Source organism: Labrus bergylta, chromosome 7 (genome assembly GCF_963930695.1).
Source record: "Labrus bergylta chromosome 7, fLabBer1.1, whole genome shotgun sequence".
Classification (NCBI taxonomy): domain Eukaryota; kingdom Metazoa; phylum Chordata; class Actinopteri; order Labriformes; family Labridae; genus Labrus; species Labrus bergylta.
The window spans coordinates 2,538,904-2,683,082 of NC_089201.1; the positions used below are offsets into that span (position 1 = coordinate 2,538,904).

A 144,179-nucleotide genomic window follows, 5' to 3' on the forward strand; every position below is an offset into this window, starting at 1 on the left:
ATTAAATTTAACTTCTAACCACAGTGGCATTAAGAACTCACAAGACACTACAGCTGAGTGCCTAAATAAACATGTTATAGCTGGAAACAGAGTCATGTTTGCTATAAAGTAGGAAGAATGGACAGCTATGCATACAAAACTGAGTATTACCAAAGCACTCACATAAACATCATTAATAGATATTTAGTGCAGGCGTTCAGTTAGAGCATGTTGAAATGTGTGTATGTGTGTGTATTCTGCCTCTGGGCTCCAACTCTAAGCCCTGTAAGCCTCTGGTTCCTGTTCATGCAGCCCAGTGGACCAGGCCCCACTGGGTGTGCACGGCTGGTTGTGACTCAGCGCTTGGCATGGTTGCTGGGCCACAGTTGCCATGCAGCTGTTACCAGGTGTTGTATTGAGTAGCATGAAATACTGAGGGCTCCACTGATGACCCACATACTGAATGAAAACATGAAGAAAGGCAAGCTGTCAACAGATCATCAAGTCAGTGGTCACTGTCTTTTGTCTTGTTATGTTTCTGTCTGAAGCTACACAGGAGGAACGATCAAACAAACTCTGATCCCAAATCAGACATGAAGTCAGATCAGTGTAAGAGTATTTGTGTCTGGCTTCACTCATGAGCATCCGGGGAATTATGAGGGCGTTTAATGTCCATGAAATCTTACTGTAAAGCCAGAAGCAACAAGGGAACTGTATCAGTTAAACACTGTTTAAGTCCATTTTCATGAGAGCTGGGCAGAAGCTGAACAGAAGCTCGACACCAACGAGAGTGTGTGTGCCAATATATATGAATTATATATCAAGTAAGTTACTTTCCCAGCAGTAGATCCAAAACATTAAGCCTGTCCCACCCATAAAAGTTAACCCATTAGTTTCCTTTCATCAGTATGAATCACCCCTGCTGTGTTTCTTCCACCTTTGTACATACGTAACATCACGTCTACATTTACTTATGACATAATAAAATGACTAATATTACAATATTCTTTTTTGAGACTTAAGCATAGTCATGCAATGTCCTACACGAGTGTTTCAATACTGCATTTTTTCTAGATAACAAGAAAGAAAGTAGCTATACAAGTAAAACATTTAAATAATATTGAAAATAATCTTCATTACCATTTGTGGTGTTTAATTGAAAGACTTTCAGTGAGCTATTTCATACATGTTAAAAGTTAAATTGGAATCACTAATTGGACAGGCCTTTAGATAGATGTTTAAATTCTCTGTCTTATATGCTTTCACATATACTCTGTAGGTCCTGTTCTAGGAGGACGTTGCTGCTGTTAAATGCTCGATTTTGATTGGCCACTTACACATTGCAATGGCTTGCTACCCCTTGATAGCAGACTATTGTTAAGAAGAACAAACTGTTACTATGCAGAGCAGACTGTTGCTAAGGACGCAGCTCTCACCTTCTGTCTGGGTTGTATTCAGTTATTACAGCACGCTCACTATACTCTATCCATTCACTTTCCAGTTCATATGTTTGAAGATGTTAACTGTAAGAAATCCACCCCTTAATTAATGATTAAATGACTGCTAAAAATGTAGAAGCATATGGACAATATGAGGATTAAAGATTTAAAAAAAAGAAATCAGCATCAATTTGTAAAGGCAAAGGTCTCTAAATCAATTGATCTCAACATGGAGAAATCATGGCAACTTAAAGATGTGCTTGAAATCATTACACGGCTGATATAGTCTTTGACCAGGAGATGTCCCCCTGATTTAATCCTTCAAATTAGATTGATAATCACTGTTGCTTGTTTCCATGCTGGACTTTATATCCTTGAATAATCAGACAACAAACCATACAATCCTCTTTTGTAATTGAGCCGTGTAAAGTTGCAGATTACGTAGGCCTAGTCCTCCTTTGGTTTTATACATTCTATCTGTCTGTGCATCTCTAACCCTGCCATTCATTTTTATCCACCTTTTCTAAAAATGCAATACTGTAATAAAGCTAAGATGTTATTTGCTGTCATCTAATGATGGATGATGACAAAGTAAGACATTCATTTGATCTCAAAGAGGTTTGATGGTTTAACCTCCTCTCATTGAGAAACAAAACCTCCTGTTTGAAACGATATCCAGACGCAATCTCCAGGGGCCAGGTTGCTTAGCAACCAGAATAATGTCAGGGCAACAGCGGAAACAACATTCACGTGCACCAGTGATCATGTTACTGGATTTGCATAGTCTCATGGAATAAAGTTGTCATAGCTAATACAGCTTATCATTGTTGAACTATGTGCTGGGCCTGGCACAGATGTATTGCGGACCCCGGGTTGCTCCTTTTACACCTAATCATGTTACTAACCTGTTCATTAATTAATTGTTTAGCACCAATACACCAAGTCAAATTCCTTGTACGTGTAAACGTACTTGCCAATAAACCCCGATTCTAATTCTGCTGAAGAACGGTGAGATTGTCCATCTCGAAGACTGAAAATATTCCTCTGGACATTAGCTGTCACACCACCACACTAGTTGTTCCTTTAAAATGAAGCTCGAGCCCTCCAGATCAAGTACGGGTCAATCCTTTCACTCATGGAGTCGAGTGTAATCCTGAATGACAGCATTAAATCTTAATGGAGCTGTTCAATAGCTTTCACTTTAGTGGACTTCCAGATAACTGTGTGTTCAGCGGAGGACTGATCTGTTATGCACCACAGGAAACAGGTCAGCTGAACAGATTGAGACTAATGGTTCGTTCGTTCCCTGACAATCATTCTGTCACCCTCTGGTTCAGTCCAACAGATGGACGATTCTTCTTCTCTTATGGACGTATGAGACATGAAACATCTAAATCAGGAAGAGGATTAAACAGTTTATTCACACTTTTTGGTGTACAAACTCAAGGCACTCTTTGAATTATTGTTTTTCTGTTACAACTCCTTTCTTCCTTCTGACAGTGAACACAGTGACCTGTGCTTATCCCCCCCCCCCCGCTCAAAGTATTAGTGATGTAAAAAAAAAAAAAAATACAAACAAAAAAATAAGTCAGCTCAAAAAACACAAACATAAAAAAAACACAGTATATGAACATCACAAAAAACAACATGGACACTGTAACAAGTCTGAAAGCCATCAGAAGCTCAGAGGAAACCTTGGACCAGCTTAAGCATAGGAAGCCATGTTGTTTTAACAATGTCAAAAGAAGCATAACTGTTGAGCCATTAAAAACCACAAAAGTCGATACAGCAAGAGTTAAAACCACCACTTCCCCTTTGGTGTAAGTGATCGATACACAGGCCATTTAATCTGAAACAAACAGACAGGTTTGTTTCTTAATGATAACAACAGGGCATCAATCTAGTTAATTTAAAAAAAATCTATTAACAGAAAGCATTTAGTTCATCAGCTTCAATTCATATATCAATCCCCTCACATTCTCCCAGTATCTATGATCACATCCTGCATCCTCTATGATTGCTGCCTGTTGTTCTCCTGTATTTGCTCGTCATGGTTTCATTTTACCGTCAGTTGAAACGTTTTGGTATGCTCAGAGGAATTTATGCATTTGGATGCAATTTGTTGATGCTGGTTTGCACCAATCTGGATTTAACCTGATAACCTCAAAACCTGATCACAGGTCAGGCCAGTGTCGATCAAATAGGATCTAAACATACTCTCAGTCCAGATATGCAGAATAGCAGAGTTTTGGTATGCATGTTTGAGAGATCTGTTTCCTTATTGATACGGATATAATTGGACTACATTTAACATCTGCATAATTTTTTTTGTTGTTGCAAAAGTTAGATACGAGTTTTGTCATAAACATCTGCACAAAAAAAATGCAGGGCTGGAGTGTACCACCAAAAAACGATAATCTATTCTTTTCCCATCACAAACAGACTTACATCCTCATCCTGCAGAGTTACAACTGTAAACAGCATTCCAATGTATATTAAAATTACAGGCAATTATAGTAATGTTAAATTCTTATTCAAGAAGTCAGAGGAGAGTCAGGCTGTTTTCTTTTTACATTCAGAGAAAGTAAGTACATGTACATACACTGTAAAAGTCAAACAACTTGTAAGAGTTATATTTAGCGCTCAAGATGCTGCAAGATGCTTATTTTTTTTTTTTACACATTTACTTTTTTAAGTATTATTTACAGCAGCTGAAGTTGGTTCAAAGAGCATGTCAATAAAAAAGCAACACAATGTTATTAGCATAAAAATAAACCTGTTTCTGTATATTATGAAGTCTACCTAAATAGAGCTGTACACAAATGATTAGAAAACATAGATCTGATTGCTCTCTTTTTTCAATGTTTTGAATATTGAAAAAAGTTCAGGCACGATTTACACTTGCACACGTCTCTCCAAAACGTTCTTATTCAACCATCTCACATGATCCTTTGGAAAATGGCTCATGCTGTGAGAGTCAAAGAAGACACAAAATCACATTCCTAAGACACTCTCGAAAGTTACATGCAAACAGAACTAAGTATCGGCACACTGTACAGTAACACCCTGCTTTTTTAAAAACATTGTAGTGTGCTCCGTAAACAGGTAACAGACATGACAATGATTACAAAGTGCACAGGAAAACCCCAGGTATGATAAGCAACGACTTAACATGGTAACAAAGATACATGAAAAAAAGACATTTAATGTGAAATTCATAATTTCATGTAACAGACAAAACGTACACTGCTGACAAGGTGGCAGGAAGCTTAAATGCTGCCCAGCGTTGAAGGCATGGTTCCAAGTTTGTCAACTGAATAGATGCAGAGAATCAAACCACTTGTTGAACTTTAACCATTTCCTATATCATCAGCTACTAAATGTACAATGTACGTGTGTTAGTGAAAATCAGGAGGGACTTTGAGGCCACATTTTATCATAAATATTTACTTGTCTAAACCATTGGGAACAGACAGCTGAGCCAATGTAAGCAATACGCCAAACATTAGCAAACATTAGCAAGCAAGCTAACATAACAGAATGGCAGGAAGTGAAGTCCTATCATGTTGTGTAACAGACTCAACAGTGTTATATGTTAAATGTTATAAACTTAGCCAATGAGATATCAAATGTTTACCTTTAAATGTGAACTGAAGCTCATATGGATTTTTCTACATTTTCTTCTCAGTCTTGACTTTATGATAAGTCGCCTGATTCCCGAGGTTTATATTATTTGCAAAAACAGATTACAGCAGTGCAACATTGAAAGAACATTTAGGCTTCTCAACCCGAGTTACATATGAGGGAGAAAAAAAAAAAGTGAAAACAATGGATGATGAAGGCAACAGTACTGAGTTTTACAGTACGAACAACATGGGATCGTCAAAAAAAACCTGCATTCTGTATTGCAATAAACAATTTAGAAAAAAAAGACAGAGTGTTTTCATGTCCTAATACATCTTCCAGTACTAAGAGCATTTCAATTCTCAACCATAAACAGTTAATCCAAATCAGAAATATTGTACCTCTCAACTCCACCTGTCTCATCCTCTTTTTTTGAAACAAAGAGGTATTTCTTTTGGCAAAAACAAGTTAAAGACTGTAACAGGTGAATTTTAAACATAAAAAAGGAAACTGTAGAAGAAGAAGCAGCTTAATTTTTAAAAATCTGCGGAGAATGATTCGTTTGCAGGCACTGGATAAAGCCATTTTATTACAATAAACATTGTGCTTGGTTGCAAAAAAAGATAAGCACTCACTGCAGTTCACGGGGGACATACGAGAGTACACTGTTGATGAGGGTCTAGCAGGTAGAATCAACGACAAATCAAAATGGGCTTTAGCCGAGTATAAGCCAACCCCCAAACCCTGCATTGATATCTTTCTCCTTACAAACGGGCATCTGTGTGTACACTGTTATAAACATCGTTTGAAATGGCTTTGGTCTTGGGAAAGAGATGGGGGGGGGGAGCAAAACAGAGTTAAAAAAAAAAAAAAAATCTACAGCCAGGTTGTCCCTGAACACGTCATCACTCATCTGCCACCAACAACCTATACAAAACCAGCTCCAATGCCAAACTGAGAGTAGTCTATGCTTTGCCTAGCAAAAGCTACTATCAGATGAAAAACCAAGAGAGGTGTGCTTATCATACATTCTTGTTAAGGCGAGAACACACAAACTTCAAGGGATGAAAAAAAAACAAGAAAGAAAAATGGCCTTATGTTTTCGGGTAGAAAAATGACTTCATCAGCAGTTGAAGTTAACTGCTGAATGAAAGACAACAAAGGGAAGCTGGGATTGACTCAAAACCAACTGAGGGTTTTTAAAACGATCCAATGCATAGTTTTGTATTGCAGGCGGCCAGATGAGCGGACAGATCAGACTGAGCAGGTTTGGATGCCATGGAGCTTAAAGACTGCAAGAGTGAAGCTGGTTCCAGAGGGGGACTGGTTTGACTGGAAATGAACAGACTGAGGGCATTTGGTCCACTGTCTGTAAACAGTCCAAGTGTGTTTGGTATGAACGTTATACACTGAGAGATAGATCCATGCATCTTATGGTCAGGAGAAATAGATCTGAGAAATGAGACACTTAGTCCAGTGTGGACCCCAGGCTGATCCAGTAGTCTGTCTTCATGAGATTAATGGTTCAGTGTCAGGGGAAACATGGGGCAAGACAGCCGGGTATCATTTTATGGGCTTTAACTCAGGAAGCTATCATCCACAGGCCCGAGTCCTAGTCTCATTATCTCATGGTGGAGGAAGCTCGGAAGTAGGAGAGGAATTTGAAGCAGAGGCTCACCACAAAGTACCAGATGTTTCTGGCCATCTGTGATCGGGCGATGAAGACACGCCAGATGAGCACCACCAGGACGGTGTTGAAGGTGTAGCGGATGTTCCTCAGCCTAGGAATCAGACCAAAGTAAGATATATCACATACTTCAAAAGGGAGACTCCATTTTTAGGTTCTCTCTCTCTATATATATATATATATATATATATATATATATATATATAAATCAGATCCCAAATCAAACACTTAAGAACTACTTTGGATTTCAATAGTGTATGGTGATTAATCAACATCAATTTTGCATTCCAGTGATTTCACAACTAAAACATCCCTAGTTGGTTTGTAAATTCTTGTAATGTGACAATCCTACACAGATGTTAAATGTGCACCATCTCTTGTCTGCTTTACAGTTGAGTTGTTGAAGCTGAAAGGATTATGTGCCACTGTGACGGTAATATCCAACAGAAAGAATAAGCTGAAACACTATCAGACTGGAAAACGAAGTAACTCCTGGCTAAATGTAGGAAAGATATTCATGTTAATGGATGGATGAATTAAAGTACTTGAGAATCATGATGAAGTGCTAAAATGGGACTGTATGTCTGCAGTCTCCTGGTGACCTAGATGTGTCATCCCTCCTTAGAGAATCACATGAAGCGTTTCAGGTCGGCAGAGCTGCAGTTTTATTCCATAGACTCTTACTTGTTGAGGTGTTTGCGTGCAGCAGGCAGGCCGGAAAGCTCTTCGTTGAGGACGTATTTCTTAGTGCCCATACAGTAATTTTCCATGTACTCTGCCCAATGCAGCTGGCGGACATCAAAATTAAACACCTACAGAAATGAAAACAGAGAGACTGTTAACATTAAAGAGCTTTTAGATGTCAAATCTTCAGTGATTGACAGGTTCCACCTCGAACAAGGACATCTGGGATGCCAAGTGTCAGAAGAAATTAGAACACCATTTGGTTATTTAGATATGTTGGCAGAGAGATTTTATTTATTTTTTTTCACACTGAAAATACAGGTCAGTTGGCATTAACAAAACAAATGAGTTTTATAAATTAATCCAAGATTGAGGACGACAAAGAAATGCATTTTGAAAAAATATTTAAACGTTGATTTTACTTTTTTTTTTATTGAAGTGCTATCAAAATTAAAATAAACTTGATTTAAAATGCTGATCAACAAGTCTACAGCCACTATGGACACTTTGTGAGTCTGTATTGAGGAGAAGCAGCACTGCTTGAGCTAGTTAGTGTTAGCATGCTAATATACACACATTGCCAACTTTAAATGCTAAAAGTTCAGAGAAACATTTAGCAGGTTTAATATCACTTTGAAATGTCATGCTAACAATTATAATCTAAAACAATATCAAAACAGTCGAGCTGAGGCTGATAGAGATGTCATCAGTCTCCCTAAGTGCCAAATAATTGTTGTCCATTAAAGAAGTTATAAATAAAAAAGTTAAAAGCAGATTTGTTAAATACGATGACGACAGAAACTCTTTAAATACACATTCATCAGAGTGAGACTGTGAAGGATGCAAGGTTAATTCTAGTGATACATGGTAAATGGACTTGAGCTTGTATAGCACTTTTACACCACAGGTCACACCTACACATTCACTGATGAGGTTTCTATGTAAAGTGACAGCTGTGTCTCAGAGTCTCTTATTGGCTTTTTGACATTAACACCACTGACCGGCTTTTACTAAAAAGGCAGATAATAACCCCAAAACTATAACAAGAGTGAGTACCTGTAAATGGATTAGTCATGGGACAACCCCTCAGGTTGTGAAAAACGTTAACATTCTATGTCCCAGTTTAAGTCCAGCACGTTCTTTATCAATGCAGATTCCTCCTAAACAAACGCCTCTTTTCACTACAAACTGACGTCAGCAGTGAATGAATGACTCACTCTTTTGTATCCGGCCTACATTAACACACTGTAGTAAATCGGCCTGCTGTCTCCATAGTGTGTTAAGGTCTGTGTTGCATGGTGAGGGGTCAAGAGGGACAGACTGAACAATGTGGAGGAAGATAACTTATTCCCCCTCCCCATTTTACAAGATCACCATGGTCTGTATCCTCCATACCTTCTTATCCTCGAGGCTCAGCTGGGCCATCAGCATGGAAAGGTTGTCATTGTTCCACACCCAGGAGTGACTGGTGAAATACTCCAGGACCATCATGGCTTTGTGGAGGCGGGTGATGGTCTTCATCATCCTATGATGAATGAGCAGTGAAGGTAACACGGGAGAGGAGGGGAAGGAGCAATGGACCAATAAGAAAAGAGCATTGAGATGAATACAGTTGATGGTAGTGATAAGGTCACAGATGATTATTGATAAAAAACATAGAAGAGGGGTGATGCAGGAGGAGCAGCAGATAGCAGTTCAGGCAATGTGTCGTGGATAGGGAGAGAGTAACACATGAGAATGAAGAAGGTGAGAGAAAGACCAGAGTTCATGAACACCACAGTTAGAGTAACATGAAGTCACAGGTTTTATAAACAGTCCCCTAAACTTCACATTATATGCCCATCATTGATTTAAATAGTAATGCAACTATGGGATGATTTGGGTTTACAGTGCTATGAGTTTTTATTTAGTTCTTACATCTCCTAATCTTAAATGATATTTGAATAAGTCAGGGCAGAGTGCCAAACTAATCAACAGTCCAGATCAACATAATGACAAAAAGTCATTCATAGAAATACATTTTGAGAGGTTGTTTTATTCCTCACTTTGGTTAAAGGGGAAGAAGCACTCCTACCTAATGATCTCAAAACAACTCAATGCATGAATTACATTATCATTTATTTTTACATTCAGGAGAGATTTTCAAACTGTCTCATAGCACTGCATCACATCTGGGACTCATTTATCAGTTTTTACCAATAAATGATACAAATCAGCCGAGGGCTTACTGGATTTAGTCTGTGTGAAGGACTGACAACATACTATCAAATGAGCTCATCAACCAAATTAAGGTTAGATGGTTTCAACATTTTGCAATTTGTACATAACATATCTACTCATGCCTCAGCAGTCAGAGGGATATGATACTGTCCTCCTGTTAACACAGGTCAATCCAGCTAATATAGTTATTTTCTTTGTTTGTTGAGATTTAGGGGCTCATCATTACATGGATTACCATCCATGTTGTGGTAGTCAAGATGACTGGTGGAAATGAAAGCAGAGGAAAGGTGAGGATCTGAGTCTTCGAACTGCATTTGTTTGCGTTATTCATTTTAGTTTTTAAACATTAAACAAGTTAAAATGTTTTAGCAAATGCTTCAATTCACAATAAACGATAAGCCACACGCATTTTGGAACAATTGCATTGGTTAACACTTTCACTAATCACAGCAGATTGAGATGACTCAGAATCCTTCAGTGAGTGAATGATTCAGAGGGACAAACATGCACATTTCATCAGTGAATAGAGGGAGAGATAGTTACTACTTACACCACAGCTGGTGACAGACCCAATCAGACCAAATTACACCCCTAGAGTTTGAATAAGCTACAATGCCAAATTCATTTCAGAGAGGATAACATGGCAAAGTCAGCCCAACTGTAATGTCTGAAATCCCTTTGATTGGCAGTAAAGAGGGAGCACATCAACATGGAGAATCATCTCACATGCATAGAGGTTATATTCAGTGGGACCTAACCGTCTCCAACTACACACAACTTTTATAAATGACCAAGTAGTCCCATGGTGCCTCAGGGTTTTCCATGACTGGGTGAGACTTCATGGGGGGGCGGGGAAGGAGATGATGAACGGCATGTTCAAATATCAAAAACGGTGTTAAAAAAATAAATAAACGTAAAACAGAATGGAGCTCAAACATGCTCCAGTGGAAGCCAGCAGTCATGACACTCTGTCTTTCTAAACAAAGTCCAGTTGGTGCCATGAGGCTAAGCACAAACACAGCAAACAAGTTTTGTTTCTTCAGCCTGGGGCCCTTCTGCATTCCCACTACTCCAAATAGCCAGTCAGTAAAATTAAAACAAACAAATAAAACAAACACACAGAGGGGGGTGGGATTGTGGAAAAGGTTGGAACTGACTGGCACAGGGGAAGGTGCAGGAGAGGGGGGGGGGGGGGGGGGTAGTTGCAACCTTACCAGGGCTTGTGGCCTGACAGCCTGAGATAGGCATCATAGAGCAGTGCGGGGAGTGTGTGGCTCACAGTCGTCCAGTACTGATTAGTAAAGGGGTTGGAGCGCAGATTGACATTAGGCCTTCTGAAGGCCTGCTCTAAGGGATTGGTCTTGAAGGTCATGTTTATACAGTTCTCTGTAGGAGACAAATACACGTAACACAGGACACAGAGGACGAGATGAAGAAGAATCTGCGTTTTCTCCTTCAACTGATGGAGGCCCCATGTAGCTTCATGCTAGCCTGTCATTAGCTCCTATGACATCTAAAGGGCTGCAGATCTTAAGTATCTGGATGTTTAGGGGAAAAAAATAAGTTAACTTAAATCACTTTTGCGACAGTGGAGCACATAGCGGAGGTTTTTCACAGGGCCAACACCATGACTGGATTCCAAACAGCATCTTCAGACTGAAGCCCACCTTAGTCCGTTCATCAGCTGGACTGAGATGACTTTAGTGCTGAGACTTTGGAACCCAACTGAGTATACCATCATTGCCAGCAGCAAGATGTAAAGAGTGCAGAACCCACCGGTGACCTCCTGTATGAGCAGGAGAGCCGGGGGTTATACATTCTTCAACTCCCACCAAAAAACTGCACACAAGCATCATGTGACACATTGACGCCACGACGTTAGGCAGCTACACTAAAAAGAAAGAAGTTACAGGACTAAAGCAGCAGGCGTGTGTAAGAGGGGGATTTTGACGTTAGAACAGCAGAGGTGCGGCACGTCTGAATCGGCGATGATGAAGTTACCTGGGCTCTCGTCCAATCAGCCTGAGGTACAGATCATAGAGGAAGGCCGGAGCCTTGTGGCTCACGGCGATCCAGTACTGATTGATAAGGTGATTGGAGGTAAGATTTACATTGGGCCGACGGAAGGCCTGCTCAAGGGGGTTCCTCTTGAATGTGGATATTACATGGTGCTCTAAGAAAGAGAAGGTTGTTCAAAACATCAATCAGCAGATAAAGACATTTCTCTTATGCCTGACTGAAATCTTTCATCCTCATGTAAAATGGGAAACAAATTAATATCAGTAAATGTATTTTACCCTGTTTATTTTTTTTTAAAGACAATGCCATCAATTAGTATTTTCTGTAATATAAACCAAAAAAAAACAAAAAAAAAAAACTATAACAACAACACATCACCGTACAATTTATGTGAAGTTAATTATAACTCTGGACAAACGATTGACCAGTATAGTTTCACATTAGCTGTTGTGGCTGTTTTGATCATATCACACAATCTTCCTCAGTAGATGGAGTGTCAGAAAAATGAAAACTTTTTAAACAACTGCTGTTAAATATTGTTACCATTTCAAGGAGAGCGGAGCCTCTGCTTTTTAGTCAACATACTTGCATCCCCAAAAGATGCTGACTCAAGTGATGCAACTTAAAATTTTAAGGTTGTACAAACTCCATCGGCTGAACAAAATTAGATGTAGGATATCAAAACCTGAAGTTGTGTTGTCAAAATTCATTGCAACTACAATGAGATCCATGATTTACTTTTACCCCCCCCCCCCCCATCATGAGTGAATGTTAATCTTCTATGTGAAGTATAACATAAAGTCATGAAATGTAATTAGTGATCTTTCTGTGTGACATGTCCATAAATGAGCTCTGAACAATGGTTGTTGCTGGGGGGGATTCCCTCCAGCTATAAACCAGGGACCATACTTAACAGGTGAACAAAAGCTTTACGTTGAGGTGTGGCAGGCAGTGGATCAGGTTACAATCAGGATCTGTCATTAGAGACAGAGTCTAAACATGTAAGCGTCTCTTTCCTTGAGGCTGTGTTTAGGTAAGACAAAGAGACTTCTTACCAACTTCCCCCCAGTGAAACGGGTTGATCCCACCAGTGGTGCAGTTGTAAACCAGAAGGTTTCTGGGTCTGTAATAATAGGTTAGAGGTCAGAGAAAATATGTTGATTTTCATTTTATTTAAAGGCGATAAAAAAAGTTATACTAGTTAATCAATCAATCAATTTTTATTTGTATAGCGTCAACTCATAAGTGTTATCTTGAAACACTGGAACAGCAGGTAAAAGACCTTACTCATTGTTATGTTACAAAGATCCGGCCTATCCATCATGAGCACTTTAGCAAAGCAGCAAAAGTTACAGTGGTAAGAAAAAGAAAAAAAAGTGTCTATTTGTGTGTGTGTGTGTGTGTGTGTGTGTGTGTGTGTGTGTGTGTGTGTGTGTGTGTGTGTGTGTGTGTGTGTGTGTGTGTGTGTGTGTGCATGCATTTATCCAACCTGCTGTGTGTCTGTGATCCAGAGTACCACGCTGCTGCCACTGTAGCATTGATGACCACGTCCACAGGAACCAGGTCAGCAACAGCATCATTAGAAGCCCTCATTGTTCGAAGGATCCCCTTTCCAGCCTGTGGGAGGAGGAGGAGGAGGAGGGGGAGGGGGGGGGGGTGTAAAAAGGCAGCTGTTAAAAGTTTCTGAGACAGGCTCAAGAAAATGACAACTTGATAACTAATATGAATACATTGTGACTCATCATACACAGATCATAATTTCAAATGACTGAACAAATGAAACTGACTGGATTTAGCTTTTAAAAACTTATTTGTAGATGGGGGGAAAAGGAAAACTTGTAACTATTGTTTCATTATATTCTTTGATTCGAACTGAACAGCCACATAAGAGCTGCAGATTATGGGGGATGTCGTAGGCTGTAGGAAAGTGTAAGGACCGTGTCTGAGGTCAACGACAGTGAAATACTTGGTGAAAACTTGTGGACTGCTCAGCTTAGCCTGCTGGCTGTTCTGACTCCACAGTTTATGCTGACAACAATGCAACGTCATTTTCTCATCTCATCTCATGCTTATTGCAAAAACATGAGATTACATTTTGTCGGGCAGACCGCAGCCTGAGGCCCGGAGTGAAGGTATTTTATGTAAACAAGCACACTAGGGCAGTGGTTCTCAACTGGTCAAACCTCAGGACCCACCACCAACTCCTTCATGCACATTTCTGATATTATTTTAAAATATGAAAGACTTATTGAAACTATTCATCACCATGCACACATTCACGACCAACTGATAATGGGTCTGCGACCTGTAACTTTTTGTGTCCCTTCCTGCCAATTGAGAGCCACTGCATTTGAGGAATGTTACTCAAACAGAAAACAGGTTTGTTTGGGCTGTCAAAAGATCCCTTGTTTTACTTGTGTAGTAATGAGTCAAAGGAGCATGTTTTACATGTGTAGTAATGAGTCAAAGGAGCATGTTTTACTTGTGTAGTAATGAGTCAAAGGAGCATGTTTTACTTGTGTAGTAATGAGTCAAAGGAGCTTGTTTTACATGTGTAGTAATGAGTCAAAGGAGCATGTTTTACTTGTGTAGTAATGAGTCAAAGGAGCTTGTTTTACATGTGTAGTAATGAGTCAAAGGAGCATGTTTTACTTGTGTAGTAATGAGTCAAAGGAGCATGTTTTACTTGTGTAGTAATGAGTCAAAGGAGCATGTTTTACTTGTGTAGTAATGAGTCAAAGGAGCATGTTTTACTTGTGTAGTAATGAGTCAAAGGAGCTTGTTTTACATGTGTAGTAATGAGTCAAAGGAGCATATTTTTAATCTATCATTTAAGGAATCTCGAGCTGCTGTCACAGCAGCGTCACAGCTATTGAAGAACTTCAGTGGTGCAGAAACCTTTTCTTCTGCAGCTTTATGTAATACATGAATGACAAGAAGAAAGGTACTACTAAAAGCTAAAGCCAAAGACGTCATTACTGTCTATAAACCATTTGAAAAGATTCTCTCTCACTTACTGCAATAAATATTCCACTCGGTCCATTGAAGTTATCAATCCAACCCTGGAAGAAAGAACAGAAGAAAATGGAATAAAGCAGTGCTGAAATTAAAAGATAAATACAGAAATATGTCCCCTTTCTTTTACACTAAAGCAGCAAAGATCTTTCTTCTTCTTTTAGATGTTTCAAGTGAAAGGACTTTTTTTCTCTTTGAATCCTATGATAGATTGAAATTTGTATTATTTCATGGGGAAATGGGATATTTTTAATTTGACTTGGAATATTTCAGTGTAAATTACTTTTTCAGAACAATGGGACCTTTTGTCTGCTCTGATACAAGAAAAGAAAAATGTATTGTCTCAGATTTCTGAAACCAGTAAGCAACACTCCTGCTCTCCCATTGACAGGCCCAGGAGAAAAGGTGTGCAGAGCGTCGTCACTCCACATTGCTCACATTCCTACTCCCACCACGTTCACTGCACAACTGATCCCAACGCCTCTGTGCTGGCAGCAGCAACAGCAACACTAACAGCCTGAATCACTCACTGGGAAGGGCTCCTTCCAGCTGGCTCCCACTATGGAAGGTCTGATGATGGCGACATTTAGGTCTCCCGCCTCCTGCTGCACCATGTACTCAGCCAAGGCTTTGGTGTAGGTGTAGGTGTTGGGACGCTCCCCGAGCAGCTTTGGGGTCAGTGCAGACACCAGCTCGTCATCCATCCAGCTGGAAAAAAATAAAATAATAATAATTTAATTTGCCAATAAGCATGACTGGTAATTTATTTTGCCAGTGTTTAGCTTAAACAAAGTTTGTCAACATTTAGTTTTAAATAGTGCCCTGATAAGATAAAGGCAAAACAACAGTCAGATAGCCTCCATGGGGATTACAATTCATCCTCAGCCAGACACAATGTCCGAATCCAAATGTCTACACGATACATCCAAAAGTTGTTGAAATATTTAACCATCAGTAAAACAAAAACAGGAGGAGATTTCAGTCCATTTAGGGTTCCCACTGACCACGATGCCTCTCGGATGCCAGGCCACTTGCATGACTAGAATTGAGTGTGTTTTGTAATTTGAAGGTCTGGACTACATGTCTCGACAGTGATTCATTGCACCACTAATTAAAACTGTTGTCAAAACAGGTCTGAAGTAAATATGTGCATCCACACATCTTTTGGAGTATGTTTTTGACAAGAATCATCTCAGCTTGCAGAACAGTTAGGCTCGAGTCCTCTTCTCTTCATTTCCAGTGATTCAGCAGCACGTGACCCATTCTGCTGCTCCTTCTTGTAAACATCAATGTGAAACTGAAAGAAACAGGTTCACTGACACACATGCTGCTTATGCAGGTAGTGTGGGCAAGATGTAAGCAAGGAAATTTGTAAAATAAAACAAAAAAAAACAAGTTGACCAAACAACAGTGGCTTTATGTCGATTGTTACCTTCTTACTAAAGGTACATTTTGTCTGAGATCCACAGCATGTTGCCTCTCTGCACACATCCATGCAACATCTCTCTAAAGCTCAATACATACTTCAGAATCATCCCACTAATCTCCACTTACTCTGGAGGCTTCTAATGCTTCACTAATCTCTCCCTGAGCAGCTGAGACTGGCAGCCTCTACAACATTAGTGTTACTAAGAAGCAGTAGACTCTTCAGCCATGGCTAAGCTGACATGTGTTATTGACATTAATCGTGATAATACCTTCCTACTCCATTTTTAATGCATCTAGTAATCTGAAGAAAAAACATCAACCATAACCCCATGCTACAGTTTACAAATGACCAAACAAAAAACACCCATCACCCATCGTAATAATCAATCGTTGCCACAACAGTTTGTTTCCTGTACACAAGCTGTAAATGAGTCCAGACCAACTTACTCCAGAGAATCAATGAGCTTGCGGTAGTCTACCGCGGGAGGGTAGACGACTTCCTCAATGAGCTCTCTGTTACAGTTGGCGTAGGCTGTGGAGACATGAAGGAACACCTCCAGATGTTTCATCCTGTGGGCCAGTGCCAGCATCTTTTGGGTGGCCAGGACATTCAGCTGCATTGCATCTCTGAGGGGAGAAGTTTTCAGAATGTATTCAGTCGACCAATTTAACTGAACAGATACAGTAGAAGTGTGCAGGATTCTTTGATCCTATCAATTCATTTTTCATCAGCGTTGCTGGAATAAAGACAAATCTATTGACACTGCTTTGGCATCTGTATAGGGTCAAATGCAATTAGAGACGATTCATACCACTGTCATGTCAAGCTGGGATGTGAGGAACCCTTTTTGTGATTAAAAAGCAGAAACTAGAAGAGAAGCATGTTCCTCCACTTTTGAGTAAGGGTATTAAACTCCTCATTTCTCTTTTGAGCACATATACAACATGTTGTTGTCTTCAGGGTGTTATAAGGCATATGTTCCTCTTTGGACTACAGCCTGCTCTTAGTCTTAATAACAATAGTGATATGTACAGAAATATACAGCTCATCAGGACTATTCCTCTGGTTCATTAAGAGCCTATCATATCCCTTGATAATGGGTGTGACACAAAGAGCGCCCATCACTTGTTGTTGTTTAGTTGCTCCATCAAACTTTATCTGACACAACAACAGCAACATGAACTAAGAGGATAAGTTAAGCAGGTAACAAAATTACTCATCAAGGTGTGTTTTATTTTTTATCAAGGTTACTTTGACAAAATAAAAATGTATTAAATATAACTTTTTTTGTATCATCTGTGTCCATAATCATTCATTGAACTATTCCCCACTACAGTAAGAGAACTACGTAGAATTAGAAAAGTGTAAAAATACTTTCAGACACTATTTGGGTCATTTCCTCTGTGCTGTTAATTACTCAAGTACTGCGCATGAAACAACACAATCAGCAATGATAGTTAAGTGGTTGGTAAGTGAAAAGCTAACATATCTGAACATGTTGAAGAGTTATTACAAATGTATTCTAGCAGTTCTTTGACTGAACAGTGCATTTTAAAATCAGTAAAATAATGTGAGGATTAAACTAAATGAATGGTTACCTGTTGAAGCACAAGGTGTTAGTCTGTTTACTGCAAACACCTGTGGGAACACTCTGTCACCACTTCCCTGCTGTGACCGCTGCTTAATGCAAGTGAACATTCTAGAGTTCATTCTCCTGCTAGATATCATTCATCTGACAGAGTGAAGACAACAGACTTACCAATCAAACTCAGAAAAACACTGACAGGCATGGTAACCTCACAGTGCATTTAGGGAGAAAAAACAGTCCAAGAATATGCTGCCTCTATTCCTAAGAAATACATCAATAAAACCTAGAAACAGAGCTGAATAAACAGAACACTTACTTGAGGGCCTCGTTAAAGCGGATGGTGGCAGCACAATGGAAAACAACATGAATCTTTTCAGCCAAGATGCTCTGATCATCTTTACTGAGATCCAGCTCCGGCAGTACCAAGTCGCTGCTCACTGCAATGATCTTCTCTGCAAAGTCTGGCTGCTCCTCTTGCACCTTCTCAAACAACTGGATGAGAAAAATGACAGAAAGTCCAAATGTTACAGTACAGATGTGATGTACAAATCATTACACTGTCATTTGTTTATCTCTCTTTTCTTAAAATAACAACTTTTAGTTCCTTTCTTTGAGGCGTTAGTGGTGCCTGTTGCCAGAATGCCCCAATTTAGAAGTTCCTGCACTCATTCTGCAACCCACTCTCTTAATTCCTCCCTCCTGATAACTCCTCTCATTTAAACTAAAGATCTATGTATCCCCACAGCCTGCACCTTCTTTTTATTCAGTATGCTGCTGTAATATCTATAAAAACATATTCATCAAAGTTTAACAACAAGCCTAACATATTTTATTAAAGTTATAGCATAACTATGACAGTGCTCAAACCATGCTACGTTTGAACTTGCACCCCCTCATTTACTCACTTTAACACCCACTACATTGTGCAGTCCTAACATTTAGCCGGTTAGAGTTTTGCCTTCACTCCAGCTCATCATTAACTCCCTATATTGGATTTTAAATAGTGACCTGAGAAGATATGTGTGGGTGAATCCACAGGACGCAAACTGCACTGATGGGCATTACAGTCTCAGGGAAGCAGATCAGGATGAAGAAAAAAATATTTTGCATGATCTAATTTGGTATTCAGGAAAACATTCCCACATTTAAAATCAACACATTTCCCTCCATTTTGTTCATTAAAAATGTAAAGTCTAGACACCTGTCCAAAATAAAGGCATGAGGATTTCAGAGATTGAATCAGTCTTTTAATTGAAGTGTTACAGTATTTTGTCCCTGGTTCAGCATGTAACTTTGTCTTAAAAGGTAGACTCAAATACATTTGATGATCACATCCAAACATTTTGCTCACCTTGCAGTTGATCATTTCAGTAATGCGGGTCTGAGGGCTCTGACCAGCTTTTGACCTGACCATTACATAGACAGATTTGACTCCAGGGCAAGACCTCAGCAGCTTCTCCAGAAGCACCTTTAATAAAGAGCAAGTTACAGAGAGGTACAGAATTAGCATTTCCTCTTGGCACCGTTTAACATATCATTGGCCAACTTCCTCCTTTTGTCAATTGCAGAAGTTGAGGACTAAATATTGAAACAGCTACTCATTCTGCAGCATCCTGGCAAACTCAAACACATGAACGTTGAAAAAATGGTTCTTGTGTTTAGCAGAATATGATAAAATGTGTGACACAATGATAATGATGGTAGAATAAAAATTATAATGGGGGGGGGGATTCCAGGGCCTCGTGGAGACGGGTGGAGCCTGGAGGGAGGAAGTCATCTATTTTTTTTTTCCATTTTGTATCCATCAAGCTCAGTCTCCTGCTGAATTGCACTTCTTCCACTTTCTCCTCCTAGCTGTCTTCAAAGCTTTCCTCTTTTTGCTGCCCCCAAAAATTAAAGATACAAGCAGACACTGCAATTATACACACACACAGACACACACACACACACACAAACAGGTCCCTCGAACACCATCAACATACTAAGTTGCAAAATGTTAATTTCCTGCTTGTCTTTGTTTTGTCATTGTTTACCCCCTGCATCGTCATGTCTCACCCCCGTCTTGTATTGTTCTGCATCATTTAATAATTAAAAAAGAAGATAACATATTTATGTCGATGTTTCTCAGATGTGCATCTCAGTGGGAGACTACACCCTGTCTGATCCAAGGCGCACACAGTGGGGGGAGGGGGGGGTCTCCTGAGGCAAGGCATGACGTAAAAGGAATGATGAGGAAGTGGCGGAGGAAGCAACAGAGTGCTATACGCCGCTATAATGAGAATGTTTGCCTTCATATTATTTCTGTGTATTTGGACACAGCATAGACAAGAGAGTGGTGAAGAACATCCTGACAAACAGAAAGCATAATACAGAAGTTAAAGTATGAGCATGGAGAGTTGCAGAATTGAACAAAGTGTGACTGGTCGCGTTCACACATAAAGCCCCTGCTGAAAATATCAGGAGTTTAGAGCAAGTGTGAAAGTGTGTCAAACTATTGTGACTGGTGGATAATCTTATATTCTTCCTGCTTCAATTTACATTTTACATGTTTGAAATCTTCTGTATGATTATTCAACTACAACTGTACCTTGCCCATGAAGCCTGTTGCCCCGGTGATCAGGACATTTTTCCCTGCATAGTATTCTGGGATGGTCACCATGATGCCTGCAGTCTCACTGAGTTCCTCAACACCACTCCACCTGCTAGGACAGAGAGAAGAAAAAACAAACAGGACATTAGTGAGGATAAGAACTGTGAGAGTAACACCATGTCTGGTTCCATGAGGTGTTTCTGCAAAGTGGAGAATGAAGATGTAAAGTTCAAAGGAATTGAAAAAAGGTTAAGGAAGAGAAAGACAAATAGAGCATGTTAGGAAGTCGAGTATGTTTCATTATTCAGTGTGTTGTCAAACCTGCTATCAGCATCACTCGGCCTGTTCTGTGTGTTTCTGACCATCGGTCTGTTCTTTCAAGTTAAACAGCAAGAAAAACAATGAAGCTTCTACAAGTTTAGCAGAAACTTCAGATTAACCTTACTGAATTGAACTAGTCTTAACATTTAAAATGCAAGGTTAACTTTAAGCACAAATCAAACACACTGGAAATAATCGCAGCTGCCGCCCCTCTGCGAAAATCAATAATTATTTATTTCATTGGTCTATTTGCCTAAGTATGGGACAGATTTTGAGAATTGTTTCGTATTTCATTACTTTTGATCCAATAAATAAATGTGCTCATCTTACAAGTCTAAAATCTGTGGCTCACTTCACAGCAGACAGAACAAAAGTATATCAGTGCTGTGTTGACTCTGCTGTCTGTGGCCTTATCACTCAGAGTATGTTAGCTTTAAAGCAGAATGACAGTAAAGAGCTGATAACAGGTCATTCAGGAGATAACTCACCGAATAATTAACTCAGGACATTTATCTTTTCACAGTCTGTCAACACTTAAGCATGTCATTATATTTGTCAACCCAAACCTGTAGTAATCTGACATGTGATAAGTGAAAACACATCTATGATGTTTTAAGTAACTTTGAACAGAACAGGAATATTTCACCTCCCTTTTCCTATGATTATACAAAAAACCACTCAGATATCAAAAATGTTGGTTCTTTGTTGATAATATAACAAAGAGTAAGGTCTTTTACCTGCTCTTTTGTAAAGTGTCTTAAGATATGATAAGATATGGTTAAGAAGTGAGAACTGAAATCATTCCTCAGGGATCGTAAATCTCTAAGTTCTGAACAGGAAACTCTCGACTCGATTCTCTGCATGACAGAAAGAGTGATAGTTTGTGTCAACACTTGACAGGATTTCAACAGACATCGGTGCACTCCAAAAACTTGCTGAGTCAATCTCAGCTACAATCACATTCATGTGTGGGATCATGTAGATAACACTGTAAAAAATGATTTAAAAAAAGGGTACTTAAGGCTAGAACTATAAAAAACAATACAAACTACCTGCACACTAAGAAGGCTAACTGTTGAGAAATACTTTTTCTATTGTTTTACTTGCTTTATCCAAATCAATGCTCAAGTAGTATTCAGCTTGACACACAGTGAACTCTCAGTCAGTGCAGTCTGAACTGGGACTTTATTACAGAATTCAGGGGACATGTTTGCATCTCAGGCTTTCTTTTGATTTTGATGATAAATAGCTTCAAACAAAGGCAAGACAGACGTGTTAGTTTGAAGAGCTTAACAAACTATGTTGAAAGCCAGCCAGGGCTCATCACCCTAAATAAAATCAAGACTATTCCAAAAACGATAACTAACTCAAACTATATTTTGTGTTTACAAAACTAACTAAAATAAAATAATAGCCAAAATGCCCTTAGTTTTCGTCTTCTGAATTTGTTAAATCAGTATGCCAGTATATAGTATTTTCTTTTCCAGAGACATTTCATTAAATCATCGTGTAACACTCAGCCTACCACTGTTTTTCCATGTTAATGCTATTGTTCTTTTAGCATGCAATATGCAGAGGTCTACAAAGATCTGTTCTCTGCGGGTCATTTTACGTTCTTTTGGGTAGATACCAAGAAGAAGAAAAAAAAAAAAAAAAAAAAAAAACGTAGGTTCTACAACTAATTGAAATGATAAAAACTCCTGCATTACACGTCCGACTTCATCCCAAAATTCTTAAATTTTTGGACATTTCCATACGCAATGATAAAATGTACCTTTGTCCTCCCCACACCTGTTACATAGGTCTGGGATGTTGGGGTTAAATTTGTTATATAGACTCTCATTAACCATTTGTATTGAAGCAGTTTTAAACATGTTAGCTGTTTGAGTCTTTGCTTTATTGCATGCCCTATCCCATTCTTCAGTTGAGATTTCCTCTTGTAGATCGTCTTTCCATGCTTTCAGTTTATTTTCAGAGGATTCTACTGACTCAGATATCAGCACGTCACTTCTGAGATTATACCTTTTTGAAAAGGGTTTTTAAGTAAAACTTTTTCCAGAAGAGATACTGCAGGGGTGACCAGGGACTGACTCTGGTTAGCTCTGATAAAGTTCTTGAGCTGCAAATATTTAAAGAAGTGTTTACATGGGATATTATTTTCACTACCAGTTCCTCAAATGTCTTAATGCTCTTATTACCTGGATTAAAAATGTCTTTCATTTGACTCACGCCCCTATCAGCCCACAGTTTGAAACCACCATCAGCCCTGCCTGGCACAAAATAATTATTACCCCAAATTGGGCTATACCGAGAGAAGGTAGGCCCACCCTTCAAATATTTTTGTACCTCATACCACACAGAGATCATGTTTTTTACTGTAGGGTTTGATGTTCCCTTTTTAAGGTTTTTAGGATTATCAGAGTATATGTATGATGGCAGCTGGAGCTCGACAGAGTGGGACTTTTCTGTATTTTGTGTTGAGTAGTAAAACCTCATAGTTCTTATTTGGGTTGCCCAGTAATACCACAACAGGTTTGAGCATGCCTAGTATTTTCAGTTGAGGATCTAGTCAATCATGCTTTTTTTTTCTTCTTTACGGCAGCACGTGACACAAAAACGTGTCTCTGTTTACAATCTAACTATTTGGCATCATGGCGGCAACTTATTTCCACTGTCCACATGGTTGTTTCAAAATCTACAGCTAATGTTCTGTTCATGTGCCCACTGCCCAGATGTTCTCTGGTTAATGAGACAAGCACAGTGAGTGACACATAGCCATTATTGTTTGTCTTTTGTAGATTGTTGTGATTGTTTGTATTTTGAATTTCAATTTAATACATTTTTAAAATTATGTAATGTTTGGAGTTGTTTATTACACAATACTCTGTCTAACACTTTTGGGTTCAAACCTTACAAGTCCCATATCACGTAAAAACTAAAACTAACACTAAAACTAATCTAATCATTTTCACAAAATAAAAACTAAACTAAAATTAAAAAAACAGCATTAGAAACTAACCAAAACTAAACTGAAAACAAAAAGTCAAAACTAAATAAAAATAAAAACTAAAGAAAAATCCAAAACTATTATAACCCTGCTAAGGTGTCTGATACCAAATGAGGCACATTACCAATCAATAACAGCTTTTGTAGAGTATTTTCTTGCTATGTTCTTTGATATGTTGTTGAAGTACAAAAAAGAATAAACCAGATATTACATAAAACTAAATTAGTTCACACTGGCCCCTTGTGTTGTTCCCCACTAAAAGTGGACAAAATATCAATACAGCAATATATAGTCGTCCTGACTCGTCTGATTGTCAAATATTGATATTCAACTGGTGACAAATATCAATATTTTAATTTTAAAAAATAAAGTGCTCAAAGTAACTCTCCACTGCATATCTTCTTTCAGTAGGCCAGTTAAACCAGGGTGTCTCATCATGGGGGATGACAGAGTTTTAGTTTTCTTAATAAACTGACAGTGTTATAAAAGAGTCTGACAGCAGGAGAAAAGAAGATGATCGCTGGATAATGTCAGAGAGTGGGGAAAAGAAGTCAAAAGATGAAGCATGATAAGAGGTGAAACTGAATCCAATCTGCAGTTAATACATCAATCCTGCACTTTAACTTGTATTGGATCATTCTATGATCTTCGGATAAAAAGAGATTGTGGTGTATCTATATCAGTGATTACAGAATCACTGTATCTTGATTATCGTCATCGGGGCCAACCTATTGAGCCGAATTGTATCATATCAGGAATTACCATGCCATGTCTATTCCTCCCAATGAAAAAGGCTGAGGCAGACCAGCATATCTCCCAAGTTATGCTATTTTTTTGGCACCTTGGGATGTGTGTGTGTGAGCCTCAAGTGTCCCATCTACTGGTACTTGAAAATGCATTTATTTGTAAAAAGAAACAGGCTAGACTAAAAATATATATACAAGCTAAAAAGTTAAATTCATGCTAATAGCTCACCGTTACAGAGCTAAAAAAGTTTAACATACAAATATTACAACGTTGAAGAGATTCAAAATATTTTTTATGAGCCAAGTATAAAACCTGGCAAGAAATGATCCTGATACATCACACTAATGCATGCAAAGGCGACAATGAACTCAATGGTGAGGGATACAGGACAATAAAGACTGTCAGGTAATATTTTGGTTTTGGATAATATTAATCTTTTATGCATTCATCTTGTATGAGTTTAAAAATATGTTCAAAAGAAAAGCCCCATCTGTGACGTCTGCAGTCATACAAAGCCAGTAGCATATCAAACATATCAAACATCATTTCTTAATGAAAGAGGACATTTTAGAGAAGATTTTGTGCTATCATGCACTACGCTCTGTGTACCCCTGCTGTTGCTCTGGCCAATGCTGCAGATGAACATTTTGCTGCATCACATCCTGTGCCAAATGACCTGTTCCAGCTGCACGCCTGTCAGACCCCCAGCACTGTGCCTGCAGCCAAGCTGCACTCTGTGGCTGTAATGTGTAGAGGACTCACACAGCAGAAGAGAAAAAAGAAACTCTACAAACCTAACCCCAATCTCACAATGTCGTCAGACTTGCATTACTTAAAGTGTGCAGTAACAGTATACATCTAAGAACTACTACAGCAGCCTGAACTGGAAGGTGACAGCTCAGTCAATGTGTTTTAAAAAAAAATGTAAATATACATTTGGAAAAAGTGTGAGTGCCTTCAGACAAAAATATTTCTAGCTTAAGTGCATCACACACTGTTGGGAAGTCACCTGTACCATTAAAGCAACTTCCATATTGGTTATAAGGCTAACACTAACCCTAACACTAGCAATTAGTTAGCGTTATTAACTCAAAATTCGACCCAGGGTCTCCGAGGGTCCAGTTACAAAAAAAGAAAAAAAAAAAGGTGGAGTTTGCAGCCTATTCCAAATCATAAACAGAGAATTTACCTGGCAGCACAGCAGCATATTTTACCAACTCAAAGCAAACTATAAAACAGTTAAGCATCACAGCATCAGCTGCTGAATGTAGGGAGGACAGGTGGCAAAAGAACTGCTGGCTGTGTCAATGTGAAAAATGAAGGCTTTCACTAACACTTCATTTGTGCACTATAATAACATCTGTAGTATATTCTATTACATTATTCACTGCTCATAAGTATTTGAAGCGCATCGGGAATGGCCTTACATTTTTGTCTTAAAAGTACAAGGAAACAGTGTCAGTGTTTTCTCTCTGTTGTATGATGAAATCAGTAAGATATCATAATTATTTATTATAATTATTATTTCATTTGACAAATCAAGTCATTCAGTAAGATCGATGTTTTGCCAAGCTCTGCACAATCTCGCCCTCCCTTCTCTTTATCAGCACACAAAGCTCTGCGGTCAAGATAATTGATACAATAGTAGACAGTTGCTTTTTATAGGTGATTCTCTTATTTGAACAATAACCTGATATGAGGCAGTTTAGGTGTAAAGTAGGTGTGCGAACCACACCTTTCCATATGCAATACATGTCCCACTAGAATATCAGGATAGAGTGATTCTCTGACAACAGAACAGGTAATCAATCATAAAATGATACATCAATGTACAATATCTGATAAACTGAAGAAAATAAAACACCACTCAAAAGCTAAATTTTATATATTGTTACAATTTGGTTTGAGTTTAACCTCACATCATGCTACTGTAACCACTTTACACTGCTGTACGACATCAACGGACTTCTCCTTCTGTTTATAATACTCTCATTCATGTCATATGTGAGGCAAATTGTCAGGGAAATGCATTAAGAATGCCACATTTTAAGTGTTACATTTAATCATCAATATAGGCAGCAACAAATTGATGACACACGAGTCAGCGTGAAGATAAATGCTGTATCGATGAGTCAGATTAAGCCTTCTGTTGTGAGTCTAATGGAAGAACTCAAATATGGAAATTCCCAGGAATGATCCCTTGTAAAAAGGTCAACATAATATGACCACTTCACATTGACCAGCGCTCTCAGCCATCGACAATGAGGTTCTGCCGATTCCCAGTGCCGAGCTCACACTAATGCAGCATGACAATCTAAAAGATCACTTTGGTTTCGTCAGATCACTCAACGTTCTTTAGTTCCTTTCATCAGCTCTCACATGCTTTAGGCACGACAGCCATGCACACACAGTCTTGTGTTGGATGTTTCTCTTTGACAGAGGGTAAAAAAACACTGCATCTATTTCATCAACAGGCATCACACAACCTCCACTTCTCCTTCTGATATTTATAAGGCCATGATGATAGTAAACATTTACTATTCTAAAAAAACTCAGACGTTGCACTCATTGTGTCCTGTGCATGAAAGATTTACGGGTAAAAACTTCTATGGCATCATGCTCATTTAAGAACGAGTTAAATATGCCTTAATCACTAAGAAGCATATACTGTAGTACAAAAACACACAAAGCAGTCATAGTGTGTATATAGTCAGTGTGTCAAATTTATGTCAATGTCAAAGAGTAAGAATATTTAGAGTTCTGTGGTCATCCCAACACCAGAATTTTAAACTTTCAATGCAATAGAGCACCACAGGAATGAGTCTTAAAACCCGGAAGTAAGTTAGCATGTTAGCTTCATGGGGTCTAACGTCTAAAAGTCAATTTGGATTTTGAATGTGTTTGTGGTTAGACGCCTGAAATAAGGTCTGTGGTTAACACAAGCTGAAGAGATGTTGGTGTTTTGTTAGATCACATAAACTACGTTACGTAATACCTAACTGTGAAGTTTTTACGCGTTTTTAAAAAGGCAGTTGCTAACAAGTGGCTAAATGTGACTACAGTGGTTGTCGGGGACATTAAACGTCATCACGCCGAACACAGAGGGCGGGAACTCTCTCACTAGTCCACCTTACAGCCTCTAGTCGTGTTTTTCAGTGCTCTTGAAAACTCTTGTAGATTTATCAATATATAGTATTCAGTGTTCATCTTTGAAGATTATCCTGATGAACAAAACGCCTACGCTTCAGAAACGTGTGTTAGCCACAGAGATTATTTTCTGCAATGATCCAAAATCCAGTGCTAAAATCCCATAGAAGAAGTTTGGTTAGACCCCATGGTGAAAAGTCAGAACTGTAGGCCAAACTTTAGAACCTCTTGTCAAACTTCACAAGTTAAAGTCTTGACCCAAATGGTTCCTTTCTTTTCTTCTAGTTTTATTTTCTTTTTAAAAGACATTTGTTTGTGTGAATCTTTTGAGGCCACAACTTGTGCAAGCATTCAATCATGCAAGTATAACACCTGCCAACTCCAGTTTGTAAAGTCAGGGTGTGTTCTGACCTGCACAACCTGGAAATGTACACACATCTGTGCAAACATGTGACAGCACACACCTTTACTGTGCAGCTTAACTATGGTTCATGAAACAATAATTATACCAAAATTATCTTAGAACACTTAAAAAAAACCCAATGTGTTTCAACATGCATTTGTTAAGTTTGGAGAACAAGCATTGGTTTCATTAGGAAATGCTTTGTTTTGTAATGATAGCACCCTAAGTTCCCACCCAGAGAAGATATTTGTCTGATGTGAAAGAAAGTATGCAGCAGTTAAATCTTTTGAGATTAAACTGCTAGAGGTTCCTTACATATTGTATCTCTATGTGTGAGGGGTTCTCTTAACCAAATGTATAGAATTCTTGAAGCAATGCCAAGATGACGAGGCTGCAGATGCAAAACATGTTAAAGCTGCTCTCCCTCTGCAGAACTTCCTGATCAGAAAAAGTGGTGGTGAGGAAAACTTCACCTAGATAAAATGACTTACATGTCCTCTGTATGTTATGGAGCCCCTCTGGTAACATTGGTGAAAATTTTAGAATTTGCACCCACAAAATAATAATACAGTCGGCATTAAGGGGAACGCCCACAAAAGGTCACATCCGGTTAGCGCTGAGGGGGGAAAGGATTATTTTCCCCCAGGGGAGGCCCCACCTCCAGCTATGATGCAACGCTATCTATTTGAGGCTAGAAATAATAATTCACGGCCACAAATTAATATTTTGCATGTATGAAAAGTTATTTTGAACCCACAAATTATTGTTCTGAGGCCTCAAATTAAGAATTGGAGGTCACCAGTTCTAAAGTGTTCATCAATGTCACCAGAGGGGCTCCACAGTTAACAACAAGGAGCTTTGTAATGGTAGGCCTGGGCTCATCCAGGGCCTGCTGCAGCCTTTGATTAAGTGTCTGTGAAAGATTTATTGTACCATACAGTCAGACAGAAAGATGATCCCTGATGCCACATCTTCACTCTGAATAATTGAGCAGGTATATTAGACTGCTCTGATGTGACACCTGTGGCTGAGGTTGGACTACAGTGGGGACTGACTCTGCACTACGGAGAAGGATTCTCTGTTAGCAGGGTAACTTCAGATAGGTTTGTGAAAAGAAGCGCCCACTGACCAATTACATGTCCCGATTGAAGAGCTCAGTGAGCAGATAGTGAGACGGGAAGAGGGAGAGAGACCGACAGACACTTTGACTTTCCTGTATGACATAAACATATTTTCTATTGCTTCATCATCCCACAGCAGAGGCTGAAAAAACACAGGAGGATTGTAGTCATGTACCTATGAGTCACAAGACAATCCTTAAGTGTTCTTTTGCTTTTTATTAGTCTATACTTTAATATTGATTCAATTAGTTCCATACCACTCCTTTGTTAACGTCAGGTCTGAAGCTAAAATATTATGCCTTTAATTGTCAGACATGCTGCAATAATATATCTGCAACAAATTAATTTTATATATATATAAAAAGGGAGATATTATAATCAGATCTATCATTGACTTACGATGGACGTTGATATTATAGCCCTGTCCTTATTTTAAAGGAAGACTCTACAATGTTTTACACATAAATATAGCAGAAATCAAATGTTTCCCTTGTAAATAGCTCTGAGTCATGACTGTAAACAATGGGTTAGATGGTGTGAGTGACCTGTGTTGTTGTCAGAGCTGTGTTTACATGGAGGGTAAGGCAGACTGAAGAGAAAAAAGGAATAACATAGCCTATTATGGAATTGAACTTGTATAGCGCTTATCTAGTCTTTTGACTACTCAAAGCGCTTTTACAACGCAGGTCACACCTACACATTCACACACTGATGGTAGAGACTGCTGTGTAAAGTGACCATCAGAAGTAACTAATCCCATTCATACAGATGCATACGCCGCTGACGAGGCAGCAGGAGCAGTTTGGGGTTAAGTGTCTTGTCACATCGGACATGTCGCTGCAGGAGCTGGGGATCGAATCCTCAACCTTCCAGTTGAGAGACGACAGCCGCCCCTATGGCTAACAATATTACTGCTCATTTGAAGCGTTTTAAGATCTGGTCATGCTGTGTCACTTTATATGTAATGTGAAGCTTCAAGCTAAGTGTGCTAACATTAGCCTGTTAACACAACAATGCAGGCCACAGGTCAGCTCAGTTCAAGGACAAGTCTGTCTGCAGCTCACACTAAACTCCTTCCTGCTTCAGTATGGCAGAGGTGACCCCAAACAGCACTTTGTTTTGGTTTCATGCTGGTGCTCAAGGGCACCATCTACTGGATCAAAAAGTCAAACATTCTTCCTTTAAGCATTCACAGTCTATTTCTTTATGACGGGTCTTTTTGCATTTTCCAATGAAGTTTTGTTGATTGTAGTCTGTTAACTAATTCATAATTTTCTAATGTGGTATAGACGTGGAATATGATGATCTGCTGACAGTAGACTTCAACATGTCTGTGATTGCTCATATGCTGCCAACACTGCCCCATCAATGTGAACACGCTAAACTATGGGTTGATTCATCAAGTGATGAATGCTGTGATCGCTTGGCAAGATCTTATTTGTCAGGGCTAGTGTAGCCAGATAACCGGAAAATACCCTCGGTAAGTTGAACTCACTTCATAGACCTCCAAATGTGCTACAATAGCTCAAAACTAGTCCTTCAGGAGAAATGTGTTGCAGCTTCCTAAAGGTTGACAGTTATACAATTCATAGGCAAATCCAAAAGAATCATATCAGAAAAACTGTGTGATTTTTTGATCCAGCAGATGTCACCCCTGAGCACCAGCATGAAACTAAAACAACTCACGCTGCATTGTTGTGTTAGCATGCTAATGCTAGCGATCATTATTATGCTTGTATCTTCACACTGCATGTAAATTTACCTGAAATGAGCGTGATCTAGAAACACAGTTAAGCAGTGAGTACAGTATGTTATTCTTCTTTTCTCTAGTCCCTCAATTAAACAACTTTTATACACGAGGGGAGGAGTCAGCCGGCTGTCCTGCCGATGTAAACAAAGTAAAGATAGGACTCAGAAAACTCTGAAAACATCACAGACAGTGGGACTCGGGTGTTACACCCATTGTAGACTGTCATGACTCACAGAGTTATTTTCAGAGGATATACTTGATTTATATTATATTTAAGTGTGAAAAATCACATATTAAGCCTTTAACGAGCAGGACTTGCAAACAACTTTATACACTGATCTTGGGGTAGACATTCTTTGAGAGACTCGTCTTAATTTTTACAGCCAGACACTGACTGAAACCTCCAGACTAAACGAATACAAAAACTTGTTATCACCCCTTTTACTAATCTTATCCTTTGTCAACAGTCATCCAACAGCTGTATGAAAGAGGTTTACCCAGCAGATGAAATGTGTCCACTCAAAGGCCATGGTGATGGAAGAACACTCCAGCAACATTAAGATCAGGGCACATCTTTCTGCAACAATAGGTGAACTCATCCCAGGAAGAGATGCCAACTTCCTGCCCATGGTGATGTCAGGACACAGCCCACTTTGCACGTGGCTTGTATGGGCTTGTATTACAGGTCAAATAACCCACGAGTTTTGCAAGACACGAGGAATGTCATGAGACCACAGTACTGTAGAAGGAGCCGGTCACTTTAGGAGTGTGCCGGTCTGACTGTAGATTAACCAGACCTACTGTCAGGGCCCACAACTAAAGTCCAATATTTGCATTTACAAAGTAAAACAACCACAAACACAATCCAGTTGGACTGTAAAATGTGTTACCTGATGAGGGCACCATTTCCCCTAACACCCCCAAAAAAACTGCCATTACATTAGACAAAAATAAGACACTGCAGTGACTATGTGGTATTTTTAGGGAAGCTAAATGTGTTCTCACAATGGGAAACACACCGCTGCCTCTCATCATTACCAGTCACACCACTCACCGTCCATTTGCACAGAGGGCGACGCTTCTAACCATTCCGACTGGTTGGGTGGCTTTGACACTCTTTAATGTGATTACTGCAAAGCCTGGGTGTAAATTAACAGAGATGTTATACAGCTAACACTCGTCTTAAATGTAAATGGCTGCTTATGCCACTCGAGCAGCCATGGTTCTCTAAGTTACTTGTTTTAAAACCCTAATACGAGGATGGGGATTTAGGTTAAACACAGTTAAACTGGTGGTTGCAGTGGTGGTGACTGGCTGATGTTAGCGTAACTGTGGCAGTGGGGGGAGAAGGTGATTAAACGAGAAGTGCCCACGCAGTCTAACTTGGTCCGGATATCTGCATTTATCTTCGACTGTAACACAGTTGTGCTAAGCTTCCCCTCCCTCTCCTCTTGGCACATCTCTTCCTACACGATGTCACACGTTGAGCAGCCTGTTACACCACTTTCAAACCCGCTAGTTTCTGCTCCACTAAGGAAAACCCAACGAGGCACATAAGGTGCGTGGACGTAATTTGAAGGCTTGAACGTACCCGAAATGTCGAGGTTTCCCCGGCTCTGGAACTTGTGGAATCTGTTGAGTGTCGGAGAGAGACAGAGTGAAGCGACAGAGTGGAGACTCAGCAGGAAACCAGCAGCAGCTCTGGGCGGATAAATGAGCCACTGTGACGTCAGCGGGCCAGCGCTCTCCGGCACAGATAGGCTGAAACGAGATGTATCACTCCTATGCGTTTTAATTTTTTCATAGATAGATAGATAGATACTTTATTGATCCTGAGGGAAATTCAAAGCATCCAGTAGCAGGTTACAAAGACGTACATGACATGAAACATTTGTTACAAATTAACCACAAAACCAACGCCCCCCTCCCATACATATATATTAACCTGCAAAAATGATTTAAAGAATACCTCTAGATGAATCAAACTTAAACTGTGCAATTAAAAATAGACTTGTAGAAGAAATGTACATAACCAGTGCAGGGATAGAAATACATGTGCAATTTGAAGAAGAACCTATAAACAGTTGAGGGAAAAAAAAATCTGCAATTAGACCTGAATAAAAAAAATAAAAAAAAGTGTTGACCTTCTGAAGTTGTGTTGTTTGGGGCTCCGTAGTAATGTTTAAAAAGCAGATAGTGAAAAGTTATCAAAAAACATTAAATAACAGGCAGATTCATAGATTACTTCTTGATTTATGAAGATGATACACTCATTCCTTTATGGTCCAAATGTTATTCCCCATAATTACTTTGTAGGCCTACCCTAACAATCAGAGTAAAAGTCGATTATGCACACATAACACATTCACCTAAGTTTAAAGAAAGAAGATTTTAAGGCTACGTCATAAATCATGAAAAAAGCACAACACGTTTCTGGCCTATCAGCCAAAGGTGGGGTTTATGGCTCATGCATGTAACAGGGACCAAAGAGAAGAAGATCACATGAGCAAATACTGAAAATATTGCACAGCTGTCCCAAGAGTCAGCCTCTGGTTGGACACTTTAATGCTAACGTCACTCTTGACGAACATCAAGATGACGAACATTTGATAATTAATAATCCCAATAATCTTCTTTTTAAACATTGCTGTATATATATAAACAACACAACTTCAGAAGGTTTTTAAGTTTGATTCATCTAGAGGTATTCTTTAAATCTTTTTTCAGGTTAATATATATGTATGGGCGGGGGGGGCGTCGGTTTTGTGGTTAATTTGTAACAAATGTTTTAAGTCATGTATGTCTTTGTAACCTGCTACTGGATGCTTTGAATTTCCCTCAGGATCAATAAAGTATCTATCTATCCATCAAATATAAGGTTATGATTGGGCAAGAAGTCAAACTCTGCCTAAAACGTTTGAGGCACTCCATTAGAGAATAAACAATCTAAAATGTAAAGGCCTGAAGACTGAGGATTGCTTTGTCTACTTGACACTTTGGTAACATTTGGTAATGTTTATTTTGCCCTGTGGCTTCCTCTTGCTACGCTGTTGTTTGTTATGTATGCCTCCACTGATTTAAACTAACTTTCCCTCTGGCAGCAGACACTCAATCATCCATCATATTGTTGTCTTGTTTGATTGAGGGGTGTTTGTTTGGCTGTTGAGTTTGAATACCATCAATCTTTCTGAAGTATCACAGACATACCCCACCTTTAATGTCAGCAATCTATTGCCAATGCATTGCTCATAAACTGTAGTCAGCATGAGTATATGACTCTTCAATCCATGTGTGATAGAGTTACATGCAGCATTAACATTCCTGCAATTATCACTTTTGGCAACGACTTTCAGCAAACTATAGTGTAGAGAAATACTTCCACATTTTATCCAACAGGCCTACGAAACAACACATGTTTTTTTCTCCTTGTGAAATCAGTGCATTGGTCGAAAACTGGATGACCCTTATTAGTCTCATCGATCCTTTCAGAAATGTGACACCCAGGAACAAACCCCAACTCCTTCAGTGAAATAAAAGAAACTAGAATGACTGGTGTCTTCATAATAAAACACATGGATGAGAATGATCTAGACTGCAGTACCTCTTTTAGCGACAGAAAGATGATTTGTCAGGAACTATGTGTTAACATGTTTCAAATTAATTATCTATTACTTGAATTGACATCATCGAGAAATAATACAAGAGACAGCAGGAAACATATGCCTCCTGTAGCATATGCTACAGGATGGTAAGAGTTTGGGTTCCCAAAAATATCAAATCGATTAAAAGAAAAATACATATCATGACAAACATGAAAGCAGACTTCATATACTTGTGCAATCTAAAAATAATCCAAGTTGTAACATTTTAAATCTTAAATTGAAGTGCACAGACTTTTTGTTTCAGTTGTAGTATTTGTGTATTTGTGTGTGTGTGTGTGTGTGTGTGTGTGTGTGTGTGTGTGTGTGTGTGTGTGTGTGTGTGTGTGTGTGTGTGTGAGAAAGAGAAAGAGAGAGACAGAGCCTCACTTCCTCCTACAATGTAACATAATATAAAGATTTAAGAGAGGCTTTCTTTGATCAGATTAATAATGCTTTATATCTTGACTTTATCCGTCTCCCCGATCATCAGAAGCTGCGGGGAGAAAAGTCTGTGTGCAGTACAAACTGCAAAATATGTTTGTGGTTGTAACAAACTAAGACAAACTACCCTTAATGTTTCTCAGTAATAGCTAATGTTAATGTATATATAGTGTCATATTCATTATATTGTATACATTTGAATAATCATTTGTAAATCTTTTCTGTACAGATTGGGAACATGGATTGCTAATCTGTCATGCCAATAAAGCTAATTTGAATTGAATTAAGAGCGAGAGAGAGAGAGAGAGAGAGAGAAACAGAGAGGGAGAGAGAGGGAGGGAGGGAGAGAGAGAGCGAGAAACAGAGAGGGAGAGAGAGGGAGGGAGGGGGAGAGAGAGAGAGAGAGAGGGAGAGAGAGGGAGGGAGGGGGAGAGAGAGAGAGAGAGAGAGAAACAGAGACAGAGGGAGAGAGAGAGAGAGAGAGACAGAGAGAGAGAGAGAGAGAAACAGAGACAGAGGGAGAGAGAGAGAGAGAGACAGAGAGAGAGAGAGAGAGAGAGAGAGAGAGAGAAACAGAGACAGAGGGAGAGAGAGAGAGAGAGAGAGAGAGAGAGAGAGAGAGAGGAAAGACAGAGAGACAGAGAGAGAGAGAGAGAGAGAGGAAAGACAGCGAGACAGAGAGAGAGAGAGAGAGAGAGAGAAACAGAGACAGAGGGAGAGAGAGAGAGAGAGAGAGAAACAGAGACAGAGGGAGAGAGAGAGAGAGAGAGAGAGAGAGGAAAGACAGAGAGAGAGGAAAGACAGAGAGAGGGAGAGACAGAGAGAGAGAGCTCTCTTTTCACTGATACTGTCTTTCAGCTTCATCCATACATTTATGTGTTAGTATGGGTGTAATGGCAATTTTCCAATTTTTTCCTTTGCTCCAATCATTGCCATTAATACACAGGTAGGGGTGAAGTCTTACGCTGATGCAAACAATGATTTTCCAGCCGTTATTAAAGTTGAGTTGAAGGTTTATTGAAGTGACTTGATTGAGATATGAGAACAAAAAACATACCATTTCCAGTGAAGCGTAGCCAGTAGAATGAATGAATTGTAGTTTGTCTGAGTGCTGGTCTGAAACATGCCTGCCGGTCTGCTGAGAACTGTCTGTGCTCCCCGTACCTGTGCCCTCCCATTCCTGTCACCTGTGCTACTATATATACACGCCCCTGTGCATTCAGTGTCCCTATTGGAAAATAATATATTCCGATAAATCTAATCATAAAACATGCCAACGATAAACACAAAATGGCTCCTACAATGTGTATTATTTCTCAGTTTACTCTTCGTGAGACACAGAAAAAAAGACAAAGTGTGCCCTCTTGTGGCCAGCTGTATTTTGGATTTTTAATTTACTCAGAAAATAAAAAATAGAATCCATCCATGTCCAGTAAATATTTCCATCCAGCTGTCATGGGTTGAGAGGCAGAGATATACCCTCTTATTACATATTTGTATTACAGAATATAGATTTTCACTCTACACTAAAACAAGTCTTTTATTGGCTTAAAGATATAAAGTAAACATATTGTAAGGCATAAATAGTACAGTGCAAGTCCAGACCTGAAACAACATTTCGTTCTTTAATAAACTGATGCTCAGCAGGAGGGCTGCTCTTTGGTTAATGCACAGTAAGGATGTTAGTGCAGTTCATGATCAGGGTTATGTATAACTTCCTCATGCGCCTCTCCATCTCCAGTACTACTCTCCACAGACAGATCCACGTCTGCAGGAGGAAAACAAGAGGTTTTAGATGTACAGCATCTTTATAACTTACTGCAATAAGAATGAACATTACTCATAATGACTTAAACAATCATTGATTTTATCGTCAGTATTTTCATTATTTGAATGTTCACACTATGTTTGCTCTTACCTGTGAGGTTGGCACTGGAGATTGTCGGCACAGGGGCAGTGGTCACTCGGACCTTCCTGGTCCCAGGCCAGCATGTCCATCAGCAGGTTGGGGTTGCTCAGACAGGGTTCCCCTTTCTGTGGTTTGGGATTACACACTGGAAACAAAAGCTCTGAAGGAGCAAGAGAGAGAGAAAAGTCATGGAGGTAAACATTTTCCCTTAATTTGCTTTTTAAATTCAACCTCTGCCGATATTTACTCTTTGTTTCTTGTTCCACACAAACCCAAACTAAGGTGCAGGTATGACACTCGGGTTTGTCAGACATTAAGACTAGTCTCAGAAAAAGAAGATATTCTCAAAGCTGTCTCCATTCAGTTTTCTTTGTAGACTTTTATAGCCTGTCATACATTATTTTTGACCATGTGCTATTAATGGAGTAAGACTAAACAGATTGGTCTTCATTCAGTGACACTGCAGCAGGGGCCAATGAGAAAGTATAAAACCTAAAAGCTCTTTTAAGGAACTTTCGAGTTTTTGTTGATTTTGGCAAACCCTGTGGACAAAACTGGATGATGTATCTAATATTGCCGAGCTTTTCTGTGTGATGTTTCTTTACAAAAAAATGTTGTCCTTTATTTTAAAATGACTAATATGCATCCTAAATCTTTGGCATAGATATTCTTTTCAAGTCTGTGTCTGTAGCATACCAGTTATCCGCTTGTCTGACACCAGTGGTTTCAAATGATAAAAAATGACAATAGGAATAGTCGATGTTGTTGCCAATGAGCCCTTTGGATTTTGTAGATTACATAAAGGCATCAGTAGACCTACAGCTTCAGTCTGTTTCGCTACCAGCTAAGAACTCCTCACACAAGGTTTAGTTTCTTGCTACCACTGAGTGACAGCCGCCATGTGGTCAGTAAAAACATCCTTCACAGCGTGTCAAAGTATGTCTATCTTACTATGTGTTATATTCAGATGAGTGTTGGTGTTACTTTTTAAGCTCACCTCTTTGAAAGGCACAGCAGAGGTCTGGCCTGCAGTCACTCTGACCCTGACAGATAGTTCCCTCTGTTCCTTGGGTGGCATTGACCGTACACTGACCCCACACACACATCTGCTCCGAGCAACACTCCTCATCTTTAGTGCAGGGCTGAAGGGGGGAGGAGGGGGGATACATTCAGATATGCAAACAAATATGTAAAACATACATGGTCTGTTGCTGCATTCATGTGAGCTTTCTATTATCGTCCATTCTTTTATGGATCTTTCTGAGTAGTTCCAGTCAAACACTGAGATAGTTCTCACAGTTGTAAATTAATCCGTTTAGATGTTAAGGGTCTAACACTTCAGCTGATTCTTAGTATTTCTTGCATTTTGTTGAGACCCTTATTCATCACTCAGCACAGCATTGTGTCTGTTCATGCAGACTCTAACACTGCTGTGCTTTACAAAACCACAGTGATTGCATTACGGCTAACAGATGGATATCTTGCTTTTTATCATTTTCTTTATGCATTAACCAAAAAATAAGGTACCATATTTGACAAGACGCTGATGATTTATGTGGATAACAATACAAATATATAATCCATGAAAGAACACTGTAGAACACTGAAACCTGAGACAAACATTTTATCTCCCCCTTTTTTAAATCTCTGGCTATAACATGAAGTCAGAAAGGGAACCATTATATTGTTACACTTTACAAAGTGCACATAAACGCTGCAATAATGAATTTTGACCACTTGGATAGAGTGGAAAATACATTATAAATAATAGATAAATAAGTTGAACTCTTAATAGTTGCATATATAAACAGATCAAACTATATCTATTCATTTGATGTACATTTCTGGTCACCTAATGAATACATTATCAATACAGTTCAAACTTATATACTGTTGAAATGAATTCTACTGTACATCATCTGCTGCGTTCACACACCAGCTCAACGTTCACACTGAAAGTTTACCAGGGGGCTGGTAGTAAACATTGCAGGTGTTTGTGTTCACAAGTGCCGCTCATACTGAATATTTGTGTGTCTGAGTGAAAACACCTACTATATACAGTCAGTTTATTGTCTGCATCCTCTTACTAAAAATAAGGTTACTGAGAACCAAACAACATAACTTAGAGAGAAAACCAAAACAATGAGCCAAAACATGTTAAAAAAAGATCCTCAGGCTTAAAGGTGCACACAAATGTGAAAGTTGGAGAAATTTACAGATTCTGTGGTATATGTTCATAACTCTATACACAAACTGTCCTCTGAGGAACATGTGGTCTCTGTAACACTGTTTGAAGATAAATGCTACGTGCAAAGTTATGGTGGGGGGCCCACATCAGTAAAACCATAGCTCTCCTGGTAGCTTTTTATCTCCAAACAGTGTTCCAGGGAACCATTTTTTCCTTTGAATACAGCTTGTGTATTTAGTTCAGAAAATATAGCATATAATTGTTTAACGTCTCCAAATTTCACTACATAATCTACATAGTGCACCTTTAAGGGAAACTGCAGAATCGGATGATAAGTCAATATGGGTTCGTCATTGCCACATTTCTAATACACAAATGTTTTCTGAAAACTATGAATCAGTGCAGGTTTAAAGAAACAAATACTGAACCCACAAAGGACAACACTGACTCAATCCTCACCATATCTGTTGGTATGCAGGGGAGGCACTTGGAGTCCTTTATCTCATACAGGCAGTATTTCAGATCACCACAGTCCTCGTCCACCATGCATTCCTGGGTTGAGAGATAACACCGGTTACACAATGTATCTTCAAGGAAAGAGACAGCCAAAAATACATTAAAATGCACATTGAAAAATTGTGTTGAGCTAGACTGTAGATCAGGTTTACTGTTTACATAATGTGGATACAAACCATCGGCGTGTTGTACAGAGCCATAACCTTATATAACACATAAGATCACCCTACCAAGAAGCACACAACCACATACTGTGGTGTACATATTGAATGTGACCCTCCGTTATAGTTTCATGTGATTCAGGGTTTCAAAAGATGTTTCTTTCAGCCACAATCTATCTCCATGGCAACCATCTAATGGACGTTTGCGACATCTCAGTTGTACAGAAGTAACATGTAACATCAAAATAACTGCATGCAACAAATGGCTGAGTGCATGCTGGGAGCACTTTTGAAAGAATCTGTGCATTTCGTGTTTTTTTTCTCTTAGATCATAAATCTAACTTTTTCTGGGCTTTGCTTTGATTGCTATTTAGATATTTGAGATTTACTTTGACTGGTTCTCAGTGGTCAGAGGAAACACTGTCTGCCAAAAGCAACACAAGCCTGCTGTGAATTCTCCATTTTCATTTTTTCATTTTTTAAAGTCTCTATCTTTGTGTGTTTCCTTTGGATAATCAGCGCCGAAGCAGAGTCAAGTGCCTGACACAGCCTCCATAATGTAGGATGACCAGACAGAGACAGGATCCACATAGTGTGCATTAATACTTCTTTTGTGAATCTTTTAAAAACAATGCATGCTCACTGTGCAAGTCTCATATATGGAAACTTTCCTTTCCACTGTAAACAGTTTGTCCCCTTCACCGGTCAAGTTCAAATTCAAGATGCTTTATTTGCATGAATGGTAACAACCATTGTATAAAGCTTTTGTGTGTAAGGAGCCCTTGTAATCAGGACTGGTTGAGTCCAAATTGGGGTCCGGAGAGGTGCCAGTTTACTGGGGGGGGGGGCAGCTGTAGCTCAGTGCTAATTTCGGTCGTCTCTCAACCAGAAGGTCAGGGGTTCAATGCTTGGTCAAGACACTTAACCCCAAATTGATCTTGGTGCTTCATCATCGTGTGAATGGGATTAGTTAATACTGATGGACACTTTACTCAGCAGCCTCTACCATCAGGGTGTGAATGGATGTGAATGTGTTAAAGCGCTTTGAGTTGTCAGAAGATTCAAAAATGCTATACAAGCTCAAGTCCATTTACCATTTACTTCCAGAGTACTCCGGTCGTGCACTTGAGCAAGGCACCAGGCTAATGTGGCTCATCCTCTGTTTCACATATGCATAACTCATTATTAGTATTTGCTCATAATTATTCATCAATACACTCTGGATTCACATTGTTTTTCATAAGTAATGACAAAATGTGTTAAAAAAAGATGAATGTTGAAGGCTGATATTCAGTGTGAGATACATTTCTCTTTAAACATCAGTACCTGATAAGGTACTGTTTAAAAGATGCAGGTTCCATGGTTCATGTTAAGACACCTGAGGATGCCTTCTGTTTTTACACTAGGTGTAGTTGATATTGCTTGTGTTAATTTTATTATTTGATGACTTTTATTAATGATATTTGTCTCTTTTTTTTGCTTGAAATGCATGCATTTTTATTGTGTTGATTGTTGACATTTATTGAACTTGTTTTTTGACTTTGTTTTAATTTCCAGTTGGAATCCGTTTGCATTGCATGTTTGTTTGAAAGGTTTGGTAATCAATAAAAGTTGAGTGAGTTTAGAAATCTGTATTAATCTTAAGCAGCTCTATTTGAGGTATCAACAGTTTATCTCATTGGGACAACACTCCTTACTGGTTACAGACATTCAAAAACCCTTCACATTTCAACCAAACATATCTCATTTTAATACTTTAAGGCTTTGACGTTTAACTAAAAGGATACCATTTTGTCTGGATGTTCTTTATAAAGAGCTATATCAATCAAATGAAGTGCATGTTCTATCATCCTTGCTTCAAATCAAGTTTAAACTGTAGAAAGGGAAACTTCTTCACAGTTAGTCTTTTTGGAAGAGCACAGGGACCGGACTGGCTTGCGGGCTTTTTTTGCTCCCCTGGTATTTTTTTTTTCCAGCAGCAGCAGCCTCCATTAACATAACCACTTTCTGTACGGCTGCCAGGAAAGCAAAAGATCAGAACCACCGTTGTGAAGTAAAATGGCTAAACAGTCGGAAAGCAGCGAGCACTACCTCAACGCAAGCCAGCCTCCTGTTGGTTAAAACTCTGAAAAGTATATTAGATCTGTTTGCTGGATGATCTCATTCTTTATCAAAACATGTCGAGACAAGACAGCCACAGTTTGAGAAAGCTCTCCACCACTTTGTTTCTTCTTACAGACAGTTTAAATATTACAATACTGAGGGAACATGTCAACTAGGAAACATTTAAATCATGCCCCAGTACGTTCAAATTGTGAATAAAAAAAACGACTGATGCTGACTTGAATGTGGGAAACGTGACGAAGTCTCTCCATAGGGCGTCCTTTTCAGTTTGTATCATTGCTACTAAAAGAGAAACAAAACCAGGGGGTTATATTTTATTTTATGGCCTGATAACCAAACACACATTTGTGGACTCATGAGACAACAGGCTATTAGCTGGAAAAGTGCATACAACACTTCAGTGAATTGACTTTGCTCAAAAGACCCATTCCACTAAGAATCACATCTTGATAAGCTATTTTGTGCATTTCTACTCATGTCAGCAGTATCAAGATGGGAGTGAAACCAATCAACAGGAAACATATGGCAGAATGCTTTGGGCTCATAGTTCTCTAATTATTCACACAGACCAGACAGGGAGAGAAAGAGACTCACGTGATCCACTGAGTTCCACTGGCCAGACAGCTCTATGTGAGTGTGTGAAAGATGACTCTCTCCTGTTTCATTATTAGTTTCCTTTAAGTGAAAGAAAGAAACAATCTTCTATCAGACCTCAGACAAGCAAAAAAAAGGTATTTTGTATTTGCTCCTTTAAAGGCTTTATATGTGATTTTTTTTGATCCAGCAGATGTCGCCCTTGAGCACCAGCATGAAACTAAAACAACTTGCGCTGCATTGTTGTGTTAGCATGCTAATGCTAGTGATCTTTATTATGCTGGTATCTTCACACTGCATGTGAATTTACCTGAAATGAGCGTGATCTAGAAACACAGTTAAGCAGTGAGTACAGTATGTTATTCTTCTTTTCTCTAGTCCCTCAATTAAACAACTTTTATACTCAAGGGGAGGAGTCAGCCGGCCGTCCTGACGATGTAAACAAAGTGAAGATAGGACTCTGAAAACTCTGAAAACATCACAGACAGTGGGACAGTCATGACTCACAGAGTTATTTTCAGAGGATATACTTGATTTATATTATATTTAAGTGTGAAAAATCACATATTAAGCCTTTAAAGTTAAAAGTCTTTTGTCTCATAGTTACTTATTTTTCCATTCTGCTTAAAAGCTAAACTTTACCTTATCAACTCTATCGAGGACCTGAACCACTCCGTCTCCATCCTTTGTGGTCCTGCTTGTCTGATTGTGGAAGTTAGGAATCAGATCCAGCGATGTTAGAGAGGATTTTGCACTCTCAGTAGTTATCTGTTGGATGAAATGTCAGGATTCATGTGAATTCATTTATTAGTCTTTAAGAAATTATCTGACATTTCCATCAAGTCAACATATCAGAATTACATCCTCAAGGTGGCTGCACACACTAAATGCTAGGTTGAGCCTGTTGGGTCACTTTTCTGGGTTATTTTCAGTGAATTGGGTTATTGTAGCTGCTGGGTTACACTAAAATCCATCTAACTTAAAACTTGTATTAATACCCCGGCTTATGTTTACTTCAGTCTATGACATTTGGCTGCCTTCATTTGGGACCAGCATCAATTAGATACAGATAATCTGCATATGAAGGACAGGGAGTGAGAGCTCTCTGTTAATCACTAATGAAAGCTGTGCTGGCCTATGGCACTGTTTAAACATATACAAATGTCTTTATTACTTAAAATCACATGTTATATAGTGTTGAAATTAAATGATTGTTCTTGTTATCTCTTTTTATTTCCAGCTCTGAGGATTACACAGACAGAAGAGTCCTGGACAGATGTTGAAGTTCATCTTTATTTTTTTGTGTCTTGCTGCTTTTTTATTTTTATTTTTGATCTTCAAACTACTTCAACACTCTAATCGCAATGGAGCCAATTATTGTCTTCATGATGCTTACGCGTATTTGTCATCATTTATTTGTTATTGATTTGGATGTGCTTCTTTATAAAGTTTTCCAGTATCTGTGTCTTTAGAATATGAGACTCATAATGTGATAATAATTGACCCATAGCAATATTTAAAAATAACCTGGGTTTGTTTGGATAGGTCTATATGGCCCATCCACCTGGGTTAAACAGGTCACCCACCATGCTGGATTTCACTAACTCAGCATCTTATTGGACCTAATTTAGTTTCATTTAAAAAGTTGAGTTATTTTTAACCAGCATTTTGTAATGTGCAACTCATGTGAGTTTGTTGATTTACAACCATGATTATCCATTTGACATGAAGAGAAAGCTTCACAAAGTTCAAAAGTGATATAAAGAGACTACTGTTACATCAGTGAGACTCACCAGTAAACATGATAAATCCAATCCAAAGTACTGATGCCTTCCAGTCTGACTGCTACCAGAAACAAGTTTGTTTAAGTTTCTCTGTAACACTCAGTGTTATTCAGTTTGACCTTTTCTTCTGTTTAATACCCATTTGAGCATTTACTAAGTTAAGTTTGATTCAGACTTGCTGTGGATCAGACATTATGCAGACATGGAAACTATGCGTAATGTTACCGCATCCTGGTGGTCAAATTTAAACTGACATATATTTGAACTTGACTTACAGTGATGCCTTACCGATCTAACACTGTTATAATAGAGTAGATATAGGCTAGCCTATAATTCAACAAGTACTGTAACTGTAGTTTGTCACTCTCTCCATTACCATAGACAACACGGCCCTTGTAATGAATAAAATATGACGCAGACCTGGTCCACAGCCTCCTCCAGTATGTGTTGAGTGTCCTCCATCAGCTCCTCCACCTCTCGGAACATGTCGTTGAGACTGACCGGGTTCCCCTCCAGTGCGTCCCGCAGGATCACAGTCCCGCTCCGCGCCGAGCCTCCGGTCACCCACAACAAGCTTAAGCTCAGAGACACCGACAGAAACATGATACCGGACATCTTTCCTCTCTCTTCCTTTCTCCTAGACGCTGCTGTCTGCCCTGCACACTGAGCAGCAGAGGAGTGTGACGCACGGAGGGCGCACAGCCGCACACAGCTGGATCCGTTTTATTTGGAAAAGTCTGAGTGAGGAGAGCTGCTGACTGGGTTATAAACCAGAACGAATCAGGTTTAATGGTGTGGAAAGGGTTCAAATTGCATTTCGTGAAGTCATGTCTAAATCGGATGGCTCGTTACAATGATGTAAAAAAACGTGCTTACTGTACTATAATGTACAGAATGTAAAAAAAGAAAGAAAGATCAAAAGCTGGTGGCAGGGGTTGCCAGATGTGATCTCTAAAGGGAAGTTCACCCTACACACTCAGTGGAGACATCAAACACGCAAGTGGAGCAGGCAGGAAGAGGCACACAGAGGTTTTATGTTGCATTAAGAGGTAAAGGACATGAGGCCATTAGGAAACTTACAGCACGGATGTTTTATTGGATGTGCTGCACACACAGAAGGCTATAGCTCTGTCTTTATTCAGAGAGTGAATATGGAAAGAGTTTGATTTGTTGATCTAATACATGTCTCTTATTTTAAAGCACTGTCAAGGTTTATCTAACAAAGGAAGACTTTAAAAATTATTTTCTAATACTAATTAAAAAATCTTATAGTTGACTTCTTCTTTATCCTCATTAGATTTAATAGCCAACCCAAACAAATAACGTACTGAATACAGTCTCTGTCCTTTTGGTTAGGAGAGGATGTAAATATTGAGTCTTCAGACTTTGATAACGACTGAGCATCCTTCTGAAGAATCATTGTTGAAATCAGCTGTAGAAACTGTGACTTGTGTTTATTTCCTCATTCAGTCCATGCAGCCAAAATAATTCCACAAAGTTGAATGAGGTCAAATAGTTCCCTCAAAGTGACATCGCCTCTGGGGCAGTATATGCCTACAAGTCATTGGTAAGGGAAAGAAGAAATAATTGATTGATCCCATGGTTGTGCTGTCATTTCAGCAATTCAGCAAGAATCTGCAAAATGGTGAAAAAGTAATTTGCAAATAAATAAAAAAAATCCTTGTTTTACACAGATTATAGATATTTTCATGTACAGGGTCGGCAGTAACTCAGTCTGTAGGGACTTGGGTTGGGAACCAGAGGGTTGCGGGTTCAAGTCCTGGCATGGACCCAGCATGGAAGTTGGTCTGGTAGCTGGAGACAGTCCAATCCCTGAGCACTGCCAAGGTGCCGTTGAGCAAGGCACCAAATCAAAACTGCTCTGGAGCGCTCGCTGTGGGCACCCCCTTCACTCTGAGTGTATGTGTGACGTGTTCATGTGTACAGCGTTTCATATATATATTTCACAAAAATATATTCATGTAGGACTGCCCATTACACTATGTTGTAATTGTCGACAATATTTATGATGATTATTATGTTTCCACACGACCACTATTGAGTCTTCATAAATGTAAAATTAACTATGTGTTCTTTTATAATGTCATAGCAGTCCTTCTCCACCAGGTGGCAGAGCCTGGCAGAAATAGAAACAGACTGAAATTTTAGAATAACAGAAGAACAGACTTTTACTGCAATTTATTTCTGCATCTTTTGATAATGTTGAAATAACATGTACATTCTCTTTTTGTTTAGCTTTAAAGCCCTCAGTAACATTGGTGCATTGCTGTTCCATATGAGCTTGTGCTGTCTCACCTATAGGATCCTGATGCAGGGCTCTGCTGGCTGTTCCTCAGTCCTATCTCAAGACTAAAGGTGGCTGCTGAGTTCTTTTGAATGTCAAGAGGATGCTTATATAAATGTTGAATGAATTACTGATTAACTAAAGAATAGACCTATAAAAGTTTACTATGGTGACTTTGCACAATAGGCCCATATGAGGTTGCCAGGCCCATTGCAGCACATTTATTTATAGGCCAAGTTAAGTCCTGATTAGCTACAAAGGACCTATAGGATTTTATCTTTTGATTATATCATTTTTGTTGTGAAGTGTAGCCTACTTATCGCCAGATAAGCTGTTTAACAAGGATATTTGTCCTGAAATATGACATTGACACATTATGTGGCAGCTTTGCTTTTGTATCTGCCCTTTTCTTTAAACGCTTAGAGAGAAAAAAAACAATTGACAGTCGAAATATAGACTATATTACAGTTTAACGCTCAAATTCCTATTGGATAACATTTTAAGTGGTATTGGAGGCGCAGCTTTTCAAATTCTGCACTTTTGTGTCAAGTTATCTACAGACATAGCAGCACAGGAAATTGAGCAGATTTACCTTCAAAATAAAAGCAGGCATAGGTCTCGATTAGCCTCACGCATTGCCTGTACATAGGCCTTGATCACGTGGAAACGTTTTATAATAATGTTTAAATCTTCTGTTGTCATTTGGAACAATATGATAGTAGACTATGGTGTTATGTACTATGTACTTCCAACAAACAAAAAGCTATTGCAAACTCTTGACCTCTTTACATAGGCTACACTTTCAGAAAAGCTGACACAAAAGACTACATTGAAAAAAATATATGTCTGTATCCTGACTACAATCATTAAGTTTAATGCAGTAGGCCTAGCTACATAATGTCAGAAATACTGAAACCTAGGCTTATAGAAAGCACTACTATGGTTAGCAATGTCGCTAACAATGCTGCATTTCTCTCTGCTCCCCATCGCTCTTTGTAGACTCCTATCAGCAGGTTGTGTTCATTTGGTGCCACCAGAACTTAAATATATTTTAACATGTCAGGTAGGCTACTTCTTTTGTCCACAAATTGTAAAGGTGTGTAGACTATTTTGCAGGGCTCTATATTAGGTCCCTTGTTGTTTACTATTCATATTAATGATTTGGGGAAATATGTCCAAAATGCAAATGCCCATTTCTATGCTGACGATACTATTATTTATTGTTTTGGAGAGACTGCAAGCAAGCTGCTTTTAAAGAAATAGAAGCCCAACTCCTGTCTTTAAGACTGGTACAGTCTACAATGCAGATAAAACTAAAATGATGATCTTCACTAAATCCAGGGACAAAACTAACTGGACTGTATTTGTCTCTTTTTCTCATGTCTGTGCTTTCTTTTTAGGTTTGTCTTATATTTCGTTTTTTACTGCTGCCATTTTGGCCAGGCCTTGCTCGAAAAAGAGGTCATTTGGCCTCAAGCAATTCTTGCCTTGTAAAATAAAGGTAAAAAAAACTGCAAAATACCAACCGGAAGTTGATTTGTGTGCTGCTGTCGAGCTTGAGTCTACAACACAGAGGTCGGCAGACACACGGCAGCTCTCGTGAGAAACAGGTCGCTACTTTAAGAGAACCTCAGCGCACACTTAATGTGTGAACCAGAACCGTGAGGATAGTTTGAGACTTTTATTTTGGACACAGTGTGGATAATACTCCGTGGACTCCAGTGGGACAGCTGTCTATCTCTCAAAGACTCTCCGGTGTAAGTAGCTGACAGACGCACTTTTCTCTCTCAGCGTGAAAGCACGACCCAGCGCTTATCAGGAATCTTATTTGGAAAGGTTCATATCTGACATAACACACAGATTATTTAATAATCTTTATTTGAACTCTCTGTTTCATGCTTGTTATTAGACATTGCTGCTGTTAAATCATTCAGTATTTGCTGTAACTCAACAAGGTTACAGGTGATTGGGTTACAGGTGATTGGGTTACAGGTGATTGGGGTACAGGTGATTGGGCAGGCCTCAGGTTTAGCCTTCTAGTAATTATTTTTTTCTACAAAAGTCGTTTTAGTTTATAAGACAAATTAGGTAAACAGAAGTAAGCTTGTTGGCTACTTGCTGCTATTTCTTAATTCAATGTATAGCCTATAGGAATATTTGGAGGTGGCTACAAATAGGCATTTAAATAATATTCATACTGTAACCCCTACATTTAGATAGGTTAGCTACACCACCCCCAAATGGAAAGTTGCTACTGAATAAGACTCTACAAACTTTACTGACTTGAAAAGGCTCAAAGAACGACTCAGGAAGTACAACAGCCTTCATTTCATTATGGATAGCACATTCGCCCTTTAAAAGGTCTTTAAAAGTACAATCCTGTACCACAGTGGATTTCCCCCCAGGAGTTTCAGGGTGTTGAGTCTTCACTTGCAGTTGTATTTGTTGTAGTGTGCCCCTTCTTTTAATCCTCCAGTCCATTCCTGTGTGCAGCAGGTGGCTTCACCTCCTCAGAGACGTGAAATCCAGTAAGGCAAGACGACTGCATCTCCCCAGTTGAGGAATGATGTTTCAGCAGCAGGATAAACTTACATTACATTTGCACTTGGGTCCTATAATGGATTAGTGTTCATTCGATCTGGATGGTCATCCAAACTTAATGAGTGCGTCCAAATATCATGCTGCTTAACATGTTTGTCTTCAGGACAGGGAAGCTGCCATCCAATAATCATACCTTCAGGGAGTGTGTTTGCATGGGTTGTGGATTTTTAGTAAATGACTAGTTGGAAGAGCAAGTGTTGCAAGCAGCTTTAAGTTGCTGTTTGAGTGTTGGTCAAAAGGAGCTTGGTCAGCATAAGGGGATAACTGTTCAGAGGTCCAGGACTTGAACAAATCCCAGCTATGGTTTAAAAAGAGTTATTGTTACCTTGTTGCTGCTCTTGCCTCACCATTACTGCTGACTAAACCTTGTGCACTTTTAAACCCTTCTAACCGTGAGAACTACAGAGATGTGTTTTGATGTAAGGTCTTCAAGTTAGATCTACAAAGACACAAATAAACATCTGTGATATTGAGTTCTCAAAACTTATCTAATGTTTTTCTCCTGTTTTTACAGCAGCCATTTATATTTTCAAAGGTACTTTTCACGATCCTTTCTTAATGTAAATGATAAAATACTTTTTTATTTTACGCTATTACTCCAGACTGTCCACAGACTTTGCAGCAGCTAACATGAAAAGTTACCTGATGAGTTTTTACTGAAGCAAACAAGTTACAAATGGGACATATATTTGTCTCTTTTAGGGTTTAAAAACAAAACAAAAACAACCAAAAAACCCCATCAACCCAATGTTTTTAAATATTGTATATTTTTGCATTAGGTATATCTTAGATGCTGTTTCTTAATTTTTCTTGTGTTCACTCATCACTGCTACCTGTAGGACACTGGATAGTGTGTAGAACAGATGATTCATACAAATAACATTAACAATTCATCATAATTTTGTACAATCAGAAGACTAGGATTATCAGATACAATTTGGACACATAAATAAAATAGTTGTTCAATATATTGGTAAATAGGAGAAGAGTTTGGATTAAGTCTATGTGTTCTAGCTGACTGACATTGCTGCATTCATGGCAACTAACCAATGCCAATTGATCAGTGAGCAATGCGAAACCAATGGCTGGTTTGATATACATCATGCTGGTGTGCTTGCATGCATTCTTCAAACAGGGACCAGCCCAGACGTTGCTCTACATTTCTCTAGAACTACTAAAAACTACACTGGGTTTCTGTTATCAAACGGAGAAGAAGAGCAGAGGAGAACAGCTCTAAATGCAGAAATATTGAACTCAAAGTAACATGTTTTCTCTTAGAATCTTTACTAAATAATTGATTTTAAATAAACAACCTGTGAAACTACAAACATCTGCTGGGTAACAGGTAAAAGAAACACCTGACTGTTGATGTCTATAATAATTATACAAATGGCTAAACCATTTACAAATCCAGACTAAAAGGCACACAGATGAGTCAGCAATAACTGCAGTGACCTCTTAGTTTGACTGAGAGAATTGTTTGAAAATGAGCAGACATATAGAAACAGTTTTTAGTCACAGAAAAGTTAAAAACATTAACCTTTCCTGTGATATATGGGGATTATTTTTGTAACATCCATACCATCTTAATCCTAAACGCCCTCCATTACATATTGTGAAATTGGGCTGTCACTGTACTACTGGGTAAGAGGATCGTTTGGTGATGCTACCAAATGCCATGCTCTATATACAGTATTTCAATTCATAACTACTGTGCTGACTATAAAAGCATTTCTCAAAAGAAAGGACATTGTGGTTTCTTCTCAGCCTAGGCTGAGAAGAAACCAGAAATGACTCAAGCTTCAAGCTGTCAGATAACTGAAGTGCTTGTTTGGCTCTTCATGTCTGTGTCCTTGATAAAGACTCCTACATGTTTGCAAATCTTAACTGACCCGAGTAGTGCTACAAGTTTTTATGTCATTTCTTCTTTGTTTCTATTTGTTTTTGTCTTCATTTCCTTCTGTTATGCAGCCAACCCTCGATATAATCTCAGGACATTTCATGTCGACCTTTCCTTCTTATCTAGCATGATGTCCATGCAGCACAAAAAGCCGTTGCGCAAGCTGTTGCTTCCTGGAATGCCTGGGAGACTTATACGGGGTTTGCACTGCCTATATCAGCCCAGGGGGAGAAACGGGAAGACAAAAATACACCAGGGAGCCGAGTGTCACTGTCACCGGCTGACCAAATGCTGTCAGATGAGAAAGGCCAAGTTGAGCTGCAGTGTGTCAGAGGATTTTCCAAAGTGAACCAAATTTGAGATGTAGGAGGAGGGGTGACTTGGGTCTAAGGAAAACACTGTAGGGGAAGTCTTCAAGAGATAGTTTGGATTTATACACAATATGTAGGGTGTGTACAAGAATATTGCTTGCAGATAAAGTTTTTTTAAGCTAGCAGCAATAGCTTGCTGACATTTAGCGGTATGAGAGCGAGATATGTTTCTCTTCATTTAACCAAATGAATCATCATTTTGAGACCACGGGGTGTAAACAACTCTTGGGTTTAAAGGCTTTATGTGATTTATTTATTTTTTGATCCAGCAGATGTTGCCCTTGAGCACCAGCATGAAACCAAAACAACTTGCGCTGCATTGTTGTGTTAGCATGCTAATGCTAGTGATCTTTATTATGCTTGTATCTTCATACTGCATGTGAATTTACCTGAAATGAGCGTGATCTAGAAACACAGTTAAGCAGTGAGTACAGTATGTTATTCTTCTTTTCTCTAGTCCCTCAATTAAACAACTTTTATACATGAGGGGAGGAGTCAGCCGGCCATCCCGGCGATGTAAACAAATTGAAGATAGGACTCTGAAAACATCACAGACAGTGGGACTCGGGTGTTACACTCATTGTAGACAGTCATGACTCACAGAGTTATTTTCAGAGGATATACTTGATTTATATTATATTTAAGAACAGGTTGATCATTCTTCCTTTGAGGAACTTCAGAACAAGTTTATGAAAAACCTTACATATTGTTGAATGAGGCCAATCGTTGGCACATTAAATCTCTACCAGGACAGTAAGATGTGGTAATTGCCATTTATACCTGTTGCTATAACTAGCCTGCCATCTGCTGTGTGTAAACGTTGATTTCACTTATGTTAAGATACACCCTTTTTAAATTCATATTTTAAAGCTTACTTTACATTATGTATATTTGAATCTCGACTGCTTGTGACCAGACTGACATGTTGTTCACGAGCAGTCAAATGGTGTTAATGCTAGCTAACCTACAAAATCCTGTACTTCTTGAGGACACACTGGTCCAAATCCCAGCACACATTATGGGTGTTACATTTAATCCAAACCATGGAGTCTAGACAGTCTGTTGCAGTGCGTGTCTGTGGCACAACCAACCACAAGGCCTGGCCTGTTAGGATATTTGTTTAGTTTCTTAGAATTGATCATTACAGTATCAACCAGATCAAATCATTCTAAGTCAGGATTTCCTGCTGAGCTGTTGTGTCAAAAGATGCTAACATTAGCCGCACACAAACAGGTGGTCTGCTGCTTAGTTCAACACACCCTTTAACTTGCTGTAATAGTGCTTTAGGATCGCAGCACAGTGTGGACATACTGTGTGGGATGTAATGTCACAACTGCTCGCGGATTGCAAGCCCTAATCCAGCGCCAAACCTACACAGTGTGTGGCGTTAATACTGTAAGGATTAAGGGTTTGATTTCAGGTTTCACATGCACCAATTAAACCAAACATATGGTGTGTACATTTAAGCCAAGCTACTGAAGTCTGTGTTAGAGGCCATGTGAGGCCTTACTTATATTCTGACTATGCTCTTAAAATCCAATTTACTCAATGAAGCATGCAAGTAATGAGGGGAAGATATAAGACAGGAGAAGCTATATTATTTACTGAAACTAACCAGATTTTAATAAGATGTTATGATTAAAAAATAATTAACATTTTTTACACTTAACAGAGTTATTGAAACTTGTATAATGCATGTATTAGGGATTGGTAGCCCATTAGGTAGCCTGGTGTAGCACTCCCTTATACATCTTCCTAATATAGAAGAGTTTATTAAATGTTTTGGTGAACTGTTCATATTTAAGGTGATCTATTAATGTCATGTTGAACTTCAGCATTTCTGTGGGTATGGTAACAGTAATCGGAGTGTATTTGTGTTTCTAGTTCAGACAAACAATAGGTCTGTCTTTGTTAAGATGCTGCCTGCAGCCATTGGTAAATAAATAGTCAGGCTCACATGTCCTGGAATAATGTTTTTTTTAAATTTTTGATACTTTGGTATTATTCAGTACCCATACAGTATCCATTATTTTAATGAACGATGAAAAGTACAGAAGCATTAGAAAAATATAGATCGTCAGCCTCATGTTTAACCCAAAGAAAGCACAGAACACGGTCTGAATTGCAAACATTACAATAGTAACACATTTTGCCACTGTATCTGTACAATTAAGACTGTTTGCAGGAGATTGTCTGCAATTTCTGTGACTAAAAAAACAAAATTGGATGCCTATTAGGACTTCTGATTTTGTTGCCTTGGCATCTAAACAGGAGTTATTATTTGATTTACTAGTATTCTATCAAAGTTTAAAATTCAGGGATCGTGACAACCCAGATGCTCAGTCTACAACTGCCTTTGAAAGTTTATTTAGTTTTATTGTACTTTTAAAGGAGAGTTTGACTTTTAGAGAAATTTCCTACTGTATCGTAATTTCTAAAAAAACAAAAGTCGACCGGATCAATATCCTTCACGTGTCTGTCCTTTCAAATATGACCAGTTTGAGGTGTTGAGTTACTCCAACTGCAGAGACCCTGCCCTCTGTGTTGTATTTTGATGTGATCAGGACATTTCTGCACATCAGCCTTTGACCAGTTTTAAACACCAGTATATGATACAGCTTTGTTTGGGAGAGGCTTTTTATCTCGCATTGGAACTCTCGGTTAAAATGCAGGTTTGCTTCTGCAGAATGTAAAGCCATTCATTTAAGCACTCAGTTCTTTTTGTTAACTTATATTTAGTTTATCATTGTTATTTAAGTAATGCATTTTAGAGCAGGTTTTTTTTACTCATGCAATGATTACACAGACAATGTATTGTAAAACATGAAGGTGCACAATTTAAACAAAGGAAATGCATGTAAATTGTGTAAAATAACTCAAAAAACAAAAAAAGGGTCCCATTTTTGAAAGGACAAAGAAAAGTGCTGCAATTGAATTATTTTCATATCATTGAAATTTAGCAGGGACAGACATTTAGTCCCTTCGTCACAGAGTTTGAATCTGAAGTGATTTCCCTGTATTTAAATTCTGCTTGTATGAAAGGGTTCACCTCATCCCTGATATTTACATTTAATGAACCAGACAAGAGATGCAAATGTTTCTCTTTGCTTGTTCTTGTCAACACCAGTCAGTGGCTGGAAAATATTCTTAAATGCTGAATCAAGAGAGCCTCAGTTTGAAAAAGAAAAAATGAGGACATTTTAAATAGTGATATTCCTAGGCAACTAATTCCCTCGTCTGTTAAACATAAATTTAAATTAAAACTACTAAAGTTTCTAAAGGTAAGAAAACACAAACAGGTTAACATCCACATACCTGTGCTAATTGTGGTTACGCACTGCTCAGGTCGATATGACAGTTCACAGCCTACATACATTTTTACCTCCGTTACATTTTCTTGATCTAAATACAGCCAAACTGTGCTGTTCCTACAAGATGCTATCCGTTTACTCTGCTTGTTTACACCCTGGTAGTAGAGTGAGGAGAGCCGGCTGAATAACTGGAGCTACAGCCAGTCTGGGATGGATTGGTGGTTGCGCTGCAGTTTGTGAATAACGTTTGACCAGCAGGAGGGGCAACACATAAAAATATGGCTAAATATTATTACTCTTGTTGACTAGCAAGGGTGATGACACTTAAATATGAATTCATACAAATGTGATCATCCCTAATGTCTCTTTTAAATAAATACAGCCCACATAGATGATGTAACTACACGTCAACAAACTGAAGCACTGACAAACTCAGCAGCAAAAACTAAAACAGTGATGGTCATCTGTTGTGAATATGACACATTACATCTTGAGCATTGACACAACACAGAGATCTGGTTGAGACAAAAGTCTGGACCTTGTTTACACATGACGTCAGTGTGTTCAACTATTATCCTGCTTTTATGTCATCTACTACTTTATCCTGCTCTGTAAGGAGTACTGCTCTCTTTCTGAATCTGTTAAATTTAGGTCTTAACTATTTTATCTACCGTACTGAACAGGCAGCTTGTCGGGGGGTTTGTTGGGTTTTATAATGGCTCCATAGTCCACTACAGACAGGCTGGATGAGGTCAGACTATAGGGTTTTAGCTCACTTAGTATGTTGAAGTTACAACTGATATGTTGAATGCTTTGTAAACCTCTTCAATGCAAGAAGAGAACAAGTAGTAAACCTTCCTGCCAACCGGAGTTCAAGCACAGGCTCAGTGAAGCAGGGAGTAGGATATTGTTGTACTTTACCCCCCCCCCCCCCCCCGGGAAGATTTGTCATAAAACTCAGCTGCTCCTTTAGTGCTTTGTTATAAGCTGCCTTAGTGTTCAATAATGTTTTCATAAGGGATATCTGCACTGCTTTGATTCTTCAGTTATACTTGTGCAACTTATTTCCTGCAGTCACAAGTTATTTTACACTTTGCAATGACATACAAAGCTTTGGTGTTGTTAACAGATTTAAATGATTTGATGCTTTAATGAGCTAAGAGAGAGTACAAGTACAACATGTTTCAGTCCTATGTCCAACATTTAACTCGTAAGTTCCTGGATTTGTTTTTTACTATGCATGCCTTTAAGCAAAGTTTTTTTTAACCCAACATATGAAGTAAGACAGCAAACAGTGAGAGCTCTTGGTTTAGTTTGTGAGTGAGTCAGTAAACAAACTCATAAAAAGTCAGCTGTTCCTTTAAGGCTGTAGGTGTGATAAGACTTTTATCATGAAAGTCTATTCCAAGCAGAGAACTCAGATATGGAAGCTTTGTCTCAGGTGTTGACCTTTCCTGTTGAGGCCTGGAAAGATCGAATGCTCCAATACAAAGTGAAAACCAACAATATTTGTCCATTTGCTATTCTCCCTCTGGTCCCTTCTAAAATGATTTTCATGTAGACATCGTAGTTTTAAGACTACATTTTAATCAAATGTAGATGCTTTTCATAGTCACATGGCATTAAAAATATTTTAACTTGGATTGAAGAATATACACAGCTAGCAAAATTAGCAAAAAAAAAGTGAAATTCTTACTCCAATTGTTCTTCGACAGATGCACAAAACTCCAGAAAACTTCCTGACATTTTGGACATAAGACCGATGCATGTGTGAACTCCATCAGCAAAATGTTACACTCTGACTTTATCCGACTTTACCTGGAATGATTCCTCCTACATTTGGCCAGATTTTCCCATGAAGTTGGGAGTTACCAATATGAGAACAGTATGATCAGGTGACTTAACCTCAAGTATGTTTGAGGGGGTGATGGTGTTTTTATCCTGGGAGAGATGTATGTGCGATCTCTGTGAAACTGCTTCATTATGTTTTCAACTCGCCTGTACGTTCTCCTCTGCTCTTTTTGTTAATGTTGTCAATATGTCAACCTACAAGTATCGATATGAAGGCAGTTATCGTCTCCCGCTTGAGAAGCATGTGTGAACAACTCAGAGAGGTTTCAGGGGCAGAAGTGTTCAAGAGTGTATAAAATGTGAAAAGGCTAAAGTAACACTGTTGGATATTAAGTAGCACATTGGAGCGCCGCTTTCACAAGTTTATGCTCACACAGTTCATTTATTATTTGCATGCACATCAGTCTCCATGTTTTGCTGGATGTCAGTAGGCAACTTGATGGCCAGAAATTAAGAAATGAATTTAACAAGAAAACATAATGAATGTGTTAACATCATTCTGTTACACGGTGCACATTTGCTGTCATTAAACTTTTCTGCACTTTTGGATTAATCAAACTTAATTGTGACCACTCGCATGTAAAGACTCTTCTCTGTATTTTTAAGTTGATTCACATTCCTTTGAGCTGTTTTCTGCTACAACAAACAAGGAGCTGATGAGTAAGTTGTTCCCCCTTAAAGCCTCTTATCAGTGAGTTAAGTGTGGGAGTGTCTCTTCAAGCCATAAACCAGTCTGATGTGGCTTTAAGATATTCGCTCATAAGTTTCCTGAGAGGCCGTTTAGCAGTTTGAGCAGCTACTGGCTTTGAGTGTAAGGTTATTCATAATGTATTAAGAAACAAACAATTATATTATTAATTAAATTACATTATGATTGAAGGTTCAGTTTCAGCAATGTCTGGTGCAAAACACAGAATAATAAAACAATATGTATAGGGGTTATTATCTAGTTAATCGTGATTAACTAAGCTCTGAAATGAATACATTCTTCTTTATATAGCGATTAATTGCATGATATTTTGTTCCTGTAGGGGTAGCGTGGATAAGCCTCTGCAGTGTCTTTCTGTAGTCACAGCGATGAAGACATCAGGGCTGCATCTTTGAATGTCTTATTTCACTTTAAGACAGCTAAGTCAAGGAGTAAAAAGTAATATCCACCTCATGATGTAAAACTTTTCACTTTTTCACCATTTCTTTTAGCTGTTTGAATGTAGTATTTGATCCTTAACAAATTCCCTTTTCCTGTGGTTAAGTTAATGTCCTAACCTTCAATCTACCAAGAAGTTCCTTACTTTATTAAAGCAGCAGTTGAATTCAAACAGCAAGTAAAGTACTCTCAACTTAAATTCAAAATAAAAGCCTAACAATAAAATGAATGTACTTCACAAAGTGTTGAAGAAAGCAGTAACCTCCAGTGTTTAAAAATTAAGCAAAAAAACAACAACATCCATTATCCACTTGAGGCTGGCTGGAAAAGCCAAATGAATGCCATTAAAAGCTGAGTTTAAATGCCCATTCAACATGTTTACAGACTGGTTAAAAAATACGTTATGGTCTGAATGGCTCATGTCTTTATATTGTCTGAGGAGGTACATTTTTCTATAACTCACCTGTTTTGATTATATCAAGGCTAAATGTCACTCATAAATGATTAGGGGTGTGGTTGATTTGACTCTGATGGGCATGCTGTAACTGTTGCTAGGACGCTTAAGGCTTAACTCCATCTCTTTGCCTGACACTAGACAGGAGGTAGGAGATAGAAGATATAAGCCATTGTTTGGCTTCCTAACACCTATTTTCTGAAACCAGTGGATGTCCTCACTGAGACTGTGTCCATGTTTATACAGTCTATTGCTATAACAGTAGGAACACAGTGTTTAAAAACCTACACTTTCAGCTTAAGTGAATGTACACTATAATCTGTGTAAATGTAGCTTTTGGATCTTGTGTAAGATTTAAAAATTGAATTAACGATATCAGCTCTCAGTCACGTCTGGGTCAGCGTCCTTATGGGCCCACCATGCAGGCTGTGTGAGTCATGGGAGCAAGTAAAATAGTTTTATTTGTGATGAGATGATCTTGAAAGAAATGTGATTAGGGGAGTGTTGAGTTAAGGTTCATATGACACTGCAGGTCTGCTGAACTGCATTTCTCAAGTTTAATAAAGATTTAGAGTTAAACATGGAGGTAGTCTGAACAATAGTTTAAAGCATATTTGGTTTACTTTTCATTAGGCAGATGTTGTTGGTTATTCATTTAGAAATCGTCATCATTGTGAAGGCGTCTCTGATGCAGAAGACTTTTCTGTTTCCAGCTGTTAATACTTTCAGTATTCACGAAGGGGAAAAAAAAGCTGTTTCTGTAAATGATCCATCCAGCCTCACCACATCCACTTGCTGAGGCTGCACTGTATGTGGACAGATTCAAATTCCATACATTTCAAAACTAAAGAATTTGTAACAGAATTCTCTGCAGTCTGCACTCCCCTTCAGTCGGAGCCCTCCTGACTTCACACATTATCCTCTTCGCTCTCCCGACTTCTCTCTCTCTCTCTCGAAGGAACCTGTTGACTCAGCTTTGATCCCTATTTGAGACATGTACACTTGCTCACACACACACACACACACACACACACACACACACACACACACACACACACACACACACACTTCTTAACAGGTCACTAACTCCACACAACTAAAGTTCTGTTACTTTTAGTGATTAACCGATTTTACAAAATCTTGTGACTTCTTACAGAACAACATTTCTGCACTGTGCTGTTTGTCAGGATGTAAAACAACATTGAGCAAAAATATTAAAAAGTCTCTGGCAGTTCTTTGATTACTGCTGGCCGTTGGCACTAATGCTTTCTTCATCTTCTTTTGTGATTTCATGGCGGTGAGCCAACAGCTATCAGATCCCCTTCAGCCACTGTCTGAAGTGGGCCTATCCCATTACAAAGCGCAGGTCAAAAAATAGGAAAATATATTTTTAAGATGGTTGCACAAACACTAATTTATTTATAAATTAATGACTATTAAAATTTTGAAAATAGTGGCCCCTCCCTATTTTTTTAGGCCTGTTTCAGTAATATTGCTACAATCAGTTTGAGAAATGATGTAGCAACATCAGTCACAGGAGGAAGTTAGCAAAAGGATTTACACAAAATTAATGTTTTCTGCTTTTGGTTGTGGGTAAAGCTCACAAAAACAGACAGCATTAGGTAATGCATTTTGGAATCAACTTCTTAGTTTTGAAAAAGACAAAATAGTAGAAGAGAAGAATGTGTTGAGGAAAAGTATTTTGAGAGATGTTTGTTGTTTTGATACATAACAGACTAAATGATTCCAGGTAGGCTGTGTTGGCATTAATATAAAAGGAATTCAACAAGATACTTGAGTCATTTTAGATTACAATGACCATGGATCTCTTGATCAAAGTCACTGGTTTCCAACCTTTTTTGCCCGGAGCCCTCCTAATTTTATTCAAGACATAAAAATGGACATTAAATGTATTTGTTTTTATTGATAAAATCCTGATAGAATAGGCCTACACTTGCTCTTACCAGAAGACTTTTACAAAGACTATCCAGTGTATTATCATGATTAAAGTTAATATGCACATATCTCATTTTGACAATCTCAGAGCAGAAAAGCCTTGCTCCCCCCCTGAGATCTTGGCGCCCCCCTTTGGGGGTCTCAGATCCAAGGTTAAAACCAGTGATCTGAGTCCTGTCCTCTGGATATACAAAGACAGAGATTGCATCTGTTGTTCAAGGTTTATGCATATAAAAGTTCGACAGGCTTTACCTAAACATTTTGTAAGTTTGCAGTATTATTGTGGATACAGCCTCTCTTTGTCTGTTCCTCGGGAATACACTTCTCCTGCTCTACTTGCCCCCTAAGCTCCAGTTTCTTGTGCCTCCAGTTATCAGTAACCTGATTCTGTACTTTGTAATGTCATCTTTCTATTTCCTATAACATGACTTCTTTAACTTGTACGTCCTGAGTTCCTTGGGCATTCCTGGATACTCAGAACGGAATATTTTGCTGCCTTTATTCTTTACATTACACAAAACAGATTTCTCTAATTCTTGGCCGGAAGGGTCTTTTAGTGCCGGGGTGTTTACTCAGGACTGTCTCTTTGACCAGCAGACATGGTTAAGTGTTACGACCAATAATGCTGTAGTATATTGAGATGGTGGGATCTCCAATGGGATACTATATCTTGTGTATCTCTTAATCCAGAGTTCCAAATCAGACTTTAGTGGCACTTGATCTCTTAAGGATGCAGCTGTAGGGGACGTGTTTTTTTTTTCCTTTTTTGTAAATGTGCAACTAATTTACTGTATTCAAACAAAGACAAATTTGGAATAATGACTGACAGCAGTTTCTATAAATTGGAATATTTGTCACTACAACAGTTGAGAACATAAACTAAAAGCAGATTGAATACAAAAGTCCCGACTGAAGGTTGTCTCTTTGGGTTTTGAAAATGTATTGACTGTTTGTTCACATGTAAAGGGACAGGCGAGAGCAACTGGTTTACTCTGCGAGTAAAGTAGTGTTTGGACCGAGGTGGAGAGGTGGGGTACACCCTGGAGACCTGCATGACTACCATGTTGTTACTGTAGACTAAATTATTCTGCAGGACCAAATTACACATTTTTATGGTTGTCTGAGTTCCTATACTGCACATTGTGAAAACCCATCAACCAGCACTTTGGGTCAAACATTTTAGTAATGAGCTATTTCAAACTTTACTTTTCTTAAAGCTGCAAAGATGTTCTGATTTTTCAATAGTCTCCCGGTCACCAAATAGATTTCTAATTGGTCTGATGATGTGTTACTGGTGCATGTGAACCTGTGCAACACTGAGACAGATAAAGGTTTGCATAAAACTGTATACTGTAAATGATAATGTAAAACAACCACAAAATAACCTTTGAAGGGCACAACTGCAGAAGTTTTGTGGAATACAGATGTTGCCAGAGGGGAAGGCTGAATGACAGCAGTGTGAAGTGATGAAAATAAGCAAATATTTGGGTTACTGAGTGATACTTACTTTACTGTAGATGGAACTTTTTAGGGGGTTAAAATACATTTAGCAGAATATCCCATACAGAGCAGTACATGTGTTTCTGTGTTTCTGTGTTTGTGACAAAGAAACCAGAACTATTTCAGTAAATATACAGTCCATATCAGTTTGTAATAGAAACTTTTTATGTGTTTGCCGATCCCCTCAGTTGAAAACTTTCCTTGAAATGCAAACAGATCTGTAGATACTGGAAACCCCCACACCCTCCCACAAAAGTTAGAAAGAAAAGATACTAAGTTAACCACTTCCTGTAGGCTACCAGAAGGCACACAGCCAGATGTGGTTATATATAGTACAGCATCCGCATGTTGTGATCCTTCCCAAAGATCTTTAGCTCTGTTTCTCAGTAGACACTTAACTGTTAGCTGAGCCAAACAGATGTAGGGCAGTCATTCTTTGACCTGATATAAGGAGGGTATTTAAAAAAAAACAAAAAACCTCTTGAATGTCTTTGTCTCCAGCTTATTGTGTCCAGTGGTTTCCTGTTATTTAGAGATGTGGATGAGGCAGAAAGAAAGTTTATTTTGCTATGACAGTCTTCTCTTAACTGTTAAAGCTGTTGAAGCCCCTGTAACCATCAGTTATTGAGTTGGACACATACAGTCAAAGACACCTCGGTCTGTCACAGGTTTTTCTCGTGTAACACTGTGATTTTTTTGCTTCTTTTCTCTTGTTCTCTCTCCCTTTTCCTCACTAATCTATACTGGCCAGGTCATGCTGAGTCTGCTGTGCTCTCCATTGAATGGGTTGAATTATTCAGCATTGCGTGTGTGCGTGTGTGCGTGTGTGCGTGCGTGCGTGCGTGCGTGCGTGCGTGCGTGCGTGCGTGCGTGCGTGCGTGCGTGCGTGCGTGCGTGCGTGTGTGAATGTTTGCAGGCATTTACAGAGGGGTTAATTGTAATTGAGAAGCTTCTGTCTGCAGCCAAACAGTCGGTTTGCAGAGATCTAAGACCCCCTTTGGGCCACTCAAGGACTTACAGGAACGTGTGTGTTTCTTGGTAAGTGTAGTGTGTGTGTGTGTGCAATCAGATATGTGATCTGGAACAAACTAAAGGGCCAGCCAGCTTTAGTCCTTTTGCAGCAAGCTTGTTTCCCTGCCCTGACATACACACTCTTTGCATATAGAGTTCATCCACAAGGTATCAGGTGGTTTTGTTTCGGGTTGTTTTGATGTTGTATTTGTGTGTAAGAGAGAAGAATCCTCGTTCTAGCTCCTTGACAAACGCATGCAGATTACATGGCTGTAATATTACTGAGAAGAATACTCTAGGCTTCCAGTAGGATCAGACATTTAACTGTGACAGCGAGATACCTGCAGTAAGTTTGGCAACAGATTCAAATAATGTAATAAGTCTGTTATTTAGAAGAGTTTGGAATACAAAAAGAATCTGAGTCCTCTCAACCACTGTCTCCAATCCAACACAATGCCACCTAAAATAGACAAGAAGTGTCTCATCTGCAATGTATTGAGAATGGTTGAGTTTCTCCCTTCAGATGATGAAGGCACTATACAGCGTTGTTTGTTTTTGGTTGACATGCCAACCAAGTGTTACTTAAACCATTGGCATTGTATCTGTGGATTGGCATAACAGGAAAGTGGTCCTCGTTTCCAAAGGAGGGGACCAGAAGATGTCCTTGGGGATTCTCACTGCTTGTTCTCAAAATCAACATCTGATGACTAGTATGCCTCTTGGGCGCTTCTGTCTGGAGGTGTTTTGGGCATGGTCAACTGGGAGGAGATGCCGGAGTAAACCTAGAGCTTGCTGTAGGGAATATCCCCTTTGAAAATGCATTGGCATCCCCCTGGAAAAGCTAGAAAATGATGCTGGGGAGAGGGATGTCTGGGTTGTCTGTAATATATTAATGGATGCATTTTTTCAAAAGTGAATCAAATCCACAATTAAACTTGCATTAGCCCAGTTATATTGTTGCAGGATTGTAGGCAGTTCATCTGAGTTTGCCCATTTTTGCCAGTATTTTGGGGACTTTGAGAAAGCTTTCAACCATGCCCAGCCTGAGAATCTTGCTGTGGGTATGTAGAAGTAGGGATCACAGGTTCCATCCAGTCCTGGGATCAACTAAGTTACATCTATGTCTACATTTTTTGGATAAAGTTGAATAAACATTTCTAGAGGGGGTTTGACTTCGCCACCAATTCACATGGTCAAGTCACATGTTGTCAGAATCTCCAATGCTTAGACCACGGTTCTCTAATGAAATCCAATGAATTCCTCCCTATTGGTTGGGTGCAAGTTGCAGCCCGCAGATGAAGACTTGAACTATCCTGTAGCCATTTTTCACAAAAAGGATAACATGGAACATCAGATGGTCAGGCTGATTGAAAAGTGGTAATGCCAGGGTTACACAGGACCAAAACCGATACGGGGTAACTCACGAGGAACCCATTACATAATGTGCTTTGGATAGTGGATGCAAGCAGCTGAAATGGGATTCGTCTGTTTTTTGGCTGGGCTTGTCTAATAAGGGTAAGACCCCGGGGTACAGTATTAGCCATTCACACCTTGTATTATCAAAAATGTTCCCTTGGTTGGCTGAGCTTGACCTACTGGAGAAAGATCCTGCAGTATGTTACTAGCCATCCAGACCTTCTTGTTATGGACATGAGTCTCCTCAGTAGGTTGGATGTTGACCTTGAAAGGGGCAACTAGATATCTTGCTTTACATGCTGTACCACATCCCAACCCCCTGACAACCGGATAAGCTGCATTTACTAAAGTGTCAACTCTGACCCTCGGCCTTTTGGTGCACATCATTCTCAATATTCTCCTTTCATGAATACAAAGGCAGAAAAGGTTATGTTGGCTTATTGTCGAGAATGTGTTGTTTCTTGTAGCCTCTCTTGTAAGAGAGGAGTGGCATAAAAGCTTATCAAGAGGTACCAGAGGTTGCATTAGTCCTAGTTGCAAGTGTATTTAACAGTGGGTGGATTTCTTCACTGGTGCATTGCTGTTGGTCTGTGAATTGGAAGTCTGACTGCTTTGTCTGTATTTCTTCAGCCACATCGTTTGAGCTCCCCCTATGACTGCTCAACTGAACCCCTCCAAATGTGCACTGAGTCATAATCCTATCAGGCATTCAGCTGAGCTAGAGGAGGAAATATCTTTGTTGTAGAGAAAAAACATGTAAGCTTGATTAGTGACTGTTTGAACCCTGCAGGCTTGTTGTTGTTAGCACAGGATATATTTCATGACAGGGAGGTAAATGGTCCAGGCAGTATATGTTCCTGTGTGCCTCATACAGAATGCAGGACATTGACACTTGAACTATATGAGGCGACGCAATGACCTGTACAGTTTATTTTCAGTGGTGTGCCAACATTCCTTCCATTTTGTAATGTGACCGCTCATTTACAAGATTTTAAACTTTTCCACCAGAAAGTTTAGATCCTTGTGATTTGTAGAAGACATTACTATCAATGCAGGCCAGGTCATTGTGTTTCAGTATGATACAAAGTAGAACTAGATTGTAATCCTTTTCATGACAACCTTTTAATACTTAAAAACTTTTAAGCAAATGTCAAAATGATGTGTTAAAAGCACTTCATAATAAACTGTTGTTTTTTTACAGATGTGAGCTTGCAAAGTAAGTGTTGGGAAAACATTGCTTAATGAGGAGCAAATCTGCTTCTTTAGCCTGTTACGTGTTTTCCAGGTGATACACTAAAAGTTTCTCAGAGCCTTTTCCCTGAAAACATTTCCCTGGTTGCAGTGAGACCAATGAGAGGACATGGAATGAAAACAGAAATGTTTTTGGCTGTTAAACCGATGAAAATATTTATATATCTTTAAAGCATTACGGTAAGATCTGGATTATATGTCTGGTTCATAAGACCCAGTCAGTTTTTGGGGTTTCCCTGTGGGAACAAGGTTTAAACTGTCTTTCTGCATGATGGTTTCCATTGTGTTCAGCCAAGTCCACAGTGTGTAGTCTCTGTGCAGCTTTGTAACTCTTTCTAGTACCAAATGTTTTCACCATGTGGAGTTTGAAATCCTAATAACTACTGGTATGAGCTCTCAGTCTGTTGTAACGTTGATAGTTGTGAGGTACGGACCCATGTGATGTGGCGTGTACTGAGTTATGATAGCAACTGCAGTTGTGGTCATGGTGGACACGTCTCCTCATAAATACAGGTAAATAGGTTGCATGGGTTTAGAGAACGCAGTCCACTTTGTAGATGAAAGAACGGTAATAAATGCTCTTATACACTGGACTTTACAATCATATGTTTTTATCATGTGCAAAACAAATATACAAGTATGCACATCTGAGGGTTAGAAAGGTTAATGTAGTCTCAAAGATGTATTCATTAATATTCTACACTAACTAACATCACCATTGTCAACACAGAAAAGCAATGAACAGTTTTTGACTTTCAATTGTTATTAACTTTCACCTTTAAAAAAAAAACTTAGCAAAGTACATCAAAAGTAACAACCAACATACTTTGATTTTATTTTATTTTTATTTTTGAGTATTTTACTAAATAATTCAAATGAAATGCTATAAACTGTCGGATAAAAGTACAAATAGACAAGCCCCTGTGTTGTTTTAGGCTTAAAAATAACCAAATGACTTTTTCTTGTTAACATCTTTGTTTTAAACATTTTCCTGAGATTTCTATTGGTGTTCTCTAATCTACACACTGAATACATTACTTAACTCACAAAACCTTTACAGAGTGCACTGTCTCTAGTCTTCTATTCAATAAATCTATCTCAACGTTGAATCCATTCCAGGGATGAGCTAGTGACTAGATCTAGTGATGCTTTTATTTTTCTTGCGGTCCAATTAAAGACACGATCTGTGATTGTGTCAATCAGTTCTTTAGCCTCTGTGCTGTCTCTTGCAAACTTTCTACAGTTTACAAATGCCTGTTAAATCGGCACTACAATACTCTCTTGACTTGGTGCTGATGCTGGCGGCTACTGCTGCTTGGTCTTCCTTTAATATGTCTTACTTGTTATGACGACTCTTCAGGTGTATAAGATTGTGTTACAACTTGAAGATGTTTTTATTCCCCTTGCAATCTTTGCGGCAAAAGCTTTGCTTTACCTGATTATATTTGAGCTCAGGGCTCTGGATTATTATGTCTCTAAAAATCTTTTATTCTTTCCTTCAGAACAACGTAAGCATGGCAGCAGCCACTACATGACTGGAGTGTAGAAGTGACAGTGTGGAAGGATTTATCAACAGAAGGAGGAGAGGAAGAGGAGAGCGAGTGTTAAAGGAGACCGGACACTTCTTGCCATCAGAGGAGATGGGTGAGACGGAGGATGAGCGTACAGCGCAGGCCAGTGTGCTCTTTGAAAACTTTGTTCAAGCTTCCACCTGTAAAGGGACTCTGCAGGCCTTCAGCATCCTCTGCAGGCAGCTCCAACTGGATCCTCTGGACTACAGTAACTTCTACAGTTCACTGAAAGCTGCAGTCAGCACCTGGAAGGTCAAGGCCCTTTGGACCAAACTGGACAAAAGGGCACAACAGAAGGTGTACAACCAGAACAAAGCATGCAAAGACAACAGGGTAAGACCAACTGTGATTTACCTGTACAGGAGTAAGAGGCTACTTGTAGACCAAATGATTGTTTTATGAAGTATCTTAGCAGTCTAGTGATGTTTGAAATTCATCTGTACATCTCTAGAATGTGAAACACATTCAAATAGGGTAGAATTACTGTAATGGAAGGGACTTATCCAGGGTTGTTTGATAGACTTTTAAAGGTGGGTGTCTAACTGCTTACCTGCTATAATAATAAAGTTTTTCTTTTCTATTATGTAGAGCGAAAAAGCTATTGGAATTAGAAAGTATGCCGATAATCTTAGCTTGTTATCTTTGGTAACAGCCAACAAGCATCAATACTTTTCTCTGTTTAGTACTTTGAAATGTTCAATTATTCAATATATTTGAACTGTCAAGACAGTTTGTAATAGGTCAAATTTCCATTTCAACAACACCAAGTGTTCCTATGATTGGATTCCATCTGAGTATTTTTCCATGAGATTTCTCACTTTTGCATGGTGGTGTTTTTACTGTTAATCATGACTGCAAAATGAAGGCTCTGTAGGTTCTTTGGTAGAAGGAGGAACTTTGAGCAGATCTGATTCCCTGTAGGAAAGACTGTATCTTTGCTTAAGTTGTTTTAAGCTCAGTTTCACTCTTAACAACTGAATATAGACATTTTACTATGGGAGCTCAGCTACAATGCAACACAAGAAGGCTGAACTTTTAACATGGAAAATCATCTCCTAATGTGTCTGTGTGAAAAAAGAAAATTGAACAGAGCAAAAAAGGTTTTAGGTGATGGTTATTCAGGTCACAACCATTCATTTACATCAGAATTAATTAAGACTTTCGATACTTACTTACTTGTACTTAAAGCCGTTAATACTTTCTCTTTTGCCTAATTTGTGTAGATACAAACATCATATCGTCAGAGAGTAGTATGTGACTTAAGTTCTTCATTTGATTCTTCTTGTATGTGTTATTTTATCTGTCTAACTGCCAGAGCATGTATGTCTAAGGATAATAAGCAGCCCATGTTGCTAAGTTGAAAATGACCTCATGCTAAAGGAAATGATAAGATGTCCAGAAGGGAAAAGAGGCCACAGACTTGCAGGGGGAAGATTAACAGAAATGGGTTGGGCTGAGGGTTGGCCAAACATAACAGAAATATCCACATTTTTTTCAGTAGAAACTGCTGTTCAGAAGAAAAAATCTGGCACTATAGCAGGATGGGAGCTCTGTAACTCACATTTTAAATCACTCTCTATATCTCTTGTTCTGCTGGAAGATGCCAAAATATGTTCTCTCCAAAGTGATATAAGTCATTATATAGTCATTTCATAGCTACTTGGTTTGCCTATAACCTTTATTTGTAAAACGCAACACAGCACATTGACATAGAAGTGGGACCGTAACTGTTCATAGCGGATCCTTTTTACTTTTTCGATGAAGCTTTGTTCACATTTCAGTGTGATGATATCAAACAGCAGATAAAGCACCAGCAACATGAATTCAACAAGAGCTCAGAATTAACATCACTCAAACTATAAGATATGACCCACACCTACTTGAATAACTGTTTGGATATACATAAATCACATAATCATCGACATAAATCATGTTCTTAAGGGTTTATTAAAAAGTGAAAAATGTGCATCAAATTGAATCATGAAGGCCACTGTTCACTTTTTAAAACAAGAGTTAAAAGGTAGCTCCTTCATTAGATTGATCTCTCCCTGTGTGTCCCTTTTGATGATTACAGCCCATTCAGCCTTCCCTCTGCCTCTTTTTTTCCAGTGTCTGATCATCGGTGGGGGTCCATGTGGTCTGCGGACAGCCATTGAGCTGGCCCTGTTGGGCTGTAAGGTGGTTGTGATCGAGAAGAGAGACAGCTTCTCCAGAAACAATGTGCTTCATCTCTGGCCCTTCACCATCCATGACCTCAGGGGCCTCGGTGCCAAGAAGTTCTATGGAAAGTTCTGTGCTGGCTCCATCGACCACATCAGTAAGTCCAAACCTGTGATGGGAAATTAAACTGAAAGTAAATATTAACAACGGACATCTTCAAAACTTCAATTTAAATGGCTATGTCAAATAAAATTACCACAATATCTGCAGTCCTTTCATCTTTCAAAAATATGAATAATCATATAGACTTTAATATTTAAATAGTGCAGCCCTTCTCTGTACTATTTTTTTTGTGTGTGTGTGTGTGTGTGTGTGTGTGTGTGTGTGTGTGTGTGTGTGTGTGTGTGTGTGTGTGTGTGTGTGTGTGTGTGTGTGTGTGTGTGTGTGTGTGTGTGTGTGTGTGTGTGTGTGTGTGTGTGTGTGTGTGTGTGTGTGTGTGTGTGTGTGTGTGTGTGTGTGTGTGTGTGTGTGTGTGTGTGTGTGTGTGTGTGTGTGTGTGTGTGTGTGTGTGTGTGTGTGTGTGTGTGTGTGTGTGTGTGTGTGTGTGTGTGTGTGTGTGTGTGTGTGTGTGTGCGCGCTCCCTTCTGGGAACTTTCTGTTGGCACTTCATTCTATCCAGTTTTAGTAACGATGTCATGAATATCTCCTCTCAGCGATGAACTCTTCTGTGTGTGACTCTTACTATAACTCACATCCAAAAATACATGCATCTTTTAGTTTGACTTACACTATTTCTTTATCCAGTTTAAATACTTATCATCAACTCTGTTATGTTATTAACTCTGTGATTGACTAGGACCAGGGTTTACCCCCCCCCCCCCCCCCCCCCCCCACACACTGACGGCTGGAATTGTCTCCAGACCCTGAACAGGATAAGCAGTATAGATAATGGATGATTACTGTATATGTTATGTATGACTGAGAATTCAAATTGAAGATATATTTTTTTCACATATGTTCAAAACAATATATTTACAAGGGGTTTGCTGGCACACCTGCTAGTGTTCAGAATTTGCACGTCCGTAGTCTTAAGGCTTCCATGTAACATAAAAACTCCTAACTTTTGCTTTTTGTTTGATAGGACAGCTGTAGTGGAAAAACATGTCCTTATGAGCGACACACTAGGAGTTGAACATTTGACCAGATCAAAAAACACTGAAGCTGGAGCGCCTGCTCTACCGACTGAGCTAAAGCAGCTCCTGTGTTGGCCACAGAAGTCCTGTAGCACAACCAAGGCTTATTTTTCCCTGGCTTTGTACAAGTGAATTCATTTTACCACAAACACAATAAGTTGGACTTTGATCAACATATGCCTCTTCATTTGATAAAGATAAACTTTATTGGTCCTCCATTGGGGGAAATTTCTCTGTTACAACAGCTCAAAAACAGTAGTATAATTAGTAAAAATAGTTAAAAAACTAAATATTTACATTAAATAAAGCAATAAATTACAATAGACCTAAAATAATACTAGGCATATACTATAAACACTTTCACTTGTAGAAAGAAAGAGGACAGTTCTTAGTAAAAACAACACACACAGTGTAGAATTACTGATTACTGAACATTATTAGAGTCAGGTGGTTGTACTGTTGAACAGTCTGATCACTCAGTCTCAGCCAGTAAACTGACTGTATTATATAAACTACTGTAGGCAAACTTCCATTGCTATTAAATGAAACGTACTCTTTAAAAAGCCACCATCACTTCTATTTATAGCTTTGTGATAAGATTACAGGAGGTTACATATGATACAGTAAAGCAGTAGAATAGGCTGGTAGCTACATAACACTATTATTACCATGAGCAAGGTGATTAATAACTGTTTCTGTCTTGAAGTATTGTGCCCATTAAACTCATATAGAGAGCTTTCTTTGTCCTTTTTGAATATTAAATCCCTTAATGTGTGTATTTGTCTGTATCCTCTCCAGGCATCCGCAATCTCCAGCTGATGCTGCTGAAAGTAAGTCTAATTCTGGGAGTGGAGATTCACGTCAATGTGGAGTTTGTTAAACTTTTGGAGCCGCCAGCGGAGCAGACTGACGACAGTGAGTCTGCACGTGTGTGTGTGTGCTATAATCTGTGTTAAAGGGTTGTGAGTGGCAGGGACACCCAGGGACACCTTTGCATGTCTTTGCTATGTATGGATAGGTCTCGGCTCACAAAAGACATACATAGAGTGGACTGTGTGGTCTATTCACAGAGTCTGCTGGTAGCAACACTTCAGCTGTACTTTAAATGAATCTCCCCAACATGCCAAATGTCTTTTGTCATTTGGAGATATGAGACGATAATGATGATAACATGTCCCTGCCCTCCCCTCCTCCTCCCACATAACCCAGACTCTCATCAGCCCCACAGTCAGTAAAACATCAAAGTAATGTGAATGCTGAAACTGTTCTTTATGTGTTACATTAACGCCCACTGGACTTTAAAAATGTATTTTCCTTACATGCACTCTGTGAGTAGTTACATACACTAAGATTTTTTTTTCATAGTCCACTACACAGCTCCTACATTGCACCTTTTGTACATTTTGTGTTTTTTATCTTTATATTTTACATTTATAAATTCTATTTTATATATTGTAATATCTTCTTATACTGTATTATTGAAGTTGTTGCTAGTTCTGCTTTATTTCCTTATGTGTTTAGCACCAATACACCAAGTCAAATTCCTTGTATGTGTAAATGTACTTGGCAATAAACCAGATTCTGATTCTGATATGTCGACGTAAAGACAGAGAATCATACTTAAGCTGCTGTGTGGCAGGTGATGAACAACAAGATACACCTCAAGTGGTCAAAAAAAGGAAACCAATTGTGAATCGATCAGCACCTCAACAAAGTGTGAATGAAACTATCTTTGCTAAATGTTGCTTAGAGCTCATGATGGACTCATGTTGGGTCTTTGTAGATAATATAACAAAGAGTATGAATAATCAACTCGATTGATTGAGATCAGATGAATGTTATGGTATGAAAGTTATCTCATTAAAGTTAGTTCTTCTATTTTGATGTGCTCTTTCTTAGGTCCTGGTTGGCGAGCAGAAGTTCATCCCTCCAGCCATGTGGTCTCAGACTTTGATTTTGATGTTATAATCGGAGCTGACGGACGGAAGAACACCTTAGATGGTAAGACGGAAGGAAACTCTTAACGGGCGACCACAGTTGCGAGTGGTGCTGTGGGGTGAAATGGGCCATTTATGTTGAAATGAGTCCTCAAAAAGGGTTTGTTCCTGACCCACATTTTTTCCATTAAAGGAGGGAGGTGTCGTCAGGCTGCTTCCAGTCAGTGGCTAAAGCATTTCCTGTTGACATGGGAGCTTGATAGTGTGTGTGTGTGGTCAGCTGTGGGTAGTGTGTGTGCAGGTTTATGAACTGTTATAGAGCTGTGTTAGCTTTCTCTGTGTGCATATTTATTATGTGTTCATCTGAAAATATGCACATTAAGTAGGTTATTCACTTTTTTGGAAAACGTCGGTGCATATTGTTATTTTAGTGCCAAGAATGTCTCTTAATCTGTAGACCAACAGCAGCCAGGAGGGTTACATTTGTTTATCTCTTTAGATGCTTTTTGAATGTCCTATCCACAGCTCTTGGGCTCCAGAGTTGCTCCCACTGCTTTGTAGGCGGAGTGTGAATGTGTATGAATGAATTAGTCATCACTTTACATAGCAGCCTCTGTTATCAGGGTGTGAGTGGGTTGATGTGACGTTAGCTGTAAAAGACTAGACGTTTTCCCTCTGAATGTTGTTTTATTTCGAATGTTTTCTTTGTTTTGCCTGCAGGTTTTAGTCGCAAAGAGTTTCGAGGGAAATTGGCCATCGCCATCACGGCTAACTTTGTCAACAGGAACACCACAGCAGAGGCCAAAGTGGAGGAGATCAGTGGGGTGGCCTTCATCTTTAACCAGAAGTTCTTCCTGGAACTCAAGGATGAGACGGGTAAGCAATAGCAGTGTTCTGTTTACTTCCCCCACTTTGAAGCTTCCTCTAAAAGTTATTACACCCTCTCATGTCCATTTTCTAATCTTTGTAGGAATAGACCTGGAGAATATAGTTTACTACAAAGACAACACCCACTACTTTGTCATGACGGCCAAGAAGCTGAGTCTGCTGGACAAAGGGGTCATCATAAATGTAAGCACACACACACACACACACACACACACACACACACACTGGTTGCTATAATTACAACTTGGTCTCAGAGCAGATAGTGAAAGTGTTTTCTGGGTACATTGGAATGTGTGTGTTCACGAGTGCAGTGAGCAGCTGATTGATGGGTCTCCACTGAGGATTATAATGAACAGGACCTTTAATTAAATACTTTCCTCCCCTGTGCTGTACTTCTCCAGTGCCCTCCTATACGGGTAAGGGTCAGGACATTTGTCAGTTTTCCAAGGCAGTCCACACAATTTAATTTGCTTTGCGGTGATTACACACACACACACACACACACACACCACTTGAATATACTGGCATTCCAGTGGCATACATGTGCAGACTGCCTCTTTCTTTCTCTCTCTCCCTCTCACACTTGTGCACACACACACAGGTGCTGAAACCCTGCCTCGCTGTGTCCTCAGTGGTCTCCCTCTCGTCTTACATTGCCTTACAGTGCAGAGTGATTGCGACACTCTCAGCTGTGTGAGAGTTTGCTCACAGAGCCTCAGAGGCCTCATCACTTTGGATATCTGACTTATTCAGCAAGTGAACCACTTTGTGTTGACATTATAGTCCTCTAGGAGTGAAACTCAGGATACTAAAGTCACAACTTAAAATATGAGAAATAGGGTTTGTGCTGATTAATTCCAATATGTGTTACTTTATTTTTTGTCTTTGTTACTGCCCTGGTTTTTAGGATGTTTTATTTTGGTGATGATAACATATCACACCTCCAAAAAAACAAGTACCAGTTATTTCCTGGGAGACTCAATAGGAAAGGAAATCAATCCTTTTGTGATTAATTTTGTATTGATTTTCATATTTAGGCAACATATACATACATACATACATATCACATGTCTGAGAAAGGAAATCATATCTTGCATGGGGGGCATTTCTTAGACTTGTCACTCACTGTTGTATTCACACATAAACACATTACTGTCTAATGATGTGCTACTTGTATGGCTGAATAAAACTGAATCAATTCAGTTTTTAAATTCCCTGTAATGATGGAATCCAAATCAGGGAGCCCCGAGACCCAAAGCCAAATTAAAATTTAAATCAGAAGTCCCTTTTTTTTATCTTTAGCACCCTAGGAAAAAAAACAGATAAACTTTGAATTTCCATTTAATTTATTAAAAAATATTTAGCACGACAGAAATATCTGTTGCCAAGCAAAGAGAATAAAACAATCAACCTGGGAGGTGGCACCTGGGAGCATCTTTCTGTCTTTTATTGTTTTTTTGTTTCTTGTGTTTTTGGGGGAAAGACACATTAACATTATGTGCAAGAACCACTCTAAACACTTTCAGCTAAAGTATTGTAGATCACTTAACATAATGTTAATTATGGAGAGAAAAAGTCTCGGTCCTGGTGGAGTGCAGTTTCTAAATATTTTCTTCCACAGGATTACATGGAAACGGAGCGGCTGCTGAGCCTGGACAATGTCAACCAGGAAGCGTTGCTCTCCTACGCCCGTGAAGCAGCTGATTTTGGAACAAACTACCAGCTGCCATCGCTGGACTACGCCATCAACCACTATGGACAACCAGATGTTGCCATGTTCGACTTTACCAGCATGTACGCCTCAGAGAATGCCGCCTTGATCCGGGAGAAACATGGACATCAGCTGGTGGTTGCACTGGTGGGAGATAGTCTGCTTGAGGTACAATAAGGAGGGACAGAGGGTGTTGTGTTCTTCTCATGTCAGACTGTGTGTGATGTTCTTACTTACATCATGTTCTCTGCTTGCAGCCCTTCTGGCCGATGGGTACTGGTTGTGCTCGGGGCTTTCTCGCAGCCTTTGACACTGCTTGGATGGTGAAGGGCTGGACACAAGGCAAGAGTCCTCTGGAGACACTGGCTGAGAGGTGTGTGGGTTTGAATGCAGCATACTGTAACTTTAGAGTTGTCTGTGCTCTCTGTTTATTTCCCTTTTGATATTTAAGAGTGATGAAGAGCGACACTCACAGACAGTTAGTGAATAAGCATCAATCCCAAAAGGTGAGAGAGGTTTTTAGTTTACATTGTTTATAGCAACCTTTTTGTACCCTCAGCTTTTCCCAGTGTTTCCTGTCTTCAGACAGATCAAAGGGTCAAAGTGATCTCAGATCTTTCTATGAAGAACCAGCCGGTTATATCTGCTTTGCTGTTCCTCAGGGAGAGTCTCTACCGGCTGCTGCCTCAGACCACCACAGAGAACATCAGTAAAAACTTTGAACAGTACTCCATTGATCCTGGCACCCGCTACCCCAACCTCAACTCCAGCTGTGTACGCCCACATCAGGTCAGTCCCACACTTACATGATTAAAAACAACTTTTTATTATAGAATATTTCTACATAAAGTGACCAAGTTGTGCTAAGGGAAAAAAATGAGAATACAATCAAACGCAGAAGCCCAATCATTTACAGAAGGTGTTTAATGAAAAGCTAATTGAATATAAACAATGAAGATATATTTATTTCATGAAGCTTCATGACATCAGAATAAAATGTTTTAATCCAGTTTATGTGTTGGGGAACTTTTTTTACATTCAGTTCTGTGATTGGTGAATTATTTTCTATGTAAACTATTTTAAAACCTTTTTGAAAGCTGATAAGGATATGTTCTCTTCTTCTGTCTTTCCCTCCTATTATTTTATTTTTCTTTCTTTCAGGTGCGTCATCTGTTCATTGATGGCCAGGAGTCCTTGTGCCAGCTGGAAGTAGGAGGACCTCTACGTAGATCTGTGAACTTATCCAGAAGAGGTGAGATGAGGATTTTGTCCTGGCGGCTGACATGTTTGATGCCACAGGGTGTTTAAACACTAACATCCTAAAGTAATAATGATGATAAATGAATGATAATAATGATATGAAAGATGAGGATTTTATTAGTTTTCATAATAATTGTTATAATAATAAGAACAGCAATAGTAAGTAGAGATGCACCGATACCACTTTTTTGCAAACCAAGTACAAGTACTTACATTTGGGTACTCACCGATACCGAGTACTGTTACGAGTACTTACTGCCCTGATCCACATCTGTTTTTTGGTCAAAAGTCTCTGAAGCACGGTCACAGCAGGAATTACATCTGATGCTAAAGCATCGGACGAGCTCACTTTTTGGGTTAACTCCTCAAATGGAGCCAAAACAGACCAAGTTTTTTCCAGAAATGTGCGCTGTAAGATTGTCGGGGATTTCATATTCGGAGCCAAATATTCCCAGGGCCCGCTTCTGCTCGGTGAGAGACTGTAGCATGTAGTACGTGCTATTCCAGCGTGTCTGCACGCCTTGTTGGAGTCTTCTTACGGGCAGCTCAATGTCTTCCAGGCGGGAGTAGGCTAATGCCGAATGCTTACACTGTCCAACAATTTTACGTCCGACTGACACCGCGTCAGCTACACTCCTCTGAGCCAAAAGTCCTTCGTTAACAGCTAGCTTTAGCGTGTGAGCCACGCACAGAAGGCTGGGGAGTGCAAAGTTTGCGGCACATTATAGTCCATGAGGATTGCTGCCAACATCCCAAATGTGACATCACTCTTCTTCCAAAGCTCCCTCTTATGTTGTAATGGTAATCTGATGAGCCTATGAGTCACCGCTGAGATAAGAGGCATGCAAAGCCCATTAACACTTTATGAAAGTGTTCCTTCATGTTCTTCACAACTTAATTTAAGAGGCTGCAAATGTTGATGGAACTGTCTCAACCCTGAGTCAATGTGGCATGACCAGCCATGCTGTTTGAAAATTAACTCTTGAAAATGGCTCACTGGAGAGAAGGCTGACGTCATAGTGAATGCTTGTGTGTCTCTGCTGAGGGGAAACTTAAGCCTTATCTCAGTCAAAGCTGACACACCTCATCACAGACAATACAGCGGGATAACATTTCACCCACATGAGGGTCAGACATGATGCCTCTCACAGACGTGTGCTAACCTGCTCTACTCTGCACCAGCAGGGTTACACTGATAAACAATATGCGGCAGAGGCGCCTAGTGGCTAGTGTGAGCCTTATCTCAGTCACAGCTGAAATAGTGAAAAAGGTTTAGACTCCATAACTTGTATGGAGGCTGTGGTCCTCCAGGCGGTCTCTCCAGGTTCGACTCTGACCCGTGGCTCCTTTCCTGCAGGTCATTTCTCACTCTGTCCCCGATTTCTGCCTCCATCCACTGTCCTCTGAATAAAGTCATAAAAAGCCCAAAAAATAAACCTTTAAACAGCATGTGGCAGACACAGCTGACTAATCTATGGAGGTTTAACCATTAGAGGAACCACTTCATGGACTCACACTTACACCACTCTAAGTCAAGACACACAAGAGACATATTCAGTTCCTACTCTTGTTTTAAACCTTACTTCATGGACGGTTATCATTTTTGTGAAAAACATGTTTTAGAAGTTGTTGTTCAACTGTGTGCCTCCTCAACCAAACCAAACAATAAAATGGTGAAAAAGGTTTAGACATAACTTGCATCCTATTAAAGGCTTAATATGTGATTTTTCACACTTAAATATAATATAAATCAAGTATCTCCTCTGAAAATAACTCTGTGAGTCATGACTGTCTACAATGGGTTTAACACCCGAGTCCCACTGTCTGTGATGCTTTCAGAGTTTTCAGAGTCCTATCTTCACTTTGTTTACATCGTCGGGACGGCCGGCTGACTCCTCCCCTCACGTATAAAAGTTGTTTAATTGAGGGACTAGAGAAAAGAAGAATAACATACTGTACTCACTGCTTAACTGTGTTTCTAGATCACGCTCATTTCAGGTAAATTTACATGCAGTGTGAAGATACCAGCATAATAAAGATCGCTAGCATTAACATGCTAACACAACAATGCAGTGCGAGTTGTTTTGGTTTCATGCTGGTGCTCAAGGGCGACATCTGCTGGATCAAAAAATCACAAAGTCTTTAAACACAATGCACAACTTGTGATTTCAAGCTCTCAGGAATCCATTCCTCTCTTTATTCCTCATTCCTTTCCCTGTACAGGAAAGAAAGACACTACATAACAGATATGCGTTTCTAAAGTTTAGTTTTTTAAAGATTGTAAAAGAAGGACAGTTTGTGCAGAGACCTGAATGTCTGCTCTGTCTCTGACTTTACCGTCATGGGTTACTTTGCTTTAGGCTTGTTGTGAAGTCATTCAAGTTTATCTAGTTACAAGGCTTAAGTGTTACACTGGATTTAAAATCTGTTTTTTTTTAATGACACAAGTTTTATTGTTCAAAGTCAACAGCTTGTCTGCCCCTCAATGATTTCATCGTGGATGTGTTTTTTTTCCTGCACAGACTCTGATGTGCGTCCTGGCCGGCTGCTGACCTGGTGTCAGAAGCAGACTCAAGACTACAGGGGGGTCAACGTCACCAACCTCACATCCTCCTGGAAGAACGGCCTGGCCCTCTGTGCTCTCATACACCGCCAGAGGCCAGACCTCATGTAAGAGCACACACAAGCCAGGCTGCAAACTCATGTCACTGACAGTTATTCAGGTTGGGGTAGTTTTTCTGAGGACTTCTGAGGAGTCATGTCCAGACTGGCTCTATTTGAACTAAGCAGGATAAAATGTATTTTATTGAGGTTGTGTTCAAACAGTCCCTCCCTAATCAAGAATTATAAGATCTCTTTGCAAAAGAGACCTGAGAACGAACAAATAATACATACCAAACCATTATAACAAGTTCATTCGATTAAAAAAAAAAAAACAGTCTAGTGTTCATTTTGGCAGCTATTTTAGATTGAGTCTCAGTCTTAAAATGGAAAGGGCTCATTAGTAGGGCTGTCAGCATTAATTAATGAATCCCTCTAGACACAGTTTGAAAGTGTCTAAGATAATCCTTTATTTATCCCATAACGGGGAAATTTACATGTTGCAGCATATACATTTGTAAAATGTTACAGCAGCAAAGAGCAAAGATTGCAAACAAAAAGTGAACATCGTACAATTTAATAAAAAAAAAGAAAAATTAAGAATGTACAAAAATAGATACTAAAAAATAGATTTAAAAAATGAAAAAATAATAAAAAATAATAAAAAATAAATAAAAAGAACGACCCTGCTGCATCTTTGAATGTCTCATTTCACTTTAAAACACTGAGACAGCTCAGATGACGAGTCCAAAGTAAAATCCACCTCATGACATCAAACACTTCACTGTTTTACTGTTCCTTTTGGTAGTTTTCATTTAGTTTTTGATCAGTAACGTTAATGTTGTAACCTTCGATCAACCAGAAGGTCCTTCATTTTTTTCAAAATAAAACCAGGATTGAATTTAAACAGCAAGTAACATACTCAGTTGAAGACAGCAAAAAAATTCAAAATAAAAGCCTACATTTCTTGTATTTTTAAATGTGACATAATGGTAAATAATAACATTTAATCTATCGACATTCATCTTCATCATGGAGAAACAGTCATCGATGAACATTTATCATCTTATTGTCCTTAAGCAGATTAACACTGAGTCACTCACACATATATTACCAAATTAATTAAATGAAATAAAAGCAAGAAAAGAAGAAGAATGCTAGCTATATTTTTGATCATTCCAGTTGTAAGATACATATCACAGGACTCCAGTCTTCCTCGGGTCAGAGTGTGTTGGAGGAACTTTTAAAGCCAATCAGTTGTGTGATAGGGTGTTAAGTATCCTGAATCCTTAAAGGTTAAGTCATAAGTATTTTAAAGCCCTTTAGATGTCAGTGATAACATAGAACTCAGAGTGGTGAGTGTAATAGCCATCTCAGTATGAATTTAATGGCCTTGTGGTGATGTCCAGCACTTTATTTTATCACACCACTGTAGGCAGTATGGTGGATTTCATATTGTTTTCTTTTTCTTTTCTAGAAGCAGACTTTTGTGCTGGATATACAAGATGGTATCACCATCTTTAACAAACGAGTGCATCACAGTTTTGTTCCAAGTTTCCTGTGAAAAGCTGACACATACACCAGAGTGATTGTGATGAATCTAACAGCTGAGTCATCGCTTTCAAAAACAGGATGTCAAACAGTCCACACTGACCTACTTGAGCCAGTCAGACACAAGTGAGACAGCAAATCAAAATGTCGACATGATTGATGGGAATGACATCATTACTTTGAGAGAGCTTATTTAACGGACTCAAACATACTTCACTGACCTCTTTGTTGTTGCAGGTTGTTATGTTCTCTCATATATAACATAATCTGTACTCATACAGAGATGACGTATGATTTGATTTTGTATACTTTTTAGCTATGATGAGTACATTGACTCTTAGTATGGGTGGTCAGTCCACCAGTCTGCTACTAGTTTTAAAATCAAATATCTTATGGCCATTCAAATACCTGTTTCAATTCATATGGAATTGGCACAAACATTTTGATCTTCGATGAAGAGTTTTTTTTTGGAGGGGGGGGAGAGAGTTGTTTTTGTGATCCCTTCAACTATATGGCTTTTCTTTTTATTTATATATATATATATATATATATGTATATATTTTTTTTTTTTCATTGAAGCAAGTTCAAGACATTCAGTGCAATTGGGATGCAGTCAACATTTTTATTTTTTTTCAAAAACAACTTTCTGGCTTTTCAATGAAAAACTCTCTGTTTAGCAACTTGTTGCTGCTATCTGTCACTTTGTGCTGAACGGGTTCAGTGTAGCAGGTTTTTAGAGTTAGTAAACCTTGACAGCAAAGTGTTTTTTTAAATACTTTATTGCAGGCTGTTTTACTACATTACATGTTGTCATATTTCATCACATATTTTGTTCATCCTGGCACATTTTTATATATAATTTTTTAAACATACAAGAATACATACATGAAATAAAATAAAAATAAATAAAAATCCCAAAAAAAGGTACAAAGAGAAAAAAGATAATTAATTTAAGATTTAGAAAGAAAAAAGAATACTAATAATAAGAAAATAAAACTGTAAATAGAATAGGGCAGGGGGAGGGGGGACAGCAAAGTGTTTGAAGCACAATCTATAAAACAACCCAACCCTGGTTTGTTCAACTGTTGTTGCAAGTCTTTCAAGATTAACCCCCCAAAATCCTGTCCATATCTCTGAACTCTCAGAAATAACCCGTCCAATAAAAGACAACTTACCTCTGAAATAATCCCAAGAAAATAGAAAAGAGTAAAGCCCATAAAGTCCCTGCAATGTTGGCAAACAATTCAGAAGCCCTAAAGTGATCTGAAACAGTAAAAGTCATTTATATGAAGCCTTTCAAGTCTTCAGAGTGCTTCACTTAACGTGTCAACATTCACAAACACATTGAAACTGTGATGTCGGAGGCTGTAATTCAAAGTGCCTTCTCACCAGGGTCCAATCTTATTAGCTCACTCACACTCACTCACAAATTCATATTGGTCCTTTGGAAACTCATTCAAGGCTCACTATGAAGATCATCGATTAGTGCTGAACCATTTTGATCCTCCGCTGCACTGACACTCTGTGCCAGGAGCTACAATATGTGCTGACAAACACTTTCAGGGTCTGTAAGCTAAGACGAGCTGCAGATGAAGGGGAGGCTGCTCTGTAGGTTCTCCCCTGTAATCACTTTCCAACAGTGTCATTTTCTCAATGTCAATATACATATTGATCACAAATATGCTAGTTCAATTCCAAAATCATTGGGTACATTTTTTTTTTTTTTTTTTTTTGTAAAAGTTAAAGGCTTTATATGTGATTTTTTATGATCCAGCAGATGTCGCCCTTGAGCACCAGCAAGAAACCAAAACAACTCGCTCTGTATTGTTGTGTTAGCATGCTAATGCTAGCGATCTTTATGATGCTCGTATCTTCACACTGCATGTAAATTTACCTGAAATGAGCGTGATCTAGAAACACAGTTAAGCAGTGAGTACAGTATGTTATTCTTCTTTTCTCTAGTCCCTCAATTAAACAACTTTTATACACGAGGGGAGGAGTCAGCCGGCCGGCCCGACGATGTAAACAAAGTGAAGATAGGACTCTGAAAACATCACAGACAGTGGGACTCGGGTGTTACACCCATTGTAGACAGTCATGACTCACAGAGTTATTTTCAGAGGATATACTTGATTTATATTATATTTAAGTGTGAAAAATCACATAGAAAGCCTTTAACATAACAAGTACTCATTGTTCTGTTATTCTGTGGTCATATGGTCAGCCTTTCATGTGTACGATTATGTCGGGAGACTTTTTGTCTTGTGATCGTCATGCCAGTAAGAAGATTTTTCTCTGTAGTGCAAAAGCATTGTGGGACATTTTTGTAACAACCTGAATTTCTCTTTTCTTTAGCATACTTAATCACTTACTGAATAAAAACAAACTAGGTCATGTAAATCAGAATCCACCTGCAGTTTTCCTCCTCACCTGACCACACATTACCATCCAGCAGGAAGGTTGAAGCTGTTTCAAGACTTAAAGCTAAACTCCCGCACACCGTCTAACTTACAAACAAACGTAACAGACATAATAAATGTTTGTTTGCAGACAGTGATAGACAGTGTGTGGGTGTTTACCTTTAGTTTTGATGGACACATTGCTCTTCTACGCACCTGCCTCATGAAATGAGTGTGCAAGGGTGTTTTCTATGATGATGTTTCAAGAAACCTCATGAGCATGTAGGCTAACCTTCCCTGCCTTTGGTTTGTCCTCAGTGACTTTGACTCTCTGAACGAGGAGGACATGGCAGAGAACAACCAGTTGGCGTTTGACGTGGCCGAGCGGGAGTTTGGCATCCAGCCAGTGACGAGGGGAAAGGAGATGGCTGCAGAGGCCGAACCAGACAAGCTGCTGATGGTTCTCTACCTCTCCAAGTTCTACGAGACTTTCAGGAACACCACAGGAAACAACAACGGTAAGGTTTCTTCCTGCTTCAGTGTGAAAACTGAATTCAAATGTAGTATTAGTAGCAGGCCCACCCACAAAGATGACTGGGCCCCTGAAAGACTCATGGATGTCTTTCAATAATATCCACAGATGTGTGTTGGATCAGCAGCGTTAGCTCCAGCCTCCTGGCTAACATTAGCCTCCTGGCTAACATTAGCCTCCTCAGCCTGGCTTGGATCAGCTTTGGAGCTGACTGAAAAGCAGGTTATTTGTTGGGGTCAAATGCCCTAGCTGTCTTTCTTTTCTGGCATCCTAACTTTTGCAGGTCAGGTAACTTTTGGCATGGCAATACGCAGTCCATGATGTTCAGTAGTTAATTGAGTGGGTGGTGTCCTGTTGTTTAGAGTCTAATCCTGTGGCCGTCATACCTGTGAATTCTCAGGACTAACTCAAACAGTTTGACAGACTCAACGATCAACTAAAGAGAGCTTGTTCTCCTTCTTGATGAATGTAACATCAGCCTTCAGTAAATCTTTGAATCTAAATGTACAGGAGACACAACAGCAACACAACAGCACTATATACCATAAATTATGGTCTTAAATGTGATACAGTGTAGTGGGTAAATGCCTCCTCTGACTTCCTAACCCCTGTTTCCCAAAGAGGAAGTGATCAGTTTACAAATGTACTCCAGTTTATGAAAAAGTCCCAGTTATATGGAATACTAACAAACAGAAAAAAGGCAACTCCATTTGAGTGGATGCAAATTTTCACCCTAACCGCCTAACATGTGTAACACTATACCTAACCATGAAAGATGTAAAAACAGGATGTCATGTTTTTTTTAACCAAACAGAGAGGGATCATCATTCAGACTCTTCTTCAAAAACTCTACAGCAAGTCATTTTTGAAATAAGAATCCCTGAGGCTCAGGGACTATTTTATCCTTTGGGTGAGCTCGAGTTGCACGTTACACAACCGTGGTCAGGTTAGTCCCTGCCAGAGTCATGACTGGTATGTGTACTATGTCTGTGGAAGCCATATCCAATCACTCCATGGGACTGTGGAGGTTCTCAGCTCCTGTGAACGTCTGTGTCGCCCACACTGCGGTCACTATGGAGCAATCCACACCTCTGAAAGGCTGGGAAAGTGATTCACCTAAAGAGAGACATTTTTACAGCCCATTTGTTGACATTGTACTTCTGTACAAATTAGGAGATTATTTATATGATTGGGAAAACATCTGCTTAATGAGTTTACTAGTGTATTTTATTTTACCTAAATTGTCTTAAGGAATCTTATATTGTTATCCAAAGCTGCAGAAGGGGTTTCTGGTCAGTTTTTTTTAAATGTACGATTACGAGGATGAACCCCCCCTTCAGTGTACTGATGGTTCATCTCTCTATCCATGCCTGCTGTTCTCATGTAGACACTCCTTCAGTTACATTTTATTGGTGTCCAGAGGGAATTGGCGGTTTGTATGCAAGTCTGTAGGCATTTATTTAGAAGCTAAAAGTGTTTTAATAGAAAATATAATGCCATTATCTTTAAACCAGAGATTCAGAGTGGTATCATTTTTAAACCACACTCACACATGAGGGTTGGAACAAATTTCTATTAATAATAGCTCATAAGTGGATCAACATTACATTTAAAACAGTCAAAGTTATGTGGGGAAACTGCCAAAAACACCAAAATGAAAATCCCTTTCAGCCCAGGACATATTAGTCCTCATCTACAATCTTTTAAGCAGCCTTGATTTTAAAGAAAAGTGATGGATAGTTGAAGTATGTTCTGTTAGCGCAGTCCAGTCTCTTATTGTAAAGTGATTCAGTAGAGTTTGAAACCATGTGCCTCAGTATGAAACTTGAGGACTGCAGTGGAGGTGGAGAATGGATGGTTCTGGATGAAAAAGGAAGTTTACGCTTGTGATATTTTCACAATATATTGATATATTTCTGCTGATTTGTCAGTGGCGTATAAATGTGTAATAATGGATAAGTTAATACTGATGGACTCTTTACTCAGCAGCCTTTACCATCAGTGTGTGAATGTGTAGATGTGACATGCGGTGTAAAAGAGCTTTGAGTAGTCAGAAGACTAGAAAATAAATATACAAGCTCATTTCTATTTGCCATTTAAATTTGACTAAATGCTTTCATTCTCCTGGTTAAAGTATTTAAATTTAAACTCAATCAAGAGTTCACCTGAATCTAAGTTTTTGTTAGAAAAACATTAAAACATAATTTTCTTCTGGGGAAAAATGCTGCAAACGAATAAAGTAGCAACATGTAAATGGAAATCAAATTTAGCTCTTGTGACGAGTGGAATAAAAAGGACCCAAGATACACTCTACTCGATGTATATATGAAGATAAGTCTTGTTGATTTTAAGTTTACTTACCGTGTCTTTTGTTGTTGTTTATAAGTCTGAGGTCTTATTTTAAAGTCATCTTACTCTTTGTTGTAATGTTATGTGTATTTTTTTGCCTGTACCTAATTTGAAAAAATCTTGGTACACATGACACTCATAGTTAGCATGTGTACATTTACAAGCTGTCATTTCTTCATGTATTATAAAGAAATGGCAGAATAACCAGAATAGACAGATTGATATTGATGTGAAATGAACATTGAGAAAAGTCACCACAAAAAGTCACCTTTTAAACATTCAACAAGTGTTTTTAATTGAAATGATGATAATTTACACCTCAGATGATTTCTTGCCTCTGATTGTTCATAAATGGAAATCCTGTCTCTGAAGGCTTTAACTTCAAATGCATCCTTGTGAAAAACGTTTTGTTCAGTGTCATTGTATCAGATGAAATCCTTGTTGATCTACATTTCTATAAATATAATTGAGAAATCTGTGTTTATGTTCCAGGTTCAAGGCAACCAGATGAGAACAGTGAGGAATATCCAGCTAAATCAAATAAGAAGCAGGCTCAGCCCAGGAAGAGGATACCCAGGGTAACACAACACAGTCAGAGTTGGAATTCTGCACTTTCTGTTGGTCTCTTTCTCTGAGAAAGATGATCAGTGAATTTATGTTACCATAAGTGAAATCTTACACCGACATCATGGCATTGTTATAATGAATCTAATCATTCACAGATATAGAGGCTTTCTTCATGACTAGGCTACTCATGCGAACAGTGTATCATAGTTTTCTGTTTTGATAAACATTAACATTTATCCAAACTTCACTTCCTCTCTGTTTGTGTCAGCATGATTCAGATAGACATCTTGTTGTTGTAAATGAATGTTGATTGAATCCACTATCACAGGACGACAAGAAGCTGGAGGAAGATTCAGTTCACAAGAGACGGCGGAAAGGCAACCACTACCTCACAGAGGTGCAGTTAGAGTGGAATTTCAATGTTTGATGTTTTCCAGATTTTGCTGAATATTAAGTGACTTTATTTCTCCATACTGCTCTTCTTTCTTCTCTAATCCCTCCACGTCCCTTGCATGGCGTCAGCTGTCTTGTCACAGTGCCCCACCTGCTGGTGAGGATGGAGAGCTGCGTGAGAACAAGGTCCGCTCCATGGCAACTCAGCTGTTGGCTAAGTTTGAGGAGAACTCGACAGGAAAGACGAGCAACAAGGTGAGAGACAGAAAAAAACTCTGACAGCCATTGATGGTCCAGACCCACTGGAGATGAACTTGGGTTTCAGATATTAAAGTATTTAAAGGTGTAATGACTTAAATATTGAGCTAATTATTACTTAATGTTATTAGTACATTACTGAATGTATGAGCTTTGAGTTAATCTTTTTGTAGCTGAAAAATACAAGATAAATATCATCACTTATGTCCCTCAGAGTTCACCTTTCACCTGCATTAAATGACTTGCAGGGCATCATCTGATAGAACAGAGAGCAGATTGATTCCTGATCCTCAATTGTTGAAACATTTTGCATTTCACCACTCAAATATGAACAATTCTATCTTCTGACTTTTACTTGAATTTAATTTGAAGTCCAATAATTTTTTATCAATTCAAAGAAAATGTAAGAAAACAGGATTTCAGAGCACAACAAACTCAAAATGTGAAACAGGTTAAATAATAATGATTTAAATTTAGCTGCTTTTACATTTCTTAAAAGTTTCTCATGGGTTATTTCTTATATAATCAACATTGTAATGTCTTTCACTTTCCTCCATGTTCCATTCAGAAGTGAGCTTGATGTTATAATTCAAAATCACCCTGCATGCAGGTGTGGGTCTTTAACCCTCTCATGACTAAATATTTCAGAATCCATTACAAGCATTTATATTTATGATAACAATAATAATATCATGATAATAATGATAATAACATCTCCAATCTCTTCATTTAATGTAATCTTCACACTGAAAATACACCTCTCTTATCTTTTCTTTGTATACTGTGCCACTTTCATCAAACATCCTGATTGAAACATGTGCTGAATACTTTCTCCAAATAATGTCTTTGGCATCTTTTAAACTTTTCCTAAACTTCAATTCTTTCCCTCTCCTTTCCTCTCACTTTTCCCTCCTTTCCTGCGTCAGTCTGATGAGGACCCATCTGATCCCTCTTTCTATCCTTCTGAGTCCCCTTCCACCACTCCACCTCCACTTCCTCTCTCTGAGGAGGAGGATGAGGAGGAGGACCGACAAAACCCCCGTTTTGCGAAACCAAAGGAAGTCCCCCCTCCTCCTCCCCTGCCTCCCACTCGCCCAAAGTGGCAGGTATGCCTCCCTCCGAACACGTCTGAGCACTTGTTGTGAGTGTGACTGGATGAGTTCTGTATTCGATTAACAGCCATGTGCAGCTCTCGTACTTATTCAGTTTGAAACCTAAGATGTGTCCTCTGTTTTTTCACTTTTGTAAAATAAGCTGCGAGTTTTATTTAGGTAGATATTATAAACACTGTGAATTGTTAGTGTAATAGTTAAAAACCTCTATTTCCTCCTCCTCTCCTGTTTCCAGCCTTCCATCTACCTTCGCTTACTGGAGAATCCCAGTGCTGTGGCTCAGGAAATCAGTTTCCTCTGTACCCCTAAATGCTCTCCTTCTCAGGGCAACTACAGTCGCTCTCCTTCACCCTCACGCTCTGAGAGCCCATTAGGTCCTTCTCGTTCACCGAGCCCTGAAGTAACTAAGCATTACATCCCAGAATGCACCTCTCCTCGCCAGAGAAACAGTCAGCTTTCTTCTGCTTGGGATAATGATCATTCCTCGGTCAGGTCAGAGGAGTCACTGCAGCAGGTGAATTTCTTACCAGATGTGCACGACATTTTCACAACAACTTGACTTTTTTGGGGGAGTTTCAGCTAAATTCATGTTCTCTTCTGCAACATGCAGAGTAAAGACAAGAGACTGACTACAAGAGAGTATTCTGGACAGAGTATAAAAGACAGAGCCGTCCTCCTCTCCTCCATGTTTACGGGCTCTAAAAAACCTCCTTCTGCTTCTCTGTCTCCTCTACCTGAATCACAGGTGGTGTATTGCACCAAACACTTTTTCATGCTTTGCTTTTGTCAAATTTGAGTTAACTGTATGCTAACAAAGACAACATCGCATCAGGAAAAAAGGCACTAACAGTGGAGTTGGTTCCACATGTAAAAGATGCAGAATCAGTATGAGTAGAGCTATATTTTAATATTCCAGCATTAATATCTACAGTATCCTTGATTTTCAAATTGAAAGATGTTTAATTGTATGATTTTTAATGACTTCTCTAAATTAAGGGACTTATTGTTTCCTCACTCTGCATGTACATTTTCTTTATTGTCATTACCGATTTGTTACCAAAACATTTCTGCATATAACCTGGTTTTAGTAAATGAAAGTGGATACAGATGTGGACAATTTAAATCAATAATACAAATAAATATTTTTGCTATACTCCTTTTAACCAGCAGAGGGCACTATCTGCTTTTGGCTTCTCTTGTACAACATCAGTAGTTGAAGAAGTAAGGCGCTCAAACGTCGCAGAAAGCGAGTGAAGATTTGGTTGTGGTGAAAGCTCTGTCTTGTTTCCTATAGTGGGGTGTAGATGAGGTGACCATATGACAGACAGCGCAGTGTGCATTAATGTATGTGACTGATAAACTACACAAGAAGCACAACGGACATGATGCAACATGTCAAATGTGGCTATATCGAGATACTGGAGAGACATGAAAAATATGCAGGGTGAAGTGTACTGGTGGTTTTGTTGGACATTATCAGAGTCACTGATCTAAATAAAGTGCAGTGTTGTATTAGTAACTACACAACCTCAGAAATACTTGTCAAGCAAAACAGGTTTTTATCATCAGAATTAATAAATAGACTTCTATTGGGTAACACTTCTTAATGAAAACGTGATTAAATCCTATCAGGAAGCCAGTTTTGTGATACGTATCACATGGGGAGGTGAATGTGTTGCATCCCTTCTTGTTGTTATTGCAAATTCATTGTTTGAGTGAACTATGTTCAAGATATTAGTTGAGTTTATTTGTTTATTGTTTCATGGACAGACCCCTTTAATTAACTATACAGTAAAAGGAGCAGATTTAGCTTGTGTGGATAATTTCCAGCTGTAGTCCCCGGCCAGTTGTCAGCAGGCAACCTAACATGCATTACTTAAAAATTCAAATACTCCAGTAAACACTAACCTTGTGTGGTTTGTATGCTGACGGTGGTGGCTTGAACCATTATGATTGACAGCTGGCAACATGTACAATTAATACTACAACTTAACTCACTTCCTATTAAACATCGCCTATCTGATTGGTTCACAGTAATGCTTGATTTGACTTTTTCCTGCTGAAGCCAGTGATTCAGAACAGCTCAAAGTGTAAAAACAAGTCTCTCTTTAAATAACCCAAAATGTCCAAAGTGTGATTAGAAGTGGTTTTATTAAAGCAGATATACAGAGAAGCTGTTTTATAGGGCCTTTACTTTGTTTCTGTTAACAGCTTGGTATTCACTAACACACTTTTTATTTCTAATTTACTTTTAAGAACAGTTAACCTTGGAGAATAAAAGTGAACTAGTCTGCTGTCTCTGTGTGAAATCAACTTCCATCTGATATCTATTCATTTACTCTTCACTTTCATCCTTCTGACTCCTCTTCTGTAGGTGGAACCCTCTATCGCCTCTCCTACATTGTCCCCTGATCCTTCTCCTTCTGCCTCTTTCTCCAAGAGCTCCAGTGCCTACCCCCTCGTCCATCCTGTCCCTGACCCCACTGCTCAGGCTGGTTTCTCCTCTGTCCGCTTGCACACTGCAGGACACAAGAAGCACAAAGACTCCTCTCCCCCTTCAACCTTCTCTGTCTCTAAAAGAACAGATCACATGTCTTCTCTTCATGTTGAGTCCTCAGCATACAACAACAAAACACCTGCTGCACTTACCTCAGCTTGCTTTGATGAAACCTCCTCGCCCCCCCTCTCTGATAGAAACAGTAGAACTGCTGTGCACAATGAACATTTGGAGAGGACAAATGAAATCTCTCGAAACAAGCAGAAGATTCACAGAGCTGCTCAGGAGACATTTGACAATAAGAAATTAGCTGAGGATGATCACATGAAGGTAACAGTTTCCTCATGTTTATCCAGAAATGATAACTTGCAGATCTCCAGTTACAGCAAGCCATTCTGTTTACTAGCCCAATGCTATCCCAAACATCATGTTCATGTCTTGATGCCAATGTATTTGTGTAAATTAGTTTGTTCTTCCAAATTTAAGCAGCCAACAACAAAATTAACCTCACTTTAGAAATTCAAAAGCAAGCTTCTTTGAATGAAGATAATATCTCTGATGTCTGATTTTGAAAAGATTTAAAGTTTAATGGAGCCTTTTCATGAGAACAGCTTCTGGCTCATCTTTCATTTTCATATGTAATATTTGTTCCTTAGATTAAAAACTATACATTCCTAAATCTTAAGGAAAAAAAGTATTGTTGAATATTCATCTATTTATGTACATTTAAGAATTGCCTATCCTCATCTGAGTGATGTGCATTCTGGTGTTCACTTAGCCCAGTGGGAGCTGCGCTCTTGAGAGCCCAACAAGGTTGTCTCATAAGTCAATAAATCGCTCTGAGAGTTGTCCGACTGGAGCTCCTAGTTACATGAAAGAGGTACCAGTTAATACTGTTTCATAAAGTAGATCATGTTTTTAAAGCCCTTTCATCCTGTCCTCTCTCTAATTCCTCTCTTTCCCATTCCCTCTGTTTTTCTCCCTCTGTGTCTGCCCTGGTGTTAACGTTAGCGTACAGTTGGAAAGGTATCATCGGCCATAGATGCTAAAGCTCAGCTGCTGGCCGTCCTTTATGAGACGGACCACAGGCCCAATGCCACTCCGGTAAGACGCATGTGGAGTGTCAAACACAAGTCTAACCCAGTGTTTACATCTAAAAGATAAAGAATGCCTCCTTGCTTCTCCCTGCTTTGACAACAGTTAATGTGCCTTTTCAGGCTCTAACACACCACGGAGGTGTTAAGGCTCAAGTGGTAAATGGGTTGTGCTTTGCCTTTATGTTGTCAAGGCTACAAAGAAGCTAGTGTATTTAGAGTTGTTTTTCCACATACCTGTCTGCAGATTTTGCTTTTAAAAAAACTTCAAAAGGAAATTCTTACCAACTTTCAACCTTATTGGAGCCAAAGTTCCTGGCAGCGGTGCTGAGCAGCAGAGGAAGGCAGTGGCTGCTTTGCAATGCGTTCTGGTACATAAAGAAGCTGATGGCATGGACCTGCAAGTCTATGATTCACTTAAAGTTTTGCTTAACCAATGCTTAACACAATGCTGGAGAGATCAAACTGACACATGAGAAGGGTTTAAGTGACATGGGACTTGATAGTTAGTGGGTGGCTGTGGCTCAGTGGAAGAGTCAGTCACCTCTCAGGTTTGGGGTTCGATCCCCTGCTCCTGCAAATTAAAAAAAAAAGCTAGAAGTGGATTATTTCAAACACAACACATTTGTTATAATTTTAACCCTTAAATAAGAGATCTGTGAATGTGTTCCATATGCAGACACATGTCTGATGTGTCCTTGTGCAAGACACCTAAACCCTAAATTGTTCCTGCTGCTTCATCAGTGGTGTGTGAATGGATTAGTTAATGGAAGCAGCTGCTATCGGTGTATAAATGGGTGTGAATGAGTAAGCTCGACCCGCTGTGTGAAAGCACTTTGAGTAGTCAGAAGACTAGAAAGGCGCTTTACAAGCTCAAGTCCATATTACATGTTAACATAAGTATATTTTTACCTGGCCTGATTTGAGGTTCTGCATCTCACTCACTCACTTCAGATTGGAAGCTTGTTGATGTTTATTTACACTTTGGAATTTGACAGGAGACTTTTTTGTCTCAAAGGTTTAATACCACCTTCTGAGAAATGGACTAAATGTTTTTATTGCTGAACGATTCTGCATGTGTAATTCATGAAGGAATGAAAAGTTGTGATTAAACAAGAATAATTAGCTTGTGTAATTTCTGCCGAAAAACGTTCATAACGACGACAAGACCCCCGGGAATTTAGCCGGTATGTGTGGTATCGCTCGTTTCATCCATCCAAGACATATATTTCAAAATAAAAAACTTCATCTTTGAGACCTTGACCTTGAGCAGACTCTGGCCTGGCATGGACCCTTTACAGTTGCATATGTATCCATGAACAATTAAATTAATAACATGGCTGATTCTCCTGGGTCTTTAACTCTGATGTCAGTACCTCTCATGGTATGGATTATAGCTCGTTTGGTGTTATTGCTGTAACTCGTCAGCTTGACTTTAATTCTTTTAAATTGCAGATTGCACCATTCATTAAACAATCTGAAAATCACTTGCACTATAACTTTGTTAATTTCCTGGCAGCTATAATATCTCTCCGCTGAACCACGGGACTAACTTGCTTTAAGTGTATTTCTGCAGGTGTTCGTTAGGACAAATCCTCATCCCTTAAAGCAGTATGTTTCCCCTCCCTGAGCTTTCTCTGCTCTTCTTTCCTTTAGTGCGTGGTGCGTAAGGATTTCCCTCCCGGCCTCGGTGGCAGTGACATTTGCCACTTCTGCACCAAGCGGGTGTACGTGATGGAGAGGCTGAGCGCTGAGGGTTACTTCTTTCACAGAGAGTGTTTCCGTTGTGATGTCTGCAACTGCACCCTCCGGCTTGGAGGGCACACCTTTGATTCACAGGAGGGTATGTCTCACTCACTGTTACTCTGGACACTTTAGACAAATTAAAATGGTACTTGAGGATATTGTTTGCCCGATGTGGTTTGATAAATTTGTCCAATGAAACACTAGAAACCTGACTTAACTGATGTCATTAATCTGTTGTGGATGTCAAACTCCTGTGTTTTTGTTTAAAAGGTTCACTTTTTTCTAATCATGTGAATGTTATATTGTTAGAGTAAGCTGAGTGGATTTTTGATTTTTGTGTGCTTCCTTTGTAGGGAAGTTCTACTGCAAGATGCACTATGCCCAGCATCAAACCAGCACCAACACGGGGAGATTCAGAAGGAGAATGGTAAGCAAAGACCCATTTCTCAATGCTCTGTTTACAAAATATATATCTTTTTAAACAAGGAAAAGGAAAATGCTTGTTTTTAAAGTTAACCTACCAGTCTCCGTCTAAAGAATGCTGCCACTTCTTTTTTCACTTTCTGTTGTTTACCTGCTACAAGATGTTCTGTTCTGCTGCTACTCAGAAAATGATTGTCTAGCAAAAAATCTACAGCTGAGAGCAGTTCAAGTGAAAAGGGTCTGAGTTTCAAATGTTACCAAATATCTTGAAGTGCAAATGGGATTGACCTTTACAAACATCTTTCTCCAAAACAAAACCTAAGTATTTATTTAATCTACTCTGTTCACAAGTCGGATGGAAAGGTGCCATTGTGATGCTATGTGTTGACTGTTTAGATATTGGAAATGGAATGAGTTAATACTTATGGACACTTATCATAGCAGCCTCTACCATCAGTGTGTGAATGTGTAGGTGTGACCTGTGGTGTAAAAGCACTTTGAGTAGTCAGTAGACTAGAAAGGTGCTATACAAGCTCAAGTCCATATTTCAAGGCACCTGTATGCTAAGTACTACTTCCTTAATGACCACAGACTTGTCATGAGAATGGTAGGATCCTATCCTTGTTGAATTAACTGAATTCTCGGGAGTCTGTCCTGATCCATGAAATCCAGAGTCAAAAAATGTCATCTTCTTTCAAGGTTTAGAAGCTACCGTTCAAAAATGGTACTTTCTGGTTTGCCACAAAGTGCAATTGATGGCCTGTCTTAAACATGTGAAGAAGAAGCTCTACGGGCTCCTCTTCAAGTTTGATTTAGGAAATCACCAAAGACTGATGGTTATTTTTTTCACTCTAATGTCATCTTAACCTAATACCAAGAATTCTTCAGAGGGAGGTGAGAAGTGTCTCAAAACTATTATAGAAAAGTGATATCCAAATGTCCCAACAGGCCTCATCAGTTTTCATTTACATTGTTGTGTTAACACACTTTAGCTCTATATGCTTTGTTAATGATGAGGAAGACAAAAACATGGGATTTACCCAGATTGGTTAGGAATGCTTTAAAGGCTTTATATGTGATTTTTTTGATCCAGCAGATGTCGCCCTTGAGCACCAGCATGAAACCAAAACAACTCACGCTGCATTGTTGTGTTAGCATGCTAATGCTAGCGATCATTATTATGCTCGTATCTTCACACTGCATGTAAATTTACCTGAAATGAGCGTGATCTAGAAACACAGTTAAGCAGTGAGTACAGTATGTTATTCTTCTTTTCTCTAGTCCCTCAATTAAACAACTTTTATACATGAGGGGAGTTGTCAGCCGGCCGTCCGGGCGATGTAAACAAAGTGAAGATAGGACTCTGAAAACTCTGAAAGCACAGAGAAAGCAGAGTTGGGTTTTCTGGCACAACCAACTACCAAGGTGCATAGAGAGTGAGTTTGAGATCCCTGCACCCGAGGCCGCGTGGCCCCTCGGTGCTGGCGGCGGATATGTCAGAAAAAACATTTGTCTAAACAAATGTTTTTTCTGACATATCCGCCGCCAGCACCGAGGGGCCACGCGGCCTCGGGTGCGGGGATCTCAAACCGGTAATGATCCTTCCGCAGGTTCACCTACGGAAACCTTGTTACGACTTTTACTTCCTCTAGATAGTCATAAAGCTTGATGACGTCATAAAGCTCCAGCAGCACTTATAGTATGAAGATCATCTTTATGAACTTTATTAGACCCAAGTGTTTCAGCTTGTGGTCTTCATCAGGGTTTTGGATGACCCTTGCAGCCTTCATCAGTTTTTTTGTTGTTTGAAAGCAACACTTCGGTTGGTTGCTTCTTCAAACAGTCATCAGGATCATCCCTGACCCCTGACTGTACATATTCATAAAAGCTCAACATGAAAGGTGTCTTATCAATTCTAAAAACTACAGCACTGTATTTTTTATTGTCATTATTGTTACTTATGAAAAATGTGTCCAAATAAAAAATTATGAAAATTACAAAAAACATTTTTACTTACTTTTTAAACACCTTTCCTGTCGACACGTTTGATTATCCACTTTGACATGCCTCTAATGTACTTTTTCCTTTGATGTTTGATAGAAGGATAGGTTGTGTTTGATTTTTTTTGTTCCTTCTGTTGCTCTTCGTTATTGTAGGAAGACCAAAGCCGTGTCAAACCCTCGCCTCTGGCCAGTGGGAGCTACTCAGTGATTGGCAGCGTCCAGATTCAGCCCTCAGGTACCCTGGTTTCCTTGCTAAGGCGAGGCCTGAGCTGGCCAAGGCGTGCTAGCCGGGCCGTGTGTGTGTTGCCTGGACAGCTGTTTGAAAGTGTGTGTGAGTCATTCACAGCTATGGGCGCCTACATGAGGAGCTACTCACAAGACTTCATGTTCCTGTATGAGCTCCTGAGCCTGGGCTGTCCTCTTCTTTGCATGATGCACGAGGTTCTGGGACAGATGTACCAGGAGCAACAGCTGGCCCTGTAGCCACCCATTGGCCACCAACCATCATGAGAAAGGGAGTTACAGTGGGCTTGTCTGGGCCAGCTGACCCAATAGGAACATCAGTTTATTTATACTTTTGAGCTTGTAGTGCCCAAAACAGATAAATCAGGTGTTCAGAAACATTGTCCTTTCAAACCAAATAATATCTCTGCTTCCCAAATTCTAAGTTTCGTTTTAGTTTTGTGTCTTTTAAGTTCAAAGGTACTTTTAATGAAGCAAATAATAAGTAGACAAAAATGTGCTTTGCTTGATTCGTTTGCACCTGTTTATGTATTGCCTGGTGTGAATTTTTCCGGCAATTATAACAAAAATTCATTAAGAGCAAATTGTCATATGGGCTCTGACTCTGAAGAGTATTTATAAATGATACATGAGTGTGCTCTCAGGTTGGAACATCAATGAAAAGCAGCAAAGCAACTCTGACTTGACCCTCGCATCTTGTTTTAATCTGAAATCTCTTCCTGTCAGATTGTAACTCTCCTATCTGCACTGCAGAAAGTGTGACTGTACGAGGGCACTTCCCTTTAAACCAACAGGACAGAAAGGTTTTATTGACAGGAGTTGTTTATTGAATCATAATGTTGATGTTGCACTGACTCTGCATTCTGCCTGCTGCACCTTAACTCTGCACCTCAGAGATGCATTGGAAATGCCAAAACAGTGTTATTTTTTTGTGATTTAATTTGATCAGTATTTTTTTTATTGAACTTCAATTGATGTTTTTTAGTTTTTCATTTTGTTTTGTAATTTGATTTTGACTTCTTAATAACAGAATATTATTTATTCATTTTTCTCTTTTCTTTGTGTTGATGGAATAATTCCTGGGCTCTGCTTGTCACAACCAGTACTCCATATAAAAATATAAAGAGGACTAGTTATCCAGTAAATGTCTTTTGTTTACAGGGGGAAATGATTTTATTTTGAACCGATCTTTGCCTTTTTGATCAAATCTGAGATATGTTGATGAAAATCATCCAGAAACAATAAGAGCTTTAGTCTTTTGATGCAGTTTACCCCTCTCTTTCTATTTTATTATTTAACATAGTCTGCATAAAAAAGGCTTTTATCCCCCAAAAAACTGCGTAACTGAATGTATTTCCAACTTTTACAAAGTTTGGCAATTCTTTTCTTTTGTATATTTTGATCATTGTTTTTGTTTTGATCTTGGCTGTAATTGCTTCAGATCCTCGGTTTCATTGTGCAGAATTAGGATCTATTTCTTAAAGGCACTGTTGAGGCTCTGATCTGTTTTGGGACAGTCCCTTAATGCAATGCTTTGTGTAAGTGTATATTTCTTTATAAATCTCAGCACCCTGTTTTGTTTTCATCTTACATTTCCATCTTTATTTCACACTTCTAATTCATTTTCTTTTTTCATTTGACTTTGTCTGTTTTAAGTTTCCAATGCTGCACCCTCTGATTGGCTGTTTTCTTCCAGCAAGGGTTGATGACTATTGGCCAGCTTTGGTCATAAAACCTTTGTAGCACCGCCTCCCCTCCCAACCACTCCACTTTACTCAGATTAACCAATCACAACCTGGCATGAGTCAGCATTTACTAACTCATGAGTTCTTTAAGGTGCTATGTGTTGCATCTTCACATATACATTTTTAATAAAAAATATCCTTTTGTTTTATATCAACAAAGACATTGCACACTGTTAACCATACTTAGGACTCAAGCTAACACTTATCAGTCTGTTTCTCAATACTTTTCCCTACTTTGCCCGTTGCTATGCTATGCTACCGCTGTGGCTCAAGGAAAGACAAAGTCTGATAGTTGGACAACCAGTGTGAAGTAAAAAATGTTAAATCTGCAATATTTATTTTATTTTATATATATATATATATATATATTTTTTTTTTTTTATCAGGCCCAAATGATGAGTTTTTACTGATCACCACCCCGCACTAGACATTAGATTTAAAAAAAATATATTTTTGTAGCACCTTTTGAAGGTTGGAATTTACATCGTCTAAAACGTTGGTTTATGAACGATTACCTGCAAAGTAATGACGTTCCATTAACCTCAGCTGTGCTTTGTGTGAGCATCTCACCTGGTCACTCACAGAAGGAAACGTAGTGTAGAGGTTAATGACACGTTGATGCACACATAGCATCTTTAGGTGGAGTCATGTTACTCAGTAGTCATAACAGCTGCACTAACCCCACTAACACGTCTGTTGTGCTGTATTCCTCCATAACCACCTTTACAACACAAATCCATCGGAATGTCCCTGAATTAATTTCCTCCCTCTGATGCATCACTATCAGCAGCATCCCTTCCTCTCAGGCCAGTCTGACAGTAACAGCTGTGTCTACATGTCTGTGGTCTGTCTGTGGTCTGTCTGTGGTTCCCTCTGTTTCAGAAGGAGGCCTCCCCCCCTCAGAGCCCCTCTCCAGATCTCTCTCATGCACCTCCTAGACTTTGCTCAGGAGACCCGCAGCGCCAAAGCAGCTTTTTGCACACTGCCAGATATATAGACATATGTTTGGCTGTATACGATATGTTTCATACGTTTAATTATGTCAAATATTTAAGCAGCCTGCAGGCCTTGTTATTTTTTTCCGCTATGAAATTCACTGTAAAAATTGCATAATTTATGGTATTTATAAGCTGTAAATATATATCCAAGAATAAATCAAATTGTTACAGAAAAATCTTCTCCGTGGTTTGTTGCCAACTAGTCCAACTGTATCATCTGAATAACTGAAACATTTCAAAGTATTTAGATCTTTTTTTCTTTTTTTTTGCCTCCATCAAGCAAATCCTCCCCCCCCTATTCCTTTGCTAAGTTGAAATAACATCACCCACACAAATCATTTTCACAATCACAGCTTTCGTTAACCCAACAATAACGTGCTTTGTAACATCTAATGAGAAGCTCAACGACCTTTAGGAGCAAAGGCAGGGAGTCAGCGTTTGGCTTAAACGGCTCGCCCACAATTGGACGGTTTTTAAATGTTATACTTGGGAAAGAAAAAATTATTGATGTGAATTTAAAGATAGAGCAAATCATTTAACCAAAATAAGCCTTGTTATAATCAAACACTGTTGAGCTGATTCAAATCCACTCTAGTCAACCTGAACAGAACTGAAGTGAATCACTCGTCAGCTCCTCCTGTCAAACTTCCTCATGGGGTCTGCTCGTGGGTCTGCTCTATCTCTTCCTCTGTGTTTGCTATCTGTTTTTTAATTGGTTAGGTTTCATCCTCCTGTGGTTATTCTTAAGTCTCCTCATAACATTTAGCAAAACCAATGTGATATCTTCAATAGGAACCATTTAGTCTCAATGACAAAAGAACTGGATATCTAATGGCTGACATATTGTTTTAAAAGGTTTCATCTACTTATTTTCATTTCTTTGCTCTGACCAAGTGGAATCATCTCTGTACAATGTTGACTTCATTACTCTGTGAGTACTGTCCTGAATATGTTGTGTTTTATCAGTGCTTGTGTTGCAGATAGAAATTCATATTCTACTGTTGAGTTACTGAATCTTTGTGTATGCATGTGTCATTCTCTTGTTCTTATTTTTAATGAATGATTTTACTCTATGAAATGTATATTAGCTGTTTGCTGCATAACAGGAATATTTGGTACCAGGCAACCATTCACTTACTGTTAAACTGTTTTAGGTGATATAATAGGAAAAGGTGCAGAAACTGCTCACCTGTTCTGAAGTCCTAGTTAGACATAATGCATGAAATCAGCCACATGCTATGACATGTTTTTGTTTTTTTAACTGCAATTCATATCAGCATTAATTCAAAGATTGTGAAAATTAATTGCCCAAATACTGTTTTTATTTGCAGCCAAGGTGACCAGCTTGCATCCAGAGCAGCTTGATAAACCAAAAAGACTTCCTGAAGACACAGAGATGGCTGTTGAAGCTCTAGATGATTCCTGTATAGCAGAAACCACAGCTCAGGATACTACAGGAGCCCTGGACCAGGAGAGTACCAAAGGTCAGTACGGGTTATACAAGTCTGACTTTTAGAAAAATATTTGCCAGATATTCAAAACATTGGCCTGTCTTTCTCAGACGGACATGTTTTTTTTGTGTTCTACCAAAGCTCAACGCTTTCAGAAAAGACAGGAAAAAAAGAGAAACTTTATCTCATAATTATCAGAAAAAAACCTCAAAACAACAGAAACCGATAAGTTCTAATATTCAGATCAGCATTTTGTGATAGAGGGCTGCATGGTGGTGCAGTGGTTAGCACTGTTGAATCACAGCGAGGCGGTTCCTGGTTTGAATCCCCGTCTGATAGGAGTCTCTCTGTGTGGAGGTTCCTGGTTTGAATCCTCGTCTGACAGGAGTCTCTCTGTGTGGAGGTTCCTGGGAGGAAGCTGGAGTCCAAAGACATGTTTTTTAGTTTAATTGGTGACTCTAAAATTGTCTGTAGGTGTGAATGTGAGTGTTTATGGTTGTCTGTCTCTATATGTCCGCTCTGTGATTGACTGGTGGATAGTCCAGTGTGTACCCCGCCTCTCGCCCAATGAAGGATCTGCTCCAGCCCTACGTGACCCTGGACGGGAAAAATGGTATAGATGGATGGTTGGACCTTATGATTTAAAGAAAAGATCATATAATGATGTGAGAAAACATGGGAATTCTATCAATATCCTGAAATAATAAATAAAGAAGGTTTGTTAAAGTTGCTCACAAAAAGGCTGAGATAGATGAGATAGATAACACTACCGCCAACTTTTGATCTGCCTTTACTTCCTTCTTAATTTAACAAGGACAATAACTTGTTAATGTGCATAGCAAGAATAATATATTGAAATGAGGCCACTTTAGGTACATTTATCTCCTGATTATCAGATCCCTTAGTTTTGTTTTCACCCTGTACTCATAGAAACGGTCTTTCAGTGACAAAGGTTGTTTATCTTGACACTTCTCCTGATTTACTGTAAAAATGAACTAACCTTTTCATGTGAGCAGTAGGATGGCATAGGGACGGCTGTGGCTAAGTGGTAGAGTCGGTCATCTCTCAAATGGAAGATTAGGGGTTCGATCCCCAGCTCCTTCAGCCACATGTCTGATGTGTCCTTCGGCAAGACACTTTAACCCCAAGTAGCTCCCGCTGCTTCGTCCGCTGCGTATGAATGGGGTTAGTTCATGAGGTGTGACACATGGTGAAAGAGTACTTTGAGTCAGAACACTAGAAAAGTTCTTTATAAGCTCAATTCCATTCACCATGTTGATTAGTCCTCTAACATATCTGTATATATTATTTGTATGAATTGAAATCAAACTTAGGACCAATGTTCATGGTGTCCAGAGGATGAACCATGAGGACTTTTGTTTTCTCCTGATCTTCCCTCCCAGTGGTGGTTCTAGACCACTTTTACTGAGGGGGGCCAAACTGGGGCCAGTTGTTTTGTCAGAGGGGAACATTAAACCCAGGTGAAAAATGGACCAAGATAATCACTTTAAATATATATATATATATATATATATATATTTAATGTGTCCTCTAGCACCAAATTAAAGTCTTCATTTATGGATCTTAACTGGCACTGTTTTTTTTATATATATATTTTCTGAATATCAGCATATTTACAGGTTAAAGTTAACATGTATCTTAAAGCACTGGTTGAGCTACAGGCTCACAGAGGCACTGATTCTTTCCTCACCCACTGTCTTCACTTGATATCTGATCTGTTGGAGATCCATAGTCAGCATTTACCTGAAAACACACACTGTACTGTTATAATGTAACAGATCATTTGGTCAAACTCCCAAAAAAACCTGAAGTCTGCCTTTCTTGGTGTGTATTGGTCTCTGTCTTCAATCTCAGAGGGTCCTTCTAACATCAAACAGAATAACCGATGGAAACACAAGATCAGAGCGAGTGGGTACCTCGTGTTTAATTGTTTTTCTTTGCATGGCTTCTCCAATCTTCATCTTACCTTTTTCACACGTTTTCTCTCTGGATACCACACTTTACTTTGCATGATCTGCTTTGTCTGAATCACATGTCTGAAATTATTTTGATTTTAGTAATTAGTGTAATTAGTCGTGTGTGTGTGTGTGTGTGTGTGTGTGTGTGTGTGTGTGTGTGTGTGTGTGTGTGTGTGTGTGTGTGTGTGTGTGTGTGTGTGTGTGTGTGTGTGTGTGTGTGTGTGTGTGTGTGTGTGTGTGTGTGTGTGTGTGTGTGTGTGTGTGTGTGTGTGTGTGTGTGTGTGTGTGTGTGTGTGTGTGTGTGTGTGTGTGTGTGTGCGCGCGCGTGTGTGCGTGCGCGTGTGTGTGTAACATGTCAGTTACATCACTAGAGGTCACTATCTTTCTCCTAACCGAACACCTCTAAAGTCATGACAGTGTTTCTGTGATAAACACATCAAACTACTTTTTTGACTCTTTTTCATAAATCTTCACAAAAACAATAGACAAATATAGTATAATATATATGTAGAATCTGCTCTAAATGTTATGAACATTTAAAATAAATCAAAATCTTTCAGTCACATCAATGTTCTTTCTGCTCTTATTCAGCCTTCCCTCTGATCTTCAGCAAGCACTTCCAGAGTAGCCGGTCCAAGGACAGAGCTGGACCTGAGACCGTCCCTGAAGCTGACCTGGACTTTGAGGAGATCACCTCAGCAGAAAAACAAACTGTGGGTTAAACGAAAATGATCTGCTTCACCGAGTCATTTTCTCTCTATCATTTCTTGCCATTACATACATTTGTTTATTGACAGATTGTACAAAAAGGTTTATTTATTCCTGTTTTCTCAGAACCACAATGGCAGTTCTGACACGACAGCAGATACCAAGAATTCCTCCAAGGGAAGTGAGAAGAGTGGAGAGTGCTCAGCCACAATGGAGCTCGTCTGCAACTCGTCCTCCCCAAAGAAACGCTTGATGTTATCTCTAACTGAGAAAGAGAAGCTTCTCAACTGGGACATGCCGGCCGCGCCAGAGGAAAGCACGAGTAATGCAAACAACAAAAACACACATGAACTTCAAGTGAGTTGTTTGTTAATGAAGCTTTACATTTCTCTAAAGAAGAATGGGTGTGCTCTTTGTCTCTCACTCCTGCTGTTCTTAATTGTACAACACAGTGGTGCAAAGACAGTGATGTGAGCTAGATAAGAGGAGTTAATTCCACATTATGTTGACTGCATTTTTTTCCTATCCTCTGATGTTTTATCAGGTTCAAGCAGAGACAGAAGCAGATAAGCTTCAGACGGACTCCAGCCAGGACGGGCAAGCTCCCCAGAGTCAACCCTCTGCCTCATCAGCCTCCACCTTCCAGCTTATAGCCAACGCCTTCAGGAGGACGTTCAGTGTGGCCAATCCCTCCAGCAGCTCCAACCATGAAGTCCCAATGTTTGTTTTAAAAGCTTGTTTTCACTGAATTTGTATGAACTAAATAGCACCTACATTCAATTTCTTGAAATGACATTTTTTATTGCTCCTCATCAGCAGGCCCAAACGTGAAGGCAACCGCAAACAGAGGCCAATGTCAATGGGAGCCGCAGGCCTCACCTCCCTCTTCAGCAACGTGGGTCCAGAGCCATCCAGAGATGAAAACAAGACTGACAAGAGTGAATCTCAATTGGCGTCTGTTGGGGGCAATCCATGGGAGGCGGGGCAGGACCTGCCATCACTGTTGCAGAGTGTCTCACTTAGGGGACGCAGAAGCTCCGGAGGGGTATTCTCCGATGACATGGCCTCTTTGCCCCGCAAGAGGGTCAACTTGTTTTCATCTCTGAGGCTGAAAAAGAGTAAGGAGTCAGAAAAAGAGGGGCAGGACCAGGAAGTGCAAAAGGAAATTATGACTATACTCACCAACCTCAGTAACAAAGGTAAGGACAGTGAATCCTTCACTTTTTTTTGACATTTTAAAGCAGTGAACTTGAATGTTAAGGTTTTGGCAACTTGGACAGAGACATCACTGACCACATCCTGACACTTTTACTTCTTTTTTTATTTTGGCAACTTGGTGGCATTGCAGTGTGATGCAAAACACAACACTGACTTATTTCCTTTTATGGTTTTTGAAACATGATGCAATCTTCCATGATTGACATATCTAGCAGACGCAGAGCTAGCAGAGTTCCGATCTGTCCAGTGGATGCATAAAGGTGCAATAATACTCTATTATAATAATAATAATAATACTCTAATGCTCTATTTTGGTGTCCACCAACTTCTGAGGAAACTTTCTCTTTACTTTATGTTGGTACATTGATAAAATGGACCACGTTCACATTACACAGATTCTGATTTTATATTTACTGTATATGAACCAATGTTTATGTAAAAAGCTGCCATATTTACAAACCAATAAGAAGGCAGGAATATGTTTGTTTTTTTTTGTCAAATATTCACAGCTTAAAGAAACAATATGTAACTTTTCCACCTTAAAATATTTGTGTCAAAATCGATCAGGGAGAACAGCGTCTATCCCCTGCTTTCAGCTCTTTGTAACTTTGGCAGCAGCCCGTGGTTCTATCGCATGAAGTGCTTTGGCTTTACAGCCCTAGTTTATATATTTATATATACTGTATATACCAGCCTTTAGCTAAAAAGCTGAGGCTACGAGGAAGTGGACGGTGAAGGATTAAACTAAGAAGAGAAAACAAAAGAGTGTGACCCAGCAAGAAGCCGGACTATAGAGTATAAATTGGACAGGCATTTTACACGTCGGTGAGATTTTCATGAAACAGTAGGCTGTAAATCAGATGCCAAGCTGGTTATGTCAATACACATTTGTGTGTTTTAAGACATTGTAGTTGCACTCCTTCAGGGGAAACAAAACGAACAAAACCATTACTCCGTGATGTTGCTTTAAATAATACTTGCTATTTAAATTACACATTAAATGATTTTTTTTTGTTTTTTGTAAGTTTGTTTTTTTACGTTGAAAGATTACATTGTTGTTTTTTCTTCACTTTCTATAATTCTTCCTTCGTTGATGAAGCATCAAGTCAACAGAACCTGGAAGATCCTTCCTCGAGTGAAGATGAACTCGAAAACATGACATCCAATCAGAAGGTTGGTACAGACCATTACTTCGTACTGAGACACTGGACACTGCAGGGAAGTCTTACATGTGCTGTATTTGCATATGTGCACATTTACTGAATTGTTCCGCACTTCCTTTCCCAGCTGTGTACGGAGAGACTAAGGAGGAAGCAGGAGAAGATGGTGGCCCAGCAGGCTAAAAGAGAGCAGCTGAAGAGGTTACACAGAGCTCAGGTAATGACTCCTCTTTATGAAGAAGACACTAATGTTTCACTGAATGGTTCAAGCTAAGGGCATCAACAGGAAGTTAGTATAAATGCTAAATGATCTGATACTCTTGGCTACAAAACTTGACTCAAAGAGTGAGGGACTGTAAAGATCAATGCAGAACTACTCTTAACAAACAGCAAGAACATCAAAACAATGAAATATACCGAAACTGAAACTACAGTTAACAACACTAGAACAAACTTTAGATGTCGAAAACATAACATAAACCCTTTTCACACATACGGAAATCTCCTGAAAAACTCTGGAGATTAGTCTACCCGGAGGTTCTTTAGGCTATGTGTGAATGCAAACAGACACATTTTTCACAGACTTTACCCGGAGTTTCTCCTCCAGACTCCTAGTATTTAATCCGCAGAATATCAGAGTGAGCTGATGTCTGAACGCGGCCGAATATACTCTGGAGATTTCAATTTCAGCCAATGAAAAGAGAATGACGTTTATATAGTGACCGGCTAAAGTGTCTGCACGCGACCTCTACATGAGGCCTACATTTATATCCTGTGACTGGAGTCAGTCTATAGACCGTCTGAACAAGACCACTTCGATCTCTGTGCATGTAATTAAAGGGCTGCATCATGTTTATCTGTTCATCAGGATGTTGTTCTGTGAATCTGTTGGACTACATGTAGAATTAGTATAAAGGCAAATATTCTCATTAAAGCCTCGTTTAGGGGACTATGTTGCTTTGTTTTCTACTTTCTTACATGTGGTATAGCGATTTCTTCTTTTGCAATGCATCCTAAAGAAAGACTGGAATGAGGAATCTGTTATCATTCCAGTGTGTTTATTTGTTTTTTAAGCTGAGTGCATTGAAAATATACTGGAGATGGTTGTTTCTATTTCATTAACAAAGTCATGTTCTTCACCCTCCTGTTTGATTTTAAGTTACAATAGGGTGAGGCTATCTGAGCGTTGTTTGCACACTAGATTAAGCTAACAGGTTGATTAGCTTTTTATTGAATGTATAGGCACAAGAGTTGTTTTGATCTTTTTTTTTTATCAAGTATTCTTTTCGTATTAGTAGAATCGAGCTATGCACATGGTTTCTACTAACTCCAGGTTTTAAGTTACACTCACTTAAGACCCTCATACCATAAAGGTCAATAAAAAAAATGTTTAAAACATTTTAAAAATTGAATTTTCAAACATCCCTGTCCAAAACCAATGAAAATGAATTTAATGATAATAGCAACACTTTCTGGTCCCGGCTGGAGACCTTAGAGAAAGATATATCAAAGTGTGGACTATTAACCATCTACTTTGTGCGTCCACCAGACCATACAGAGGCAACTAGAGGAAGTTGCAGAAAAACAGAGAGATCTAGAAGAGCGAGGAGTGGCTATAGAAAAGACCATAAGAGGAGAAACAGGTAATGTACAATATACTCACTCACCCACCCACCAGTGATTTATGAAGGTCCTTGAGCCTGAACTAGACATTAGAAAGCTTCTTCCATTGAAAGAACTCTGAACCATCACGCCGTGGTTCAATGTAATGCCCAAAGGAATTCCACTATGAATACATCACTCTTCTCTATTTATTGATGTGCCCATACCTCTCAAACCATTTACAAAAAAGCATTGCCTTGTAATCTGGCTCTGGTTAAAAGCCTCTACACACAGTACAGCTAATGGCTGTACTCAATAGACAGTGAGACTTCATCGCAGCACAGGCCTTTGTTTGTGTTCCAGTGAATAGTGTTGTTCAGACCTTCCAAGAACCAGAAGCCACTACGCCTTGCGTTCCTGTGATGTCTTTAAACTGTCTGTGCCTCGTGTCCGCACTGAGCTCGGAAAAAGAGCGTTTAGTTTTGCTGCTCCCACCGCATGGAACTTTCTCCAAAATGAATTGAAAATGGCGGAGCTCATTTGGCTTGAGGCCTTTGGCTCGATCTTAAAAGATAAAAAACGCGAGACAATTGGACACTGCCTGATGTGTTTCTGAATTGTAATCTGTGATCAAGATTCTGCACTTTATCTGTAAATCAATTTGCACATTGTAAATTGTTGTTCTCTCTTAACTTATTGTCTCTTTATCATGTAATGCTTTTTATGACGTGTGCTGCTGCCTTCTTGGACAGGTCACCTTGTGAAAGAGATCCTGATCTCAATGGGTTATTTACCTGGTTAAATAAAGGTTAAAAATAAATAAGTATTATCCTGTCAAGTTGCGGCAAAGCCCATGGTTTTTAGTTAGTTTGTATACATGGATGATCCAAGTGTGATTATTTTCTTATAATGGCTTTACGTCGTTAATATATAATCTAAAATATTTTCTGTTTTCTCTATCCTGCCTACTTTTCTTCCCAATCCTGTGACATCCATTCTGCCTCTTTATTTCTTCTTTCCTTACAAACCATCTCTCCTACCTTCCTTCATTGGTCTTTCCTTGCTCTCCAACTCTCCTCCTTTCAGAATCGTCTCCGTCAGATGACAGTGAAGAGGCCCAGCTCTATCAGACCTGGTTCAAACTCGTTCTGGAGAAGAACAGAATGGCACGCTACGAGTCTGAACTCATGATCTTGTAAGTGACTGGATCTGATCAACCACTGACACATTTTTTTTTTAAATATATTCCGCACTACTGAGGTCAACCATTGTTTTCCTCTTGTAGCGCCCAGGAGCTTGAACTGGAGGACACACAGAGCCGACTGCAGCAAGAACTAAGGCACCGAATGGCTGTTGAAGGTGAGGGTTGACCGAGCACTCAAACACAATATCTGATTGCAAAATACTAAACCCTTCCTTCCTGTGTTCTCTTTCATTTGGCCCCAGATACAAAGAAAAGCACCTCTGAGCTGCAGGAGGAGCAGGAGATGCTGTCAGAGATTATGAGGACGGTGGAGAAGCGAGACATGCTGGTGTCTATTCTGGAGGAGCAGAGGCTAAAGGAGAGGGCTGAGGACAGGGACCTGGAGAGCCTTATATTATTCAAGGGTTATGAGTTTAACTGGGGCCAGTCAGTTGACAGCTGGGGGTAGGAGACACTGAACTAAAGGATACATGTTGAGACCTTCATTGTTGAAGAATGTAATGGGTTGAAAACTTCTTAAAACACTTCTTCAATGAAACAGGCCAATATCTTACCACATTTATGTCTTGCTTTTTTCCATTAAGCTACAAATGTAGAGGAAATGTTTTAAGGATGTGATGTCATGAAGCTCTTTGTGCATATTCATCCTCCGAAATTCAGCAGGGCTTCCTCTAGTCTCACTTTTAGCTGTTTGCTGAGCTAAGAGAGGAATGGAAATGGAGCCTTTCTTTTATAGCCATGGTGGCTAACAATGTGTTCACAAGTGCAATTTGTCCCCAACACTGAAACTGGATGTTTAATAGACTTAACCACTCTCAATATTGACGTGCTTTGTAAAAAGTGTTCTCACACCTCATAAACAAAACTGTTTGGTTGCGTGCTTTAAGCATGGAGTTTTTGTAACGGGTTTGTTGTTATTGTAGCACTGAAATGCCTCACTAGATAACACATGAAGTGACTCAACACGTTCCCTTTAGCTTTAGTGTTTTGCACATGTTTAGTTTTAAACTGTCATAAATCCAGAGATTTGCTTTATGTCATTCACTGTAAGTCACTTTGTAGCAAGGCCATTTGTGTTAACATTCACATTAATATTGTTTATTTTTCACTTTGTGCGTTAACACTGTCCAATAAAGTCTGAATATACATTTAGACCAAGACACTATTAAACACAGGATAAGATTATTTTATGCCATGTACTTGTTGTCAGCTGCTAAAATGTACCAACATTTCCATTTTTAATTTTTTAACTTTTTGCCACATAATGCAAGGCTGACTTTGGAAATCTACATTTGCGCAGGTTGAAACTGTATTGCATGTTAGACTACTGGCCGCACCACAGTTTGTGATGTCACAGCCTTTGTCTTCCATTAGCTGTCAACCCACCTGCTGTGACTCTGGAGGCAGAGCCCAGTCGTTTGACATGCAAAAAGTTTTGTCTTATTCAAGAGCTGATATAACCCGTGACCAACTGCTGCCATCGGACATTAAACTGTGATTGTTTTTCTGTCAATGTGAGCTCTGAGACAATAATACCCTTCCTCCCACAGGAGGTGATGAATAATGTGTTTACATGAGTTTAGACACCACAGTACTCATTTTGTTGTGAGTGAACTAACCCTTTATCCAATTTAAGTTATACGAGCTTGAAATGTTTCTGTATGTTGGTTTTATGCTTCTTAAAGTTTTAAATGTAAAAGGTAAATAAAAATAATTTAGAATTTTTAGAACTGTTATGGGTGCTTTTTTAAAAATGAAGATACATGACACCTACAAGCAGGGGTGTTGCCAGGATGTCTGGGCCCCATGAAAAGATCACAGACCACATTGGAACCCACCACCACCACAGCCTCAGCCAACCTTGTGCTGTTGCTATGACAACACCTCCATTGTAAAACTGACTGCAATTTAGACACGGCACAAGAGTTTGCCTGAAATTTTTGGTAATTCAAAACAAAACAAAATTACCCAATTTTGGGTGTCTATGACTTATTATTGATTTTGGTCAAAATTGTTCTGATATTTTCTAATTTTCCATCAAAGTATAAAATTCTGATATCTTGACTAGCCTAGCTACATTAAATAACTTAAGCCCACACTTTGTGGTAGGCTACACGTAGGAGAAGCCGCGTTTCCGCGGACTTTGAATTTTTGCACATAGATGTGCCTAAACATGCACAGGACACTTGGAAAACACACTAAAGAGCATATAAAACCAGAATATGACCCCTTTAAATCTATTTATGTTGTTACATGAAAATGTGTTTTATTTGTTCCTAAAGTAACAGTAGTTTGGTAAACATTAAGAGACCCCAACAGATGTTTAGTTTGACAGCTTTCAAAGGAGTTCAGACGCCTTCGAGCTCCTGCTGGCTCGCACCCTGACCTTGGCTGAAAACAAGTGATATCTCCAGCTCTACCTGAGCACCATACTTACTGCATACAAAACAAACAGGCCTCATAGATGGAAGGTAGAAGATTAACCAAGCTTGAAGAAGTTACATTTAAACATAATAATGTTATGTGATCACCAAAGTTTTCATCCTGATCCAACTTTTATGGAAAACAAATTCAAAGTTTTTGAGACGTTTACCTGAAAACTATGACTATGATGAGCACGCGTGTCTGCATCCAACAGTTGTTGACAGAATATATTTCTGAGTGAGTCAGAGTCTAATCCTTCAAACAATAAAACATCACTGTAGTCCAGCCCGGACATAAAAGTGGCAGCAACCTGCCTCTTAGATTCAAATGAGAAACAGAATTCAAAGTTTCAGCTTTAACCTTTTGACCAGCTGCTGAATGTGACAAGAGCGACTCATCGGTTAGAAAACGCAGATATCTTAGGCTCCAAACCAACTCTATTTGTTGAACCAGGAGAGGTGGAGATAAGAGTTCAAGTCAAAGAGAACAGGTGTGCTGAACAGGATATATCGTAAGATGACCCCGTCCATGCTCCAGGTAAAGTGACCACAGCGATTATAGCTATAGGTCATGTTATCAAAGCAGTAATCACACAAAGAAGGCCAGGCAAGTTTATTTCTATAGCACATTTCAACATCAAGGCAATTCAAAGTTCTTCACACAAGACATCAAAAGCATCATGACAGAGGAAAGAAAAGAAACATTAAAATAGAACATTTAAAAATCACTGAAATTATTCAATCTGAAAATATGTTCAAATAAAAATAATTGAAATGAAATTAAAAGAGGATCAGTTGTACTTTGTTGTACCTGATGCGTCCCGACAAAAACAGAACCTGAACATTCACAGGTACCTCAGATAAATGCACGCTGAGAAAAAAAGCAGGTGAGATTATTTAGTGTAACGTTGTGAATATTCACACCTGCTGACAAAACGCTGCACCTGTAGACTTTAGGGGTTAAACATGCAGACTCTAAAGGATGAAAACGCCTTGAATCATGACAATACACTCCATTAAAGACGGAAATAAATAAATGTTATATAAGCTCAAAGGCTCAGAAAACATTAGTGGTGCATAGGATTTGGTGGTCGTATAAATGCGATCTGATTGTTCCTCACTGGGACGCTGAGATAAGAGAGGGGGGTGAAACACACGGTGTGAGCGCTGCCAGCTGTGTGCAGGTATATATGGAGGAGTGTGTTCCCTGTGTGCTCTAACCTTCACCCCTCGTCTCAAAATGAACGTGGTCGGTGTGCTGTCTTGCCTCAGCCTGCTGCTAGCTGCCGCTGCCAGCCAGGCACCCAAGCCCTGCGGTGAGTCTCACACTTCACACGTCCAGATCTGTTCCAAAGATTTTATTTTTGTGCTTTCTGATGAAGCTCGACTTTGAATTAGACATCAAACTTTATTCATAAAAGTCGCCTTCAGACAGATTCGAGACGAGTGCAGTAATTTCTGTTGTCAGCAATAATGTTTTTATTATTGATCCCAATTAATCTCATGTTATTTTGTCCCTTCAAGCTCTCCGTAGATAGTGCTCCTCAGTGTCTCCCTGTAGTCTCAGTGATGTAAAAGAAGAACACTGCTGCATCTTTGAATGTCTCATTTCACTTTAACAAACTCTCAGACAGCTCAGCTGAGGAGTCCAAAGTAATATCCACTTTATGACATCACACATCGACCTTTGATAGCATTCCTTTGAGCTGTTTGACCTCACTCTGGCACCCCTAACCACTTCCTGTTTCTGTGCTGAACTTCCTGTTCTAACACTTAATGATCTTGTTATCATTCCTGTCTTCATAATCAACAGTTACTGTTTGAAGTTAATAACGCTGCTTTGCATAGAATCCGGATTTCTTTAACATGTTGACCCCCCCCCCCCCCCCCCCCCCCCACACACACCTCTGCAGTGGCTCCGGCCTTGATGAGCGGAGGTCTCACTGTGGTGAGTTTCGTCACACGTCTCACTCGAGTAATCTCTCCTGGATGGACCCACTCTCTGTATCTCATTCTCTCATTCTCTCCCTGTGCTCTCTACCTCTCCTTCAGATGACTGTCGGAGCTATCTCTTCCACCGGAACAGTCAGCTATGATGCTATTGGTCAGAGGATGAGAGTCAAGACCATGGGGCTCGCAGCCAACCACACCGCTATTCTGGACACGCTGATGCTTTTCAATAAGGTGTGACAAGCTGCACCAAATGATTGTGCAGATATCTGTTTGAACCATGAGGGCGCTGTCACAGACACATGATGGCTTGGAGACAAATTTAACAACCGATCACTGATTGATATTTTTTGAAGGAAAAAAGCAGGAAGTTGTGATTATAAGAGGGTGAAAACTGAATGAAAACATGTTTGAGAATTTCATAGCAAACATTCAGTTTCTGTCTTTGTCCTGTTTAGAAAGTCTACTATGAGATCAACTGGAGCAAATTCACCTGCAAGAAGAAGAAGCTGGACACGGACTTCATCCCCATGCAGGTTCCCTCTGATGCCAAGCTGATGGGTCAGGTGTTCATGGGCTCCTCCTCCTCCTGGGGGATGGGAGTGCTGACCAACACCTGGTATGGATATCTGCCAGGAAATGGTAAGCGCAGCCGCTGAAATCCTTAGCCCACGAGCCTGCTTTTATTTTGAAAGAAGGAAAGAGTAATGGCTCTAAATATAGAGGAGGACGTCGCCGACCAAGACCATGACCAAGACCAAGACCAAAACATGACCGAGACCAAGTCAAGACCAAGACATTTAGAGATCGGATCGAGTCACGTCCAAGACAGGGCGAGACCGAGACAAGACCAGGACACAGGGAGGGCAAGACCAAGACAAGACCAAGACAAGACCAAGACCAAGACCAAGACCAAGACCAAGACCAAGACCAAGACCAAGACATTTAGGGGTCGAGACAGAGTCAAGACCAAGATCAAGGCAGGGTGAGACCAAGACCAGGGGTGCGTTCCAATTGTCCCTCCTATCTCCTTTCACTATCCACTTTACCTTAACCCCGGGGAAAACGTCATGAGGTTAAGGAAAGACGTTAGGAGAATTCATAAGGACTTAGGGAAAGGCGATCTCATTGCTCTGACAATCCGACCACATTTACCACTAGGCCACGTCATTAAATGCGACGGGCCGGCGGAGGTTAATGACGTGGATCTGTCGTGTTGAAACTACAATGTTCAGAAAATAGACTACAAAAAGATCATCTAAAAAACTTTCCCCTGTGCCTTCTCACCGGTGAAATAATCCTAATTACCAAGGTTGGGATTGAAATAAAAGAAATATAGACCACCAGGCTACAAGTAAGAAAAGTGAAACCATCAGCTTCCTGTCCAATCAGAAATCAACATCAACATAAATATGATTGTATGAAATTCATTGTTACATTTATATAAGATATAACCTACACATCATCTGATAAAAATGTCTCTTATCTTTTATCTCTTACATGATCTGTGTCACTTTACGATCATCGTTAATTCTCGTGAACGGTCGGATGCGCAACTCGCTTTAAATGTTCCGCTGCAAGGAATTGTGGGGCGGCATATCTCATCTCCTTTCATAAAGGATGGTCCAGTGTATCCTATGCTAAAGGAGGTTATAAAGGAAGCATTGACCCACCTTTCCACTTAAATGCTTCTGGGTCATTTCACTCAGTTAGGAACCTTCCTAAGTAAAAATTACAATTCGAACGCACCCCAAGGACAGGGTAGTGTTACGGCTGTGTGTTTCCCTGTGCTGTGTGTTCCTTCTCCACTTCCTGTTGTCTCCAGCCCAGGTGAAGCCACTAATTGAACAGTGAGGCACACCTGGCCTCAGAGCTTAAAAGGCCAATGCAGCTGACTGCAGAAAGGGAGGCATTTGGAGTTGGGACTGCTGTGCCTCGCAGTCAGGGATTGTCTGTTATAACAAATAACAAATAACAAATCCCTTTGTTTTGGCTTTGTTAAGGTGTTTCAAGTATTTTTAATGGGTTGATGTATGGTTTGTTGTTAGCCCCATAGGGCCGCCTTATGGTGGTGCGTAACAAAATGGGGGCTCTTCCGGGATCGAATAACCATGAGGTTTGTTTTGTGTAACTTGTGGCCTTCATTGGGTTTTCTTGTTTGGTCACCATTGTGTTTAGTGGTGAGTATCAGTTGAGTTTAGTGTCCGAGTGCTTTGAAGATGTTTAAGTGATCTCACTGGTTAGTGAGGGAGTGGACTTCGTCCTTCCAACGGTCCACTATTTGTTATTTTGCCTTTTTTATTTCTGGAGGTAATCCTGGGTGGAGACCTGTTCTCTGTTGGGGGTAGGTGTGACAGACCTTTCAGTCATCAGAAACTCTGATGATTGTCTCTAAAGTCGCCTCTGAAGAAAGTCAGGATTTAGTTAAAGGTACCAGGTGAGATTACTTTTTGTTGCAGCACTCAGGGACTTGCTCACTGATGGAAGCTGTTGTACGTTTGTTTAGCAACAGTAAGTGCTTTCGTGTGCAGGAACTTTTTGGTTTGTGACATTTCGGTGGTAACTGTACTCCGCATTCGTTGGGTCACTGGATGTAGCGGCTTTCCTGAATATGAAGCCGCTGAGGTTGGGCCTAATGTATTTGTCTGACGCGCTTTCAAGAGAATACTGTGATCCGTAAAAATAAGTTTGACTTTTTTATTAACGTAAAAAAGATAATCAACTTAACTTATAATAACGTGCATTAACTCATAATCACAGTGAACTAGAAACAATAGTGGTCAACAAAAAATACGGCCACCCAGCTCACCCCCTCTCTTCCACTGAGAACAAAAGGTGAGCAGGTGAGTTAAATCAACACATCTCCGCCCATACCCATGTGACCTGACATCCCCTCACTCAACACAATCCTAATAAATGATATAATAATCAATAACCCAAAACACCAATCTATAACAAACTACCTTAACCTTAAATAAATAGCACAATAAAGACAATTACACCAATCCGTGGCTCCAACACTGGAGTTGCTACTTAAGTGTAAGTGTGCAACACTATTGTAGTGTGACTACAGGGTGGCCATTTTGTGTGGTGGTGTTGCAGTCCACATTTAGATGTGGTCACTTGTGTGTTACTGTTTTTTGTGTACTTAACTGTGGCAAACTTTCTTTGACTTTAGATGGTCTAGGAAGATGTCACTCCACAGATTAGTGGATTTTGAGTGGTGGGCGTGGCCTCCTGGATTGTTGAATTGTTTGTGTGACTCCTTGCCTACATTTTACCAGAGTAACTTGTGTGTGCGTGTGGTTGTAGACTACATGGTGTCCATCTTGTGTTGTGGTAGTGGCAGATCAATGAAGTTGGCTCTTTCTGTGGCTGTTAGTGAATGGCAGCAATTATTGTAGTGGGTCTACTTGTGTTGATCCTGTGACTGTTGCACTCCACTTTTGTATGTTGGGCACCTGTGTTACAATGTTGAATGTAGGTTAGTGCAGTACTGTCCTTTGTTTTCACCTCATGATGGTAGCCTTTTTTGATTGTGGGAGTGGCACCCACTGATTGGCTACCATTGTAGTTGATGCTCAAATTTAAACTCTGTTGAAGCATCTGAGATGGCCCTATTGTTTGTGTTGGATCTGTGTTCCATTATTGACCCATGTTAACACCTTTTTAGTTGATAGTCCCATGTTTGTTCTTTGTATCCTAATTGCACATTTGTTGTTTTGCTGTATTCTGTGGATGTAGTGTTTGAATCAGTGCAATTTAGATAAATAGCCTTGGTAGGTAACACCCATGTAGTAATGTTAATGTGTAAATTACTTATTTGCACAATGCACTTTAATTCAATGAATAAATATTGTTATGTTTTAGAGTGACTTACCATATTAGTTTGAAATTGATGGTGTTTTTATAACAAATTATTGATTCATTGTTTTAAGGGTGGGGGTGTTATGGTGTGTTTCCCTGTGCTGTGTGTGCCTTCTCCACTTCCTGTTGTCTCCAGCCCAGGTGAAGCCATGAATTGAACAGTGAGGCACACCTGGCCTCAGAGCTTAAAAGGCCAGTGCTGGCTGCAGAGAGGAGAGGCATTTTGAGTTGGAACTGCTGTGCTGCTCAGTCAGGGATTGTCTGTTGTCTTGTGTTTCTCATTTGATCTTTGTTATTATTTAGTGTCATATTGTGATAAATCCCTTTTTTTTATTTATTTTTTTGGCTTCATTAAGGTGTTTTAAGTATTTTAATGGGTCAATGTGTGGATTGTTGTTAGCCCCATAGGGCCGCCTTATGGCGGGACCGAGACAAGACTAAGACCAGGGTAGGGCAAGACCAAGACAAGACCAGGAAATTTAGGGGTTGAGACCGAGACAAGACCAAGACCAGGGTAGGGTGAGACCAAGACCGAAGTGGAACGATCTTGAGTTTGACAACATGTAAAACACCATCTGATGAATAAAATTAAACCCTCACCTGTGACTTGTGTTTCGTGTGTTCAGGCATGTACTCGAGTGTGTTCACGGAGATTGGCTGCGTCCCCCTGACCTTCTCGTCCTACACTCCTGAGTCTAATTGGATCACTGTCAGGTGAGAACGTGAGCTGACTGACACGAGCGCAGCCCCCTTACTTTGAGGCTGCAAACATACTGTTTTTGGTCTTCTCTAACTCCTATGTCTGATATTGCATTCTCACAAAGTCATGACGGTGAAACGGTCTGTAATGATTCAGTTTTTATCTTCTATCTCAGCACCTTTAACTGGGTTTTGGGGAACTCCAACCCCATGGACTTCTTCCCTCCTTTCATCTGTGCCAAGGCTCAACTGGAGGAGACGGAGACGCCCGCCAACATGTTCACCGTCCTCAAGTCTCTGGCTTTGAGGGACAAGATGGAGGAGTAAACATCTGAAGAGTGTCAGCAACTGAATCTCAGTAACAATGTGTAGATCTACATCAAGTGCAGACATGTCAGAGGGATGTATATGAATGTCATTTAGGATACATCCCCGTTTACATCGTCATCAGGGGATTTAAAACAAAAACCCATTTCTCTGTATTACAGGATAAATGAAACCTTAAAATGGTTCTCTATGGATATTTTGGAATCGACAGTGAGAACTGCACGAGGAGACCTTCCTCTGTAGCTGCATCCCTGCAACAGCAAGTGTTCCCCCCCCCCGTCAACCTCCTTAATTAAATAAATTAAAAGCATCGAGTGGAACTTTGTTGTTTGCATTATTCAACACAAGCGACACCATGTTCAAATGTTCCCACAGTTACACATGAGGCATTTATCACTAGTCTGAGGCAGTTAGGGTATTGGTAACAAAGGTGTTTTATTTTGAAGGCCATTGTGCAACATGAGTGTGGACTAATTGGTAATCAGGGTGTTTTATTTTGAAGGCAAGTGTTTTGAGTGGGATTGATGGATCTGTGTGAGTTTCATGTCTCTCAATAACAGAGTTTAAACTCCCTGTCTTTAAACAAACAAACATTATAAAATGGAAACTGGACATTTCTGAAACAATATGGTTGAGCTTGTTGGCCTTTCTTAAATCAAATGTTGGTCATATTCAGCCAAATGAAGGACGGTGGTCGGGATGCAGAGTCGCCTGGTAACCCTCTCCCTCTAGTAACCTGCAGTACTTCCTGTCTGACAGCAGATAATAATAGACTTTATTTGGCATGGACATCACAGATACATTGGATGAACCAGATGCATTGTTAAAGTGTTTTAGCAAGCATGCTAGTTCTCAACACCTGTCCAAAGGAGGCTTTTGAAAGGATGAATCCGTCTCATTTGAAACCCCTGAAAATACTGACACTGGAGGATCCAGCATGAGAAGACTTTATTTTACACCCTGATCGACCATTTGGTGTTTATTAAACAGATCATCCCATCAATCAAATTGAATCTAAACAGCTTCAATCACAATTAAATTTGACTGATTCTGACATGTTAAACATAAACAGAATCTGATTTTCCGTCCATATTCTTTCATTTGTTGTTTTATGTTGTCATGTTTTATTTATACATCTGTCATCCTGTTATGCTTTAAAGGACCAATCAGTGAGATGTGTAGTGAGTGAAATGATAAAGGTATCTTACTATATGATCAGACATTAAGGAAACATGCTATGTTGAAGTGCTGGCTTCAAAGACAACAATGCAGCAGTCAGTATGTCCTCCTTCTAACTTTAGATTCTGCTCCTGAATGCTCTGGATTTGTTTGGACCAGAGAAGGTAGGCGCTTTTAAAACATCCCCACACGGCCGTTTTGGACGCCCCTCGGTTTGCCAGATATGAGAGCAGTTATCAGGTCAAACCAACAGGTGTTGCAGTGATGGAAGCGGTCAAGAGAAGTGGTTCAGATAGAAGTGATTGTACCCGACCTAAAAAGCCTCTGCATGTTTCTAATAAGCTCCACGAGCAGAAACGTGCTCAAACTAGGATCAATATTGGAGATGCTTTTGAAAAATGGAGAGAGGTTAGAACACAGAAAGGTTTACAGACTGATGCAGAGCTGGATAAACACTGAAGCTTCAGTGTCCACCACATGGTGACCTGTGTGAGCATCGACTCTGAGGAGGCGGGGGAGAGACAGCTCTCTATGATGTTTAGAATCTGGACTGCAGTACCCATTTTAACCAATAAGTGTCAGAGTTACATACTGCTCCTTTAATGTTTTAGAGTCGCATTAAGGGGCCTCACTCAGTCTATATGAAGTTATACATTGTTATACTGGTTAGAAAAGCGGCATAGAAGAGGATATGTGATAAATATTGAGGCTAAATCCTCAAATGAATAGTCTGTTGTCTACTAGATGATCAGTTTCGTTCGCGGCTCAAAGGAGAAATTTTTACTCATGAATGAAAAAACATCCATTTTAACGTCTTCCTTTTTTTGTTTCGTCTCAGGCTTTATTTGAAAACTTCTTCATTTGCTGAACCACTCCGCTGTTTCTGCTTACAATAATGGCTGACTAACCCAATGCACATCAATAATACCACACCCGTAAAAACTATTTAAACAATAACAATGAATTTAAATAGGCTTAGTAGTGAAGCATATCCATCAGTTTAGCATTTAAAAATGTTTTAACATATTTTGATAAGTTAGCCTAAAGGTCTCATGTTCATTTATCAGAATCAAAATTTTAAATATCCTAATAGATTAGAGCAATAATAAAACAGACTACTCTTGCTTTGTTTATCCTAAACTTTGATTTAGGATAAACCAGGATGAGCCACTTTATTTGAATTTAGTATCTATCTATCTATCTATCTAAACTGTAGGCAGACCATAGACTGTAAGGCAGAGGCAGACACGCCCCCTTGTGGTGAATATCTTTACTTTCACTTCTTGTGAAATTCCGCTCTTTTGTTACCCCTTCACTTCCACCATGGAGGTCCCACTTCCCGAGGTCAGCACCCTCCTTCCTGCCTTGCTCCTGCCTACCCTGTTGCACACATAGACTGTTGCACAGAGGACAGGGGGAGGAGCTACGCACAGGGGGAGGAGCTACGCACTCGAGCCAACTTCGGGAGAAAACGTGTGGAATTCCGTTTCCGCTTTAGGGAGTGGACGGTGATTTTTTTTTTTTTTTTTTTTACTTCACTTCCCAAACAACTTTTTATTCCACGTCAACTCCAGTTTTTTTGTTATCTTTCCCGGATTAAAGTGCAGCAGACACGACGATGGCGTCTTCTCCTCAGAAGTCTCCGTCCTCTCCGAAATCCCCGACGCCCAAATCCCCGTCCTCCAGAAAGAAAGATGACTCTTTTCTGGGGAAACTTGGTGGAACTCTGGCAAGGAGAAAAAAGGCGAAAGAAGGTAAAGAGCTCTCAAAATGATAAACCAGAAACTATCAGAACAGTTTCCTGCTCCTTCTAGTTCTTTAGACTCTTCTTTCTAGAAGTGAAGATGAAATAAATGACTTTGATAATAATATCACTGTTACTAACAGTAGTTGCCTGTCTGTGCAAAATTACTGAATTCAAGTCTTTTGCAAACCAAGATTTTAAGAGCTAGCTCATTTCGCCTTTTTTATAGCCTATATTTATATACAGCTCAAAAGAAGTTTTGAGCTGTATATTAATATAGGCTATAAAAAGAAGCTCAAAAGAAGTTTTGAGCTGTAGGCTAAGTAATGGTTGCGTGTGTGTTTTCATGGCCGCGGGCTGTTCCCATGTAAGGTCTTGAGTCTACTGTAATAAGTGAGGAATGAGTAAACACAGGCCTGTCACAGACTGAGGCAGGAGGCTCCAACATCCCCTCTGCTTTCACAGATACTATACCACAACATGAAGTGTTCATGATGTTCCTCATGGGACAGGTCGCTTTACACCAGGGGTGTCAAAAGAGCGGCCCGAGGGCCATTTGTGGCCCTTGAGGGGATTTTTTGCGGCTCGTGACTTCAAATGAAGAATCAGAAGATTTTGGCCCGAGGCCTTGATTAAGATTGGCACATTATCTTATTTTTATTTTTCATGTTAACAAGAGCTGAACAATATTCCTAAAATAGAAAATGTTCAGTAACATGTATGTTGTTGTTATTTTTTAAATCTACAGCTTTTACTATTTTCCATTTGTTTTTTGTAAACTATGAAAAAAACGTATGCAAAGTTTTTGCAAACAAGCGGACTGTTGTTTAACCATTTAATGACCTGAGCTAAATGCAGAAAGCTTTTCTAAAAAAATGAACCACGTTACAGATTTGATTCTGAGAAAAAACAAATAAAGTAGAACGAAGAAATCAAAATGTTTGATTTCCTTTTATTAAAGGGTTTCTTTAGCGAGCCTTTTGATTCTGATCTACAAAGCCTTACTATTTTTTCAATTATATTTTAAAAAACAAAACCTGTGGCCCGCGAGCGATTCTAACACGACAATTTTGGCCCGCAAGAAAAAAAAGTTTGGACACCACTGATCTACACCATCAGAGGTCAGAGTCTGATCTGGAGTTCACAAGAACTGGCTGCATTCGTCCTGGACATTTAGTTAACCTTTCCTTTTTTTTATATCCTGGATGTAATGGATTTTAACTACCACAGAGGTGTTATAAATTAGAATATTCCAACATCCTCCTTTTTAAATAGGTGACACTGTTCAGTTTAATAGCCATGCAGGGATCCTTCTAAAATAGCCTGCAGTCGTAGAGCGTGACATTCATTGTTAAAGGCCAGGTTTTATCATCGAATGAGAAAGGTCTCCTTCAATTGGATGATTACTTTTGTGTCATTCAGGCTACCGCTGCACAGCTGAGCCCCATTTTGTGCCTTTGTCAACAGGACATGCATGCAATCACATTACATTCATACATGGCTTCTGCACTCCTCAGACACACATTCACTGAGCGCAGTATGTTCCATGATTTGATGGAAAACGTTGGTTGGCCGCTCTTGTCTTGATCATTGATTAAATTAAAGTCCTCGTGACGTTTATGGCATTTGCTGCATGTGCAGGGGAGAGACGGGACACTGGGTGAAACAGGAGGTAGGATCGGATGAAAAGAAAAAAGTAAAAGGGGGTTATGGATGAGCTAGAGATATATAGGGCTGGGGTGTTTTAGTTTGAAAAAGAAATGACATGTTCATAAGGTTTGGGAGCATTGTGCTGCATGCACACAGACAGAAAATACAGCAAATAAAGCAAGACATGTATATCTCTCTGAGAAAATCGAGCTAATAGAATATCCACCAGTGTGAGTTATAGAAGACTTGTTAGCGAAGCTTGTGAGGCTGAGCTGCAGGGGAGAGAGCTGGTCCTGCTAGCCAGGGGAGGATGCTTGAAACGGGGACGGAGACAGAGAGACATGGGCTGCGGAGCACTCTGCCCTCCAGGTAGGACACACCAGAAAGCATTCCTTCTGTGCATCACTAAAAAAACAAAACATGTGACTGAATGTTGAATCCACTGACATGGTTTTTTATTGTTATCATTATTTAACCAAGTGGGTAGATATTTGCATTTTCATTTTATCACATTGGTCCAGAGGGGGAGGAGTGATGTACAGTGAGGACAGTCAGGACGCCTGCAGTTCCTGTTCATGCGGCTTAAAAACATGCAGAATCTCCACTGAGCATATACAATGTGTTATCAGGTTTAACCCTGGAAATGATGCAGTTATACAAAATACAATCAGAAATGAATTACTCAAAATGATGTCAGTGCATGGGACAATATCCATCTTCATCGATTGAAAACACATAGGGGCCTTTAGGGTAATAATCTGTGTACACTTAATACAACCAGCATGGTTTTTAAAGCTCATATTTAAATAATGTTGGTATCTTTTTTAGATAGCTCTAAAAAAAAAAAAAAAGAAGTATTGCACACCTCATTACCAGAATTGACTGCCTCAACAACTACTTAATTTGGTTGCAGGTCTCAAGAAGAGTAGACTTGATGTGATGGATTTGATTTTTTAATAAAACCAGTTGGCAATAACCCTTCAGTATATATTTTGTGATTGCTTAATGCTTTGTTTGAAATGATCTTGAATCCAGACATTTGCTCTATGACGTTCACTGTAAGTCACTCTGTAGCTATGTGTTCTTGAGCGTGTTTGATATTGATGTTTTTTCATCTGTGCTTTAACTCTGTCAAATAGAGTCCAAATACCCAGACTCAATTAAACACAGAATAAGATCCTGCACATTTTCTTTTTTGTTGTCAGCTGCAAAGATGTACCATACATTTTGCCTTTTCACTCATTTTGGGGGTGATCTGTATGTGTGAACATGAAAAGCTGAACTTTTCACCCTGACTTTACCTGGATTTTTTCTGCCAATCACCTAGTAAAATGTTCCACCTGAAGTCGAGACGAGCAGATATTCAGGAAAATTCACTGCGAGTGAGCGGGAATGGTTGATGAAATATATTCTGTGAGCCGGTGTGTGACAGGTCAGATCTTCCTGCACATAATGAAACTTCTTCACTCTTTTCTAATTGCCAGTATTCTCTTGTCTTTTCCACTCTATACTGTGAATAATAACATGTATCGTTGATTTAAAGGCAAAGTAAGAGTAGAATCTGTCCGTCATCATGGATTTACAAAAATATTTTTTTCTGCATTTTGTTTTGCTTCTTGCGACATCCCTCCCCTCTCTAACAGGGAACACTTTATGCTGAGAAGGGTATGTGTGAATAAGCACCTTAAGGACATTTCAGGGGCAGCCGGTACTGAATATTTATTTTTTCAGACATGCATTTGTGAAAATAATGTGAAAATAGTGACCTAATGCAAAGCTGACTTCGTAAAACTGTCATTTGACCAGTTGGAACATGTAATTCATTGTTGGCCAAACCTTTTTTTCCTGCTGACCATAATTGTCGTGTTAGAATCGCTGGCAGGCCACAGGTTTTGTTTTTTAAAATATTTCAAATAATATTGTGATAGACCTATAATGTAGATACACAATAACTAATTACAGTGAGAAACTATTGTGTTCTATTTTTTTTTTTTAAATAGTAAGACTTTGTAGATCAATGAAAAGGATTGCAAAAGAAATCCTTTAATAAATACAACATGCATTACAGTGTCATTCATGTTGTACTCATTGGCCATATCAGAGAGGGTGATGTTGAACTTAAACTTAAACATGATCTGTTGCACCAACACAGTCTGGAGAAATGATGAGAGAAGAATTCCTGTTATGAAGTTCAATAAATGGCTGGCAGGTAGTCACAAACTAGGTTTGTCTGTTTTACCCTTATCCAGCAGGTTGCTCACTTAGAAGCTTTCCTAATATATTTCTTAGGACCTATCATCTGTTCTCAACTACCTGTTTATAAAATGTATACATTTGACTTACAAACATAATGATGTGTATTTGTATCATTCCTGCAGCTTGACAACTTTGTGTAATGTTTATTTAGTGTCAGAAAAATGAAATGAAAGGGTTTGACATTTACTAAAGTAGAACGGACTTGTGGCAGGAGAAGCAGGATGTGTCTGATGAGTGGGTTGTAATTTACGGATCGGAGAGGGTGAGGGATGTGCCACTCTGTAGGAATATTCTCATGTCTTGCTGTGAGATGTGATGTGTCCATGTGTATGTGTACTTGTGGATGGTGTTGATTAAGAGGAAGTTGTTCCAGTGAAGGCAGAGAAATGCACAGGATGTTCACTCCATGCTCTCAACACACACACACACACACACACACACACACACACACACACACACACACACACACACACACACACACACACACACACACACACACACACACACACACACACACACACACACACACACACACACACACACACACACACACACACACACACACACACACATCAGCAGTGATCGAGCGTCCTCAGGTATCTGACACACTGAGAAGAATGGCATGCTGGGCTTCTGTAAAGCCTGCTGAGAAGCAGGAAGCAACACCAGTCTGTGACTGCTGATGTCACTTGGTTCACAATGGAGGGCCTGCATTGAAGGAGTTGTCCACATTACAGATGAAAGCTGCAAGTTGTTGGGAGTTGTTCCTTCATTTTTTCAACTGATCTTATCCATATCATTTTATAAAAATAAGATATCATTTGCCTGATTAGCTTTTTAAGTTAGCCTGAGAACCAGACTAATGTGGAACCTTAAGCAGTATTTACTCTGATGTGTTTTGGAGTCAGGTCATGACATTCACATTTATATTTGATAAAGAGGATGTTGAAAATAAAAGCAGGACTAAACCAAAGGTTTTGGAGTGCCCCATGACATGCTGACTTCTACACTGTTTGTCTGATCAAATTGAATCTGATATGATGTTTGTTCTTCTTTCTCATAGTGTCTGAGCTTCAGGAAGAAGGGATCAATGCCATTAACCTTCCTCTCAGTCCTTCCCATTATGAGCTGGACCCTGAAGACACCATGCTAGGTAAACAGCCACAGTTCCTGTTTCACCCACTGAGATATAAATGTTTGAAGGAGTTTGCTCAAAGGGTATGGTGACATTTCAAAGAAAAGATCATTCACATAGCTCTAGAATCAGAATCATGTAAATGGTAAAATGGTACAGTACAGCGCTTTCTAGTCTTCTGACTACTCACGGCGCTGTAAAGATTTAAAAAAATCTTCTTTTAATTATACACAAAATGACCATGACTTCTGAGTCGACATATGGTGATGAGAACTGACGAAAATAATGCCTTGGGGAAAAAAAGGGTAGAATTATTTATGTCCGCTGTCAAAATCCATTGTGATAAATTTATCATCAAAGACTGTTGCTACGGTGGCCCTGAAGGTCAACTGAACGTAAAAAGCATTTCACTAAACACAAGAAATATTTAATAAAACATAAAAATTGTTCATGAAACAAAAACATTTCACATGTTTAATAAAATGTTCTGCTAAGTCACAAGTTGTTTTGGCATTTCATGAAATGTTTTTGTGTCTCACAAGCTGTCATTGTGTTTCATGATGCATACATTTTTTCTTATGTTTTTACATTTCACAAAATGTTTTTGCAATTGATGAAATGCTTGTTGCGTTCTATTGCATTATGTTAAATATTTTTGCGTTTTTTTGCATTTGACCTTCAGAGCCACTGTAGTCTTTGATCCATCAGGTGTTTCTCTTCTTTTAGATGATCTTTTATAACCAGCAGTGTCATCTCACTGACCAGAGATCTGCTTTAAACACCATCATCAGCCATGAAGTATGAAACACATCAACTTATTGAGATAATTTATCACTTTCAACTCAAAGACACAATGAAATTATAATGCTCATTTATAAAACAGATGAGTTACTACTTTGTCAGCCTATCATTCATTGTCGGGTGCTGATTACAGAGCTTTATTTCAGCAAATTTTCTCTATACAGGTGAAATGTAAAAAAAAGAAAACCTTTTGTCTGTCTGACATCACCACTCACAATGAGAAATATACCATTTTCTTGTCTCCCAAGACATTTTTATTCAAAGTAGGACTGTCAAGCCATAAAAAAAAAAAGAAAAAAAATTGCGATAAATTGCTAAATTTCAAAAGTTAAAGATACAATATGTAGATTCCGCCACCAGGGGGCTCTCAATCAATTCTACAATAACAAAAGATGACGTTGAGGTTGGCAAATCATGGGAGTTCTCTCTGCTACTAAGCATTAATTTCAGACCGCTTAAATCAGCATTATCTAGTTAAATGTGATTCATTACGATTAATCACATTTAACTAGATTATGCTGATTTAAATGTTTATTAAAGGTTTTATATGCTAAATTTAACAAATCAGATATCGAATGTATCCTAACTAAATATATATTTCTTCAGAATTAAAAAACCAAAGGGTAAAGTCAAACTCCCTCTGGTTGTTGTCAGCTTGGTTCATAACTGAACAGCACTTCCCAGAAGCCCCACTCCCGTCTGCTCCACTCCAAATACGCACCAAGTCTCTTTTCCACAGAGGCGCTTCCAGCATGCGTCAAGTCAAACAGATCAGATGGACCAGGACGGGCAGTCAGACACAGCAGTGCATAGAACATCTGGGCAATTTCAAAATAAAATACCATGTACAAATTCCATGCACGCACTCACGCACGGACTCGCCTGTGGACTCGGCCGCGCGTCTATTTTATTTATTTATTTATTTATTGCTGTGTCTGATTAAAATGGCTTAAAATAAGCTGTAAAGTAGCTGTAATGCTCTCTGTGTTTTTCTCTTATGTGCAGACGCAGACTCCACTGTGCGTCTCTTTTTCTCTCTCTCGGTAAACGGTTATGATTTACTAACCGGTTACACGAGTACACGTGCACACACCTAGTTTGAATGTTTTTCTTTATTCCTACGCAGGGCGGACTTTGAAGCAAATCTTTGACATGAAATGATCTCATCTAAGATGCTGATATCACTTTCATTGTGTTTCTGCTTTTCCATCAGAGGAGAATGAAGTGCGTACCATGGTGGACCCAAACTCCAAGAATGACCCCAAGCTGCAGGAACTTATGAAGGTAAGGTTAGAATTGTAAAATCATCCTTTATCTCAGATAAACACGACTCTTTTGGGTTGTATTGTGCTGTATGTTTTAATAACTTAGAGCTAGTAAGTTATGTAAAGAAAGATAAAGCACCTATGAGGAGTGCTAAAGTGTAGAGAAAAGTGCCTTTGAGTGTTCGGGAGTGATCATCACGTACCATCACTACTTCAAATATCGAGGTGTCTTGGTGCTGTGAAGTTGTCTTGGTGCTGTGAAGTCAGCATCAGCTCCAATAACAAGAACACATTAGGAGTGATGAGCAGTCACTGCAGTCAAACATACACATTCCTCAGGAAAAAAATGTGCAAGGCTGCCAAATACCACAGAGTGTTGGAAATAGTGGAATTTTTGTCCCAGTTTCTCTCTGCACCTCATCCTGCAGACACCAAACACTCACACAGTCTTAATCTGACAGGGCCCAAGTTTAACTCATATTCTATTGATAATGTTTACATTTACTGAACACACTGGTCCATTGATTACTAGAGGCTCATTAATGATTACTTAAAGGCTTTATATGTGATTTTATGATCCAGCAGATGTCGCCCTTGAGCACCAGCATGAAACCAAAACAACTCACGCTGCATTGTTGTGTTAGCATGCTAATGCTAGCAATCTTTATTATGCTGTTATCTTCACACTGCATGTAAATTTACCTGAAATGAGCGTGATCTAGAAACACAGTTAAGCAGTGAGTACAGTATGTTATTCTTCTTTTCTCTAGTCCCTCAATTAAACAACTTTTATACACGAGGGGAGGAGTCAGCCGGCCGTCCGGGCGATGTAAACAAAGTGAAGATAGGACTCTGAAAACATCACAGACAGTGGGACTCGGGTGTTACACCCATTGTAGACAGTCATGACTCACAGAGTTATTTTCAGAGGATATACTTGATTTATATTATATTTAAGTGTGAAAAATCACATATTAAGCCTTTAACCATGTACGCCCACGCCATCTTTACTCTGGGACGGTTGTTAAAAATGGCAACCACTAGAGGGCGCGGTCTCACACAGACCTCCACTTCTCTTTCCCTGCTGTCCAGCTGACATTTCTATACGATCTCCAGGCCCAGCTGTTCTGTTGTAGTTGTCTGTCCTTTTTCCCAGGCAAGATAGCGTATATATGTTTACTTCCTAACCAACTAGCACGATCTCTACTCAGAAAGTTCAAAAGTATTCTTCTTCATTGTGTTTTTGCTGATATGGCTAAACACAATTTTTCACAATTTTTCCCCAATTTCTGGTTGTATTGCAACTTTTTGTTCATTTAAAGTAAGAACAGTTTTTTCCTCTTCTTGTAGGTGTTAATCGACTGGATAAACGATGTTCTGGTGGGAGAGAGGATCATAGTCAAAGATCTAGCTGAAGATCTGTATGACGGACAGGTCCTGCAGAAACTTTTTGGTGAGGAGTTGAACTGAACCTTTTGGATAAATGCCATCGACATAGGAAACAGTTTTTTGTATTTTGAGTTGCTGCTGTTTAATTGAAACTCTTACTGTTAGCTCTGGCTGTAATCACATGAAAGCCATGTTGAGGTTTCCAGTCTCATTATAAAACTGTATATATGGTTAGCTTGAATGTAGCTTCTCAATGTTTGTTTGTCAACATCTCTGTCTGTCTCTTGTACTCCAGAAAAGTTGGAAGGGGAGAAGCTGAACGTGGCCGAGGTGACTCAGTCAGAGATCGCCCAGAAACAGAAGCTGCAGACTGTTTTAGAGCGCATCAACGACTCGCTCAAACTCTCCACCAGGAACATTCGATGGAACGTTGACTGTAAGAATAGCTCCAAATCATTTTCTATCAATCTCTACTTTTGCTCACCATGATCTTTCTCCACCTCCACATGGACAGTATGAGAATATCTGATGCTGCTGTTTGGCTTGTCACTTTCGCCCCAATAATAACCAAATGTTACAGCGTGGCATTGATCCAGAGAGAGATGTTTTTAGCCCATCTGATAGCTCGTTCCAGAGAGTAAACAGCAGCACAGCTTTGACTGGTTGGAGAACCTTCATGTTCATTTAGGTACTTCATTCTATCCAGTTTGGTCTATGACAGTTTAAAGTACTAGAGGTTTGACCTTGTGGCTGCTTAGCAGGATGAAAATTAAGGAAACTAAAGGTGAATATAGCTTTAAGCAGCATCAATGGAAACCTGCTTGAAGTAACTTTTTCATTTCTGCAACACGTTTCCAGACCCTCCACATTTAGCTCTTCATGTTGCTCTTGTACTGTTGCAGTGTTTGTTCACTAGCACAGTGTACTGTCCAGCACAGATATAACAGATACAGATACATATAACAGTGAGTAAAGATAAACATAAACATAAAGATAAACTTTATTGATCCCCATGGGGGAAATTTGTGCATTATAGCAGCTCAAGAAAACAGGGGAAGCGAATATAATTATTAAGAATAAAAATAGATGTTAAAAATCAAATCAAACATATTTACATCAGTTAAATAAAAAAATACAATAATGGAAAATTACACAGTAACTACACTGTAAAGAGTTATTGTTATTAAAAAAACACACACAGTGTGTAGCATGAGGTGGTGATGCTGTTAAACAGTCTGATTAAACAGTCTGATGGCAGATGGGATGAACGACCTGCGGTAGCGCTCTGTCTTGTAGGGTGGGTGTCTGAGTCTGCTGCTGAAGGAGCTGCTCAGGGCCCCCACAGTGTCATGCAGGGGGTGAGAGGGGTTGTCCATGATGGATGTCAGCTTCACTAACATCCTCCTCTCACCCACCTCCTCTACAGAGTCCAGAGGACAGTCCAAGACAGAACTGGCCCTCCTGACCAGTCTGTTCAGTCTCTTTCTGTCTCTCTCCGTGCTCCCTCCTCCCCAGCAGACCACTGCATAGAAAAGTGCAGACGCCACCACAGTGTCATAAAAGGTCTGTAGCAGAGTCCTGCACACTCCAAAGGACCTCAGTCGCCTCAGCAGGTGAAGTCAACATTGGCCCTTCTTGTACAGGACGTCGGTGTTGTGTGACCAGTCCAGTTTATTGTTGAGGTGAACACCCAGGTATTTGTACGTCTCCACCCTCTCGATGTCCAAGCCCTGGATGTTCACCGGTGCAGTCTGGGGTGACTTCCTGTGGAAGTCAATCACCATCTCCTTTGTCTTGCTGGCGTTGAGCTGAAGGTGGTTGACCTCACTCCAGTCGACAAAGTCCATGATGACCTGCCTGTACTCCTGTTCGCTCCCCTTAGACACACACCCCACGATGGCTGTGTCATCGGAGAACTTCTGCAGGTGGCAGCTCCCAGAGTAGTACCGGTGTTGCACAGTTTAATGGCAGTACTTGTGTATTTAGGAGTATTTATTATGAGTCGTCAATGTTGCTGCTGCACAAATGATCTTGATTGAAACCTGGAACTCTTCAAATTCCTCAAAAGGACATGCAGTACAATAAACTATTCAATAACACCTTTCCAGAAAAAAAATATGTATATTGCAAAATTTTGGGGGGAAAAAGCACATGAAGAAGGATTTTAGAAAAACAACAAAAATAGTGCCCTGCATAACTATGAGCTGGTCTATACCTGAGCCAGCCCTAACTATAAGATTTATCAAATAGGACTGTTTGAGGCCTACTCCTTAAAGCAGGACCCTAACTGGTAGATGATTCCATATTTGACCCATGTCCCATCTGTTAACAAGGAGGAGGCGGAGCTTATGGCATTCTACAGCTGGTCAGCAGGGGTAGCTCCAAAGCGGTTGTGCTTATCCATCTTTTTTCCCGAGCTATGGTCCACCATATCAGAGTGACATCTGCAGCAATCAGAGAATAATGCTAAACATGAACTGGTGAAAAATCATCATGTAAAGGATTTGTTAAAATCCTCATCAGATATCAGAATTTAAAAGTATGTAGTTTCAGATTTTTAGGCCTGCTTGTTCACCGCTGCCACTAATTTCCATTTGTTGAGCGCCTGAGCTTACGTCCTCACTGTGATTGGCTCAGCTGCTTCAAAGCATTGAGACCAGTGATGTGCGTGGCTAAGAGCAAATTATTGACTAAGTAAGTAATAGTTAGTGCGGTCAGATGATTAGGTACCAGGGCCTGCTTTGTGTTTACACTTTATCCATTAAACCACTTCAACACTGCAGCTTCTGTGTTGCTTTCTATGGAGCTATGAGAAGTCAAAGTATCAGCTGCAAGGCCAGACAACATTATACTACATACTACATTATCATTCTCCACCTGGACTTCCATGTGACAAAGTCTGCTTTGTTATCATTTGAGATGACATGAATTATTACAGAACAACCATCAAAATAAAGTTTTTTAATGAAAATGTATCCTTTTTATTATTGAGGCAAAAATAAGGGTGAAACTTTTATTGTACTCATGCTTGGAGAACAGAGGCCAGAGGCCCGCCCCCCCTGAAGGTCAAGTAAAGTTATTTTTTAAAGATTTATTTTTGGGCTTTTTGTGTCTTAATTGTAGGGATAGAGTGGGAAATCAAGGAAAGAAGTCATTTAAGGATACCGTTCCCATAGAACAGGACATCTGTCATTAAAAGTAACACATGAACACCAAGATCCCTTCAAGTGTTTGTGTTGGCTTGTCCCCACCCCCCCAACGCTGTAAACCTAGGGGAAACACTGGAGGCTACCAAAAAGATTTGCTTACTTGCGTACTTGTCCTGCCATTGTATTAATTTGCTCTCTATCAGCGTTCAGATGAGAAAGCTTATAGCTGCCATGCATGTAGAGCTCTCTACACCTCCTCTGATGACACTCTTAACTGACAGAGGGAGTTCAGATAATAACTGTTATGCTCCCAGCACACTTCTACGACTACTACTACTTACTATATATGTATAGGTATAACAGAAAGGGGGGGGGGGGGCTAAAGCCTAAACCTCTGTCTGAGTATTGTAATAAGAAAATACCTGATGTGATCTGAACATCTTTAAGACATGGAACAGATTTTATTTTTTATCAGTATCTCAGGAAAGAATTGCTCTATCAAAACTGATTCATTTCCAACCCAACAATGCAACATTCTTAAACGCACCTCTGGAACAAGTTTGTCCTTGAGGGCTCTTTGTGTGATGTATCTTTACAAATGGATAAGGGCACAGTTCATAACTTGGAATGAAACTTCTTATTTAGTTCTTTTTATTTGGATCTCTTTTCAAGCTATTCACCTTTGCTTGTCTCTTCTTTCACCCTTGCCCCCTTCCTGAAGCCTTTGAATAACTTATGTGGCTCTTCTTATGCAGTGAGGGCCTAATTGGATTTTGTGAAGGCTTTTAGCGCTCTGTGATTTGTCAGTTCCATGGCCTACAATCAAAGGCTTCTTTAGACGCTTTATTGATCCAGAAGATTATTTGGTATGTCTTAACCCACAAACACCCAAACACAATCACAACCCATTTACCAGTTGATTAAAGACACGCCTCTCAGCATGTCTAACTGAACAGGATTTTCTTGTTTCTATGCCTGAAAAGTGAATTAAGAATTCTTTACAGAAGCATCAATTAAAAGTACACAACAGATAAGTGAACTGCTGTCACATTGAATTTAAGAAAAAAAGCCGATATATGTGAAAAGGTTGATATTTGTTTTGCTATGCTTCCCTGATTGATGTTCTATATTTCTGGTGTTATTTATTCTGCTTCTCTCCCCGGTAGCTGTGCATGCCAAGAGTATAGTGGCCATCCTGCATCTTCTGGTGGCGCTGTCGCAGCACTTCAGAGCACCAATCAGATTGCCAGATCACGTTTCTATTCAAGTGGTGGTTGTCCAGGTGGGTGTGACATATTGTACTTCATGGCCTGTATAGAACAATACATGACAATATAAACTACAGTCAGATTCAGTAGAAGACAGACTTCACACGTTTTTCTTAATGTTTTCAAAACATTTCTTGCAGAAAAGAGAAGGCATCCTGCAGTCCAGACAAATTCAAGAGGAGATCACTGGGAACACAGAGTAAGTAACTCAGATATCACAAATGTGTCAACAGCAAAAATGCACATCACGCTGTAATCTGAGCGCCACTGACAATATTCGAGATTTAAAAAAATATATATTTTTTTAATTCTAAGAGCTGAGTATGAAACATGTCAGAGATTTGTCAATTAAATACCTGTGTGTGAAGGTAGGTTTGGATTGTTGTGGTTAAGTGTTGTATCAACATAAATTGAACAAAGAGCTGGTCATATTCATGTAGTTTATATAAAACATTGCATGAATGAAATAAAAAAGGTTAAATTAAGAGAAACACAATAAGGTGATTTTACACTGGTGTTTCAGCAATCCAATGTGTGTGAGAATGTTTTCATGTGTTCTTTGGTTTTGTTCTAATGTACTAAAAAAACAGAACACTTAAGTGACTGTTAACATGTTAACATCAGAATTAAAGCTGTACTCAGATTGCAGCTTCTATAGATTCATGAAGCCACCTTTACATTCTCCCTTATGGGTCTCATTTGGTGAAACCATGTTGAGTTGGTTTTGCTCTTCATGACTCTAAACGTATTTAGATGTATATGTCATAAAATACCAGTTAATAAGAATTTAAACCAAAAACCATGTGATCAAAGGAGAATCTATTCAAGCATTTAATAACTGCTTTCAGGGGCTTGAAAGTTTTGGGAAAAAGAGGAAACAGACACATTCAAATCAGTACCACAAAAGCATTGAAATTGGATTTCAACCTTAAACACAGCAATTCAAACGGTAGTGGGACTTTGAATGAAGAACCTTGAAAATTGTCTTTTCTGCAAGCACTGTGTGCTTTCGACTGACTTACAGGAGAAATGTTTTGCAATGAATGAAAAGGCGCCCATTGTATTTCAAAAAGAGATGTGATGGCACCGTCGGCTGACAAATCAGACAGTTTAAAAAAACACAAAAACACACTTTCTCTCCCTGTGAGGCTGTCCTGCAGCCTGACAGCAGCAGAGAGGGTGATAACAGCAGGCCAACGTGCACGAGCACACACACTTTGTCATGCTAGATGGATGCACCGTTAATATCACACACACACAAACACACACACTCACATGATCACAGCGCAAATACGGTTATTACCCCACAACCAGGACCATTGCCCAGACTTGCCTTCCTTTGCCATCATAGATTATACTGTGTGTGTGTGTGTGTGTGTGTGTGTGTGTGTGTGTGTGTGTGTGTGTGTGTGTGTGTGTGTGTGTGTGTGTGTGTGTGTGTGTGTGTGTGTGTGTGTGTGTGTGTGTGTGTGTGTGTGTGTGTGTGTGTGTGTGTGTGTGTGTGTGTGTGTGTGTGTGTGTGTGTGTGTGTGTGTGTGTGTGTGTGTGTGTGTGTGTGTGTGTGTGTGTGTGTGTGTGTGTGTGTGTGTGTGTCTTGCTTGCCTGCCCACTGTGATATCTCTTCCTCGGGGGGACACTCACACTGCAGCGTTCCCTTCTCTCCAAACCACCTGAACCTTTCCAACAACAACATCCTCCAAAGCGCTAACATTGTAATAATAGACTGGATTGGCCGTCCATTCCCATAGAAAGCTGCATGTACAGACAGACAGGCACGTCTTCATTCATTGTGTCAATACCCAACAGTTTTGTTCTGCTGTGGAGATTGTTGCATTGTTATAGTATGCAGTCATTGTTAACATCCCTGTAATGATACCCGTGTTATTTGAATACCCAAGGTATGCCTGTGTTATTGTTAATCAAATTATGATACCCTAGCTGCATTATTGTATTTTCATTTCTGTGACATAATCCCTCCATTCTCTACATTCCTCTGTGGTTGAACTGGAAGCACTTGTCTCTTTCTTTTAGGAATATAAAAGCAGGAACTGATTCTGATTGGTGTGTTTTTTGTCCGCCTTTAATTCGTTCTCTATTTTTCTCTCAGGGCTTTCTCTGGCAGACATGGTACGTAGACATGAAGACATAAATACTGAACCATGTTTTCATGGCATTGTCCCTTTTTTGGCTGATATCTATCTTATTCCTTCTTCACAGAGCGTGATGCTTTCGACACCCTGTTTGACCACGCTCCAGATAAACTAAATGTTGTCAAAAAGGTACAAGGTCTTGCAGTCTCATATTTCAGCCATGTGTGGCAACAGAATTGACAAATAACATAAATATAAATCAAAAGGTCTTTGTGCTAACTGTTATTGATCCTGATTATGAGACAAGTCCTTGACAGGAAAATGGAACCTTTAATATATTTAAGTGTCTTGTCATGTAGATTTTATCATTTTTTTTAAATGCAATCTCTACCCTGAAACATTTTGGGGCATGATGTTTATGTCGGGGAAAGGAAATTTCAGTATAGATACATTTTTTTATTTTTTCCTTTTTTTCCTCTGTCTTCCTTCAGTTAAGCAAAAAGCAACTTCTAGAAATTAGATTCAATTCTAATCATAAAAATCCAATCTCACTTTGTGAGAACAAAAACAAGCCCAGGGTCTCCAAAAGGTATATTCTAATTCTAATATTATTGTTATTGTATTTTCTTAGGATATGCTTGTCAAAGCCACTACCCCCCCTCCCCCCCAAAGAAAAATAATAATAATAATAATTACCTTGAGAAAAGATGTAAAACATTTTCATTGAAGTTCTGAATTAAATTCTAAACGTTTTACAGAAATTCAAGATTTTAAGATATTATGTTAAATATTGACTAGTTTTAATTCTAAGACATAAATTCATGTATTTAAATTCAACTCTATTTTCACAACCTTTTAGACACTATTTAGATGATGTTAACAACATGTTTTTATTCTTTTTAAATATCTGACCAATGACAAGATGCTTTGTGTCAAACAGCTCTCCGGTGTTTAGTGAGAAGTCATTTCAAAGAGCTACGTGATGTTCTTTGGTACTTCTATTTATAGATTATTTTAGTTTTATTATATAAAACATTTCTCTAAAAATATTCTGATTACATATTTTATTTGCAGAAAATAAAAACAAAAAGATCACAATTAAATGGTCTCTTGAAATATTGAGAGAGCGCTCCAAAGCAGAGCTGCACATCCCTACGGCAACATGACACATGGTGGAGAGCAGGCCAACACGCTTAAAGTGTTATTCTACTATACACTGTTTTCTGTGCTCTTAAAAATCACTACCCGCTTGTTTTCAAAATGAATATGGACTCGTTTTGGTCGCATTATTTGTGATCTAAATTGCGCTGCATCTTTTTGTCCGTCTTTCCCAGTTTGTCTTTATCTGCACATAAGAGACTTCAGTGAAAATATTACATCTGGAAGTTGAGAGAAATGTTGTTTACAAAAGAAAACATGTTCATTTCATTCCAATATAAACCTTTAAATAGTAGAAGCAGATCATTGTTTCCTAAACAGTCTACATGTGTGTTCTTTGAGTCACTGCTCACTTTTCCTTTCCTTTTGTCTTCTCAGACATTGATCACATTTGTGAACAAACACCTGAACAAGCTCAACCTTGAGGTGTCCGAATTGGACACACAGGTACGTTACATATCTTTTTCATAATAGCCTTTCTACATTTGACTTCATTTATTTATTTATTTATGGAATTTTTATTTATTTTACTTGATTGAAAGTTTTTACTTTTGCCATGTTTCTATTTATTTTGTCTGCATTGTTTTGACAGCTATGGATTACAATGAACTTTGAGTGTTTGTTTTCTATGTTGGGGAAGTTATTTCAGTTTATAACAATTATAATGATTATTATTATTGATGCAGTTGTTGTTGTTTTTCATAATATTAATAATAGTACTAAAATACTAAAACCTCTACTACCACTCCTCCTACTAATAATAATAATAGTTGTTGTTTTTGTGATATGGCATTAACACAATGGGAATTAATTACGCTATATTTTCACTGATACAGAATCTGAAAACATTCAAATAATGAAATCATTTCAAACTTGGTTGGTTATTAATTCATAATCACAAACCATGGTGGATTGAATTACTGGTACTTAAGACATTTCACAGAGAAATATTTTCTTCTTTCTTTTTTGTAACTGTCTCTTTAATTTACTTTTGGGGCTTTTATTCCTCATACTTGTTTAAGAGATAATGTAATTAGTTTTTAAATAATCTCAGCTCCAGCACCTCTCAGTCAGTCTGTTGCCCTCACTCTGCTGCTGTCTCAGTTTGCAGACGGTGTTTATCTGGTATTGCTGATGGGGCTGTTGGAAGGATACTTTGTGCCACTCTACAACTTTTTCCTCACACCAGAGAATTTCGACCAAAAGGTAATATCTGTTTTTCTTCCTAAATGTTAAATGGACTTGAGCTTGTGAAGTCTTATGTTGTCAACCTACTGCTCAAAGTGCTTTTAACACTGCATGTCACACCTACACATTCACACACTGATTGCAGTGGTTGCTATGGAGATGATACGCATTCTTACACCGCGGACGAAGCAGTGGGGTTAAGTGTTTTGCTCAAGGACACATCGGACATGATGCTGCAGGAGCTGGAGATCGAACCCTCGACCTTCCAGTTGAGAGACGACCGACTCTACCAACTTAGCCACAGCCGCCCCCTTCCTAAACCATGAATGAGCTGGAATTTGCAGGAATTCTCCTTAAAAACTATTTCCCACAACTGGTGCTTTCAAGGAGGATGAAACACCTGCAGCCTTGAACTCTTATCTGTAACAACAGGGACTTTGATGATTCATGAAAAGCAGTATAAAAACGATCCACATAAACTTCTCACATTGCTGTCAGAAAATGTTCCACTCTTGTATTGACACATCACATTCAGATGTTTTTCAAATAGTTTTCAATCCAACAATCAATACCTGGTAGAATTGATAGATTCTATTTAGTTTGTTTTCTGCTGAAGACTGTGATAGTTCAGTCGCATGCAGTTACTTCTTCTGTCTTTGACTTTGAATGTCAAATATAAACAGCTAATCCTTGTGCTAAGTTTTCAGCAGTATTTGAGTAGATTGTAAATTGAGCTCCTATAAGACTTTTCTATCTTTTTGTCTGGTGCCTATCACAGCCCTGATTGAACTTTTAGATTTTTTTTGATGTAGCCAATCTTTATCTTTTAAAATTGAGTAGACGGCAGCCTGACCCAGCCTTGGTCCTGTCCTCTAGTTTAAGAAACCCTCTTAAATCAACACTCTATTTGTGAGGAGCATCATGCACTCGGAGCCAGGCCTCTCCTCTCAATAGCTTGATAAATGCCATCCGTTTTCCCCAGAGCCCATTCAGGGCAGAGCCATCTCTCCTCTCCAATGGCCTCTGTAGTACTACGGTATTCTGAACAGGCAATCTGTGGAGACACCACACTAGCCTTTTGTTTGGGTCTTGGCCAGCGGCCCCTGCCAGGCTGCCGAGCAGAGTGGGCATCAGTGCTACAATGTACACACACACACACACACACACACACACACACACACACACACACACACACACACACACACACACACACACACACACACACACACACACACACACACACACACACACACACACACTCCTGGCCTGGAAGAACAGGCTCCAGCCCCACAGCATCTGTAATCTCCTATTGCACAGGGAAAGACTGGAGTGGCTTAAGGGCTCAGCTCTGTTACTGTGTGTGTGTGTGTTTTTGTGTATGGTTGTTTGTGTCCGTGTGTGTGTGAGCCCTGAGGCCTATCGATGTTATACCAGTCAGAAAAAAAGCACTCTTGCTTCTTCTTAGTGGATCTCAACTGAAGGCTCATTCTCCTCTTTTCTCTTTGACTGTAATAGATGGAAGGTTACTCATTTTACACAATAAGCCCTTGTAGGAAAAGCTTTTAGCACATCACAGCAGCATGAGCACACACACACACACACACACACACACACACACACACACACACACACACACATACACACACACAATGGACTGATATTAGAAAACATCTTTCAACCTCTCTGATTGGTGTTTCTCATTTCTTGCAGGTTTTCTTTATGCTTACCTGTCAGTCTTTCTGTCTCCATGCAGAAATCATAAAAATACCATCTTGAACTGATCCATCATAACATTATTAGTGCTCTATGTTTTAAATCAATGTCAGGCCTTTGCTTAGGATCATTAATCATTTCCACCTAATTGTCCGTTCCAGGAAAACCTTGTAAGCAGCATCTCTGGCATGTTTGATCCCCCTCCTCTTGCTGCATTATATAAGCTAATGTAGTGATTCTAGCCGCTCTGTTCCAGTCTTTGTCTGCACACAGTCTCATTTAAGAGTGTTAATTGAACAACTGTACATGAATATCTGGCTTCAGTGGTGGTATCAATTTCTTGGTTATAGGAGGTTTGTGAGTGAAAGTGCTGACAAGAATCTGTTGATACATGAGGGAGCAGAGTGTTTGTGCAGCTGCTGAAGGCTTATGGTGTTACAGGACAGAGCTGTGTTGTGTTTGCCGATACAGGAAGCTGTGGTAGCACGATTGAATCGATGCACAGCGTATTGTGGGATTTAGCAACCAGTGTCTTTGTTCTGTTATCAGCGAGGAGCTCTCTGCAGAGCGGCATGATTTGGACTTACTAAAGTTCAGGTGCTGTGTGTTTGTGTCTCTGTGTGTAGTGTTCATCCTGGTCTCGTCCCTCTCTCTGCAGGTCCACAACGTGTCCTTCTCATTTGAGCTGATGCAGGATGGTGGTCTGGAGAGACCCAAGCCCAGACCAGAGGGTAGGACAAACATTTTCTTTATTTTAACATGTGGACTACTGACTCTTTTAATATTGGAAACCAAATTCTTGAGTGTTATTACAAAGGCAGCTGTAGCATATTTATCCAAACACTGAAGGCCTTTATTTATATTTATTCATCTACTCATTTTAATGTTATTACACCTCTAAAGAAATACATTTTCAACACTGCCTGGATGTTAAGCTGTATTTGTGGTTCAGTATACTGACAAAAGAATGTGTATGAGTGAGGTCAGTATTGCCTGCAATAAAATATGTTAAAAAAAAAATGTTACACTATATAATAACTAAATGCTATGAAGCCAGATTGTGGCACACATTGTGATGTCAGGTGATATTAAGTCTTGGTAGATGCTGGTGGTGGAATGAACTTCCAAACTCCATTCGATCTGCAGTCCCTCTGCACCTTTAAGAAAAAGCTAAAGACTCTTTCATGAATACCTACTAACTTAATGATGATGGTCTCCATATTATTGATGATGATGATGGTAATGACGATGGTTTTTGTTTGATAACAATGACTTATAAGATGGTTTCTATACTGATTAGAGCTCTCAAGAACTGCCCTCAATGTTGTGCTTTGCCTCTGGTCACTTCCTGTCAGCACCTGTGTGTCCAATCAAGACTCAAAGCTGATCGTTTGCTCTTACTGACATTGTTCCCTTTTTTCTAGATTCTTGCTTGTGTTGTACTTACTCTCTGATGTACGTCGCTTTGGAGAAAAGCGTCTGCTAAATGAACTGTAGAATTGTAGATGTTTGTGTTTATAACTCCTTTCCTCTTTTTTAGACATAGTCAACTGTGACCTGAAGTCAACTCTGCGTGTCCTCTACAACCTCTTCACCAGGTACAGAAACGTGGACTAAAGACCATGTATAGCAAGAGGGAACACTTTGGACCATGGACTTCATCTAAAAACTTGTGTTTTATTTCTTTTTGTGGTAAAAAAATATATTGTTCTTATAATACCTACATCACATATTGTTCTTGATGAAAAGTATACCACAAACACCAATCTCAAACATTCACAAATCACATTGTGACATTACTGTACGGTCTAGTAGACATGTATTAATTAAAGAAGATAAGAATATTTTTGTGTAGCTGTATTCTGTAATGATTTTGGTCACCTCACATTGGAAGCATGGGGGGGTTGGGGACTTAAGATGAACACTTGTACCTTTAAATTCCAAAATGAAAATGTTTAAATTGTATTTATTGTCCATTTTGTTACACCAGTTCTTTTTTTGAATTTCCAGCTGTTTGATTGTCTTTTCCCTTTTCTTGCTCATGTCAGTAACAAGTGCCTTTATTTAAACATGTACACAACCAACAGCTAATACTGGCATGTATTTACTCCCTGATGTCTTACTGCTCCAGATTTGTATGCACCTGTGTAGGAACATCTGAAATATTTGACCAAAGCTGTGCTGTATTCAAACTCTGAAATGCATAAATGCTTTAACTTGGCAGCACCTCACTCTCTTGTATTTGGAACTATAACATGAATCATATTTTTCTAATGAAGTTAAACCTACACTATGTATTCACTCTGCTTGTTGTTTTATTTTTAATAAACATTATATTTCACTTCCTTCTGCTTTAATATTGAATGTATGTAATGTGCTCCTTTAAGGAGATTTCAGATCAATAAATGCAGTCACTGTCTATGGTGTTGAGCAGCCAACCCATTCCCTGGCATGGATTTATTTTCTTTAATGCATATCATTCAGTCAACAGATATCTTCGTTCCTCCCTGAATAGGATTTTATTTTGCCTCCATCTATGGTTGCAAAGAGCAGTGCTTTTTCCAACGGCACATTCAGATTGATCCTGAATACACAGAATGTGTTTTTGTGTTTTGCATAGACACGTGTTTAAAAGCTTTCTCAAATGGACCGATCCCAAATACAGATTAGAATTGACAGAAGAGTTGACTAATAGATGAAATGTTTTATTTATCTATCAACAAAAGCAAATTATTTATTTTATTTAACCCCCAAAAAATGTTGAGGTTAAGAATCTCTTTCCAAAAGTGTCCTGTCCAGGTCAAACGACGAGCAGCCGTACATACACACATACTACACATGACTATAATACATTAAAAAGACATGAAACAACAAGTAAGAAAGCAAATATTTGTCAAAAGTGACCACAATCAAGAATGTTTCTACAGCAAGATGTTCCTGCTCGCCAGTAATTCAAAATCACATTAAAAGCATAAAATGAGATCAGCTCCTTAAGATTCAGATTTATTTTGTAAATTGTTTCAAGTAAAGCAACAAACCTGTCCCCCTGATTCACTTCTGACCATTGAAACAAAGTAAGAAAAGGTGTTGGTAAGTGGCTGAACTCTTCTGATGGATGTAGCTCAGACATGTAAGAGGAGCAGAGCTATTCAGAATATTATATTATATATTCAGAATGGCTGCCCCTGAAATCTTCCTGAGTTGGCTGTTCACACTGCGGTAGAAAGCGGTAGAATATCCCGGTCAGAGGGAAGGTGGGGGGCGTCTCATGATGTACAAAAGACGCCCGCTCCCTAATAACCTAACTTTTCAGGGTGAGTTTTTTTTCTTTCCAAAAGCTTGAAAAATGTTCAGTTGTTTGTTTGCTATTTTTGCCCCCCAAATTGTTTCCAGCACACACAACAATCTCCATCCAGCACATCTCACTTCACAGTATGTCACCAGAAATGTTTTGATATGATAACCTTTGACTGTTACACCAATCAAATGCCTTCACATGAATTAGCGTCATGGCGTTGGTGAGTCAAAGAGAGGATAGAATCAAACACAGGATCCACCTTCCCCACGGTTTGATTTTAATATAAAAAATATTGGAATTAAATTGTACATACGGTGCATACATGATGACGGCTGCCGGCACCAGTTGAGTATCGTTCTTTTTACTTCATGTCTTACCACATGACATCCCGTCAGACAGGGACAGTCTCCTGCTGTGAGGTGCATCTGTGAACAAGCCACTCAGGATTTAGATCAAGCAGTCTGCTGAATCTTTTTAAAGCAGTGGATAAGTGAAAATGGTTATAGGTTGATAGTAGAGGGTTAAAGTTAATACTCTATCTTGTGAGCTCAGATGCCTTCAGTGTACAGTTCTTCAGAGAGCTTATAAAAAGAAAAAAAAAGAAAACTTTTGTAAAGAGAAAAGCTCTGCAGGCACAAAGATTGCATGTGTGTTTCAGTGAAATGCCTGCAGCGCAGCGTAACATCGTCAGGGTAACAGTACCCGCTGATTATTGTCCACTCAGATGCTCTCCTGTCAGTTGCAACCGATCCTGAGGGATCTGAAACCATATTATGATCATTTCCTCTCCGCTCCTTCGCACGAGCTCCAGGGAACAATTCAGTCGCTCTAGTTATTACCTTGTTACATTATTGTTATTGCATTATTGTTATATTGTCACTGTGTGTGTGTGTGTGTGTCACATGGGGCTACATTCCTCTGATTGAAGACACCACAGTAATGAACAGATGGAGTGCTGTGTCACACATGGAGCTGATGGTTGAAAAGTTTATCTATTTTTTCTTCCTTTATTCACTCTTTTTTTTTTAGGTGCAATAGAGTGACAAACATGTTAAACAATGCTGTGGTGTAAGAGGAGAGACTTTGTGTAATGATTATGTTTTAGGGGAAGTTGACTGCAGCCGTGGTTTTGGATTTGGTTTGAGTGTTTGTTTTGATTGGAGGGGAGGATGGAGGGAGAGGCGAAGCTATTTTTTTTTTTTCTTTGTGCCGGGTCCTGCAGCAGCAGCCCCCAGACCCTCAGGAGGGGACTTGCAGGACCCGGCCTTTATTCACTTTTTAGCAAGCCACAATCATTGGACCATTAGCTTGCTGTTTAGATGGTAAATGGAATATTGTTCTGAGTACTCAAAGTGCTTTTACACCGCAGGTCACACCTACACATTCACACACTGATGGTAGAGGTTTCTTTTTAAAGAGTCCATCAGTATTAGCTAACCCCATTCATACACATTCATATGCAGACAACGAAGCAGTGGGAGCAGCTTGGGGTTAAGTGTCTTGCCCAAGGACACATCTGACATGTTGCTGCAGGAGCTGGGGATCGAACCCTCGATGTTGAGAGACGACTAAAGCTTGTTTTTCAGTAATGATGTTTAACTTAACATTACCCCAACAATTTACACTGTGGCTCAGTTGGTAGAGTCGTCGTCTCTCAAACTGGAAGGTCGAGGGTTCCATCTCCAGCTCCTGCAGCAACATGTCAGATGTGTCCTTGGGCAAAACACCCAACCAACCCCGAATTGTTCCCACTGCTTCATCTGCGACGTATGAATGCGTATTAATGTTCAGAGGCTGTAGCTGTCAACACGGGCGCCCCGGATTCAGATCCTTTCTCTCTCTCTCTCTCTCTCCAATTTCCGATGCCATCCACTG

The 144,179-nt window shown here is 39.3% G+C and overlaps 5 protein-coding genes across 15 annotated transcripts; 3 read left to right on the plus strand and 2 right to left on the minus strand.

Annotated features, from left to right (window-relative positions):
- Positions 1-2,820: 2,820 nt before the first annotated feature.
- On the minus strand, positions 2,821-32,478 carry far1 (fatty acyl CoA reductase 1). Of its 3 annotated transcripts, none has more exons than XM_065956532.1 (13): positions 32,362-32,478; positions 20,272-20,386; positions 19,036-19,152; positions 18,001-18,176; positions 16,543-16,722; positions 15,198-15,375; positions 14,670-14,714; positions 13,142-13,269; positions 12,708-12,775; positions 10,848-11,019; positions 8,809-8,938; positions 7,414-7,541; positions 2,821-6,823 (listed from the first exon to the last, which is right to left on the minus strand). In XM_065956532.1, exons 2-13 carry the CDS (start codon positions 20,341-20,343, stop codon positions 6,664-6,666), a joined length of 1,554 nt encoding a protein of 517 aa, XP_065812604.1. In that variant the 5' UTR covers positions 20,344-20,386; positions 32,362-32,478; the 3' UTR covers positions 2,821-6,663. The 3 variants fall into 3 exon arrangements, with proteins under 3 accessions (XP_065812604.1, XP_020501161.1, XP_020501160.1); XM_020645505.3 differs by lacking the exon at positions 10,848-11,019 and adding an exon at positions 11,635-11,806; XM_020645504.3 differs by lacking the exon at positions 10,848-11,019 and adding an exon at positions 11,635-11,806 and having other exon boundaries at positions 20,272-20,383; positions 32,362-32,468.
- Positions 32,479-36,227: 3,749 nt separating this feature from the next.
- Positions 36,228-44,885, minus strand: dkk3b (dickkopf WNT signaling pathway inhibitor 3b). Its single transcript, XM_020645515.3, has 7 exons — positions 44,549-44,885; positions 42,987-43,112; positions 42,345-42,425; positions 39,409-39,501; positions 37,759-37,903; positions 36,771-36,921; positions 36,228-36,620 (listed from the first exon to the last, which is right to left on the minus strand). The coding sequence occupies exons 1-7, from the start codon at positions 44,741-44,743 to the stop codon at positions 36,596-36,598; spliced, it is 816 nt and encodes a 271-aa protein (XP_020501171.1). The 5' UTR covers positions 44,744-44,885; the 3' UTR covers positions 36,228-36,595.
- A 3,109-nt stretch (positions 44,886-47,994) lies between these two features.
- On the plus strand, positions 47,995-109,485 carry mical2b (microtubule associated monooxygenase, calponin and LIM domain containing 2b). 8 transcript variants are annotated; one of them, XM_065956506.1, is made up of 37 exons: positions 47,995-48,190; positions 66,705-67,106; positions 68,883-69,090; positions 70,925-71,041; positions 72,026-72,127; positions 72,784-72,939; positions 73,034-73,134; positions 74,573-74,830; positions 74,920-75,035; positions 75,325-75,451; positions 75,824-75,914; positions 78,445-78,592; positions 82,792-82,991; positions 85,847-85,932; positions 86,250-86,318; positions 86,444-86,569; positions 87,499-87,678; positions 87,920-88,198; positions 88,295-88,429; positions 90,059-90,511; positions 90,960-91,061; positions 91,193-91,285; positions 92,932-93,118; positions 93,375-93,448; positions 95,601-95,682; positions 99,765-99,917; positions 101,760-101,813; positions 102,455-102,576; positions 102,698-102,928; positions 103,116-103,291; positions 103,388-103,770; positions 104,889-104,962; positions 105,077-105,166; positions 106,499-106,592; positions 107,638-107,746; positions 107,837-107,910; positions 107,998-109,485. In XM_065956506.1, the coding sequence occupies exons 2-37, from the start codon at positions 66,843-66,845 to the stop codon at positions 108,201-108,203; spliced, it is 5,520 nt and encodes a 1,839-aa protein (XP_065812578.1). In that variant the 5' UTR covers positions 47,995-48,190; positions 66,705-66,842; the 3' UTR covers positions 108,204-109,485. The 8 variants fall into 8 exon arrangements, with proteins under 8 accessions (XP_065812578.1, XP_065812579.1, XP_065812581.1 ...); XM_065956507.1 differs by having other exon boundaries at positions 103,391-103,770; XM_065956509.1 differs by having other exon boundaries at positions 90,125-90,511.
- A 1,887-nt stretch (positions 109,486-111,372) lies between these two features.
- Positions 111,373-117,341, plus strand: LOC109992771 (ependymin). 2 transcript variants are annotated; one of them, XM_020645519.3, is made up of 7 exons: positions 111,373-111,494; positions 112,092-112,126; positions 112,231-112,362; positions 112,587-112,770; positions 116,622-116,709; positions 116,871-117,034; positions 117,183-117,341. In XM_020645519.3, the coding sequence occupies exons 1-6, from the start codon at positions 111,419-111,421 to the stop codon at positions 117,019-117,021; spliced, it is 666 nt and encodes a 221-aa protein (XP_020501175.1). In that variant the 5' UTR covers positions 111,373-111,418; the 3' UTR covers positions 117,022-117,034; positions 117,183-117,341. The 2 variants fall into 2 exon arrangements, with proteins under 2 accessions (XP_020501175.1, XP_020501174.1); XM_020645518.3 differs by having other exon boundaries at positions 116,871-117,341.
- Positions 117,342-119,670: 2,329 nt separating this feature from the next.
- On the plus strand, positions 119,671-141,444 carry parvaa (parvin, alpha a). The gene is made up of 13 exons (XM_020645514.3): positions 119,671-119,954; positions 124,914-125,003; positions 127,000-127,070; positions 128,402-128,504; positions 128,736-128,876; positions 132,756-132,871; positions 132,998-133,056; positions 134,965-134,984; positions 135,075-135,136; positions 136,484-136,552; positions 137,210-137,311; positions 139,665-139,737; positions 140,547-141,444. The coding sequence occupies exons 1-13, from the start codon at positions 119,819-119,821 to the stop codon at positions 140,621-140,623; spliced, it is 1,119 nt and encodes a 372-aa protein (XP_020501170.1). The 5' UTR covers positions 119,671-119,818; the 3' UTR covers positions 140,624-141,444.
- Positions 141,445-144,179: the final 2,735 nt, after the last annotated feature.

Bases quoted from the DNA above. Each gene is read 5' to 3' on its own strand.
- far1 (XM_065956532.1), bottom strand. From the start codon at position 20,343: ATGGTGACCATCCCAGAATACTATGCAGGGAAAAATGTCCTGATCACC. The intron at 16,723-18,000 runs GTAAGTGTTCTG...TTCTCCCCTCAG, and splicing joins CGCTTTAACGAGGCCCTCAA to AGATGCAATGCAGCTGAATG. The intron at 12,776-13,141 runs GTTGGATAAATG...CTATTATTACAG, and splicing joins GGATCACAGACACACAGCAG to ACCCAGAAACCTTCTGGTTT.
- dkk3b (XM_020645515.3), bottom strand. From the start codon at position 44,743: ATGTCCGGTATCATGTTTCTGTCGGTGTCTCTGAGCTTAAGCTTGTTG. The intron at 43,113-44,548 runs GTCTGCGTCATA...TTCATCCAACAG, and splicing joins TGGAGGAGGCTGTGGACCAG to ATAACTACTGAGAGTGCAAA. The intron at 39,502-42,344 runs GTGAGTCTCTTT...CTCTCAACCCAG, and splicing joins AGTGGAACTCAGTGGATCAC to GAATGCATGGTGGACGAGGA.
- LOC109992771 (XM_020645518.3), top strand. From the start codon at position 111,419: ATGAACGTGGTCGGTGTGCTGTCTTGCCTCAGCCTGCTGCTAGCTGCC. The intron at 111,495-112,091 runs GTGAGTCTCACA...ACACCTCTGCAG, and splicing joins CCAGGCACCCAAGCCCTGCG to TGGCTCCGGCCTTGATGAGC. The intron at 112,771-116,621 runs GTAAGCGCAGCC...TCGTGTGTTCAG, and splicing joins TGGATATCTGCCAGGAAATG to GCATGTACTCGAGTGTGTTC.
- parvaa (XM_020645514.3), top strand. From the start codon at position 119,819: ATGGCGTCTTCTCCTCAGAAGTCTCCGTCCTCTCCGAAATCCCCGACG. The intron at 134,985-135,074 runs GTACGTAGACAT...CCTTCTTCACAG, and splicing joins GGCTTTCTCTGGCAGACATG to AGCGTGATGCTTTCGACACC. The intron at 135,137-136,483 runs GTACAAGGTCTT...TTGTCTTCTCAG, and splicing joins AACTAAATGTTGTCAAAAAG to ACATTGATCACATTTGTGAA.
- mical2b (XM_065956506.1), top strand. From the start codon at position 66,843: ATGGGTGAGACGGAGGATGAGCGTACAGCGCAGGCCAGTGTGCTCTTT. The intron at 71,042-72,025 runs GTGAGTCTGCAC...GCTCTTTCTTAG, and splicing joins AGCGGAGCAGACTGACGACA to GTCCTGGTTGGCGAGCAGAA. The intron at 86,570-87,498 runs GTGAGAGACAGA...TTCCTGCGTCAG, and splicing joins CAGGAAAGACGAGCAACAAG to TCTGATGAGGACCCATCTGA.